Below are 122025 nucleotides of genomic sequence, written 5' to 3'. Positions count from 1 at the left end.
CCCTGGAGGTGACCGACCATCTCTGCCTGAGCCAGCAGAGGGGACGGATGACCCTGGGCGGACACTCCTCACACCTTCCCCACCAGGCTTGTCTCGGCGCCTCAGCATTCCTGGCAGACATCGGGAAGTTGAGGGGTGCCTGGAGGACTCCTCCACCAGGACCGGTGTGCCCCACCTTCCTCTAGGCCGGACTGCGAGCAGCAGCTCCTGCGGGGGCTATAGCCATGGCTCTGACCCGTCCTAGCCTCGGTCCCCACGCAGGCCCTCACCACGCGGCGAGTGAGTCTGTGCGGCTTGTTGGCTCGAGCTGGCCCTGGCGGACCCGTTGCCCGCGGCGTGCACCCTGGAGGTGGTTCAGGATGGGTCCCAGCTCTCCCTGGGGACCCGCCCACTGTTGCTCAGGTCCAGCCGAGGGGAGATCCCGAGCTCCCTCTCCTTGGGCGGACAGCTGTGGAGGGAACGGCTCCTCGGGCGCCACACGGCCACCCAGGGGCTCACACTTGTGCTGACCTCCAGGTTGGGGTGCAAAGGCCTGGGGACTCCGCTCCCTTTCCCCTGCTGGCTCAGGACGATCAGAAGCACAGAGGCCTGTTTGGGTGAGGGCAGCCCCTCAGGCAGTAACGGTTGGCCTCGTGCCCCAAGAAGAGGAGGGGGCAGAAGGACGTTGGGGCGGCCGGGGCCACCCACCGTGCCTTTGCTCTGAGGTCAGTCAGGCCCTCCCCTCGCTAGCCAGGCTCCCCGCTAGTGGAGGGCCAGCGCCCACTGCCAGGACAAGGCTGGGAGCCTGGTGGGTCAGCTGTCCTGCTTCCTGGGTCCCGCCTTTCTCAGGAGTGGGATCTGAGCCAGGCTTCGGGGCATCGCCGGGACCTTGGGGTAGGGGTTGCTGTGTAGAGGGCTTGGGGGGCCCGAGTGAGGTGGGTCATACGGAGGAAGGGCAGTTGGGGCTGTTGGTCCTGATGGAGGGCTCCCCTACCCTGGGCCACCACCCTGAAGGGGCTGGATGTGAGGTGTCAGGAGCTGAGCTGGGAGGCGGGTGGGGTGAATTCGTGTTAACAGTTTCCAGGGTGAGTTGGCCCTGGGGGGGCGGAAGGGGGGGGCTGTCTCCAAAGGCTCAGAGCGCCTGCGGGAGGCGCGGCCCCTGCTAACGCCCCGGTCCACGCCCCCAGGCTGGCCTGGGAGCCCTCGGCGGCGCCGGCGGACCAGCCGAGTGTGAGCCCTCCCCCTTGGAGCTTCGGGGAGGAGGGGAGGGTTTATTTGGCAGTGGCGCGGGCGGCCAGGGCGCCGCGCGCGTGAGGGGAGGCGGGCGCCGGCCCCAGCCTAAGGGAGCAGGAGCGTGTCTGCCGTCGTGCCCGCCCCGCCGCTGCTCCAGCTCACCCTGTGTGCACACGCACCGGCAGCAGCCAGGCGCCCCCTGGGGCCGTGTCCCCGCACCGGGGCCCTGAGTGCGGCTGTGCCGCTGCCCCCATGAGCACACTGGGCTGTCCCCACCCGCAGCGCTGAGCCATCACCGAGGTCCGGAGCTGCGGGCCGGCCGCCATGCACTGGGCCCGGGCTGCCGCAGCCCTCCTCTGGCTGCAGCTTGTGCTCCTCGGGGGCATCGGGGCGCGGCGGGAGCCCAAGAGGCCACGGCAGCCCGGCCAGCGCACCGAGCACCCCACCGCCACCGCGTCCAACAGCGAGAGGCTGCCAGGCTCCCCCAAGGTACATGCGGGTCGGTTGCACGTGGGTGCGGGTGTGCACACCCTTTGTAGACTTCAGGGGGGCCCCCGGCTCTGCAGCCCTCCCCATCCCGTCCCCACGAAGTGGGACTTTGGGCACGATTTGCAGCGGCTGCTATTGGGGCATCCATGGGGCCCCCCTGGCCCAGGGGAAGGGGCGGGGGAGGAGAGGGACTTCCCAGAGGGGTTACAGTGAACCCTTTGAAGCCCTAGGTTCCACGTGCTGCTGTTTGGTGTAACTGCTAATTCAGGAGCGGGTGGCGAGGAGTTCTAGACTCCTCGTTGGGAATCCAGGTCCCCCACAACTTGAGTGGCTGGAGAGGCCCAGGCTAGCCTGGACCCTGTGCTTCCTGGAGGTCCTTACCCTGATCGCTCACTGCGTAGCCAGCACCCTCTCTGGCCTCTGGCACGGGCTGTGTTCCTGGTTATTGCAGTCCCTCTGGCCCCAGTCTGGCCCTGGGTCCTCTCCGAGACCAAAGTTCCCCGCACCCACCTCAGCCCTGGTGCTCCACCTTTCCTGCACCTAGTATCTCCAGAGGGGGTCTCGGAGCTGACTCCAGCAGGCCTGGTGGCTTTGTGCAGTTGCCCACCTGGGGGCCGCGGGACTGGGAAGGGAGAGGCCGTTGCTGGGAGAGGTCCCCCACCCCCCAGCCCTCACGCCTTTGATCCTGGCCTCCCGCCTCCCAAGGGCGTCTCTGCGGCGGCCAGCCAGGCTGCTCTCAGCCCACGCGGCCCGTTGGAGCCCGGGGCCCCGTTTGCCAGACGGGCAGGCCGAGCTGGAGAAGAGTGGGCTCCCCGCAGCTTCTGGGGCTGATTCTGGCCAGTCACCCAGGGGAAGGTGCTTAGTGGCCGTTCCCTGCCCTGCCTGGCACGAGTCAGCCTGGGGACAAACAGGAAAATCTCTATTCCAGGAGTGGTCTCCGTGGGTTGGGGGGCTGCCATGGGACACGTGCCCCGGACAGCCCTGCCCAGACACGAGCTCCTGCTCTTCTTGCTAGGGATAAGCTCATCTTCCACTTGTCCCCTGCTCCTGCAGCCCTTGGCCCCTAGACGCCACTGATGTACCGGTCTCTCAGGGCTCCTGGGTCCCTCAAGCGTGGCCAGGGTGGGTGGCAGCCAGGGGACCAGGCAGATGCCAGATATGCGAGGAACCAGGACATTCCAAAGTTTTTGTTTTTGCTTTTGTTTTTTAAATCTTTTTAATATTTGTTTATTTTTGAGAGACAGAGACAGAGCATGAGTGGGGGAGGGACAGAGAGAGGGAGACACAGCATCCGAAGCAGGCTCCAGGCTCCGAGCTGTCAGCACAGAGCCCGACGCGGGGCTTGAATTCACGCACCGCGAGATCATGACCCGAGCCGAAGTCGGACGCTCAACTGACTGAGCCCCCCAGGCGCTCCTGGACATTCTGAAGTTCTTGGCGTCCTTCTCTTCTCTGGGTGGGGCCCAGACCAGGGGTGGGAGGTACCCTACCCTACCTGCCCTTCCCATCCCCCCCAGGATAGAGACCTGGCCTGGTCTATGGAGAGGAGGCCCTGGCTTTCCCAGGTCAGGAGGCGGCACCTGTCCCGGGCGCCTAGCTCTTGCTATGCTAGGGACTGAGGGCTGACTGCCGGCCTGGACCCTGGGTCAGGACTGCTCAGCTTGCCCTGCCTGGGTCAGCCCGAAGAGAGCGGCCAGGACTCTGCGAGCCCCATGGTGGTGGCTCTCTCCCAAACCTCGCTCCAACAGTGAGGTGGACTGGCCAGCTGTGGCCTGGGTCAGAGCCTGAACAGCAGGGCCGGCTGGGGGGCCAAGGCCACCAGCTCACACACTCATGTCCAACACAAAGCAAGGCCTGTGCCTGTCCTCCCCCTGGTTTCGCATGGCTCTGGGACTCTCGAGAAGCCCCACAGAGAACTCACTGCTCTTCACTGCTGCCCGCCTCAGCCAGGGCCAGGCCTCTGTTGAGACTTGTGGGGCTGGCCTTGTGTATACACAGGTGTGCCCATCCGCTTGGGAACACGGTCCAGTGGGAGGGGACACGGTCGCTCTAATACAGAACCCAGACCACGGTGCCTGGATATCAAGCCCCGAGCCCTTGTCCTGTGTCTCATCCTGGTCTGGGTCCCCAGGGGTGGCCCGCGGTGCCCCGTTGCCACTTTTCTTGTGTGTACCCTGAGTCCTGCCCAAGGTGGCCTGGGCCCTGAGGTTCCCCGCTGTCCGCTGGGGGCAGTAGGGCAGGACTCATTAGGGCCCGGTGGCCAGCACACTAGCCCTGTTCCCTGGCCCTGCAGCCGCCTGAGGCCTTGGGGCCTGAGTTCTCAGATGCCCACATGACATGGCTGAACTTTGTCCGGCGGCCAGATGATGGGGCCTCGAAGAGACGGTGCCGGGGCCGGGACAAGAAGTCGGTGAGCCCCGGGGTCTGAACCCAGGGCAGGGGTGGCTGTGGCTCCAACTAGGACCCTCACTTTTCTCCTGCCTCCCCGCAGCGAGGCCTCTCTGGCCCCCCAGGGCCTCCTGGGCCCCCTGGGCCCCCCGGCCCCCCCGGCCCCCCCGGTGCAGCAGTCAACCAGGAGGCCCTGTTGCGAGAGTTTCAGGAGATGCTGAAAGGTGAGGCCCCTGTCCCTGACTCTTCCCGCCTGGGGCCCCGGGGGTGACCCCACACTGACCCCGAGGTGCTGCCTCACCCTTTTCCCCGCAGAGGCCACCGAGCGCCGGTTCTTGGGGCTGCTGAGCCCCTTGCTGCCTGAAGGGACAGGCAGGTGGCTGGTGGCTGAGGCCTTCCACTGTGGACTGAAGGGCCCTACAGTGGTGGACGAGAGGACACTGCTGGAGCTGCGTGGCTTCCAGGCTGTGAGTGGGCTCGGGGGGGCCCCGGTCCTCTTGGGGCATCTGCTGTAGGCCTTCCTCATGTACCAGCACGGGCCAGCGGAGTGCGTGGTGCTGGGTGGGCTCCCCACCACTGGGGGGGGGGGGGGCGGCGGTGCTCACAGCCAGCCTGGGACAGCCACCCAGCACATACATGCAGGGGGAGGTGACCTAGGCCAGGGTTAGCAGGTCTCGTGTGCCATGACTGGGTGGGATCCAAGGTGGCCGGGAGGCAGGGATACCTTTCCAGGTGGGGGCTCTTGAGGGTTCATCCATCCCTTGGGGCCTGGAGCCTGTGCCCAGGGGCCCAGGGGGCATAGACACGTAGGTCACCCCCCACCTTGCCCACCTGGGGCCTGCTTGGGGTGGCGGCTGTTGGTCACAGGCGCCTCCCCCAGGCTGGATGTGCAAGATGAGGGCCCAGGCACTGCAGCTGGCTGTTCACCTGCTATCCCTCCAGCCCACTGCCCAGGGCGCCTTCCTGCGGGGGTCCGGCTTGAGCCTGGCCTCGGGCCGGTTCACAGCCCCAGTGACCGCCATCTTCCAGTTTTCTGCCAGCCTGCACGTGGGTGAGTGGGGCCGGCCCCCAGGCCCGGGTCCTTTGCTACAACCCCACCTCCCTGGGGGTCTCACTCAGGGCCACCCTCCCCCAGCCCTCAGCCGCTCCCGGGCCTACCTCCGGCAGTGCGTCCTGAAGGCCCCCAGTCCCAGCCCCCCCGCCCCTCTCTGCTCCGTCCTCCCTGAGGGCTGTTGCAGGCCAGGCCCTGTCTCCACAGACCACAGGGAGCCGCAGGGCAGGGCACGGCTGCGGGCTCGGGACACAGTGCGGGCGCTCGTCTGCATTGAGTCCCTGTGTCATCGACACATGTGAGTGGGCCTTCCTAGGGGGCACCCTGAATGCTGGGCAGTCGCGGGGGGTGGTGCCCCAGTGTCGACCGCACTGTGTATGGGGGTGGGGTCCTGGCCCCGCAGTCAGCTGTGCCCTCACCCCTGTTCTGCGCGCCCTGTCCAGGTCCCTGGAGGCCATCTCGGGCCTGGAGAGCCGAGGCAGGGTCTTCACCATGCAAGTCCAGGGTCTGCTGCACTTGCAGGTGAGGCCAGGGGGCTGCACCGGGGGGTGGGGGTCGGGGTGGGGGGGGTGGATCCGAGGCCCGGAGCATCGGCCAGGTGACCCCTGGGGTGGGTGCAGGTGAGGCCAGGGGGGCGCTGCACCGGAGTGGGGGGGATCCGAGGCCCGGAGCATCGGCCAGATGACCCCTGGGGTGGGTTCAGGTGAGGCCGGGGGGGGGGGGGCTGCACCAGAGGGGGGGGGGGATCCGAAGCCCGGAGCATCGGCCAGATGACCCCTGGGGTGGGTCCTGTGTGCTGGGGCTTGAGCTTCATCCCTCCATGCGCTCCCCCGGGCAGGCGGGCGTCGTGGGTGGTGACGTCCACTGTGGGGTGTCTGCAGGCCGGACAGTATGCCTCCATCTTTGTGGACAACGGCTCTGGGACGGCCCTCACGATCCAGAGTGGCTCCAGCTTCTCCGGCCTGCTCCTGGGCACGTGAGGGCCAGACAGGGCCCCCCACCCGCCCCCCACTGTCCTCTGTAAAACCTGTGGTGACAGCAATAAAGAGCTCTCAGCCCTCCCTGTCGCCTGGTCACTTTGTAGTCATGGGAGTGGGGGGGGTGCAGGTGTGGCCCTGGAAGGACCTGTGGCCTCATGTCCAGCCTTGGAGGCAGCGGTCTGTGGACACGTGAAGGGCCAGGGGCCCAGACCCGTTCAGCACCAGAAGTTGGTCAGATGGTGGCCAGATGCCGCGTGCTGTGCCTGTCTGGGGTGCGGAGCGCTTGTCCCGTGGGGCAGGTGCGGGGAGCCCACGGGTGTGGGCCGCACACAAGATCGCACGTGCGTGTGCAGGTCACCAAACCCCACACGTGAGCCCAGAGGGCGTTCCTGCCCACGCTGGGGTGCCGAGTGCGCCTGCGTTTGCAGGGCGGGGCCCAGGGTGGTCCAGGCCCAGGCCGGCAGGGCACCTCGCTGACTCCCCACTCCTCCTTGGTGGCTGCCACATCAGGTGGATGCAAACCCCAGGTGGGGCGGCCAAGGCCGTGCCCGCCCGTCCTGTGGGTTTGGGGCCCTCTACCCCTACCCCGTCTTGGCTCCAGCAAACCCAGACCAAAGAATGTAAATTGATCTTGGGATGTCTGGGCCTCCGCAGAGCTGCTGAGATACTATCTCTGGTTGGCACCTGGGTCATCGGCAGCCGGCCCCACCTGGAGGGCTGAGGTGAGGCCCCTGACCCCTCCACAGAAGCCTGGGGGCTGGAGGTGGGGCTCGGGTCCGCAGCAGCAGGGCCTGAAGCCCCATTTCCAAGGCTGAGCAGGGAAGGGCCTCTTTCACCCTGTAGACGGAGGGATGGGGCAGGTAGAGGTTGGAGCCCAAGGGCCATTGTTCAGCTTCTCCCCCTGGGGACCCTGACCCCTGTGGGGGGGGGCATGGCGTGGGGGGGGGGCGGAGCATGGGAGGGACCCTCCCTGCAGCCTGCTGGGTAATGAGGCGGGAGAGCAGTGGTGCCAGACTGGCGCCAGCCCGTGCAGCCCAGGGCTTGGCTGATGACCCACCCCACCTCTCTCCCTGGTCGTCCCAGGCTGGCGTCAGGGGCTGGGGGGCTGAGTGGGGGGTGTCTCTGCTTCAGCTGCAGGCACCGGCCTGGTCTGAGTGGGGATACTCTGGTAGCTTGTGGGGGTGGGGCATGGGTGCCTTCTTGGGGTCTCCAGTGAGGAGGCTGGGAGAGGAGGGGCACACAGGGGAGGCAGAGGCTTGGGAGGACACACCGTCCCCCACTTCCCATGACCGAGGTCCCGTACCAGGCTGGCCAAGCTTGGCTTGGCCATGGGCACCAGTTTATAGAGGGGTAACAGCCTGTGGGCTGACGGGGCTGCCCAGGGCACAGTGGGAGGGGACACTGAGGGATCGTGGCCAGCACCCAGCCAGACTCAGCCGGGCCCGGGGCCTCACTGCATCCAGGAGCTCTCCTGTAGGTCCTTCAACACCAGCCAGTCCCCCGCCCAGCCTGGTCCGGGAGGGGGCAGGTCTCACATACCCAGAGCTGCTCTGGGGGCGGCGATGACAGAGATGGAGACCCAGAGCCTGCAGAGAGTGACAGACAGGGGATGACAGATGAGAGGTGGGGACGCGAGGACAAGGACGAACCAGGCCAGCCCCTTGGAGCCCACCGGGGGCAGGGGGCCAGGGCCAGGTTGTGGCGCCTGACTGCACCTGCCTCCCGGTCCGTCTGGTCTTTCCCCCTGTCTCTGCCACCCTAATCAGAGGTCATTAGCCACTTCGCTGCAGTCCCCTGGAATGTGCTGTCTCCAGCTGAGCCTCCGTGGCTGAGGATGTGAGAGCAGAGGCATGGGGGGCCGGGGTGGGCCGTCATGACCGCCAATCAGCTTCGAGCGCTGTGAGCTGGGGTGGTCACAGCGTTCGGGCCCCAGGCTCCGACAGGCCCCCAAGGACACAGGCTGGCCCCCCAGTGCGAGCGAGGGGCCGGTGCAGGGCGAGGCTCCCACAGGCGTACCCTGGGCCCAGCTGCATCCTTTTCTCTCATCTCTCCTGCCTTCAGGAGCTCCCAGGTACAGCCCTCACAGACACAAAGGGAAGCAGTGTTCCGTCGAATGGAAAAGATCAAGGTTCTTAAGTAGCTGACTCTGGGACCTACTTCAGTGGAAGCTTGTTGCTGTATTGTCTTCAGCCCGAACTGCGGTGTTTGAAAAGCTCCCTGGGGCCTTGGGAAGGGTCTGGAGCCCCCTAAGTGGCCCTGGGTCCTTGCAGTGATACCCAGCCTGAGCAGGGTTCCAGGGAGTGGGAGAGCTTGGGAGATGGGGCCGTTTTCCTGGGCCTGGTCTCTTCTGGTTTCATAGCTGGGCTCTGGGGTGGCCTGAGCGTCTGGCTGGGCCACACAGCTCTGGAGAGCCTCGGGTTGACTGTTGACCCCGAGCCCTGCCCAGGAGCCCTGCCCAGGAAGTAATGGGCTGACTTCACCGATCTCTTTTAGGGCTCAGTCCCAGAAGCTCCATCTGACCCTGGGGCTTGCCAGGGAGGGCTCTAGGCCCTGCTGTGCTAGGTAGGGGCCCCTGGGAGGGGGCATGCTTCCTCTGGCACCCCCCAGCCCTCCGCTGCCAGATCCCTGGTCTTGGGTCCATGGCCTGGTTGTAGGCCTTGGGGCCCTGGGGGTGGGGTGTCTCGGGGCTGGGTCATGGCCTGCCCCTCCAGTGCCCTCCAGTGCTGTGTTTGAGGGCAGACAGGAATGTGGGCATCTGGCTCAGGACAGCTGGAAAGTCCTCTTGGGGGCCAGGAGCCCCCACTAGCTTAGCAGCCAGGCCCCAACCTCGGTCCGTGGCAGGAGGCTGGAGGGGCAGGATGGGGGGGGGGGTCCTGGCTATGAGCGAGAAGGCTGCCCGTCCCCTCTTCCCGTGGTCCTCCTCTGAGAGGCCTGTGGGATGGGACAGGGTAGGGGTGAGGTTTCCAGAAGAGCACCCTCCCCCCCAGCCTGGGCCCTGGAAGAAGTGTGGACTTTAGGATACCGCCAGGACAGGCTGGCCCTTGGTGGCCAGGGCCCAGCTTTGGGCGTGACGTCCCCCCCTCGGGGTTGGACCTGGGGCTGATGAGTGGGAGGGCTGTTCCAAGGGCGGCTGCTTGTCCTCCAAGCACACCTGGGAGGTTCTCACACCCTGTCGGGACGTCCCGACTCCTACGGCCCGGGCCAGGGACTGAGAGTTGGCCTGGGGTGTGGGGGGGTCTGGGCGGGAGTGTCCGTGCTTCTCTCGGGACTCCCTGTGCTGACTTGCTGTCCTTGTGGCTGCGATCGTGTCTCTGGGCCAGTGGAGCTGCCCGGTGCTGCTGTGTGTGAGATGTGTGTGGGGTGGAGTCTCTGTGTCTCCTCTGTCTCTGCCCTGGGACCGGGGCTTGTGTGCCGAGCTAGAATCACCAGGCCCCTGGGAGCAAACACAGGGCAGGTGTCTGGGGCCCAGTGGCTGGAGCCCCTGGCCAGCCAGTACCTGAGCTCGGGAACGGCTGTGCTCGGTCCTGGGCATCAGGGAGGCTGGCTGGCGGGGCTGTGCGCGTGGTCACAAAGCCGCTGGACCCCGGGGTGGGGATGTGCTGCTGTCAGTCCTCGAGCTGGACTCTCTGTGACAGCTGGGGACTCTGGGTGCTGGGGGCAAGGGAGAGGGCTTCCTCACCCCCAAGGAGAAGCTAACTGGGATGGCGGGGGGCGGGGGTGCACCTTGTCTCACCTGAGGCCTCCGATCCGAGGCCGGGCAGCCCTCTGCTGGGGAGCAGGGTGGGGCACTGCACCCCGGGGTCTTGCTCACTGGCCGGGCTTGAACGGTGCACTCGATGGGCTCTGAGTTCAGGCGGCTCCGAGCTCCGCATGACCTTAGGGCCCTGCCTCAGGGTCAGCCAGGAGCTGAGGCCTTCAGCATCTCAGGGTCTCCCCGAGCCCGGCCCCTGCAGCCACGTTAAGCAAGGCTGGGAAGCACGTCCGGATGTCGAGCCCGTGCCTGCTCCCGCCATCGGCACGTCTGCCCACTTGTGGGTCTGATGGTGTGCACAGGCGGGCCTGGCCTAGGGGCGGGGGTGTGGTGCTTGGGGACAAAAGGCCTTTGTTCGGGGGAGTTTGGGGTGCAGCCCCTGCCCCGGGGCAGTGACTCATGGGTTGCTCTGGTTGATAATGTCAGTTTTGTAACAGCCGGCAGGTCACACACACACCCGGGGCGGCCTCGAGGGTAGGAGGGACCCCCACCTGCACTCGCGGCCCCCCCAGGCTGCTCTGTTGGAACCTGGGTATGTGAGGGGGTGGCAGCGAGAGCAGGAGTGAACAGGAAGGGTGTCAGAGGGCCAAGAGAAACTCCAGTTGTGAAGTAAAGCGTCTCCAGAAGCAGTCGCTTGGCCTTCCTGCAGCCCCTCGCCTGCCTCCTGGCCCCCTGCCGTAGCCCTGAATCCCTGCCCCCCCCCCCCCCCCACCTCCGGGCCCCAGAAGCCCATCCGCAGGGGGCCCTCACAGCAGCCTGCACCAGGGCCAGACCCAAGGATGCACTTCGGGACCTTCGTCGTGGGGTCGTCTGATCCCTCCTCTGGGGCCAGAGGGACAGGGTGGGGGCCTGCCTGGAGATATGCTCAGAGGGCCTGACGTGGTGACTCCTGTCGCGGGCTTGAGCCTGGCTCTGGCCATCCACCTGTCACTTCCTTTGAAGGATCGAGTGGGCGCCTGCGTCAGGGTGCCGGGCCCCTCGGGGGTTGGGCCTTTGAGATCCTCGGACACCGCTGGAGGTCGGGGGCAGGGCTTGGATCACCGGGCTGGGCCAGGCCCTGGGTCGTGGGAGGCAGGCTGCAGGTGAGGGTCCTCACGGGGTTCCCGTCCTGCTGGCTGCAGCCTGTGGTGTTTACTCTGGAAGACGGGCTAGTCCATGGTCCGGGTTCTCCGTGGCCCTGGCTTCTCCCCGGCCTGTGAGTGCCACCACCAGCTGAGCTCTGCTTGGCGGGCCCTGCCACCCAGCCATCCGTGAACCCTGCTGGCTGGGAGAAGGGCCTCTGGGGCCATGTGCACAGGAAGTGCAGGCACCTGGGGCCAGGGGCGACAGGGGCACCTGGGCAGGTGGCCACAGGTGTGTGTGGGAGGGCCCCTGACCATCCTGCTGAGTGGCGGCGACCGGCCAAGCAGCTTCCCCCACTGCCACCCCTGCCTAGACGTCCTTGGATTCCAGTTCCTGCTGCCGCCCCCCCCCCCCCCCCCGCCAGCTGCCAGGGCTCCCTTCCTGGGGGTAGCTTTCATCTCCAAGCTCAAGTGGAGACCCCTCTGCAGAGAACCTTGACCCTCGTCACTTCCTGGGCCCCACCCCCACCCCCTACTCCCAAGATGGCCCTGGTGTAGCCCTCAGGTCTGTGTCAAGGCGGGGGAGGGGCAGAAGCCACTCCACCCCACCATTAGCTTCTGCAGAGGCTGGGTCTCCTGAGAGCAGCCTGTCAGGAGCCCCACCCCAGGCTCGGGATGCTCTCCAGGTCCCCACCAGGGACCTGGGGCTAGATGGGCACCCCTGGGCACCTGCTGGTGCTCAGACTGGGGACCACGCCTCTGCCCAGTCTTCTGACTTGGGCAGCTGAGGCTGGCATCCAGAATGGGGTCCCACATCCCTGGGTCCTCCCAGAACACATTCCCCTGACCCTGGTGCCCTGCCCTAGCCTTGCAGAACTGCTGATCTTCTCTGATTTCACTCATTTCCTGTTCTGGGCCCCTCGGGGGCCAAGAGGAAGGCCAGGAGCTGGGAGTGGGCGCCCTGCACCGATGGCCATCGGCCTCCGTGATGCCCGCTGGACCAGGCCCCGGGCAGAGCAGCGTGCCTGAGCTCGGTCCATGGGATGCCTGCCGAGGCCCCACTGCGAGTCTCCTTCTCTGCAGCCGGAGCGGAGGCCTGACGCTGTCTTCCCTCTCCCCGCCCCCTCCCCTCCCTGCCCCCCTCGTCAGGCCACACCACTCACCGCACCACCTGCAATGGGACCCCACAGTGGGGGAGGTGCAGGGTCTGTGGGGGGGAGGGGGGAGGGGCTCCAGAGACACCCAGCAGAGGACAGTCCCCGGGGCATGCAGGCCCCAGGACACACGGGGCGGTGGGCTGTTTTGTTGGCTTTGGGTGATCTCAGAAGCGGTCGGCCCAGTGAGTAGGGTTACCTGGCTGCGGTGTGGCCATGGGGGGTAGTGCTGGGCCTTCTGCAGGAGACTGTGAGGGCATGAAGTGGGGGAACGGGGATGGGTGGGGGGGCCAACGGCACCATCCACAGGAAAGACGGGGGGCAGGAAGGGCTGGGTCAGAGGAGAGTGTGGGGGTGAGAGCAGAGGAGGGTAGGGAGCTCCAGGGGGTAGCCCAGGCTGGCAGTGAGCCCACCCTGGCCCTGAAGATGGGGGCACGGGTGCCCACAGAGGCCAGGTGACGGGATTATTTCAGCTCCCAAGCTGTAGGATGTGGGGAAGGTCCTCTGGGTGGGTGCTGGAAGGTGACCCCCGGGGGAGACCCTGGAGTGGAGGCTCATGGGGTCTCAGGAACGGGAAGACTCACAGGGCTTGGACTGTGACCCCTCGAGAGCCCAGGGTTTGTTCTGAGGCCAGGCCGTGGTTTAAGGACAGACACAGGAGGTGTCCGCCTGCTCCCTAGGCTCAGAGAAGGAGAGAGACATTAGCTCAACCCAGGGCACACTGACGAAAAACCACCTGAGCCTCTCTCCAAATCCCTGGGTCCGGAGCGCAAGCATCAAGGAGCAGCCGGCACGCAGACTTTTTGGGATTGGCTTTTCTTGCTTGATGGAACTCTTTGGAGCTTCATCCTGTTACTGCCAACGTTTCTGAAGTTTCGACATTTTCTAGTCCTGGAACCTTGGCCAAAGCGCTCAGTCTCTATGCCCCGTCTCTTCCTCTTTCTCAGGAAAATGAAGGGGCCGTTGCCAGGGCTGCACGCCAGCCCGCAGAAGTGCTGAATGCAGGCGCTGGCGTGTTATCCTGGTGTCCCGACAGCTCGCGTCCTCTCCTGACACCTGCTCTCCACGTTGGCCCCGGGGGAGGGAGGGGCGGGGCCAGGGCCCTCCATGAGAAGAGGGGCACCACTCGAGGTGGTGCTGGGTGGCCCATGCCCCTCCGGGCCTGATGCCAGTGTGGGCTGACGGCCACTTAAAGAGAGACTGGTTTGGCTGGGAGAGAGTGGGCTGTCCTGTGTCGCAAACCCCCAGTAAAAACCAGTTCGGTGGTCTGACTCCCCATCTCCCAAGAGCCTACCGTCTCCTGGGCCCTGGGCCGGCGTTGGGCTCAGCCACTGGCCTTTAGGACACACGTGTCCAGGTGGTGTGCAGCCTGCAGTGTGTGGCTCAGTTGGGGGGAGGTGCAGTCTGGGGGGGGGGGCCACCCTGATCTGGAGAACCCGCCAGCCAGGGCGGGCTCTGTCCGTGGGCCCCAGTATTGCCGGCAAGGTGATGGCTGAGGGTCACTCCAGGAAGGGACCCCTGGCCATCAGATCGAACGTGTGGTCTGAATCCTGACGTTACAACTGCAGTAATGATGTGCACAGTCAGCCCAGGAGAGGGTTTGTTCTGTATGGAAATTTAATGATTTTGGCTGAACAATAGGAAGTTTCCATTTTTGTCAAAACTGGTTGCATACTGGCACCTTCATGTGATTCAAGCGAATGCTCAGTCTCGTAGGTCCCCCTCGCTTCAAGAGACACGTCTGGGTTTTTAGATTTTTTACAAGGAAGCCTTGGACATGGCTGCATGCTTCCTGTTCATGCTTCCTTCCCACGGGGTGTGCTCTGGAGGAACCGGAAACTACAGCAGGACTGCAACGCAGGGCAGGGATCAGAGGTCCACCCCTGGGCTCAGAGCCTGGCTCTGCCCCCGGCACGTGGGTGCCGGCAAGCTGTCTGCAGGAGGACGGACACGGGCACACGCCAACTCCTTCGACGATCCCGACGTTCACACAACACGTTCAGGTGAAAAAGGTCGGCAGGGTCCCATTCTGCTCACCCCGGTGTCCCCAAACCTGGCTCCTCTTGTGAACCCTTGTTCTGTGAACCAGGTGTTCACAGGGGGAAGGTCAGTCCTGGCTCGAACTGGCCAATCAGAAAGCCGACGTTCACCTTGTGATCAGAACTTGTCAGATCTTGGGACCTCTCTGGCCCGGCTTCCACCTTCTAAAGGTAGGAGAATCGCAACCACGAGACCATCCCCCGCTTCCTTCTGGCCCAAGACTCCAAACCCCGGATATCCCTCTACCTTTCAACAAAAATAACCCAAACCTGCCGCTGTGGACTACATCCCCCCAAACGCAGACTGCAGCCTCAGCTTCCAATGTGATAGTATCTGGAGGTGGTGGTAGCTGAGGTCATGCGGGTGGGCCCTCTGGTGGGATCAGCGTCCTTGTAAAAAGAGACACCAGGCACTCGCTTTGGCTCTCTCCCGTCACAAGGCCGCGGTGAGAAGGCAGCCGCCTGCAGGCCGGGAAGAGGGCCCTCACCACCCAGCCCAGGTGGGGCGGATCACATGTGATTTTAGAGCCTGCAGACTGTGAGGGACACACATCTGTGGCGTTTTGTTACCGCGGCCCAAGCTAAGACGCCCGCTCTTACGATCCACGGCCCAAGAACACCAGAGAGTGGCAGGTCAGAGGTCGGTGCCTTCTGTTTGCGTTGCCCGAGGTGCACTGCGGACACTGGCCGCGTGGCCAGGCTCCCCAGACAGCAAACCCAGGTCAGACCCCAGAAGAGCTCTGTAGGACCACACACCACTGCACCGGGAGGGGCTCGCGGCTGTCCCGGAGCCTCTCTATTTGACATTTGTGACGGTCACAGCGCTCACTTTCACACTTAATGGGGAAAGAAGGGAGCCCGAGTGTCCGAGGATGTGTCCAGCTTTGAGAGGGGTGATCGGTCAGGGGGGCGGTGCACGTAAATGCGTTCTGTCTCCAAAAGGACGCGGCAGCCGGCGAAGCCTTTCTAAAGACAGAACAACGGACACCTCACCGATACTTGCAAGGGTTCAGATTCCTGGAACTTGGGCCCAGAGTCTAAAATAACAGATGTGCATGTGAGGAACACTTTGGCCCGCACGGCCGCGAGGAAGCCTTAAAAGGAGTCTTTTCAGAAAGAGACAATGGGACCAACTTTCCAGTGTCAACTACAAAGAGAAATGGGCAATTTTAGAATTCTTCCACATTTAAACACACATGCAGCAACGGGCCTACAACTCAAGCTGTAAAAACAGATTAATCCACAAATTCCAAGTTCTGATAGAAAAGTCTTCCCTTAAATAATTTAAAAAATATACTGAGACCCACACGCTCCCAACTTAAAACTCTTATCTACACGAATTTACAATATTTATAAGTCACAGACTCGCGCCGAAGCACACTGATCACAGATTCACTTTGGAGCAACACAGACCAAAACACCACTGAGGCTGTGAAACAGTGACACCAAGTGTAAACCCTAGACTTGCACATGACAAATGGTACCAACACGAAACACAGAAGCAGATAACCTAACTCGATACGGCTACAGCAATTCGGATGAAAAGCCACTGGAGTGCGTCGCAGCGAGGGTGCAACATGCAAGGGCCCGAGGGTCAGATCCCTGCAGCCGCAGCTCTTTGGGCAGTGATTTCCTACGTGGACGGTCACCACAGGATGCAGGACAAGGCACAGTCCCCACCCCTGGACGAGTCCAGATTCTTTCTCTGTGGTCAGGTCCGCAAGTGCCCGTCAGCTCCAGCCTCTCGCTGCTGCTGGCCCCTACGTCGGGAGAAGGACAGGCCGGGGTGCGGCGGCAAAGCCCTGCCAGCTCGCCCAAAGCTGGGCGTCTTCACAGCCAGGCCGATGCCGGCTGAGATCCAGGGACCGGACGTTTCTACCTGGACGGAAGGTGCTGCCCTGGCAAGCCCCAGGGGCCTCCCAGGCCCAGAACAAGATGCTCCCGAGCGAGGCCCGGTGGCGGCCGCTGGGGTGCACGGCCCTGGGCGCGCCCACCGGAGCTGGGACCTGCGAGCTGTCCGCCGCCGCTTGGCGTCTGCCTGAAAACCCTACCGGTGGCCGCAGAAGCCAGGTCCCCTTGAGGGCTGGGCTCCTTCCGGACACCCGGCCAGAGCCCGTCAGCCGTGCCCGTGCAAGGCCGGCGGGAGGCCGCCTCAGCGGCTGCCTCACAGGGCCCTGAACGACCGTCGCGGCGGCGGCCGCCTTGGGGCCCCTGTCCCGGCCTCCGTGCGACTCGCGGCGGGTCGGCTGCGGCCGCAGCTCAGGGGATGCCCTCCTTCCTCTGACAGCACTGCGAGGGGGGCGCGGACCAGTCGTAGACGTAGGACAGGCGCAGCTGCACCTCCTGCCTGCACAGGCGGCCCTCCCGCATCAGCGTCTGGTGCTTCTCCAGCATGTCCTCCAGGCTCTGCTTGTGAGTCACCAGGTACTGGTTGCTGCAGCCGCGGGACTTGTACTCGGTGTCGAAGCGCGGGTCGTGCTCGCGCTGGACGTCCACCGGCGCCAGCCAGGCGCCCAGCGACACGTCCTCGCTGTGCCAGGCGCGCAGGTACTCGCGGCTGAGGCGCAGGTAGTGCACCAGGTCGGCCGAGAGCACGTAGCCGCCGCCCAGCGCGTAGGGCAGGTAGTAGTCACAGAGCTGCCAGGCGGCCTCGCGCCAGCGGCCCCCGGGCTTGACGCGGCCGCGGCCCGAAAAGAAGCCCCAGTAGAGGCGGCGGCGACGCGCGGGTTCGCGCGCGCGCAGCTCGGCCAGCAGCGCGTCCAGCCGCGCGAACGAGTCGTCGTCGGCCTTGAGCACGAACTCGAAGGCCACGTGCTCGTCCAGCCAGGACAGCATGGCCAGCACCTTGGCGGTGAGGTTCTCATACGCGTCGCGCAGCGCGGGCAGCAGCAGCAGGTCGCCGTGCCGCGCCTGCTCGCGCTCCAGGGCGCGCCGCTCCTCGGCGCCCAGGCCGCCCGTGCCCACGGCGAAGCGCGCCCACACGTCGCCCGGGCCGCCGCGCCGCGCCGCCGCCAGCCACGTGCCGCGGACCACGCTGCGCCGCTCGGCCGCCCGGGGCGCGCTGGCCACCAGCACGGCCAGGAAGGCGGCGGCGCGTGCGGGCCCGGCGGGCGGGGGGCTGCGGCCGGGCGGCGGGCGGGGGCCGTCCGCGGCGCAGCGGGCCAGGTAGAGCAGCCCGGCGCCGCAGAGCGCCAGGCCGCCCAGGGCCAGCGCCGTCCGGTGCCGCCACGCGCGCCGCAACAGCTTCATGGCGCGCGCGCGCGCACGGGAGGCGCCCGAGGCTCCGCGGCTGGCGCGCAGGCCGCGTCCCCCCGCGGCGGACGCGGAGGGCTACGGGGCGCCCGTCACGTGGGCTCCCGTCACGTGGGCACGCGCGCCCTTCTCGTTGGTTGCCTCGGGAGGGCCGCGCGGCCACTTCCGCCCAGGGGAAAGATGGCGGCGCCGGCGTCGTCACGGCGGGGTCGCGCCAGCGCGCGCCGTTCCTGGTCCGCCTCTTCCCGGAAGAAAGATGGCCGCGGCCTAGGCGCGTCCCGTCGGAGGCGTCACGGGCGCTCGGGCCCCGCTTGGCGGATCCTGGGCGAGGGGAGGGAGGCCGGTGAGTGAGGGCTCCGGGGCGGGGGGCGTCGGGAGACCCGCAGACGCGCCCTCGGGCCGCTGAACCCTGGGCTCCTGTCCTCTCCGCCCACACCGACGGATGCCGCCGGGGAACTGAGGCTGGGGGAGACAGGTCGGCAGGGGAGTGGGGTGGACCCCGGTATTTACCAGCGAGGTGACCTCCCTCTCCTAGTCTGTAAAAGGTGCCCTAATTGGTAGGGCTTGGTGAAGATTTGGAATGATGCGTGTAAAGCCCTTGATTTCCGGCTCAGCCAGTGGCAGGTGTTAGGAACACTCTTAGCGGGACTCCTAAAACCGGAACAGAGCTGTGAGAATAAGGTTCGCGTTTTTATCGGCAAGAGATCTAGTTTCGCCTGAACGGACACCCCAGGATGACCAAGAAGTGTCGCCTCCACTTAAGCTGGTCACCCTGGGGCGGCGTTAACACCCTCCCCTGACGTCGTTTCTAGAGGAGGGCGACTCCCTAGTCAAGGGGGCAAAGCCCCTGCCCTTTGAAATCCCATTCTGGTGGGGCAGGCAGGGGACGAGGAACTGAGCAGTTGACTGAGATATTCAGCCGCGCTGCTCCTTTTGTGCTTACCAAGATAGGTAACTGTCGTAAGCAGAGGAGAGGAGGAAGTTTCACTGGACTTCCTGATGTCCGTTCAGTTATCTTGGCATTACTTTTCGTACAGAACGTAGTGTGCTACCCATGAAGATAAGCGGACAGTTGATTTTGCTCTTTCAAGGAGCAAAGTACAGCCTGTTGGACACAGTGTGTTTTTATGGCCACAGTCAGGGAGAGTTACAGTAACGTCAGGGGAAAGTTCTCTGGGTTTGCACGACACTTTCCTAGCCAGGAGAGCTGGGACGCAGCACTGGAGTCACACTCCAGCGGGAAAGGAAACCGTCCTCAGCCATGGGAAGAAAACCCAGCATGAGCACCTGCGTCGGGGGCTCCCTACCTTGGTGGCTGCGGGCTCACACAGGTCTTGGCTTATGGTGGGCTGCATTTCCTCCCGGGCCCGCCGTAAGGCCAGCGCCACTGGCATCTCCTTGGCACCTGCGCAGAGCATCTCCTCTTGGTTTAATACCCCCGTGACCTGCTTGCCAGAGCTGTGGGTTCCTTGCCAGGCGCCACTTCCTCGTGGTCTGTTTACATACAGTCCTGTTGGTTTTGAGTCACGTGCCCTGTTCTGTTCCCATGGGCCCTGTGTTTTTATTGTGCGCTCTTTTGCGCTGACGTGTCCAGGAACGTGCATATTGCGATGTGGCAGAAATAGCTGTGTGCGTTCGCTCACTTCTGTGGAGTGCCTGCTGGGTGTAGACGGTGTGACGGCCGTTGGATGGTGACGTGGGGGAGGGTGTGGCGTTCCAGTAGATGTGATTGAAGGGCAATCACAGCACAGAGAGCACCATGGGGCAGCTGGCGGGCGCTCGTGCCCGTGGGGAGGTCGCAGGCCCCAGAGGCCTGGGAAGAGGGACGTTTGCCACCCTGTGAGAGGCCCTCCCTCAGAGGGGTGAGACAGGTGAGGTGAGAGAGCAAGGGCTTGTCGAAGGGCCCAGACGGTGCACAGCTTCAGAAGGTTAATGCATCAAGGCATCACGTGTCGGGAGAGTAATGCTGGTGAGGAGCAGGTAGCCTCAAAGGGAAGCATCGAGGAAGCAAGTGGTGGCATCTGCTAGTGCCCCCGGACCAGCCGGGGCTCGAGCTGTGTGCCCTCAGGCTGGGGTGTGTTGGCTGTGCTGCTGGCCAGCATAGGCAGGCGCTGTACCTCCTGAGCCCCATATGCCCCAGCTTGACGGCGGGAGGGCACCCTGGCCAGTGTGTCCAGGGCCACCGCCGCTGGGCCCTGGGTACTGGCGGCTTCCCTCTGCCGCTCCTCCCTGGAAAGACTGCCGGAGGAGGTGAGGGTCTCAGCTGCACCTGCGAGGACCGGGTTATGTCAGGGGCAAGAAGGAGCTGGAGCCTTCTTTGGGAAGTGTGGAACGCAAGTGTCCGTGGGAAGCGGAGTGGGCAGCACTGTCCCAGCGCCAGCCAGAAGGGAACCCGGAGGGTGAGGGAAAGCAAGAGGGCCCAGGCAAAGGAGCAGATATGGGAGGAGGCTGGGATGGCCGAGTGCTAGGCGTGAGTGCTTGTGGCCCCGGGATCTTTAACGTGGTGACACGGACGGGAAGGTGGCCTTGTTTCATCGTTGCCAGGCCCAGGCATACCTAGGACGACAGACTTCCTGGTGCGCCAGTCTTGGTCCCGTGTGAACACGAGCAAGGATGTGTGCACACACGTGCACGTATATGTGGGTGCACACGTGTAGGTGTGTGTGCACAAACACCTGTACATGCATGGGCGTGGACATGCGCACACTCACGCGTATCTGTCTTGTGCACGCATGTGCGTGTATGCGTGTGTTTGTGTACGTGTGTGCACATCTGCAGAGGTCACGGGGGTGGGAAGGTGGGAAGGGGCTGGTGCCCTGCTGGGCGGGTTTGGGCGTTTGCACTGGCACCAGGCTCAGCTCTCACAAAGCCTCGGGGTGGGGGAGGGGCTGCTGGGTGTTCCTGTTACATCGGGGAAACTGAGGCAGGGGAGGTCAGGTAGCTTAGCCAAGTTCACAGAGCTCACAAATACCGAATTGGGATTCGGAGAGTGAATTACCATGTCCCTGGGGTCAGTGTCGATGGCGGGAGGGGTGGAGAGAGACTGTTCTGGGAACGCCCGCTGTAGGCTTTGAAAAGGGGCAGGCTTAGTGGTGCTGGGCAGCCCTTGAGATGGGGCAGCTTTACGTGAGTAGGAGGGAGAAGGGCCGGAAACCCAGCATCTTTGGAAAAGGAAAAAGTGGCACGTCTAGTACGGAACCCATCAACCCAGAGCTTCTATTTATTTCACGTCGCAAGTAAACGCTTCTTCAGTGAAGTATTTGCTGAGGCTCCCCTGGACGATGGCTGTGTTCTCTTCGTAGACCATTAACGTTGGGGTCTGGCAGCCATGGGCGGTTGGCCTTCTGCAGCGTCTGGGGTGGCGGGAAGGCTGTGACCCCAGGCCTCGCTTCCTCACCTGTCCCGCCCCTCTCTCCCCAGCTCCTGGCCACACTTGCGGGACATCCCGGAGTCCGGACCCAGGTGGCCATGGCGTCCAGGCGGGCTTCCCTCCGTGGCCTGGCGTCTCACTGCCTCTGGCTCTTGGGGGTCATCCTGCTGATGGATGTGTCTGCCCGGCCTGCCAACCACTCCTCCGCTCGGGAGAGGGCAGGCAACAGGGAGGAGCGGGAGATCCTGCCCCCGGACCACCTGAATGGGGTGAAGCTGGAGATGGACGGGCACCTCAACAAAGACTTCCACCAGGAGGTCTTCCTGGGGAAGGACACGGACGGGTTCGAGGAGGACGCGGAGCCCCGGAGGAGCAGGAGGAAGCTGATGGTCATCTTTTCCAAGTAGGCGCCCAGGCCTGGGGGGCGGGGGGCTGTTAGAGTCCAACTGATTTGCTCACCCGGCACGTACTGTGGCCCAAGCCCAGGCGGGTCGCGTGCCGGGGCTGAGTGGGGTCCCCAGGTGTCAGGGGCCCAGTGCCTCAGCACGCGCCTGGTGAGTTCCAGGCTCCCACGGTATTGGTGACGTGGTGGCACGGTCTTGTGCCAGGACCCAGGATTCGTGGCTCTCGGTTCCAGGAGAGAGACTGAGAGGAGCTGGGACGTGGGGCTGACTCTCTTGTGGGAGCCGCTCTGAGCGCACACAGGTGTCACACGGGCCGTGGACACACACACAGGCCACACGCGCTGGCTGCGAGCACACACAGAGGTCACGTGGCCTGGGGCTTTGGAACCTCTGAGGGAGGTGAGGGGCCTCGCGGCTGGGGCCTGAGCTCAGGAGGAGGCCCTGGGCAGTTGGACTGGGTTTTGTTTCCTGAGCCCACTAGCCTCAGCTTCCTTGTCTGTGAAGGGGGGTGTTGAGAGCCCCGCTTTCCCGGGCATGGTGAGAACGAAGTCCCGGGACCTGCTGTGTGCTTGCCGTCTACTCGCAGGACGGGAAGGGGTGGGATGAGGGCGGAGCACAGGTGGAGGGCAGCGGGGCTGAGGGGCGTGGTGGGTTTTGCCCGTGGGTGGGTGGGAGGAGACCAGGCAGCTGCAGGTGGAGGCAAGGAAGGACGGGCGCGTGGGATGCTCCTGCAGGCCGAGCCCCGGTCACTGAGCGGGGCTGAGGGGGAGCAGCCAGCAGGCGTGCATCTGTCCTCGGCGTCGAAGGCCAAGTCTGGGCGCTGGGTGACAGATCCAGAGAGAGGACCGTGGCCAGACCAGGGCCTGGGGGGTTCAGAGGTGAGGAGAAAGGAGAAGCCGCCAGAAGGCTGTGGCGAGAGAGGGCGTCGCTTTCCCGCACGGCCCCCTCAGACGCCGCCCTGGAGGATGGTGACGGTCAGCTGTGCATCAAAGCCTCGTCCAGCGTACAGATTTTATCACTGTCGTCCGGAGTGAGCTTTGCTGCTTCCAGTGAGCAGAGGAAAGCTGGGGACTGAGCCACCGGTGGCAGGTGGCTCCTTCTTGGCGGTCAGATGGAGGCCGACCCACAGACGGCAGCAAGGTTGGCATGCCCGTTCTTTCCTCTCCATGGTGCCCTGATGGGGTTTCCCTGGATGGGTGTTGGTGAGAGATGTGGATCCCGGAGGCCCGCTGGTGTGAGGTGCTCTGTGCACAGGGTGCAGGGGTGGGGGTGGGGTCAGGGGGAGCAGCAGGTGGGCTGCCCGCTGGGGGCAGTCCGTCGGTGGGCTGGCCGAGACCGAGGACAGAGGTGGGCGCTGCTCGTGATTCGGCCAGCTCATGCAGAGGGCGCTGGGCTCTTCCCAGGAGTCTGTTGGGAGTACCCATCCCTACACTGAGAACCGCCTTCCCGGCAGCCTGGGGAGGGTGGGCTGCACCACTTGGTGGGCCAGGGGCGAAGTGTATGCCCACAGCCAGTCTTTGGGCTAAAAACCCGGTCCAGGGGATCTACCCAGGCCTGCCCTGGGCATTCTCGGGAGAGAGGGTGGCCCCACCCTGGGTCCTGAGGGCCCTGATGGGGTCCCTGGGAACTTTGAACCTGTGAATGTCTTGCCTGTTGTGAGATCTTCCATCCGAACAGGTTCAAACTCAGCTGTTGAAGCAGCAGTGGGTTCTTCCTGGCCTGGCTTCTGTGCCTTAGAGCCCTTGGCACTTTTGCGTGTTCGGGGGCCTGGAGGGTCTGGTGGATGGGCCTAGGGCTCTGGGAGGGAGGGGCCCCAGAGGGGCCAGGCAGGGCCTACTGGACAGGTGATGGCAATGGGGCAGAATCCAGAGAGGGTGGGATGTCGCCCAGAGACTCAGTGCCAGGAGCAGGTGCGTGACACCGGAGCAAGGTTCCGAAGGAGCAAGGCGCGCAGTGGGGAGGTGGGACTCTTTCCTGCTGTGTGCACACCTTAAGTGTTGAGGGTTGGTTCTTTAGCTGGTTGGCACATAGGTGGGTATGGGTACAGAGCGATACCGAGGAGTCTGGTGCCACAGCCAGGCCGGGGCCATGGGGGCTGGCGTGTGCTCAGAGCCCCTTTGGCGTTGGGCCCCACCCGCATCTCACACCTGGCAGGGCTCTGAGGGCCGGGTGTGCGGATGTCCGTGTGGAGGTGGGGGGCTTCCGGGCCACACCTGGGCGCCCACTGGCCTGTGTGCCTGGAGCCACGAGGGGCCTGCAGTGTGGAGAGGCGGGCGCTTGCTCAGGGGTCATGATGCTAAGGTCACATCACCTGAAGTGCAGAAAACCAGACCGGCAGCCGCGTTGCCGCCTGGGGAGGACAGTGTCCGTGGGCTCACACGCTGGCTGCCCGTCAGTCTCTCTGAGGGGTGGCTGTCTGTTCTCGCTTGTCCTGACCTTGACAGTTTTGAGGAGGACCGCACAGGTGTTGTGTCGAATGTCCCTCGTTTCGGGTTTGTCTCTTGTGTTTTCTCATGGTCAGAGGGGGTTGTGGCTTGGGGAAAGGACACCCCAGAGGCGAGGTGGCCCTCTTGTCACATCCTATCAGGGGGTCCTGTTGGCCGGTCACCTGGTTCGGGTGGTGCCTGCCGGGTGTCCCTCCTGTCTTCCTGGGCAGCAGCCACTCAGTGAGGCGGTCTCCCTGCGGGGCTGGGGACGAAGCTGTGCCTCCCTCCCGGGACCGGGGGGCGGGGGGGAAGAACCGCTGTAGTATTTGGAGTTCTGGAGGGAGGAGTTCTGTCTCCCCCACGTGCTCACGTTTCTCAGCGGTCCCCTCCACCAGCAGGGACTCCTGGATGTGTGTCGTGTACTTGGGGTCCAGTCCCGCACTGTGTTGTTTTGCCCTGGCCGTTGGGGGCTCTTTCATTTGCTTGTTTCGGGGGCACCGCCTTACTTTGTGGCCCTGCCGGGGGCTCCAGGTTCATCTCGTCGTGTGCCCGCCTCAGCCGTAGCGCAGCCACGTCTCCAAGGAGCCCTGGTGTCTTTTACTGAAGGACGGTGTTTAGAAGCCAGGACCTGGGCACTGGTGTGCGTCTTGCTGCAGCTGTCGCGGCCTGAGGTCTTGTTGGCGGACGCAGTTAGATAACGTGTGCGTGCGTACCGACGTGTGTATACGTAGGTGTGTTAACTCACGCACACGCGTGCTAATATGTGTGCACTTGTGTGCACTAGGCGGTGCATACGCGTGAGCATCGCTGACTCGTGTTTGCACGGGGGTGGGCTGGCCCACGCACACACGTGGACACGTGCTCGCGCCTCAGCTAGCCGTCTGCTTCGTCAGCTAGCCGTCTGCACCCGCGTATGAAGCGCGACCCCGCTCTGGCTTCGCGGCTCTGGTTCGGGCCTCGGCGTCTGCCACGAGCGGGGTCCCAGTCCATCCACCCCAGCGTGTCCCTGTTCACGGTGGTGGAGTCCGTCGGTCCACCTGTGCTGCCGGGTTCCAGAGGCCTCGTGTGACATTGCCCCTCTGCCCGCAGGGTCGACGTGAACACCGACCGGAGGATCAGCGCCAAGGAGATGCAGCACTGGATCATGGAGAAGACGGCAGAGCATTTCCAGGAGGCCATCGAAGAGAGCAGGGTGCACTTCCGTGCCGTGGACCCCGACGGCGACGGTATGGCCGGCAGGGCTCGGGCCGCCAGGAGGGGGCGGTGCGCAGAGGGCAGGGGTGGGGGTGGGGGGCGCCCGCTGATGCTGCCCGCGAGACCGCCCTCCCGGCTCCCGTGTCCTCCGCCGGTGAGGGCAGGGCGGCGTGCAGGGGGTGGGCCGGGGCTTCGGGCTCCCCTGCTTCTGCTCCTTCGGTTGCCTGACGTCTGAAAACGGTTACATACCTCTTCTCGCGTATTTATCCTTTACCATTTCTTTGAAGTTCGCTTATTTATTTTGAGAGAGACTGCGCAAGTGAGGAGGAGCAGAGAGAGAGAGACAGAACCCCCAGCAGGCTCTGTGCTGACGGCTCGGCGGGGCTTGAACTCACGAACCACGGGGTGGCGACCGGAGCTGGAACCGAGAGTCGGACACTTAACTGATGGCGCCGGCCAGGCTCCACTGCTCACGTCTTTGTAAAACTGTCCGTCGTCAAACACCCTAACGGTTGGTCTTTGCTTCTAGGCCGTGTGTCGTGGGACGAGTATAAGGTGAAGTTTTTGGTGAGCAAAGGGCACAACGAGAAAGAAGTCGAGGAGAAGATGAAGAATGGCGAGGAGCTGAAGGTCGACGAGGAGAGTGAGCGCCCAGGCCCTGCCGCAAGCCCGCGAGGGGGACCCCAGCCAGGGAGGGGGCGGGTCTGGGCCAGGAGGAGGGCCCGCAGGGTGAGGCGGGTGGGGCACAGAACTCTGCCCGCCCCTCAGCCTTTCACAGACATGCCTTTAAAACCTCAGGGACAGAAGCTCGGTGCACTAGGGTGTTGGCCAAGTTCTAGAGCGCGGCCGGAGAACACTGGCGCCTTTCCCTAGTGACTGCCTTCTGCTCCGTCACCCCGTCCCACCTGGGGGCCCCTGCGGGGCCCAGCATATCCTGTTCCTCCTCCACTCAGTGGGTCACCGTCCCCACCCTTGTCCCATGGTGTCTTCTCTTCGTGGGAGTTTCTCTGCGGCATCTTTCTGCCTGTGACACGGTCTCTCACGTGTCCGCCGGCTGTGCTGGTGAGTGTGCTGGTGGCCTCTGCTTTGTGAAGGGTGCCGCTGTGTCCCCTGGGCCACAGGTGTTCACTGCTGTTGTGTCTCCAGATGAACGGTGGGCCCTCTTGTCTGTGCCAGTGTTTGTGTATCTAGGCCTGGACCCCTGTGTCCTGTGTCGGGACTGCAGCCATACCTTCTCTCTGTTTGATTTTCCCTTTAGTCTTTAATCCCGATTCCCCGTGTTCCTTGCGGGTGTGCAGGGAAGTGATGGCCTTTCTGCGTTAACCTTCGTCTTGTGGTCTTGATACGATTGCCTAGTGGCTCCAGGAGTCTTTGTCAGCTCTTCCGGATTTTCTCTGCAGGCAATTGTGACATCTGTGAGCCAACACCGTTTATTTCCTCCTTCCCAGTCTGGGTATCTTTAACTTCCCTTTTTTCTTTTTTGTTTTTAGCTAATTTTTAAAGTTTGTTTCTTTATTTTGTAATGTTTGTTTATTTTAGAGAGAGAACGCACACACAAATGTGGGGAGGGCGGTGGGGGTGGGGCAGAGGATCTGAAGTGGGCTCTGTGCTGCCAGCACAGAGCCTGATGCAGGGCTCAGACTCATAAACCTCGAGATCATGACCTGAGCCAAAGTCAAGAGTCAGCCGCTTAACCGACTGAGCCACCCAGGCGCCCCTTTAATTTCCTTTTTTTATCTTACTGCGTTGGCTGGAACTTCCAGTACAGTGTTGAAAAGCATCTTTTTCTTGTTCTGATCTTCGAGGCAAAGTGTCAAGTTTCTCACCATTAAGCATGACGTGAGCTGTAGGTTTTTTGTAGATGTTCTTTGTCAAGTTGAGGAAATTCTAATCTGTTCCTGGTTTGCTGGAAGTTTGGATCATAAATGGGTGTTGGATTCTGTGTAATGCTTTTTCTGTGTTGATAGGGTCATGTGGCTTTTCTTCCTCATCCTGTTGATGTGATGGTTACATTAATTGATTTTTGGATGTTCAACCAGTCATGCATACTTGGGGTAACTCCCACTTGGTCGTAGGATATAATTCTTGTGTTTTTGGATTCAATTTGCTGATATTTTGTGGGGCATTTAAAAAAATTTTTTTTTCTAATGTTTGTTTATTTTTGAGAGAGACAGAGACAGAATGTGAGTGGGTTAGGGGCAGAGAGAGCGGGAGACACAGAATCCGAAGCAGGCTCCAGGCCCCGAGCTGTCAGCACAGAGCCCGACATGGGGCTCGAACTCACAAGCTGTGGGATCGTGACCTAAGCTGAAGTCAGACGCTCAACTGACTGAGCCACCCAGGCGATGTGGGGCATTTTTGCATGAGAGACACCAGTCTGTAGTTTCCTTTTCTTGCAGGGTCTGGTAGTGTCTGGGTTCCCAGCCTTCCAGCTGTCTCCTTGGGGGTCACCTGTCACGGGCACCTCGTTAATGTCGCATGCCTTTATTTTTCCTGCTCAGTCTGTTCCTGGAGCACGTATAACTCAGCAGAGTCTCAAGTTAAACAGTGAGGAGGCTCCTGAATGCGCTCCGACGCCAGTCGGCCTTTCCCACTTCCCAGGACGTCATCCAGAATTTTAGTTCTGTCCTTTTTAAACCCTGTTCCTTGGATGTTACTATTTTTTTCTGAATTGGTTGTTTGCCTTTTTCATATCTGTTTGTGTTTTGTGTTCCCACGGTTTGTCCTGCGGTTCCGGCTGTTCCCTGAAGGTGTAATTTGGAGGTGTCTGGGCATCCTGGGGGGGCCTCTGCCCTCTTGCCAGCATTGGTGATTTGGCATCAGCTTCTGGGGTGGCCGCTGGGGTGTGGGCCGCAGGCCTCCTGTCCCTGCCTGCTCTCGGGAGCTAGTCTGTCTTCAGCGCCTTTCCTTTGGCCATGTCTGGGGTCAGGGCTGTCCTCCAGGGGTGTGAGTTCTGTCACCTCAGCACGTGTCTTCAAGGCCCCTGTTCCCTTCTTTAGTGTCGGTGGGGCACTGCAGGTGAGGAGCGGCGCCGAGGGTCTCGGAGGCCGGGGGAGGGTGGGCAGGGGCTCAGAGGTAGGCTTGGGGGTCCCCACGTGGTGGTCTGCCTCCTCGGGGGACCCTCACTCGGCAGGTGCCTGTGGGCTCACGGGCCTCCCTCCCTCCCGGCCTCCCTCCTTGTCCCTGCTTGTGGTCACGTTGCCGCAGTCTCTGTGTGTCGTCTTCTGCCGGGAGTCCTGCTGTTGGCTTCGGGGCCCACCTTGAGTGCCTGGTGACCTCATCTCAAGACCCTTAAGTGGTTATGGCTGCACAGACCTTTCTCCAGGTCAGGTGCTGTTGACAGCCTGCAGGCGAGTGTGTGCTAGCTAGCCCCTGTTTCTCTCGGCCCTGCACACGGGCAGGAGGGAGCCAGTCACCCCACCTCCCTTTAAGTGGATTCGCCATTCAGGGTAGGCCACCGTGGGATCTGGTGTTCAGCAGAAGGCGCTAAGACTTGAGGCGACGGGTACCGTGTGGGATGCAGCTGTCTCCCCTGTTGTGATGTGCCAAGGCCCGGGAGTCCCTGTTCCTGGTGACGGTGGTGCGGTGCAGACACACCTCCTGCCTGAACCCTTCCTGCTCGCCTGGCCTCCAGCTGGACGGTCCTTGAGCCTGCGAGGCCGCGGGCCTTCCCACGGAGGGAGAGCGGGGGTGTGGCAAGAGTGTGCGGGGGATGCTTGAGTCATATCTGGAAGCTGGGTTTTCCTCCGGAGCCCTGCCCTCCGTGTAAGGCGCACGTGAAACAGATGGAAAGGAACAAGGTTATGCTTTGTTCCTGTAGGTGCGCGGGGAGGGTGAGTCAGCCTCCACTGTGCTTTTCCATTTCTCCCGAGGAGCAAACAGCAGTAGTGAGCTGGGGTGGGGGCTGTGTCTGGAGGAGGGTCAGCCCCTGTATTTGGTGGGGAGGATCTGTGTCCAGGGGCATATGTGTGTGTGTCTTGTGGGACCTGTGTCTGTGTCTTGGGAGGGTCTGTGTCTGTCTGGGGGCTTTGCCCCCTCTGCCTCCCTGAGGGCCGAGCTCTCCTTCGGGAGAGCGGCGCTAGGCCTCGCTTGCCGCAGCGTCCTGAGCCGGCCCTCCTCTGCGGGCAGCACACCTCAGAGCTTTCCTGGTGCGTGCAGGTGCCGTGGGGGCCTGGGTCCTCACAGATGTGCCTCTCTCAGCACAGGAAGTCCTGGAGAACCTCAAGGACCGTTGGTACCAGGCGGACAACCCCCCCTCGGATCTGCTGCTGACTGAGGACGAGTTCCTGTCGTTCCTTCACCCCGAGCACAGCCGTGGCATGCTCAAGTTCATGGTCAAGGAGATTGTCCGGGACCTGGGTGAGGCCTGGCCGGAGGCCCTGGCGCCCCCGGGGTGGGGGTGGGGGTAGGGGCAGCTGGGCTGGAGGGCGGGGCCCACTGGCACCTGCAGCGACTCTCCCGTCAGGGGTCAGCCTGGGGGTCTCGGAGGCTGTGTGGCCACCTGGTGAGGGAAGGCCAGGACTTGCCCTGGGCCGTCTGACTTCCACCAGGCTCCTGGGCACCTGTTTTGAGATGCACCTGTTCTGCTTTAGGCTGAAAATTTGGCAGCAGACCTGTCTGATGGACTTTCTTCTGGGTGGGCCTGGGTGGTCCCGTGCTCACTTGGGGTCTGAGTGTCCACACCTCTGTCCTGCAGACCAGGACGGTGACAAGCAGCTCTCGCTGCCTGAGTTCATCTCTCTGCCCGCGGGCACGGTGGAGAACCAGCAGGGCCAGGACATCGATGACAGTTGGGTCAGAGACCGGAAAAAGGAGTTTGAGGAGCTAATCGACGCCAACCATGATGGGATCGTGACCATGGCGGAGCTGGAGGTGAGCGCAGGTGGTGGGGGGCGTGGGGGCGCCTATGGGGTTGGGCTCAGGGCCCCGAGGCTTCCCGTGGGGCTGCAGTGGGAGGGAAGGCGGCACCGGTCCGGCTGTGGCCGGTCACTTAGTGGCACCTAGAAGCGGGCTCCCTCAGGGTTGGGGGTCCACCCCACCAGCCTGGTCGCCTTTGGCACTCAGAGGGGATTCGAGCGGGGTGCCTGTGCCTGCCCCTGGTCAGGGTGCCCCCTGGTTGGGGTGTCCGGGTGTCTTGGCCTCTCGAGGCTCCAAGAAGCCGCTCCCCAGTGGGCATGTGGCTGGACGCTGGGGCCGTGGGCCACGTTGGAACCCACCATCTTCCCCCGAAGTGTTTTCACTGGTGCCGTGTAGGCTTGTTTCCCCATTGCTGTATGACTCGTTCGTCGCACATCAGAATTCTCTGCTCCCTTGCTGATAGCTGGAGGACGGACACTTGTGGTTCAGGGGTCGAACGGTGGCTGATTTGGTCCATGTTTCCGCCTGTGTCCGTGCCCCACACGCCCCACTGCCAGGCTGCGGGTGGCCACTCAAAGCTTCTTGCGCTCCAAGAGAGCTCCCCTCCCTCCCTCCCTCCCGTGGTGGGGGCTCCCTGGCGAGGACGGGGAGGCAGTGAATCTCCTGCACCCACACAGGCGAGGCTCCCTGGCCCTGAGCCACTTCCAGCCTGGTGTGTGCCTTCCAGAACATTCAGGAACACGCCGCCATCCCCTTCCTGCTGCTTCTGTGCTATCAGCCATTGGGGGGGGTGAGGGGGGGCGGGGTTTAAACAAGGACTCGCTCTCTGTAGCTGGTTAGAGGGTTCCGGCCTTGCCGCTGCTGCCTGAGGCACAAGGTGCTGACCTCGCTGACCGGGTGTCCGTGTGGGGCGGGGGCGTCCACCTCGGTGGGGGCTCTCAGCCGTGTCACCACGTGCGGACTTTGGGCGCCATTGTGACAGTGGCACCTGAGGCCCAGGGCTCCCAGTGCCGCCGGGGAGCGGGCGGGCCAGGGGGGCCCTGGCGGCCAGGGCCGCGCTGACGCGGTGCCCGCGACCACCGTAGGACTACATGGACCCCATGAATGAGTACAACGCCCTTAACGAGGCCAAACAGATGATCGCCATCGCCGACGAGAACCAGAACCACCACCTGGAGCCCGAGGAGGTCCTCAAGTACAGCGAGTTCTTCACGGGCAGCAAGCTGATGGACTATGCCCGCAACGTGCACGAGGAGTTCTGAGCCCGAGCCCCCCGCCGCCCGCCCCTCCCGGAAGCCTCCCTCCCTCCTGCCGCCCTCGGGCCCTGGGTCCAGGCTCCTCGAAGTTGTGCCTGAGCAGGCCGGAGCCCCCGAGGCGCGCCACGGGCCGGCCGCCCCAGTGCGCGGGGCCCCACGTGCTGCCACGTGTCACTTCTGGGAAGCGGGTGCCGTCGTGCGAGGGCACGGACCTGTGGGAAGTAACGCGGCTCCTGCCGCCTCCCTAAAGACCGAGTGGTGGAGCTCGTGCTCGAATGTGCTGCCGGTGGCCGGTGGCTGGGGGTGCCTGCCCTTCCGAGCGGAGGACGCTCGGTCTCCGAAAACACAAACACTTGTGACAAGAATCTTACGAATTTACTTTAAAATATAGTTGCCTTTTTCTCCCAGCTTCTTTTTTTTTTTTTTTTTTAAGCCCATACAATGATTTTGGAACGTTTGTGGCTAGGTGGCTTCCACTTAGCGCTTTTGAGGTGGGCGATTTGGTGAGAACAGAGAGTTTGGTCAGGCAGGTGCGGGAAGGACCAGGGTCCCGGGTGGGGCTGCATGTGACAGATGTGTTTACCGACAACGGGGACCTCTGGGAGCTCGTGGGAGATGGCTTTCGCAGGAAGCCAAGGGTGTGGGCTACAGATTTAAAGTCAGGAGCCTGAAGCCTGGGCCTGGGTGAGACCCCCTGGGAGGGGCCGGGGGGGGGGGCAAGGGAACCGGAGTTCCTGGTAGAAAGGGAAGATCTGAGAACAAGCCCTTAGGGGAGGGACCGGGGTGGGGGGTGGTGAGAACTCAGGAGTCCACCGAGACTGGCCTCAGAGCCCCCAGCCCGGCCGGTTGTGAGGGCCTGGAGTCTCCCTGAGCCGGTGGTCAGGGCCTGGGGACAGGACAGCGATGTTGGCTGAGGTTCCACCAGACCCGCATTTCTCACACATGCTGTCCCAGTCCTTCCTGGGGGTCAGCTCTGCCCCGTGCTTGACTGGCGTTGGGGACAGAGGGCATTGAAGTGTGAGGGTTTCGCGGCCCCTGACCCCACACGCCTCTCAGCTGCCACCTCCGGTCTCTGCTCCCCCCACCCCCTCCCTGCTGGCCATCCTCTCAGGAGCCCTGCGCCGAGGTCCGTGGCTCCTCAGTGGACAGCTCGCCCAGCCAGCGGGTCCACCCTTGCCACAGGGACCCGCTTCCGAAAAGCGTGGGAGCGGGGCCGCTGCAGAGGAACAAGGGCGCGGTGACACCTGGGCTGGTTTCTAGGCAAACAAGAGGAAAGACTTCAGAAGGGACGAGAGTGCGTGGTGGGAGGGGTCCCCATGGTGGCCAGGCCCACGTGGGTGCATCAGCAGCAAGCAGGTGTGTGACACTTGGGGGTGTGGGCTGAGCTGGGGGGGGTCGGCTGGGCCCACAGGATGGTGGTGGGTCGAGCGGGTGACATACAGTTAGTTGTCTGTGCTCCACGGGCCGCTGTGGACCGATGCGGATACAGGGGCCGGGTGTGCAGGGCCTCAGGCGGTGGAGGCCGGCGCCGCCGGAGAGGGGAGCGCTGCCCACCAGACCCCCGGGTTGTTCCCTCAACCTCAGAGGCTCCGGTTTTTGTCAATTTAAGAAAAGGTTTTTCTCACCACCTGTGGGAGACGGCGTGCACACACACACACACACGCACGCACACGCACGCACACGCACGCACACGCACGCACACCCGGCCGTCTGGACGCCCTGATCCCCTTCCCTGTGTGGACCCCGTCTCACTTGGCAGGCGTGGCGAAGGCTGACCCTGAGTGGCCCCCTGCCCGCTGGGAGAGCCGCCTCTGCCTCCGCCCCAGCCGCTGTGGGCCGTGGCCGCCTCCCTGGCAGCCTTGCCCCGCAGAGCCCAGGAGGAATTTCCCACAGACGGGCCGGGGGAGCTCAGCTTCCTTACCTGTTTTTCTCGGGGAGGGGGATTTCCAGCTCCTACCCCGCTCTCGTCCCATCCCCAAAGGAGGCCCCCTGCCTGAAACTTTTTAAAGTAACTGTTGAATGGTTAATTTCATCTCACGGTTGTGATTTGAAAGGTACAAAAATGACACAGTAGAGCGTCCCCTTCCTCGAGGGGTGTGAGAGAAAATGCACACGTATGCACACGTTCGTCTGGTGTGCGCACATGCGTGTGCCTGTGTCCTTCCCCCTTGACCCACCGCAGAGTTCCTGCACACGGGCCTTCCCTGCCTGCCCTGGATCCACCCAGATCTGTGTCTGAGGGCGCCACGCGCTCCGTAGGATCACACTGGGTCGTTCCAGTCTTTACTGCTGCCTTGGTGCTGTGGGGACACCCTAAGCCCAGGGTGGGTGTGGGGCAGGGTGGGGAGAGCCTGATGTGGCCTCTAAAGTTCTTGGGGAGGCAGAGTGGGCCCCGCCAGCAGAAGGCTCACAGCTGTCCTGCTGGCCTCTGCCCGGCCGGGGAGTCGGAGTGGGTGCTGATGGTTTGTTTTCACAGGACTCCCCACCCCCACCCCAAAGAAGTACCTGGGTGTTCACACAGGTCCCGGCACGTGAGGCCGGTGACACACACATGTGCCCGCGCACGGACACAGGTTCACACGTGCTCTTGGGCACACTGCCCCCAGGATGCATCTGCAGGCGTTTGGTCCGTGGGGCCGTCCGAACACAGCACCATGGGTGGGGCAGCTTAAACAGCAGTCCTGGGGCCCCGGTCAAGTGTGGGCAGGGCTGCTCTCTCCTGAGGCCTCTCTCCTTGGTGGCAGATGCCGCCTTCTCCTTCGTCCTCGCGAGGCAAAGAGACCCTCCCTCCCTCAAGGTGGGAAGAGACTCTCCTGGGGTCTCTCCCAAAAGGACCACGGTCCTGTGGGGTCAGGGCCCAGCCCTCTGAGCCCATCTAGCCCTAACCACCCCCCTAGAGGCCCCATCTCCAAACACTGCCACGTTGGGGGTTGGCTTCAGCACGTGGGGACACAGTTCAGTCCCTGACACTTGCGGTGTTCAGACACACTCAGCCTCACGCACACTCTCCCACACCAGCACCCCCCTGCGTCCGCACCTGCCTGCTTGCCACACTGCTCCACACCTGCACACGCTCTCCCACGTGCTCCCACGTGTGCACGCTTGCTCTGAGCTAGTTCTGGGCACTTGTGCCAGGGACCGTGCTCTGGAGGCGGGAGGACTCCTTTTCTTCCCCTTGAGCTGGTGCCCAGTCACGGGTCCGGATGGTGAAGGGCCTGTCTCCCGACCCAGTGTGCTGCCTCCGTTCACCCGTGTCCTCTGTGCACCCTTTTGCTGAGGGGGTGAAGACTGGCGTGAATGTGGCCTTTTGTGTGTGTGTGTGGGGGGGGTAGGAATAGCCAGCCGCCTGTTCCCCCGGAGGGGCCGACCCTGCCCTGTACAGGGAGAGTGGGTGCCCAGAAGGAGCGGGCTTTAGAGGGGTTCTGAGACCAACACTCCTCCAAGTGGCTTGAGTGGGCAGAGCAGGGCCGGAAGGCATCCAGGGTGCCCCGCTTCCCTGGTGAGATGGGAGCCAGAGGGGTCCCGTGTCGGGGGGGTGGGTGTAGACCGGATGGGCCTGGCAGGGGCCAGGGGGCTGTGGGGCCGCACTTTGGCCCCGGGGTCTGTCTGCATGCTGCAGGAGGGGTCTGGGCTGGTGCCCAGCTGCCAGCTGGCTGAGCCTGAGGTTAGTAGGTGTCGTTGAGGGGATGGGGGCCGGGCCCCGGGGCAGAAGAGAAGCCCACATCCCAGACAGGCTGCCTTCCTGCCACCAGCCCGGGTCAGGGGTCGCCAGCCCTTCCTGGGCCTCCTTCCTCCTGGTCCCCTCCTCCTCCCTCCCTCCCCACCCCTCCCCCGCAGCCCTTATAGCCACATCCTGCAAGGAAAAACCCCAGACTCCTGCACCGGGCAGAGATGAGGGTGGTTGTGGGGGCTCAGCGGCCCAGGGCGCCTCACTCAGCTGTCCAGCTCCTGGGGCTTGTGCTGGGCACCGCGGCCGCGCTCCACTGTGTCGGGAACACCTACCCCAAAGACGGCAGGTGCTGTAGCGAGTGCCCACCAGGTGAGTGGTCTGGCCACAGAACTGGGGAGGGATGCCTGTGGGGGCATGGGGATGAGGGGACATGGAGACCTGGGACATGGGGACATGGGGACAAGGGCCATGGGGATGGAGACACGGGGATCGGGGAGGGGGAAAGGGGGACAGGGGCATGGGGACAAGGGGACAAGGACCATAGGGATGGAGACACGGGGATCGGGGAGGGGGAAAGGGGGACAGGGACATGGGGACAAGGGGACAAGGACCATAGGGATGGAGGCATGGGGAAAGGGGGACAGGGGCATGGGGACGAGGGACATGGGGATGGGAGACACGGGGTGAGGAATGGGGAGAGGGAGATAGAAATCGGGGGCCTGGGACACAGGGATGTGCAGATGGGGTCCTGGGACACAGGTGTCACGGACTAGGGGACTCAGGACAGTGGCCGGGCCAGAGGCTGGGCAGGCTGAGTCCACCCTCCTCGTCCTGCAGGTTATGGGATGGAGAGTCGCTGCAGCGGTGACCAGGACACCAAGTGCCTCCAGTGCGCGTCCGGCTTCTACAATGAGGCCGTGAACTACGAGCCTTGCAAGCCCTGCACACAGTGCAACCAGAGTGAGCGCCACCCCGGCCCTGGCCCCTGGCCCCCCACCTGCGTCCCGTCGCCCCGCCCAGCGCTCTCGTGAGGCCCCCAGCGCCACAGAAACAAACCCCAAACCACAGTGGGGCTGCCACACCACGGAGGTCCCCAAGGAGAACCGTCCTCCTCCCGGGGGGGCTGAGGCCACGCGGAGTCAGGGAGGTGCATGTGCCTGCCAGGTGGCCTTTGGGGTGACGAGACCTGGATCCAAGGGCCATGTAGGGTCCTGGTGCAGGCCTGAGGGAAGGTGGGAAGGGAGGCTGCCGCGGCCACCGGATGCCCTAAGGGCCAGAGGAATATGGCCTCCAGGGGCTGTGTGTGGGGCTGCTGGTCCGGGGACCCTCGGCTTCTGTCCTCCGGCCTCTCTGCATCCCTGCCAGCTGTGCCTGCCTCACCTGACCCCCCCCCCCCACAGGAAGTGGGAGCGAGCCCAAGCAGAGATGCACACCCACGCAGGACACCGTCTGCCGCTGCAGGCCAGGCACTGAGCCCCAGGACGGTTACGATCGCGGAGTTGGTGAGCCCGGAGTGGGGGGGCAGTGTGTGCGGTGAGCCCCGAGCAGGGTGGGGGGCAGTGTGTGTGTGAGAGGCCGGGGTCACGTGCCTGGGGGGGCCTCAGGAGCTGTAAAAGAAGCATGTCTTCCATATCGCACGCTCTCACTTCCCCTGTACCCCCATCCCAGTCCTGCCACCACGTTCCTTTCCCCCAACAAACTGGTGCCCAGAAGGGGGTGGGGCGGGGCACCGGGTCCTGGCCAGTGGGTGGATGTGGGCAGGGAGGGGCTTCCGGAGGGCACGGTAGGTGAGCGCCTAGCCCTCCAGGACCAGCCCCCAGTGGCTGCAGCGTCCAGGTCCCTGAGGTGGCAGGAGATGGACTGAGATTGTCCTTGTCTTTGTTGCAGACTGTGCCCCGTGCCCACCGGGACATTTCTCCCCAGGTGATGACCAGGCTTGCAAGCCCTGGACCAAGTGAGTGTCCTGGGGGCCTGGGGATCAAGGGGCCAGGCCTGGGAGCAGGAAGCTGCCGGCTGGGGGTGGGGTGCTCCTGGCTCCTGCTGCCCTGACAAATGGCCCGGTCCCCTCATGACTCCTGCTCCTCATGGCCCATGACCCTGGCCCCACCATGGCCCCTGCCTGCCTGCTCAGCCCCGGGTCCAGCCTCCTCCACCAGCCTGGCTGCTGGGCCGGAGTGAGGAGTGTGTGAGACTCTTTCCCAGGCCCTGGGGGTTTATGAGACCAGTCCGTTGTAGCTGGGGGCTCCGTGGTGGGGGCAGGAAGAGACGAACAAGCCGGTGGTGTGAGAGGGCAACATTGGGCTGGAGCCGGCTGGGAGGAGACTGTGGGGAGCAGAGGGAGGGGAAATGGGGAGTGAGGGTGTGAGCAGGTGGCCTTGGAGACCCTGCAGGGTGTGAGGCCCCCCGGGGGGGGGGCGGTGAGGGGCCTGGGCAGGTCTTTGGCGGCCCACACGGTGATCCAGTGTGGGTCCCCAGCTGCTCCCCACATCCCCCGGTCCTGTCTCAGTGCTGGGCCCATCCCGTCAGTCTGGCAGGAGTCAGGGGAGGTGGTGGTACAGACCTGTGGCCTGATCCACACCCCCTGCCCTTCTCAGCTGCACCTTGGCGGGAAAGCGCACGCTGCGGCCGGCCAGCCAAGGCTCAGATGCCGTGTGTGAGGACAGGAGCCCCCCAGCCACCACGCCTTGGGAGACCCAGGGCCCCCCAGTCCGGCCCCCTACCACCCAGCCCACCACAGCCTGGCCTAGGACCTCACAGGAGCCCTTCACACCCCCTGCAGAGCCCCCCAGGGGTAAGGGGGCCTGGCCTTGCCCCAGCAGGGCCCTCCCCCCAGTCCAAAAAAGAAGGGGGCTGGGGGAGGATGGGGTAGAGACGCCCTCTGCCCTCATTGGGGTCCTCCTGGGGCGGGTGGACTGCTTCCTCTGGTGGCCCCAACCCCAGCAGGCCCCGCCTCCCCACAGGTCCCCAGCTGGCCGCGGTCCTGGGCCTGGGCCTGGGCCTGCTTGCCCCGGTGGCGGCCGCACTGGCCCTGCTCCTGCACCACAGAGCCTGGCGGCTACCCCCCGGTGAGTGCGCAGTGTGTCCCCAGCCCAGACGGCTTCCCGAAGGGGTGGGGCCGTTGCCCACCTCCCCCCCTCTCCTCCTCCCCAGGTGGAAATAGCTTCCGGACCCCCATCCAAGAGGAGCATGCCGATGCCAACTCCACCCTGGCCAAGATCTGAGCGGCCAGGCCAGGGGCCCAGAGGGTCTGCTAGACATTGAGGGGCCGTGGGGCACCCCCAAGCACGGGCCGCCACATCCCACCTTCCCACCACCCACCCTGCCACCCCGCGCCGTTTTAGGTGCTCCTGGGCTGACACCCAGGGCTCTGCTATGTATGCTGTGCATACTCCCCGCCCAGGGTGGTGCCCCCCCCCCCCAATAAATGACACTGGCACATGTGGTCTCTGAGCAGGCACTGGTGGTCTGGGGGCTGCACACGTGCGGTGGGGGTGGGGTGGGGCGGGGGCTGGGGCTGTGCCCACCTCTGGCTGGAGAGGGGGCTCAAGCCGACTGCCCAGAGACCCCAGGACCCCCGCCCTCATCCTTCTCTGGGCACGTCCCAGCACCCGTGGTGGGACGTGGAGGCCTAAATGAGCGTCCTGGGGGTGGGGCTTGGACAACCCAGCAGCTTGTGGGGGGAATTCAGGAGCTGCTCCCCCCAGACCCTAAACCTGGGTGAGTGGGCCCGAGGCCCCCCCAGTGCTAATGGGAGCAAGTAGGAGGCCTGAGGCCCTGGTCCCCAAGGGGACTTTTGAGAGCGACCCTTCGGGTTTATGTGTTCCCCTGAAGGAGAGAGCTCTTTCTCGAGGCCTCTAAAACCCCCTGCCCTGCCAGACCTGCGAGTGGGTCCCCGCAGCAGCACTGTGGGGAACGAGAGGCTTCTGGAGGGGCGGACTGCACGGTGGCCGGCTGTCCAAATGCCCATCGACGGCACAGTGCCACTGACCTCAGCGTGCCTTCCGGTACCATGGGGCCCTCCCGCTGGGGCGCCAGGCCACAGAGCGAATGTCCTTCATGGCTGCGGGGCGTCCCGCAGCCAGCAGGTGACTCCGAGCCCTGGTTTTGGCAGAGCCTCAGCTCTGGCCACCAACCCTCCTTGTTTCCTGGGCCATCTTTCTCCCCAAGGTCACCCCAAAGGCCCGTTCAGCCTGTCTTCAAATCTCCCAGTGCTCCCGCCCTGGCCCGAACACCGCCAAGGGGAGACAGGGCCGTCCCTTGTTCATCAGCACCGAGTCCCCATAGGCGTGGGACTCAGCAGGGAACAAACCAATGTAAACCGTGCCCTCCAACAGACAGCAAATCCACACCATTGATTTGGGGATCAGGCGTCCCCAGGACAGCATGGAGGCTATGGAAAAGTGCTGTGGGGCTGGTGGAGGGGCCAGATCCTTGGGGCCCAGGGCTTCCTCTCCACACCTCCCCGCTCTTCCCCCCCTCGCACACCCGGGACGCCCTTCGCTTGCCTGGCTGCCCCAGCTCTGCCATCGGATGGGAAGGTGGACAGACTCAGCTTCTCTTTGCTGCCACACTGACCCTGAGCACAACTCTCCGACCCCTCACCCCCTGCCCGTCTGCTGAAAAACCCCAGCCTCCATCTACCCCAGGCCCTGCCTGACCCCCGAGCCTGGGTGTTGAGCTGGTACCTCCCACAAGCCCCAAAGGCACACGCTCAGCACGGCGACTGGTGCGTCCCCAGCTTCCTTCTCCCACACGGCCCCTCCTCCACGCCCCCGCCTGGCTCCCCATCCGGGCCGCTGTGGGTACAGGTGCCAGTGGCTTTGAGATTCCCATCTCCACACCACCACCACCCACCCCCTTCTGGTTACTGCCTGCCTCCTTAAAGGGCCCTCTGCTGACAGGAACAGGGGTCACCGTGTCGGTTGGAACAGGTGATTGTGCAGAAAGGTGGCGAGCTGCTCATAAAGGATTGGAAAACGCAGACGAGCAGATAAAGATCATCTCTCGCCGCACTGCCCAGTTACAGAAACTCTACTCATCCACGCAGCCTGTGGCTAGGGGTGGGGGGTGGGGGCTTCCGGAGGGGCTGGAACGAGAAAGCAGACGCAGGCACTGACATTTTGCTGATGTCACTCGTGCCTTTTGAGGGGGCTTGCTCATAAGCCACCATCCCGTGGGCATGATGTAATCTAGGCCCTTTGATTTTTGTGCTGCTGTGGCTGGTAGCCACGGAAGATCCTTCTTCTCCCACTCGGGCCCCTCCAGTGGACATTTTCTTTTCTTTTTTTTTTTTTTAATTTTTTTTTTCAACGTTTATTTATTTTTGGGACAGAGAGAGACAGAGCATGAACGGGGGAGGGGCAGAGAGAGAGGGAGACACAGAATCGGAAACTGGCTCCAGGCTCTGAGCCATCAGCCCAGAGCCTGACGCGGGGCTCGAACTCCCGGACCGCGAGATCGTGACCTGGCTGAAGTCGGACGCTTAACCGACTGCGCCACCCAGGCGCCCCCAGTGGACATTTTCTGCACAGAGCTCCTCCTGGCCAGCCCACCTTCACCCCTCCCCCCCAATAAACTGCTTCCAGAAGTTTCTCTGCCCTTGCTTCCGGAAGGACCAGCTGATGCATGGCACAGGCCAACTGAGTTTGTGGGTGTTCACTGTATTTGCCTGGGCCGCTTAGCGGAAACGGGGTGACCCTGCGCTGCCACAGACGGGACCCCTCAGGTCTTTGAAATGACCAGTGGACGAAGGAGCTGCCCCATTCTGTACTTGGAGCACCTTTACCTGGTGTCCGGCAATGGCCAGCGCTTGGACCCGTCTCGTCTAGGAGCTGAGCGGAGATCTCAGGGCTCCTTAGAGAGGGCGGGCCTTACCTCAGCCCGGAGCCCCTCCCTTCCCTGCAGGACCCTGCCTGACCGTCTGGGGAGGGGCTGTGCATCCTGGGACTTGAACAGTTGGGTCACAAGTTGCTAATTCCTGTCATTTCCCTCGGGCCAGGTGGCAGGTGCAGTCTCAAAGGCTTATGTCACAGCTACCAGCACACCTACAGCCCGTGGAGCACATTCCCGATCCCCCCTCCCCAGAATTCTCAGAAGTCTTCACCGCTTCCCTGCCGAGACTCAGCTGGAGGGCTGGGAAACACGGCTGAGCTTTCCAGGGGGGCTTACAGTAAGGAGGCAGGGCCCCAGAACCCCTCTGTGCCACACGGGGAAGCCGAGGCTCAGAGAGACAAGGGACAGTGAGCTGGAGGCTGTGTTCTCTGTGGTTCGAGAGCTCCGTCAGGGGCTGCCCCTCCACCCACTTCCAGGAGGACCAGATTTGTCTGGAGAGGTCTGGATACGAATGGGCCCAGCAGTTAGAGCTGTGACCTGAGCAGGCCACCTCTGACCCAGAACTTCAAGTGACCGGAGGCTCAATCCATGCCCAGACCTCTCCTTGCCAGCAACCTCTCCCAAGATCCAAAGAGGTCCTTGGGTGGGGAGGTGTGAGGGGGCTTCCCTGGGGGCTCTAAGTCATGAGCAAGATGTCCGCACAGCAGCAGTCCAGGGTCCAGGTGTGTGTGTGTCTGTGCGTGTGTGCATGCGTGTGCGTATGTGTGTGCGTGCGTGTGTGTGTGTGTGTGTGTGTGTTGTAAGACGACACCGTGTGCATCTGGAGCCCAGTCAGACCTTCTTGGCCAAGTGAGGGGTCTTGTCTTGATCCCTAGAAAGTGTGTGTGTGTGGGTGTCCTGATCCCTGGAAAGTGAGGGGCCTCTCGGTATTGGGCTGTGTGCTAAGGACCGGTGAGCTGGTAGGTCTCTGGGGCCCGGATGCCAAGGGACTTCATCCTACGCTCTCTGGTGGTTGGAGGAGATCTTTATTTTTTATTTTATTAAAAAAATTTTTTTATGTTTATTTTTGAGAGGGGGAGAGGAGCAGAGAGAGAGGGAGACGCAGAATCCGAAGCAGGCTCCAGGCTCTCAGCTGTCAACACAGAGCCCGACGCAGAGGTCGAACTCACAAACCGCGAGATCGTCACCTGAGTTGAAGTCTGATGCCCAACCTACTGAGCCACCCAGGCGCCCTGAGGATGTGATCTTTAAAAGCCCACAGAGCCCTCCTGAGGAAGTTGGATCCAGGGTAGGGGATGAAGCCAGGTGTGGAGGGGGCACAGAGAGGGAGCAGTCCCTGGCCAGACCACCCTTCGGGGGGGGGGGGTCCCTGCACCAGTCTACCTGTGTCACCTGCATCTGTCACCCACCCTTCCTGCCTACATCTCTCCCTACAGACCTGACAGACTGCAGGTTTTGAATAGAAAACATGTTTTTAAATGTTTATTTATTTATTGGAGCGGGGAGGGTCGGAGATAGTGGGAGAGAGAGGACCCCAAGCCGGCTCCACACTGCACGGCGTGAGATCATGACCTGAGCCGAAATAAAAGGCGGCCCTCAACCAACCGAGCCACCCAGGCGCCCCTGAACAGCAAACATTTCTGACCTTCCCCCCTCCGGTCCTGCCCCAGACATAGTTGGGGGTGTTGGCTGTGTTCCATGCCCCCCTCAGCACTCACACATTTGGCAGCATATTTAGTTTCTGGGTAGGAATTCCCGGACCAAAGGGCATGAACACTTAGGAACCCCCAAGGTCACCGCTGAGCCTGAATCTCCTGGAGGTCCCCAGCCCCGCCCTGTGAGGTTGGGCTCTCCACCTCCTTGAGATACAGCTGGGCCCAGTTGACTTAAAAAAATTATTACTTAGAGCAGTTTCAGGTTCACAGAAAACTGAGGCGCAGCTGCAGAGATTCCCACGTGCCCCGGCCCCCACCATCGTCCCCCCCCCCCCCCACCAGGGGCCATCTCTGGCCGCCAGGGACACGGCATGGTCTCCCAGGGTGCCTGGTCTACAAAGGGTCGCTCGCTGCTGTGCTCTGTGGTTTGGGCAAAGCTGTAATGACGCGCGGCCACCACTGGGGTCGCACGGAGTAGTTTGACACCCCGCCCCCTCCCATCCGCTGTGCTCCGCTCGCCCCTGGAATTCTGAGTTGCCAGGGGTCGGGGCGGTCCTGGTGGGCACCGGTTCTGTGCCCTCCCTGCTTCGCGGCCGATGCCCGGGGGCCGCGGGCGGGGTCTGGGCGTGTCCGGATGGGGGCGTGGCGGGGCGCATCCCCTAAAATCCCGCAGCTCGGTGGGGCGGCGGGGGCCATGGGGGCGAGGGGCGCGCGCGTGGCCCTGTGCGGCGTGGCGCTGCTCTGCGCGCTCGGCCTGGGCGAGCGCCCCTCGGGTCCGAGCTGCGGCCCCGGCCGCCTGCTGCGAGGAGCCGGGACGGACGCGCGCTGCTGTCGCCTGTGCTCCGCGGGTAAGGCGCGGGGAGCCCGTCTCGTCTCGGAAGGCGGCCGCGCCGCGCCCCCTCCCTGTGCTCAGCCTCGGCCTGGGAGGGGCGGTGGGCACCCCTTCCGGGTCCAGAGCCCTCGGTCCCAGGGGAATGGGTGAGGGGGCGTGTGGCGGAGAGGAGCTCAGCTCAGGCCAGTGGCCCAAAGGCGGAGTCCGGGGCTATGGGCGGGAGAGCCTTCCTCAAGGGGCGTCTTGGGTCCCAAGGCGGAGGAAGGCTGTCCCAGCTCCTACTGCGTGGACAGCGAGCCCCCGCCCATCGCCCTGGCGGCTTTCTGCCCAGGTCAGGATTGCAGCACTGTTCTGCCCCAGACCTACCTGTATGGGTGAGGGGCAAGTGGAAGGTGGCAGTCTGGGGACAAATATTGCAGGGAAAACACCCCCAGAGTATCACCCTGGTAGATCTTGGGGGCTGAGAAGGGGAGTCTGAGGGCCCCGCGTCTCAGTGTGGCAGGCAGGGACAGGCAGCCTGCCTCAAGGGCTATGGCAGCTGGGGCCCGTGCAGGATGGAAAGAGGAGGGGGCGTAGGTCCCCCAGATGACTCCCTTGTCCTGCAGGGACATGTTCTGTTCTCCTGCCAAGTCACAGCCACCCTGGGCAAGAGCAGCCTCAGGGCAGTGGGGGACACAGCCAAGTCACACGGGTGGGGGAGCTGGGTGCCTAGGAAGGAGGGAGACAGCTGGACCCAACTGGGGTCCTGGCTCCCAGACAGGTGCCCTCTGCCCCCCGGGACTGCCTAAGGGTTCCCCCTGCGGGGCCTGGGGGGAGTCCTGGGGAGGGAGGCGCTTGGCCCAGCTGCTAAGAGGGCTGGCCCCTCTCTCGCTCAGCTGAGGAGGTTTGTCCCGAGGGGGACTGCACATGTGTCCAGCCGGAGTTCCACTGTGGAGACCCCCAGTGTGACACCTGCAAACACCACCCCTGCCCGCCCGGCCAGGAGGCGCAGCCACGTGGTAAGTCCCAGCAACTGTGGCCGGAGCAGGTCAGGGGGTTTGAGCAGGGCCGAGCCACAGCTCACGGGAGCAGCTGTGCACAAGTGGCGTGTGGGTGTAGAAGGAACACACGTGTGTGGAGGGTACAGACGTGTCCTCTGGGCAGGCAGGCAGGCACCGGCGTCTCCGGTCCTGCAAAGCCTGTGTGGGTGGGGCTGCTCCGCTGCTCACTGGCGGAGCCCAGATATGAGCCCCAAGCACGCACGCGGCTCCGGGGACGGGGGGGGGGGGGGTGTCCTTCCCCGTCACAGCCCGGGTTTCTTCATCCAGAGAGAGGGTGCTCCTCAGAGAGGATGTGGGTGGGGGTGGGGGTGTCCAGGGTCTGTCTGGCCCTCGGGCCCTGGCTCTGACTATGCCCCAGTCCCACACCTCCCCTGAGCATGTGCTTGGCCTGCCCCCTGTTGCCCTGCAAAAGGGGGTCAACCCTTTTCCTGGAGGGAGCAGCCCAGATCCTCTTGGCGCCTGGGGCGTTGTGAGGTGGGTAGGGCAGGGTCCAGGGCCAACTGGGGCGGGAGCCTCACCTCCTTTCTCTGGGACCCTCACTGGCCTCTCGCCCTCCAGGCTACTGGACCCAGCACAAGGTCCCTCCTGGGTTTTGCTTGGTCTCTGCTTCCAACCCCCTGCCCCCCACCAGCCTCCAGTGGGCGGGCCCTTCCCCTCCCCTCTGGCCAAGCACCACACAGTCTCCTCTCCCAGATTGCCCCGGGGACCTCCACTCAGCTCAGGGTCACAGCCTTGGGGTCCCCCAAGTCTGCCTCCCCGACAGATGCCTGGAATGGGGCACACGTGGGCGTTGATTTATGCCAGGTCCTAGTCTTGTAGGCCTCAGAGGCCTCTGTCCAATGGGTAAGGAGTGTGTGGGTCATTCTGCTGTGGCCCCAGATGGGTCCCATCGCATCTACCCCAGCAAACCCCGGCTGTCTGTCTGTCTGCAGGGAATTTCAATTTCGGCTTTGAGTGTGTTGACTGTGCCACAGGGACCTTCTCTGGGGGCCGTGAGGGCCGCTGCAAACCCTGGTCAGAGTGAGTGCTGGTGGGACCTTCAGGTGGCTGGGAAGTCCCTGAGGGAGGGGCATCTCCGGTCCTTCCTGGTATGGTGACCCCCCCACACTCAGAGGACAGCGGCCATGCAGAGGGGCTGCTCTGGTGGCCAAGCGCTGACTGAGGGCTCTGTGTGTCCATGTGTCCCAGCTGCTCCCAGTTTGGGCTTCCCACAATGTTCTCTGGGAACAAAACACACAATGCCGTATGTAGCCTGGGGCCGCTGCCCACTGAGCCGCACGACCCCCTGACCATCGTCCTCCTCACCGTGGCCGCCTGCATCCTGGTCCTGACTGCAGCCCAGCTTGGCCTGCACATCTGGCAGCTGAGGAGGCAGCGCATGTGGCCCCCAGGTCGGTTGTGCCCTCGGGAGGGAGAGGTGGGCCCTTGGCTTGCCCGTTGACCAAAGTCCCTCTGCAGAGACCCAGCCGCTGCTGGAGGCACGGCCGCCAGCCGAAGACGCCTGCAGCTGCCAGTTCCCCGAGGAGGAGCGCGGGGAGCAGCTGTCTGAGGACAAGGGCCAGCTGAGGGACCTGTGGGTGTGAGGCCTGGCTGTCCTCTGCCACAGCGGACCCAGAGCCAGACCTTCCCGGGAGGCTGCCCAGGGCTGACTCTCGGGAGCAAGAGCTCTGCACCCTGCTGTGGGACCCCAGCTCCGGGCCCGGCCCTGCTCCCCTCGATGGCGGAAGTGGGTGTGCGTGGTGACAGTGACCGGTCCCCCAGACCATGCAGAAGAGGCAGCAGCCGTGGCCAGACCCCACGGGAGATACAGACACAGCCACGTCTGCCTCCCTCCCTCCCTTGCTGGCCCTGTTGGGGTGGGGTCTCTGGGCCCCTGGCTCCCAGGACAGGAGGCCATGCCCAGTGCAGGACCTAGCTACAGGCAGTGCTCAATAAACACTTGTCCAGTGACCTGAGTGGACGTGATCGGGGATGGGGGGACAGGGAGACGAGGCCTCCCCTACCAGTACCCTCAGTCGCCTTCCAGCCTAGGCAGGGCTGGGGGTGGGGCCTTTCCAGTCCCAGGCACGAGCACTTAGCAGGGGCCGTGGGGCTTGGAAGGCTTCCCGGAGGAGGGGCACCATGATGGACACTTGCCCTCTGTGCCTCTTTGCTGCCCTGTCCAAAACCCCTCCCCTGGTAGTCAGCCTGGCACTTTGGGACAGCTGGGTTCTGTGTCCAGTCTCTGGGCCACTGCTGCCCCAGACTCTGGGCCGGTCACACAGCCTGCTGGCTTCTGTGGGGTGCCTGTCTCTGTCATTCCGGCCCGAGTCCAGGGCGGGGTCAGTTTCTACACCCACACCTCGTGGCTGGGAGGGCAGCCCTGGAGTGGCCTGCCTTTGGCCCCCTCCCCATCTCCAAGCCCCGAGGCCTGCCTTTACCACCTGCTGAGATCCCTCTCCCTCCGGGGTGTGGTCCCAGGCCCCCACCCAGTGAGGTGAGCTGCCTTCTCCGGGCCTCCTGGCAGGAGCTGCCGGGCGAGGCCGATAAGGGTTCCTTGGCACAACTGTCCAGGGTGCGGCAGGCGGGCCAGTGGAGGCTGGTCTCAGCAGCAGCGCCTTCAGGTGCCAGCGCATTTGGCCACCTGCCCGGAGTCCCGATGCTCCAGCTCCCTGACACCCCCTTCCTACCTGCATGCTGCCCAGGAGAGTGCCCTCACCCCCACTCAAACCCAATGGGCAGTGGGCCGGGTGCACCCAGCTCACGGCAAGAAGGTGGTGGAGAGATCTGCATGGATCGCGCCCGGGGGCATCACCCCCACCCCGCTGCACCCCAGCATGGCGAAGCCCACTCCTCCCCGTGGAAGGAGGGGCGTGGACAAGTCCTTCGTGATTTACTCACACGGGAAACACTCATGCTCTCCGTGCCCGCTGGCTCCCAGACCCCGGGCACTCCCCGGGAGCCCCAGTCCAGGTGAGGATCCGGGTGAATTAGCTAATAAGTGAGAGAATGCAGGGGCACTGGCCAGATGTCAGGGGACAGCGGGAGGTACGGTGCTGGCCAAGTCGGGTGTGTCCCAGGAGGCCCTCTACAGACTTCTCTGGGACCTGCTGGCCACCCCCACCCCTACCCCCCTCCGGTTCTCTCTCCAAGCCAGGCCTCCTGCCCTGCCAAACTCTCCCCCACCCTGCTTCGGGAAGCTAGCTCTCCTCTGGGCTTGCTCTTGTCACTTGGGTCACCTGACTGCCCCGTCCCCACAGGTGGGGCACATGGGGTGCTCACGGCTGTCCTAGACCCTCCCGAGGTGCTGGTTCAGGCTACCCTGGGGCAAAGGGTTCCCCGGCCCCGGCTCACCTATTCCCATGAGGGTGGTGGTGGTGGGGGGGGGTACTCAGGTCGTCTGCAGTCATGGACGTTCCTGACTGACAGGTTCTGAGGGGCCTCTCTGGTCGCTGACTCAGCATGGAAACTCCGTGTGGGGGCCCCCCCACTGTGTGAGGCAACAGCGCCCCAACGTCAGCATGGGGGCGGCACAGAGCAGGGTGGGAGATTCCGAGGCCCAGGCGGAGTATGGGGAGGGTGCTGGATTCAAGCAGCAGCAGCACAAGAGGGTGGGAGCGTGAGGCCTGGCCTGGGGGCTGGGCAGAAGGGGTCTGGCCCTGAAGATCTTAGGGCTTTGGGGGGGCCCAGAGGAACGCTTGTGGGTGCTGGATTTGCCCCCTTGTGTCCGCCTCTCCCCCACCGCCCCTCGCACAGATACCCCCTGTCTCTCACCCCAGATCCATCTGCCCACTCCTGCCCCCCTCCCTCCTTGGCGCCCCCAGAACCCCATGATCAATCAGCAAGCCTCGCTTGGCCCTGAGACACCCCAGCTCAGAAGACAGAGCAGGAAGTGGGCATACGGAAGGGCTCCGTCTCTGCGGCTTACAGGACAACTCTTTGGTGAAAGGTTCTGTGCAGGGCCTTGGGGGCACAGGGGCTGGACGGGCAGGCAGAGACCCCGGGGCATAGGTGTGCAAAAGCCACCATCGGGGGGGCTCAGGTAGGAGAGGACTGGGCAAATCCAAGTTCTAGGGATGGAACTGTGGATGGGCAGTGGGGGAGGGGGAAGTGCCCAGGGCAGCGTGGGGAAAGGGGTGGGGGGCTGCTGCTGAGCTAAGGGGCTGGTGACAGGCTCCTGTCCCCCTCCCACTCGGCCCAGCTTCCTGGGATGGGGACAGGAATGTGCCCACCAGCAGAGCCTGCCAGATCGCCTGATCTTCTGGGCCACCAAGCCCCGAGAGAAACCCCACTATGAGACTCTGCTCCAGGCCCCTCACTGCTTCCCCTGGAAACCCCCACCCACAGGAGCAGCTCTCCAGCTGTTCCGGAAAACCGCAGCTCCTCCCCCTGGGGTAGCAGTCCACATTGTCTCTCCAACCTCAGATAAGGGCCTGCAGGCCGCCCTTGGTTCCCAGAAGTGCTTCCGGCCACAGCAGCTCCCTACCTGGTCCCCTCCCCTCCCCTTGCTGGAAAAGGCCCCTGCCTCGCCCTTTACTAAGATCTGGACTCAGCTAGACAGAGGGGTGGGGACACATCTGACATGGAACTGGACACTGGCCCCTCTCAGCCTCGGCCCTCGGGCAGCTGCAGGGAGCTATCCAGAGGCAGGGGTCCCTGGCTGCCCCCAGTTGCTGGGATGTGCACCTGTTGAGAAGATAAGGTCCCTGGTGCCAGGTACGCCCACCCAGGAGCTTTGCCCAGGACCTGGGGCCATCCCTCTCCCTCCCTCCTCCCCCAGCCGCGGTTTCCTGAGCATTTGGGAGCAAGCCACGCTGCCTCCAGTGGGGCTGAGTTCGAGGTCAGAAAAGGACCAGGTCCTGGAGGGGCTACCCCTGTGGCCCTGTGGCCGAAGTGGAGAGATGGCCACTCCCACACTCATGCGTCGTGTTTCCAGGAAGCTTTGGGAACAGAGGTGCTGATTCAGGCCAGGGCTGCTCCAGACCCTTTTCCCAGACACACATTCCATGGAGACAGGCTTGGGGGGTATATGCGGGCACGGGGGATGGGCTTGGGGGGTGTATGGGGGGGCTCCATGGGATCTTTGGCTGAAATAGACACACGGCTGACGGAAGGTGCTCAGCCGGTGGAGGATGCAGGGGTGGTGGGGGTTCCACACCCACCAGCAGGGCCCCAGGACTCATCCCTGGAGGCGCAGAGAGGGAGACGGAGGGATCGAGTGTGGGGGAAGGTGGAGGCCTAGGGGACGGCAGGGTGGGGGAGAGATAGACACTCGGCTTTTAGGAGCCCATATTCACCTTGAATTACAGACTCCAGCCATGGTGGGGCAGCCCTGCCCCAGGCACTGGGTACGCTATCCCTTCCATGCTGCTGCGGCCAGCCCCTCAAGCCTCTGCAGGGGTCTGGGCCCCTTTAGTGCCTGCTGCCCATCATGTGCTTTGAATATTCGGATGCACCTGGGACCTCCAGATACTCAGGCCTCCCTCTCCCTGGCGGCCCAGATAGTTCGGGCTGGCAAGGGCACTTCGGGGCCCAACGTGAGCTGGCTGGGGCCAGGGGAAGGTCCAGATGGGGGGCAGAGTACGGCCGTCACTCCTGGGGGATGAACAAATAGCAGTGTTCTTGAGAAAGTCTCTTTATTGACATTTGGGCTCTTGCGGGGGGTGCCAGGGACCCCAGAGCAGCAGGGGGTCAGGCCTTTGGGGAAGCCCGAGGAGGGGGCTCGGTCCACACAGGGCGGGCCATTCTGCCAATGTGCACTTCCCTTCACTTTGCCCCCACTCAGGGCCAGGGAAGCAAGCATGTCACGGAGGCCTCAGGCTACTCTGAATGCCATGCTGACAAGCGAGGCAGCCCCAGTGTGGCGGCTGAGGAGCGTGGGAATGCTCTGGGATAGCACTGTCGGGCCACACGGAGAACCACGGCACGATGTGGGGGGCAGAGGACCTGTGAGCTTGCAGGGTGGATGCCATTCATGCGAGGAAGGGGTGGGAGAGGCCTGTGAGCTGGGACATGAGGTACAGAGGCCCCGGGGGGTATCAGGAAGGGACTCTGCAGTGACACGGCTGTGCCGGGTGGTGGCCTGGATGCTAGCAGGGGACATGGCCCCGACCCCAAAGACCTGGGTGTACTCAGCCCACCCAGGAGGCCCCTGCACTCCCACCCCCACACAGAGGCAGGTTTTCTTGCCTTCCGGCCTTGGGGCCACAGCAGGCAGTAGGCTGAGCTTGGCCCCTCACAGAGTGACCACCAGACAAGCTGGGAGGGGGAGTTAGGGTGCCTGGACCCCAGGCACATGGGGACAAGTGTGTGCTTCTTGACTTTTGTCTGGGGACCCTGTAATCCAGGGCACAGCAGCAAGATGAGGGGGTGCGGCAGGGTGCCTTGGGAGAGCAGGGGTGCGGTGGGTGGGCTGTGACTGGCCAGACCGGGCTGGCTTTTCTCAGCTCCCTGGCCTGAGACACAGCGGTGCACAGCGCCCTCTAGTGGTTCTGCAGCTCCCCTTCCCTGGGAATGGACCCGCCCTCCTCGGGAGCGGAGGCTGGCCCGCAGACCCCTGTGGACCCCAGGTCCCACCAGCACTCCAATGCAGAGGCGAGAATGGGTTCCAGCAGTCCCTGACCCCGCGGGTCAGGAGGAGGGCCTTTGGGACTTGGTGGTAACCATGGAGAGGTGACGGCAGGGTGCGTGAGAGGGAGCAGTGAGGAGGTGAGGTGTGCAAGCCGGGGTGGGGCTGCCCCGACCCTGAGATCTGGACTGGGGAGGGTGCGAGTGGCTGGGGGACGGGGGTGGAGAGGGGATTATGGCTGGACCTGGACACTTAGTGGTCGTAGGGGGCTTGGACACATCAGAGGCCCTGAATCCCCCCCTCCTCCCCCCCCCCCCCCAACCTGAGGTCTGGGTCCATGGGGAACGGGAACACCTGAGGCCATTCATGGACCGGCCGGGGTAGGGCCAGTGCCGGCTCAGCACGTCCTTCAGGGCTGTCCTGCCATGGCTGTGCCCCCTCCCCCACGGCCTTGTCCTCTGGGCCTCTGCAGCTCCAGGCCTGCAGGGAAGTTAGGGCCCGTGGAGGTGGTGGAGAGGGCAGAGCCCGGGTACCTTCTTGGCCCAGAAAGGAGCTGTGCCTGGGCAGGCCCCCTTGGGGCCGCCTCTGTGGAACGATCTGGGCTTTGAGCAAGCCCTCCTTTGCTTGGGGATCCGGATCCTTTCCTGGGGATCACAGAGCCAGGCAGTAGGGCTCATGCGGGTTGTGGGACTTCGGGAAAGTCCTGGTCTGTGAGGGACACAGGGTGATGTGGAGGAGCCCTGGACCTGCGGGCTTCCCCGCGACAGAGGCAGCCCCCCCCCCCCCCGCCCCGCCCCAGGGCAGAGCAGGAAGCTGTGGGGAGCTCATCCCCCTTCCAGTAGGACAACACCTCCGCATCCCTCCACCCTCGGCCTCCAAGCACAGGGCCCAGCAATGCGGCAGAGAAGCCCCCATGGGAGCGCCTTGGGGAGCGAGCGTCGGGGAGGCCTGGGGCCACCTGACCCGCAGCACGGGCCGTTGGTAACAAAGTAGCCTTTATAGGTCCCAGAGGGCGCCGCTGGCCCGCCCGCTAGGAGCCGCGATGGCCCGCGCTCTTGCGCTCCTCCTCCGCCAGCCCCGGGGACGGCTCCCGCGCCGGGCCCCCCGCTCCCTCTCGCGGCCGCTCGGCCCCGGGCTCCCGGCTCTGGGTGCCGCCGTCGGGGCCGCGGCCCGGGGGTCGGGGCCGCGCGTGCGCGCCGCCGGGCCCCCGGGGTGGTGCGGGCGTGCGCGCGCCTGGCCGCGGGGCGGCGCGGAGCGGGGGCGGCGCGCGCAGGGCGCCCCGGGAGCCCCCGGGGCGCGGCCAGAGGTCGGCCTCGCCGTCGTGCAGGAGCACGAAGTGGCGCTGGGACAGCAGAGGCAGCATCTTCTGGCCGCGCAGGCTCTTCTGGAAGGTCTCGAGCGCCAGGTCTGGGGGAGACAGGGGAGCGGGACGCGGGCTCAGGGTCCCCGACCTCGCGGTGGCAGGGCTGAGGTCGTGCCGGCGGGGGGGGGGGGGGGGGGGGGGGGGGAGGGGGTGGGTGGTGAGGGACGGGACCCAGGCGGGGATGAGGCGTGTCGGGAGGCTCGGCACGGACGCCTTTTTTTCTGTGGGGCGTGAGGTTTCCACGCAGGCCCTCCGGAGGTTCGAGAGCTGGGCGCGGGCTTCTGAATTTGGGGGGCGGGTGGGGTGGCGCATCCCAGGCGGGGCAAGCCGCGAGGAGCCGGTTCGAGGGCTCTGGGGGCTGCACAGGGGCCTCACCCAGGGTTTCCGTGACCACGCCCGGGATCACCTCCTTCAGGACTTCACAGTTGGTGTGCAGGGCGGGGTTGGAGTTCATCTCCAGCAGCCACACCTGCAGGCACCCCTGGTTAGCGTCCCTCCCCACCAACGCTTGGCCAACAGGAGGCTGAAGCCCCGGTCCCCTTTAGTCTTGTGATCCTGGCCTGTCACTTCTTTTCTGTGGCCTCACTCCTCCTATTTTCCAAGGAGCTAAGACTCTGAGGGTCTGAGGGTCTGGCCTTGAGGGCTGCCCCACTTCAGGATCTTGGCAGCGGGTGGGGGAGTCTGACTGTAGGCTCCACCCCACGGGCTTGCCTGGGTGGTCAGGGTGTACACAGAGGCCCCTGCCTCCTTCCACCTGCCTACCGAGCCCCATTCACCCTGGGAAACCTCGGCAGTACCTTGAAGTTTTCGTCGATCAAGAAGTCACAGCCAATGAGGTCGAAGTAGCCCAGCTTGCATTGCAGCTTGGACTTGACAGCCTGGAAGCAGTGAGCCATGATCTGCTGCATCCGCTTCTGTGGATGGGGGCAGGGAGGCGGTGACCGGATGTCGCCCGTGCTTACATCTCCCAGGCCTGGGACCGCAGACACCCCTCACCTGCCTTCCCGTCTGTGCCCTCACCTGTGCTCCCGCCAGGTGTCCTTCCTGCACAGCCACACCGCCCACACTTGCATACGGAGTCACAGACTCACAGCTAGAAACTCATTCACTCTTAGTTTACTCCTTCAGCAAACATGTGGAGCTCCTCCCGCATGGCAGGTATGGGGGTTCAAGGCTGAGGACAGCTTTGGGCAGATCACTCACAGTAATGGTGACAGGAGGCAAATGTGGCACATGAATCACTGTATATTTTGTGCAGCACATCAAGCAATAAGTGCTGATGAAGAAAACGAAACTGTTAGGGATCGGGGCTTCTGGGGGGATGGCTGTAAAAAGAGGTATGGTGTGTTGGGCCTCATTGAGGAGATAGTGAGCGGACTGAGCACAGGGTCTGGGGGTACGGCATGGGGAATTTGCGGTAAGAACAGCTGTAAGTGGGAGCCTGAGGTGTTGGGGGGACAGAGTGAGACTGCTGTGGTTGGAGCAAGCTGGGGGGCGGGCAGCAGGAAATGAGTCCCGAGTGGTGCCGGTCACATTGTGGGGGCATGGGAAGACGTTACCTTTCATGCTAGAATCAGAGCTGTTGGAAGGCGGGGCACAGGAGGGGCACAACTGATTCATGACCTAATAGGATCTATTGGCTGCTATGCTGAGAGAAATGGAGAAGCCATGAGGAAGTTGTTGGAATAATTCGGGTGGCTTGGGCAGGTAGAGGTGGTGGGTTGGATTCTGAACACATTTTGAGGTGGAGCTAACTTGATTGGTTTATGAATGGGTTATGAGCTGTGGAAATAGTTATCCCTAAGGGTTTGGTCTGAGATTCTGGAAGGATGGAGTCCCCATCAGTTGAGAAGAGGAGGACCATGGAGTCTGAGATATTTAGGAGCTTGCTGATGGGTGGGACAGGCCCTGGGATCTACGGCTCAGGAGAAGGACCAGGGCCAGATGTTTAATTGTGGAGCTAGGAGACTTCATCCCAATGGGTGCAGATAAAAAGCAGGGCTCTGGACCTCAAGAGACCAATAGTTAGGATGGGGGGCAGGGGAGCAGCACAAGGGGCCAAGAGGGAGCAGGCGAAGTCCTGGAAGCCATAGGGGTAGAGCACCAGGGGGTGAGCAGTTGTGTCCAAACTGGCGGGCAGATGAGAGAAGAAAAGGACTGGGAATTGACCCCTGGGTTTGGCAACAAGGAGGTCACTGCCGACTTCAATGAGTATTTCAGTGACACACTAGAGAAGCCTCACTGGAGTGGGTTCAAGGGAGGCAAGGAGGATATCAGCAAAAATGGCAGAGGAAGGACATCTGAAAATAAGCCACTCCATAGAAGCCACCAAAACAAACAAACAAACAAACAAAAAAGCAAAAAACTTGGCAAAGAAAATCATCAGAATCAACTTTTTAAGAGCTCTGGAAATTAACCAAAGGCTTGAAGCAACCTGAGGACTGCACAGGAAAGAAAAATCTTGAATCTTGGTAAGAACAGCAAGCTTTGTAGCATTTTAACTTGACCTGGTTTTATCCTCTACTTCCCAGCTCAGTGCTAGCCTCGAAAAAAGTCTGCATTCTCAGTACTGGAGGTAGCAGAATGGACCTGACTTGCAAAGAATTGTAGCTGTTTGTTGTGATCTCTCTGCTCCTTCCCCCTCCCCACCAAAAGACCTCACTTGGAAAGAACTAAAGGAAAATAGGAGAATGATGTCTTACCAAATAGAGCATATCAGTGAAGAGACCGAAGTTATAAAAGGAAACATACAGAGATATGGGAGTTTAAAAGTATAGTAACTGAAAAATGAAATTCACTAGAGGGGCTTAACAGTAGATTTGAGTTGGTTGAAGATAGGTCAGTTGAGATCATTTAGTCCAAGGAACAGAAAAAAGGGAATGAAAAAAAAAAAGCTACAGAGACTTGTAGGACACCATCAAGCCAACACACATAACGGGAGTCCCAGAAGGAGAAGGCAGTATGAGGCAGGAAAAATAGTTGAAGAAATAATGGTAAAAAAACTTCCCAAATTTGATTTAAAAAAAAGTCTACGCACTCAAGCAGGTCAGTGAGCTCCAGTTCGGAAAAACTCAGAGATCCTCCCTCCGTACCATAAGCAAACTTTCTAAAGACAAAAAGAGAATATTGAAATCAAGAGAAAAGTGATGAGTCACAAGGGTGCTTAATAGGATTGACAGCCAACTTCTCATCAGAAACCATGGATTCCAGAAGGCAGTGGGATGACACATTCAAATGCTAATGTGTGCCCATCAACACAGATTTAGAATTACTGCTTTATTTAGTTGTTTTTTAAATAAGAGAAAAAAAGTAATTACCAAAAAATACATTAATATGGCCTTTTACATTTAACTATGTAGTTACCTTTATGAGAGTGCTCTTTATTTCTTGTGAAGTCAAGCTACTGTCTAGAGTCCTTTCATTTCAGCCTGAAGGACCATAGGGCAGTTCTACTAGTGATAACTTCTGGTTTTTAAAATCTTGTTTTTTGAAGAATAGTTTTGCTAGATATAGAGCTGTAATTTGTGAGAATAACAGCATCAAGGGATGTAAAGAACTATGTAGGAACAATAGGGGTTTTTTTTTTTAATACTATTGAAATTAGCTTGGTATTAATCCAAACGAAATTGTTGTAAATTAAGATGTTAATATTAATCTTCAGGGAAACAACAAAGAAGATAATTCAAAAATATATAGTAAAAGAAATGACACTAGAAATTGTGCACTAGGAAATATGTATTTAATGCTAAATGAGGCAGTAATGGAGGAATTGAGAAGCAAAAAAGATATGACATATAAAAAATAAATATAAAAATATAAGATGTAAATCCTACCTTATCAGTGATTATATCAAATGTAAATGGATTAAACTTTCCAATTAAACTGGAGAGATTGTCAGAATGCATTAAAAAACCCTTGATATACTGTTTATAAGAGACTCACTTTAGATTCAGAGACACAGGTTGAAAGTGAAAGGATGGAAAGAGATATATCATGCAAACAGTATCAGAGAGCTGACATGGCTATACTGATATCAGAGAAAATAGATTTTAAGACAAAAATTGATACCAGAGAAAGGCAAGGACACTGTATAAGGATAGAACAAGAAGATGTAATAGTTATAAACATACATACACCTAGCAACAGAGCCTCAACATACATGAAGCAAAAACAGAATTGAAGGGCAAAACAGACGATTCAATAATAATGGTTGGAGACTGGAATACCCCACTTTCAATGATGGATAGAACATTTAGCTAGAAGAACAAGTAGATGGAAGACTTGAACAACACTACAAATCAAGTAACCCTGTCGGAGACGTCTATAGAATACTCCATCCACAACAGCAGAATGTACATTCTTCTCAAGTGCACATGGAACACTCTCCAGGGTAGACAGTATGTTAGGACATAAAGCAAGTTCCAGGAATTATTAAAGGATTCAAATCATAAAAGTATGTTCTCTGACAACAATGGAATGAAATTAAAAACCAACAAGAGAAAGAAAATTGGAAAATTCACAAATATGTGGAAATTAAACAACACACTCTTTAGTGACAGATGAAATGAAAAGAGAACATACAAAATTTTATGAAATTCAGTAAAATCAGTGCTCAGAGGGAAATTTATGGCTGTAAACACCTATATAAAACCAGAAGAAAGATCTCAAGTCAACCTTAAGATTGAGATCTCTTCAACCTTAATAAACTAGAAAAAGAAGATAAAAATCCAAAACAAGCAGAAGGAGGAGCATCTGGGTGGCTCAGTCGGTTAAGTGTCCAACTTCAGCTCAGGTCATGATCTCACAGTTCATGGGTTCGAACCCCGTGTCAGGCTCTGTATTGACAACCCAGAGCCTGGAGCCTGCTTCAGGTTCTGTGTCTCCCTCTCTTTCTGACCCTCCCCCACTCATGCTGTTTCTCTCTCTCTCTCTCTCTCTCAAAAATAAATAAACATTAAAAAAAAAAAAGCAGAAGGAAGGAAATAAAGATCAGAGTGACTACACATGGAAGAGAGAATAGAAAACAGCAGAAAAGGGGCGCCTGGGTGGCGCAGTCGGTTAAGCGCCCGACTTCAGCCAGGTCACGATCTCGCGGTCCGTGAGTTCGAGCCCCGCGTCAGGCTCTGGGCTGATGGCTCAGAGGCTGGAGCCTGTTTCCGATTCTGTGTCTCCCTCTCTCTCTGCCCCTCCCCCATTCATGCTCTGCCTCTCTCTGTCCCAAAAATAAATAAACGTTGAAAAAAAAAAAATCTCTCTCTCTCTCTCAAAAATAAATAAACATTAAAAAAAAAAAGCAGAAGGAAGGAAATAAAGATCAGAGTGACTACACATGGAAGAGAGAATAGAAAACAGCAGAAAAGGGGCGCCTGGGTGGCGCAGTCGGTTAAGCGTCCGACTTCAGCCAGGTCACGATCTCGCGGTCCGTGAGTTCCAGCCCCGCGTCAGGCTCTGGGCTGATGGCTCAGAGCCTGGAGCCTGTTTCCGATTCTGTGTCTCCCTCTCTCTCTGCCCCTCCCCCGTACATGCTCTGTCTCTCTCTGTCCCAAAAATAAATAAACGTTGAAAAAAAAATTAAAAAAAAAAAAAAGAAAACAGCAGAAAAAAAATAAATGAACCCCAAAGCTGGTTCATTAAAAAGATGGACCAAATTGATAAACTCTTAGACTGGCCAAGAAAATGGAGAGAAGACTCAAATTACTAAAATCAAGAAAGAAAGACCTTACACAGAGATGAAAATGATTATAAAAAGGATTATAATTGTTTGTAGAACACTATGAACAGTTGTATTCCAAGCAAATTAGATAACTTGAAAGAAATGGACAAGCTCTTAGAAAGACCAACTAACAAGCTTGATGCAGTAAGAATCAGAAAATATGAATAACCTATAACAAGTAAAAGTTGAGTTGGTCATAAAAAACCTTTCCACAAAGAAAAGCCCAGGACCAGGTGACTTCACTGGTGAGTTATTCCAGACATTTAAAGAATTTACACTAATCCTTCACAAGCTTTCCAAAAATAGAAGAGAAAGAAATACATCTGAAACCAGACAAACATACAAGAGAGTGCTACAGACCAGTATTGCTTATGTGTGTAGACACAAAAATACTCAATGAAGTACTAGTGAACTAAATCCAGCAGCGTATTTAAAGGATAATATACCATGTCTGGGTGTGATTTATGCCAGAAATGCAGGAGTGTTTCTACAAATGAAAACCAGGTAGTGTATCGCAACACATTCATAGAATGAATGAAGTGGCAGCAATCAAAACAGTGTGGCACCGGCATCAGGACAGACACACCCACCAATGGAATAGAATTGAATAGAAATAAACCCATACATATCTGATCAACTGATTTTCAACAATGTGCCAAGGATGGTCTCTTTGACCAGTGGTGCTGGGAAAGCTGGATATCCACACACGAAAGAATAAAGTTGAACCCCTACCTCACACCATACAAAAGTTAATTCAAAATGGAGCAGTGATCTGAGAGCTAAATGATAAAACTTTTAGAAGAAAACACACAGGTACAAATCTTTGTGACTTTGGATTTGGCAATGAATTCTTTTTTTTTTTTTTTTTTTTTTTAAACGTTTATTTATTTTTGAGACAGAGAGAGACAGAGCATGAACGGGGGAGGGGCAGAGAGAGAGGGAGACACAGAATGGGAAACAGGCTCCAGGCTCTGAGCCATTAGCCCAGAGCCTGACGCGGGGCTCGAACTCCGGGACCGCGAGATCGTGACCTGGCTGAAGTCGGACGCTTAACCGACTGCGCCACCCAGGCGCCCCCGGTAATGAATTCTTATATATGACATCAAAGGCATGAATAACCAAATTAAAAATACAAATTAGGGGCACCTGGGTGGCTCAGTCTGTTAAGTGTCCGACTTCAGCTCAGGTCATTAGCTCATGGTTTGTGAGTTCGAGCCCCATGTTGGGCTTTGTGCTAACAGCTCAGAGCCTGGAGCCTGCTTCAGATTCTGTGTCTCCCTCTCCCTCTCTCTCAAAAATAAATAAACATTAAAAAAAAAAAAGAAAAAAATAGACAAATTGGACTTCATCAAAATCTAAAATTTTGTGCAAGACAAAGGACATTATCAATAAAGTGAAAAGACAAGAACAGGAGAAATATTTGCAAATCACATATTTGATAAGGGTCTAGTATCCAGAATATATAAAAAGCTCTTACAGCCTAACAAAGAAGAATGGACAAGTGAGCTGAATAGAAATTTTTCTAAAGCAGACCTGCAAATGGCCAATAAGCTTACGAAAAGATGCTCAACATCAATCAAAACCACAATGAGACCCCACTTCACACTCACTGGATGACTAAGAAAGAAAAAGAAAAAGAAAAAATAACATGTGTTGGTAAGGATGTGGAGAAATTGGAACCTTTATGTATTGCTGGTGGGAATGTGAAATATCGCAGCCACTGTGGAAAACAGTTTGGTAGTTCCTCAGAAAGTTAAACCTAAGTTACCATATGACCTCACGATAGCATTGCTAGATATATACCCAAAAGAACTGAAAATATGTTCATGCATAAACTTGCACATGAATATTTACAGCAGTGTTACTCGAAATAGACAGAAAGTGGAAACAGCCCAAATGTCCATCAGGTGACAAATGTTTACCAAAGCAAATTGTATGTCCCTACTATGAAATAGCGTTGAGTCACAGAAAGGAATAAAGTACGGGCCCATATTGTATGATTCCATTATTATGAAATGCCCAGAACAGGGAAACCCATAGGGACAAAAGTAGATGAGTGGGTGCCAGGGACTGGAGGGAGGTGATGAGAGTCTGATGGTGGGTATGGGGTTTCTTTTTGAGGAATTAGGTGGTGATAACTGCACGACTTTGTGAATATGCTAAAAACCACTGAAGTGTACACTTTAAAATGGTGAACTTCATGTCATGTGAATTGTCGACAGTGAGAGAAAGAGAAAGAGACAGAGAGAAGCTGGAGCCCCTCCGAGTGGCCAGCCTCCACACCCACAGCACACACGTAGACACACGTGAGGCACACTTCCATGCAGGTGCATGCCCTCAGGGACTTCCCGAGCACCTTGTGCCCAGCACCTACCCCTCATGTGCCCTAAGGGGTCTTGACCCTTACCCCCTCCCCACAGGCTGGCACCGGGAAGAAGCACACGGACCGTAAAGGTAGTAAAGACCCAGTCCCTAGGGAGTCCCTTGGTCTTCCGGAATTTGTCGTTGATGTAGCGGTTGAGGTGGTCCATGCTCCATACCGTGTCCTCCTTGAGCAGCATGTACAGGGGGCTCTTCTTCTGCATGAACTGGGGGGCAGTGCAGCATCTGGAGCCCACCACTCCAGAACACCCAGAGGCCCTGCCCCTGCTGAAGGCCCCTAAAGAGAGCCTCACGCTAACCCAGCTACCCAGTGAGTCCACAGAGGTCCTGACCACCCCAGGACACCCTGCGGTGACACTGCCTGCTGAGACCCTCCCCAGCACTTTCTTCCATGAGACCCTCTCAACCGTCAAGTCTCCCACAGATCCTCATGGAAGGCCCCCACCTAGATCCTCTCATGAAGATCCTTCCGTAGAGACCTCTGCCTACAGGATCTCTCCACGGAGGTCCTCAGAGACCTCATTTCCTACCCCTACCCACACCCCATCCACACCTAGAGGGAACCAAGCTGGGGGTCAGGGGTGCAGGGCTCTCAGTCATCAGTCATTTCACCAGGATGCCCTTCCCTGGCTGAAGGTGAGAGGTGGTGCCGACTGCGAGCAGGGCAGCCCGGGATCACCACCAGGCCTGGGCCACCTCCGGGCCCCTGCCACCTCTGGGTCTGAGCTTCCGCCTATAGCTGAACTCTCCTCTGCGTCCCAAGCAATGATCTTGTCCCAAAGCTTCAGAGAGGGCCCTCATCTGTGGGGTGCCCTTACCTGGTTGGTCAAGTGGCCACTGAGGTCGCTGGAATGGGGGTCATAAAGGCTGAGAGTGAGGCGGGCATAGCCGTGACCAAAGAAGACCATGTACGGCATGGCACAGGCGATGAGCAGGTAGGAACGCACGTCAAACTTCTTCCCATCCAGTAGCAGTGGGTTCTGGATGTACCTGGGGGACACATGGGGGCTGAGCACATGGCTGGCCTATCCTGTGTCCCCTTGGCCCCCCAGACCAGTTCCTCAGCACCACTTGTCCCAGGTGTGATCTGTGGGCCCTCTCTTCTGGCTGAGTGAGTGTCCATCGTTAAGGGGACATTTCTGAGCCTGAACAAGTCAGGGAATTGGGAGGGAGGGTCTGGCCCCTGAATCTCAGCCCACTGCATGATCTGGGGTGCCCAAGGGGCAGGAGAACGTAGTTGTGGCAGCAGCCATCCTGGTGGATGTGGAGGTCCGGAGGGACCTTTGTGAGGCCACATTGCCACCCATCCACCTCCCCATGTGAGGCTGTGAGTCAAGACCCTGCCCAGGGGCCCAGGGAGCAGGGGAGGGGTGGTCCCTCTGGCTGCAGCCTGCAGGCCGCGGCTGGCTGGGCTGGGGACAGAACAGAGGCTGGCCTTCCTGCAGGAGCAAACTGCCTGAGCCCTCTCTGCCGTGCCCAGTGTCCAGGAGCCTGTGTCTGTGTGTGTGTGTGGGGGGCATCTCTATCAACCCGGACGACATGTGACACCCCCACTTCTGCTGGCCACACAGAGGCCCAGCTGGGGGCACCGCAGCTTTCCATTTCCAAGCCCGCGCTCCCAGGCACCAGCGGGGCCCGGGGTCAGCGCCACCCTGACCGACGCCCTTTGTGGTGCCCTTGCCCAACACCTCTGCACGACCCGCGCCTGAGGCGCCCGGAACGGCATCTTGCGGTAGATGGGGTCGTCCTCAATGCTCTGGGTCTTGACTTGCAGGGCGGCGACTTCCTCCTGGTTCCTGAGCAGGAAGATGCCTTTGCCCTGGTTGGAGGCCGTGGGCTTGCAGATCCACGTCTGATTTTCTGTGGGAAGAACCACCTGAGCTCCTGGCTGGCCCCGCCCCGTTCTGACCACGCCCAGCCACGCCCCCAACAGCCCTCCCGGCCATGGTCCCGCCCCCTACCAGGCTCCGCCTCCACAAGGTCCGGCCTTGACCCTTCACCTTGACCCATCGCGGCAGCCTCAGCCCAGACCACGCCTACCTGGCTCCACCCTTCTCCATGACCACGCCCCCGCCACGACTCCGCCAGGCCTGACCCTGCCCTAATGGAGCCAGGTCCTTGGTCCGTTCCTGAACCTCTCTGCCCAGAGCGGGCCTGGCGTCCAGTGACCTCTCACCATCAAAGAGAGTGAAGAAAGCCTCTCTCTCGTCCCTGATGTCCAGACGGTAGGTCTCTGGGAAAAATTCTTCCATTTTCAGGACTCTGGCAGAGCAGGGGGCGTGGGGAAGACACAGGGAAGGCTGTCCCCTCGCCCTAGACTAGCCAGCCTAGAAAAGCCAGCCTTCCTAGGGGTCTGACCTGGGGGCAGCTGGAGGGACAGGTCCACTGGAAGGCTGGTTGCCTCTGCCAGGAGCACTCTTTTCGGGGTCCTTGCACACCTGGCTTCTCTACGGGCTGCAGGCTGCCTCACTCACATCCTGGCCCCTCTCCCACCTCCTTGCTGTTCCCCGCGCCCCCTCAGGCATTGTGAGTGGACAGTTCAGAGCTGTGTCCCCAGGCTAGGACAGTGCCCAGCACGCAGTGAATGGTCTGCATGAGTCCCTGAGCACCCCGGCCCAGTCCAGACCTCTTCCCCTGGCTTGGGGTGCCCTGTAACCGCCAGGCCGTCCTTCAATTTAGGGCAGAATGGCTCCTCCCAGCTGGGCTGAATGCTGCTACCTCTGTGGCCCAAAGCATCCGGGGCTGGTCCACGCGAGCTCCTCAAGGGCGGAGGTTGTGTCCTTTCTGGATCTGTACCCCAGGGGGACACAGGGCCTGGGCTGAGCGGGCACTCGGTAGTGTGTGGAGAATGGACGGATGGGTGTCGGGAGAGGTGAGGAGGCGTGGGTGTGGATAGGTGGGTGGTTGGGTAAATGGATTTTGGATGGAAGTAGGTGGGTGGATGGGCAGGTGGTCCGGTGGGTAGACAGATGCTTGGAGGCGATCGATTAGATTTGTTGGCAGAACTGGGTAGGATGGAGGTGGACGGCTGGACACGTAGATGTACGGTGAGGTCACGGATGGCCAGGTAAGTGGGGGGGCTGCCTGCCTGGTGGAGGGCGGACGGGGGAGGCGGGTGGTGCACGGCTGGTTGGATGGGCAGGCAGATGAGCGGACGGTAGTCGGATGAAGACCCACAGCGGCTCAGGCAGGGCTGTGTGGTGGGTGGGGGGAGGGGAGCAGGTGGCAGGGGTGTGGGAGGTTCTGGGGGACGCATTAGGGTGGGTGGACCGCGGTGGGTGTGTGCACAGATCGCTGCCTGGTCCGGGGGGTGGGCAGATGGAGTGGGCGGCAGGTATTTGGGGGTGCATGGATGTAGGTGAACAGACAGAACGGGGAGCGGGCTGGTCCCACGGAGGGTGTTCAGGACCAGCGGCTGGCACGTCCGTCCGATGGATGGTGGTGCCGCTGAGCAGAGGGCGACGGTGGGTTCGCGGGACGGGGTGTGGCGGGGGAGGACACGTGGGTGTGCGGTGAGTTGGTGGCGGGTCCCGGAGGGCCGGGGCAGGCTTACTTGGCCCGGGCACACGGCGATGTCTTGTGGGTCCTGCTCACGGCCCTCGAGTACTCCCTCAGGGCACTGAGCAGCCCAATCTTGGTGGTGAGGAGCTTGTTGTTGGGGAGCTGGTAGAGCAGCTGTTCGCCTGGCGGGTGGAGGCCCGGCTGGCATGCGGGGCTGCGGGGCCACCACAGCCTCCCCCCGCCCCTGTGGCCACCACCTCCCCGGGTGGAGGGCAATGGCACCACCCGGCCCCCGGCCCTGGCCCGGGGGCTCTTGCAGGCTGTGCCGGATCCCGCGGCCCCTCCCCTGCTACCTTCCCGGAAGCTGTAGTAGCTGTCTCTGCACTTGACCTCGCACCACTTCAGCTTGTAGTCCTCCCGCCGGCTGTCCTCAATGCGCTGCCAGCCCTTGCCCTTGCAGTAGGAGCTGATGCTGTGGAGGCACAGGGGCAGCGGTGGCCGCGGGGGCCTCGGGAGCCCGGGGGTGGGCAGGTGTGCCAGCGGAGGGGACGTGGGGCCCTGAGGGCAGTGGGGCAGGGCCCAGCCCGAGGCCTCCACTCACATGGAGGCCCCGTTGGTGCCTCCGATGTAGAAATAGGGCCCTTGCCCACTGCCGTGCAGCTGCCTCTCCCCCTCTGCCAGGTGCCTCTCCAGGAGAGAGGCCTGAGGCCTGGCGGTGTCGGCAGCGTCCAGGAGGTCTATGGGCAGGGGGGGGGGGGCGGGGTGTCAGAGGCTCTGGCCTGGCTGGAGGGCTCCCGTCCCCTGGCCCTGCCCCTGCCCCAAGCCCACCTGCGTCTTGGCCCGACTGGCCTGGCAGGTGCAGGGGCTGCTCCTCTTGGCTGCTCCCCATCGGTCTTTCGTGGGCCCAGCCTATGAACGGGGCGGGGTCCGAGGGGGTGGCTGGGGGAGGTGCCCGCGGTGAATCTGGCCACCCTGCCCATTTCTAGTAGCCCCTGGGCAGTACCCCCGGCCGCCTGGGCCCATCTCAGTCCTGACCAGTGGGCCTGAGCGTGTCTTGGGCAAGAGGGGAGAGTCATCACCAGCCAGGGCCGGCCTTGGAGAGGGCAGGGTCCCTGCTTACCAACAGGCTGGGGGCTCCGTGTAGGGGAGAGCTAGGCTGTGAGGCTGCAGCTGGGGGGAGACGTGGTGCAGGCACGTGCCCAGGAGAGTGGGGGTCACAATGTGTATCAGTGATGTCATGGGTGACCCATGTCAGGCAGGGGAGATGGGCCCAGGCATGTCCTGGACAGTGGCTGGGTTCTGGGCCAGGCAGGGGCAGTGCCTGCTACGGCTGCCCCTCGTGGTGGTGCCTCCAGACCGTGGAGCGCTGCTGTGTCCCCTCTCTGTGCCTGTTCCGACCCCGGCTCTGCTGTCCTCTCTCCTGCTCAGCTGGCGCAGACCCCACACCCAGTGCCTGGCCTTCTCCTGGCCCCCCTCCCAGTGAATGGCTATATGTGGTCCCCTGATGGGAATGCTTTCCCTGGGGATGGGGTGCCTGTCCCCAGGGAGGCACTGGACAGGCCCAGGGCTGCATTCACCTGGCACCCGGGTGTGGCTCCGCCGGACCCCTGCAATCCTGGACCACTTGCCCCTCTTCCTGCTGACGTGGGTCCTAGTGGGTGGTCCCCGATGATAGATGAAGCGGCTGCGGCTGCGGGCTGCAGGGGTGGGAGCACAAGGGCGGGGGCAGCTCTGGGAAGACACCAGCCCCACCCCTCTGTGGGACCTTTGGGCAGTCCTCGGTCCTAGCCTCAGGGAGCGGTGCCTCCCGGGGTCCTGGACTTGGGCCTCTGCTTGTGGCTGGCTCCTGTCTCTGCGGTGACCGTGGGGCCTGGTGCCCTGTGGAGGCAGGGTCATCTCGGCATCCTGTTTATTCCAGGCGAGGCTTTCCCTGCAGGGACCATGTGTCTGGCATTGCAGTGCTTGGCCTCGGTGGTGCCGGCTGTCAGGTCTTCGGAGCTGAGGGTGGCACGTGTGTCTGAAGTGGGACTGGGCAGTGAGGTGCCTGGCAGCATCTTCACGGCTGCTCTGGGCCCTGTCCCGAGACGACGCCCCCTTTTGAGTGCCCTTTCCCTTGTGGCCAACTTGGGGCCATTTCAGGGAATTTTAGCTATTCTTTGATGGGTCCGTCCCGGTTTGGGGGCTGCTTGGGGGTGAAGACTTTAGAAAGGATTGAAAAAGACAAGCAGGGGCGCCTGGGTGGCGCAGTCGGTTAAGCGTCCGACTTCAGCCAGGTCACGATCTCGCCGTCTGCGAGTTCGAGCCCCGCGTCAGGCTCTGGGCTGATGGCTCAGAGCCTGGAGCCTGTTTCTGATTCTGTGTCTCCCTCTCTCTCTGCCCCTCCCCCGTTCATGCTCTGCCTCTCTCTGTCCCAAAAATAAATAAACGTTGAAAAAAAATTAAAAAAAAAAAAAAAAAAAAAAAAAAAAAAAAGAAAAAGACAAGCAGTGGGGAGGCAAGCACACTGTGGAGTTGGCAGGACAGAGAAGGACAAATCAGGTGTCGGCAGGTCACTATCCAGAGAGGACAGTCACTCTGCAAACACACCAGCTGGTCACCCAAGAAATACTTTAGTCCCCCCTTAGGAGAGGAGAGGAACACACTGAATAGCTGTCAACGCGATTATGGGAGGTGGGCTGGGGTTGGGGGGAGCCTCACACCTCTGCTGAGGGGTGGGCTGAGCACGTGTGGATGGCCCAGAGCCCCTTGCCCCAGCCGTGGCCCACCCAGAATGGGAGGGTTCCTGGGAGGGTGCTGAGTGTGGGGGCTGGACCTGGTCCGGCATGGCTGGGGCGATACAAGCCTGCCGAAAACAGGGAGAACGTGAGCATGTGGGTGCGTGCACCCCAGCCCCCTCCCATGTGTTCCGGGAACCCAGCAGCAAGTCCCAGGAGTCCTGCTGGGATGACCTCCCCCAAAGGTACTCATGTCCAATACCGTCCCTCAGCAGCTTGAGTGAGTGGCCATGGGGTCCACAGGAGGAGGCCCCCCAGGTGTGAGTGGGAGCGCCACGCGCACAGTCACGCACGCGCGCACAGGAAGTGGAAGAGGTGGGGAGAAACGGATGACCGGGAGTTGAAGGAAGGCAACCCCTGGAATGTGCTGGGTTGTGAACGGGAGAGTCGTCGCCCCTGAAAGAGGGCTGGATGCCACCAGAACAAGGGGTCCAGACTACGAAAGAGCTCGTGGAAATAAAAATGCAACAGAAGGGTTGGAAATTCAGGGCAAGGAAACTGTCCGGGAAGACACAAACATGAGAGCCGGAGGAAAATGGAGTTAAGCTGGCATCTGTGGGGCACCCGGCACCGGACTGCCAGGAGCCCTGAGAGGCAGAAGGGTCAGAGGGGGTACATCCAGGGCCCCTGGAGGAGCATGGTCAGAGAAGTTCCGGACATCTCCCCCAGGGAAGTTCCTCAGCAGTTCGCCTCATCTCTCTGTGCCTCTCTTTCTTCACCTGTAAAGTGGGTTGGCGGGGACAGCAGCCTGATGGGGCTGCTGCGAAGACAGAGGGCTTATTATACACGTGACACGTGTCAATGTGGGCTAGCGGTGGTAATGGCGAGGAGGACGTGGCGACATTCGGGCACGACTAGAGAACGGCCGGAAGAGAAGCAAGTGAACAACGGGGCGGTGGTCGGCTCCGGAGGGAGCAGAGCGTGTGCAAGCCGCGCCTTCCACCGCCCAGAGTGGACGGGGAACTTCCGCAGCGGATCTGGAGGCTTGGCAGCGTGGGCGCACTCTGCAGAAGTAAGCGCGGCCGCCACGCCTCCACCTGGCTTTCCTAACTCGGTGCGGGATCCCCCTCCGCCCTGGCTTTCTGCAAGTTCGAGTTACACCGCTTCACTTTTAACTTAGCAGGACCCACATTGGTACCTGCTTTTGCTAACTGAAAGAAGTCCGAAGAGGCTCTTTGCCTTTACGGACAAAGGCGAAAAGAGAAAAGAGCGTTCAGCGGTTTGTTTTGCAGCGTGCCCTTACAGAGGCAGCGGACAGCTGGCCGGCCCGCCCAGCTCCTTCCTGGGAACCGCCCTCAGCACCCCAGGTACAGACCCAGAGCTCTGAGCTGTGTCTGTGAGGATCTGGGCTTTATCTCAACTTATGTTGGGCGTCCATTAGCAAGATGTACCCTAAGGTATCAGAAAAGCCTAAGAAAGGTTATTTTTTGGGTCTGGACGCGCTAACATTTTTTCCCATACGCCTCTTTGCTTTACAGCATCTTGGCTTATGAAAGCGTTCATAGGGTTGCTCTACTGATGGTGGGAAAACCTGTGTTTATTACATTCACAAAGAAATAAGCCGTGAATCTTCATTCCTTGTCATTCAAATTAACAAAGGTTAAGAGAGAAAAAAGAAAAAAAGGCCCACCGGGTGTGCACACAGGTGGGGACGTGTGACGTCTGTGGCTGGCAGGGGCGTAACGGGTGGGGGTGGGAGGTGTGCATGTCCGACCTCCTGGCCCTGCGAGCCTTCTCTCTAGTGCCTGCACTTGTCAGAGTGTCATTCTAAATACAGATGCAAAGCTTTATGCTCAAAGACGTTCACGGAACGCATTTATCACAAGAGTCGCAGGATGGGAGCCCCCCACAGCAGAGGATGGCCCCCACATCACGTGCGGCCTGCAGAAGCCCGGGGCAGGTGAAAGCTCGACTTTAGAGTAAATTTTGAAATAAACTTTTTACCTGGTCAGGTAGAAAGACTGGCAGGAAGCGGCACCCCGGTAGAGGATGGAAGGCAGGCCCTGGCAAACCTGGAGGAAATGTTCAAGGAAACGAGAAGACGTCAGTGTCCTGCCGCGCGTCTTCTCCCCAGACACACGTGTCATCGTGGGTTGCTCGGGAGGTGCTGACGTTTGATGGGCTGGTGCCTCCCGGCTGGGGGCGGGCTGTCTGGGAGGACGCCCTGTGGGCAATTGGCCCAAGGAAGCAAACAGCCCCTGGGCAAAGGGGCTCGTCCTGAGGAGCCACCCCATCCCCCCCAGGAGACAGGCTCCTCTTGGCCCGGCCTGGGGGTTTGTGACCCTCACGCTGTGGTGCTGGGGGGGTGGGCCCTCTGCAGAGGGGGCTCATCTCAGCCAGGACGCCCCTCTCCCCACCCTCCTTCATGTCCCTTCTGCTCTTGACAGAGCGAACTGAGAGAACCCACAGGGTCCTTGGCAGCCAGGTGGGTAGGGGACATGGGATGGTGGCCCCAGCCCTCACACTCAGCGAGGACCTGTGCCGGTGGCCCGCCTGTCCCTCTTACCTGCCCAACAAGGTGGTGTAAGCCCTCTGCCGGGGAAACAACAGTGGTGGCCTGGCAACCGTCTCTGGGCAACAATCACCCAGTGGCCCAGAGGCAAGCAGGTGGGAGGGGCAGGAGGCCAGGCTCCACGGGGAGCTAGTGGGGGGGGGGGGGCTTTGGTGGGAGGTGGGGTGGGGCTGTGGCTGGAGCAGGGGCCTTATGTGCACAGTCCCCACACGGGCCTTGCATCCTTCACGCGATCATCCCTGAGCCTTCTGAAGACCCCAAAACCCACGCCTGGAACCCCAGACCCGACCCCGTAAAGGTTTTCGCGTTCCCTGTTTTACGTGCTCTGTTTCATCTCCGCTTACCACAGCCTCTCATGTGGTGTCCACCGTCCAGCCACGTGGCCTCGCCACCCTCCAGGGTCTTGTGTGGGTCAAGGGCGTCTCTGCTTAGGGTGCCTTCACTTGCTTCTTGCAGGGCTGGATGGTGTCCCCCCAAATGTGTCCACGTCCGAAGCCCCAGAACCTGCAGATGTGACCTTACTTGGAAAAAAGGTATTTGCAGATGTGATTGAGGGTCTTGAGATGAGATCCTCCTGGATTATCTGGTGGGCCCTAAATCCGATGGCCAGTGTCCTCACAAGAGGGAGGCAGAGAGAGGAGACCCAGGAGAAGTCACGTGAAGATGGGGGACAGAGGCTGGAGTGGTGTGGCCACGAGCCCAGGGACGCCTGGAGCCACCAGAGGCCGGAGGAGGCAGGAAGGACCCTCCCCTGGAGACTCCAGAGGGAGTGCCCCCACCCCCCCACCTTGATTTCTGACCTCTGGCCTCCTGAGCTGGGACAGAGTGCATTTCTGTTGCTTCAAGCCCCCCAGTTCGTGGCCCTTGGAGGTTAATATACCCTTTAAACCGCTCCTTACTTTGGGTGTCCTGTGGACAACCCCCCCTGTGGAGAGGCTTCCCTGACTCCATGCCGACGCTGGTGCACTCCCAGGCTCCTCGCCTGCCTGTGCTGGTACTGGGGACTTTCAGGGGTCAGTCCTGCTGGACTGTGGTCTGAGACTTTCCGCCCCAAGGTGGCCGTGGGTCAGCCTGGAGGGCAGAGAGCTCCTGCAGCTAAACCCTTGACCTGAATGACTAGGGCTAGTGGCCGCCAGCCTGGGCCTTCCCCGGGCAGCAGAGGGTGTGGGGGAGTGGGGCCCTGGTCTTTCCCTTGGCCTGAGCACAGAGCGCCCGTACTTGTCTTCCCTCAGGAACCAGCGTGCCCCTCCCCAGTTTACTTCCAGGGGCCCAGACCCCTTGGAGGGCCAGCCCACCGCCCTGGGTCCCTGTGGGCTCTGGGAAGGTGGCCCCTTGCCTGCACTGACACAAGAGCTCAAACTGCAAAACCTTGCCTCATAACCCGACAAACTGGATGGTGTGGGTGCCGCCCCAGCCTTTCCCACGGTGGTAATGGCCTGGGGCTGGGCGCGTCACTGTGCCTCTGCAGCCTGGAGCAGGGCAGGAGGATCATTAACCTGCCATCCCCTAGGGGGCAGGTGGGCAGCTGGGGGCCTCTGAGCTGGGGGGTGTGCTGGGGACAGGAGGCAGTGGCCCAGCCCTACCTCTGGGGCCAGGGAAAGTGGGGAAGAGCCCAAGCGGTAGGTGGGCAGTTGGCGCCTTGTCTGGGGCCAGGCTGCGCTGCCTGGACGGTGGGCCAAAGTCCTCCTATCGGACTCCATGCAGCCTCCGGTACCTCTGCTTGGTTCCCGTGGGTGTCTGCATGGTCCCCACTTGGTCATCTGATCCCAGAGGCCTTCCTGGGCCGGCTTTACCCACCCCCACCCCCAACCACCACCTTCTTGATTGCTCTGGCTTCTTCAACACTGACAGCCCTCGTAGTTGACGTGTCCTGCTCCCCAGCCTCCTCGCACCTGCTACCCCCTCAGGGACGTTCCTCCTCTCCCCGGCGTCTAGAACTGTGCAAGTTGGCCACAGGTGCTCAGGAGAGACTTGGTGATGGAAGGAGGGAAGTAGGGGGTGGAGAGGAGGAAGGACCAGGGAGGGGGCCTCCCCCAGAGCCCCCAGAGGTCCTCTCTTCCTGACTCAGCCTGCAGAGCACTTGAGCAATGTGCAGACCCCAGGACCTACTTGGAATTCTCAGGGGGGAAGAAGGGGCTTTGGCGGGGGAGCAGCCGTGAGACTGAGGGTGGGATCAGCATCCAGAAGTTTGGTTTTGGGGATAGCTCTAGACAGAGGACATCTCCATGATGTCCTTCTCAGAGGACTTCTCACAGGGGAGCAGCGGGGAGCAGGGTGGGGGCCTGAGAGCAGCTGAAGATTAAGGGCTGCCTGCCCCGATTCAACCCCATGTTGATGGTCTGGCACCTGGAAGCCACTCCTTGACTGGCTGCCCAAGCCTCCGAGATGGGCCTGTGGGGGCCTGGTGGGGTCTTGAGCTTAGGCCCACAAAGGGAAGCAAAGGTAGCTTGTACCCCCCGCCCCGCCCCTCGTGCTGCCTGGGGTGGGGGACAGTGTGGCCCAGGGAGGTGTCTGGGTGCACTACTGGCCACGGGTGCCCTTCCCTGCTCCGCGTTGGAGGTTTGGGGGCCTGGGGCTGTTTCAGTCTTGTCCTCCTCAGGACCCCCCTGCCTGGCACAGGTGGGGGGGTGGTGAGGGCTCTAGGTGGGACTCCAGGGGGCTAGCTGGCTGCAGCCCCCGGGGGTTCTTCTGGCCCCACGGCAGTGCCAACGGCATGACGTCTGCCTCGCCTGCTCACAGACCCTGACGGCCCCATCCACCCGTGGACCCGAGATGCACAGAAGCCAGCCACCTCCGCACCTCTCACCTTTTATTACACCGATAATCCATTATGGCTGTGTATCCATTTTGACCCCCTGAGGGGTCAGAGGGCTCCCCCGGTCTGGGTCTGGGGTCTGGAGGCTGGGGAAGTCCTGCATGGCCCATGCCCTGTGGGGGACACGAGGGCCCTGGGCCTGGGCAGGTGTGCATTGCCTAGCTCAAGGCCACTAATGGGCCCGTAAAGGCCCACGGGCCTCGCCCTCCACCCGGTGTCCCTCCAGGGGCCCCTCCTCCAGCGGTGGTCAGGCCATGGATGAACGGCATTACCAGACAGTATTAGACAATGGAACCCAGATCTAACCGTGTCTGGTAAGACACCCATCGGCAGGCTGTGGTGCAGGCGGCCTCCAGTCAGCGGCAAACACTTCCAGGATGGCAGTGCCCTGCCCTGAGGAAGCAGTGAGACCCCCGACCATCCTGAGTCTGCAGAATGGCCCCCAGAAGTCCTGTGATCCAAGGCAGCCCCAGCACGCAGCCCCCCAGGTGCGTGTGCCTGTGAGCGTAGCTACAGAGCGAATGATCTGGTTTCCCTGCGCTTGAACGTGAGTATGCTTACTGTGGCACCCTCCCCAGTTCCCTGAACGCCTCTTGGCTGGTTAATGAATAACGGTGAGGCCAGGGTCGGACCCCTCCTCCCTCCCTAGAGGCCGGCTGGGGACCCAGTACAGGGTGGGGTTCCCGGGGCCTAGAGGGGCCGCCCCGGTGCAAGTCAGCTGGGCAGGTCCGGAGGCTGGCATCCTGGCTTCAGATCAAAAAGATAAGACAAAGGGCCATCCCGGCCTCGCCGATGGCAGACAATGTTCCCATTCTCGACTGTGACACCGTGGGGGCTGGTTGGGGGAGTGGGAGACTCTGTTCTCGTTGGGAAACAGCACAGAATGTCCACTGCCCTCTGACCGTGGGTTTGGGCCGGGGCACCTGGACACACCGTTGTCCTTCCTGCATCCCTGGTTGACCAAGAGAGTGAGTTCCCCTTTGTAGAGTAAGAGTCCTGGTGTGAGAGAGGCCACCGCCCGTGGCTGGCCTCACTTGACTGGGGCCTCTAAGGGTGGGGCCAGCTCCCACAGGACTGGCCATGGTGCCCTAGACAGCCACGATGGGTGACCCTGTAGGGTGGACAGGAGGGGCTGCCAAGGGAAGTTGGGGGCTGCCTGTTGCCAACTCTGTGCCAGCCAGAAAATGCATTTCCTCAGGCGGCTGCTGACTGGGCCCAATCTCCACTTCTGCTGACAGCCCTGAGTTCAGCGCCGCGGCAAACACACAGGGGCAGAGCAGGCGGGGCTGGGTGTGCGGGCCAGGGCCCCGGGACGAGGTTGGTGTCCAGGACATGACAGGTGGCCCTTTTCCGGTCCTAATGTCCCAATCCTCATGGTGTCTCCCCGGGGGTCAGAGCACCCTGAGAACTCAGCTCGGGAGGGAGCCAGGGGTCCCCAGCCTGGGCTCAGTGGTACGGCAGAGGGGTACCAACCTGCAGGTGGGGGCTGCCCCGATGCGCCGGGCTGCACAGCGGAGACAGGCTGTCTGCCCAGCCCTAAGCCAGCTCTGGGCCCTTGGCCCGTCTTTGGAGTCCAGGAGCTTAGGACGATGTGTCCTCGGGCCACTTCCTGGCAGGCAGGCGGTGGGTCACCTTTGAACATCGTTACCAGACAGTGTTAGAGTCAAGCCAAGAAATCCAGCACTGTCCGGTAAGATGCCCACAGAGACCCAGGGGCGCCTTGGCCCGAGGACAGGGACAGACACCTGGTGCCCACCCGTGGGCAGGCAGGGTCCAGGTGGGAAGGGGTGAGGATCCCCGGGCAGGGAGGCCCGAGGGCTCCTCCCTGCTTTCTCCGGAGCGAGGAGACCTGGGGCTCGAGACCCAGGACCAAGGCTGGAGATGTTGCCAGTCTGCAAGGTGGCCCGCCTGCCCTGGGGCTGTCTTAGGGCCACCCCGAGGCCCAGGCTGGGCCTTTGCCCTCCAGAGCCCTTTGTTGTGGCCCGCTCAGCCCACACCTGCCGGGTGTGGTGGCAGCACCTGCTGGGGTGTTGTGGGTAGGGCCTGATACCTGAGCGTCCTAATCCAGGATCCCTGGGGGGGGGGGGGGCTCAGTGCAGCTGCAAGACACCTTTCACTCTGGGGGCGCCAAGAAGGGGCACTCAGACATGCCTGGGTCCAGGGGAGGGGTCACCTTTCTGCCCCACAGCCCCACCTGGCAGGAGGGGACAGAGGAACTCTGGGTGGGTGGGCCGACTCAGGGTGTCTGTCGGGGAGCTGGGGCCTGCGTGGGGCCTGCGTGGGGAAAGGGAGGGGCCTGGGGCTGGGGGAGGGCGGCCCCATCGCTGCGTGCAGGGCCCCGCCGTCATCATTACCAGGCAGTATTAGAGACCTGACACCATCCAATGCTGCCCAGTAAGATGGCGATGGCCGCCCCCAACTGGGTCTGGGGGCCGCCCCACGGGGGGGTGTGGTCAGCAGCCTGAGGCAGAACCATGTTCGTCCTCTTAGGGCATGGAGGGGGGAAGGGGACCCAGAAGGGTGGGGGCTCAGGAGAGTCCCCGGGCGTCCTGAGGCCATAGTGCTGGGCAGACACAGGGGAGCCTGGGGGGGGGGGGGCGGCGCTGGGCCGCAGCACCTGGAAACCCCTAAAGGCCAGGACCACAGGGTGACCTCCTGCCCAGCCAGCCCTGCCCAGCTCGGCGGGGCCATCGACTCTGGACGTGGCCCCAAGGAGGGACAGGGTGTCCTGCCTGCCGGAGGCAAGGACAGAGTGGTCCCAGGGAAAGGTCTGGACATCGGGCCCTGCCCCCTCAGGGTCCGGGTGAAGGTGAGTGCGTCTCAAACCCGAAGGGCTGCTGAGGCTGGACAATGAGCCTCTGTCTCCCAGACGCCGCCCCAATGGCTGTCTCCAGCCCGGCCCCCTGGTGCCCTTGTCAAGGGCGCGGAAGGGTGTTGGGACAAGGATGGAGTGGGCCATGGCTCTTGAGGCAGGACGGCACGGGGGGCCCCTCCTCGGCCCCACCCCAGCGAGCAGGGCGGGAATTCCCCAAGGCCCAGGCCCTCCGCCTCGCTCACCGGCCAGGTCACAGGTGGGTCTGTCTGCCCGCCCCACTGCTCCGTGGCCCTGGGCTTCTGGCTGCTGCCGGCCGTGAGGTCCGAGGCTGAGACCGCGCTGGGCCTGGAGGAGGGACCAAGGGGGTAGCCCCGCCCAGCCTGTGCCCAAGTACAGAACGCAGGATGAGCACCCCCACCACCACCCCGTGCCCGTGCGTGCCAGGCCAGTCTTCAGAGTTCAGAGTGGGGTCGAGGAAGAGGACGGCTCTGTGTCCGCACCTGGGGCCTTGAGTGGAACTGAGGGAACCCTGGCCCCCTGCCCTGGGGAGTCTGAGGGGTCCCATCCAACCTCTTGTCCCTTCTCTGTGACGGCTGACACCTGGACCTGGCGAGCGGGCCAGAGCAGCTTCTCAAGTTTTCCGGCACCTTCCACCCACAGAGGCTGTAGAGACGGGGTGTGGGGCCCATGCTGATTCTCCCCAGGCCACCTGCCTGACCACAACAAAGCCTGTCCACCTGCCTAGCCAAGGTTCACCTCGTTCTCCAGATTTGTCCTCAGGAACAGCCAGCATTTCTCAGAGGACCTGACGGTGACATAGGCCCAGCGTTGGGGGGACAGGTGAGAAGCCTGTCCTCTGCATGGGAAGGCGGCTTCACAGGAGCCTGGAGCCTCCGGGTGGCTGTGTCCAGGCTCAGAGGGTGGAGCCCACGGTCAGTCTCTTGCCCTGTGCCCCCGTCACCACCTGCCCCGCTCCAGATCCACACCTCACCTTTCCAGGTCTGTCCCACAGACCCTGTAAAATCAGTGTGCTTTAGGGATGCAATTCTACCTCTTTCTGAGCTAGGCGAAACTGTCTCAACTGTGCTTTCAGGGCTGAGTTAAATTTCAGCTCTGCTCTCAGCTGCCAGGCTACAGGGGAAGGCGGTGGGGGCTGGGGGCCCGGTGTCCCTCCCTTGTAGCCAGCCCGCTGTGCACAGACCGGCCTCCCACTGTGTGGCCTCTGGAGCCAGAGCCCGGTGTCCCTAGTGTCCTTGGCCGAGGAGCACCCGAGGCCCTGGAGACCCCACGGGCCCAGAGCTGGCCTGGCGGCAAGCCAGGGGAACAGGCCACCCCAGCTGTCTGCCGCCCACCGACTCATCAGCCCTGACACTGTCACCTAGGAGGGGAAGAGGTGCACGGACACAGAGATACATGGACAGAGCCGGGGCAGGCCGGTGGGCAGCAGGGTGCCCCCTCCTAAGTTCCAGGACACAATCCCACACTCTTCCTGAACTCAGAACCTGTAAATCCACAAGGAGAGACCAGCACCTGGCCTTGGCCTCTGAGTGCAGCTCAGCGTGAGGTCAAGATCCCCGACCCTCCTGCGCCCACCCTGTGCCCATCCTGCCCCCCGGGGCAGTTCCTACGGGCAGATACGAAGAGTGGAAATAAACCTTCCCTGTTTCAGAGCAACTAAATGGTGCTTTCTCTGCCCCTTGTTGGCAGGGAGTGAAGCCAGCGTTGTGTTCCCAGATGTGGGGTCTGGTTAATCATCACCACTCTGAGCAGGCTTAGCTTGGGAAAATCAAGGAATGAATCGGGAGGCCCAGGGCAGCACCCTCCAGACTCCTCTTTGCAGAGCGAGTGCCCCACCTGCCCAGCCCTTGGCGGGTCCCACCTGTACAGGCACGGGTGGGGTGGGCGGGGAACGCGATCCCGGCGTGAAAAACTAACTTGCCGGATAACCTGCCTGACGGGCCTTAATCAACGTCGAGGGCCGCACGGAGAACAAAGCGCTGAAACCCAACCCCGTGTACCGCGCTGGCCAGCGGGGCCCAGAGGCCGCGGGGTGGGGGCGGGGTGGGGGCGGCCGAGCGGGCCCGTCCGCACGCAGGGCGTCTCTCCAGTGGCCTCCCGGCCGCCATTCCCCGCCATGTCCCCGCGCCCACGCTGGCCCGAGCCCGAGAACAGACCGGATGCCCCGGGAGCGGGGGTGACTTCTGGGCGGTTTACCTCCTCTCAGATTCACCAAAGACATTCTTACCGACCCGTCTTGCGGACGAGGTCTTTGCAAATTACCAAACTGTCGGAAAATTCACGGTCGACTGTGTCCCCGCTTTAGGTTTGCTTTGCACTTTCATAAACCTGCACTTATTCTGGCTAATTCGGCATGCTGCCAGCTGCTCTGACTCGTAAGCATCTCATCTGGGTTACTAGAAAAAAGCAAAACAAAACCGCCCTATTTTTCCAGATGCTCGGCCTAAGAAGGCCTAACATGCCCCCACTGGATTCATTAGAACGTCGTTTTCCTCTGCCCTACGAGTTTTGTTCATCCAGAACAATGGAACCTATGTGATGCCTCAGAGAAAGTTAGCTTTATGTCACATCAATGTTATCACCTCCTCAACTTGAAGACCGTCTAAAAAAGCCAGCGATCTGGACTATAAAAGCTGCTCTCGGGGAGCCACGCGGCAAGTCCAGAGCTGGGTGTGCGCGGCCGAGGTAGCGAGGGCCGTACTTTGCCAGAACGGAGTGTTGGCGTGCTGTGATCGTTGCTACTTTGCATTTAGGGAAGAACCTTTGGAAACGCTTTCCTGCCCTGAGTAATGGTGTCAGGCAGGGGGCCGGCCTACACCTTCTCCAAGGTGCTTCCGGCTTTGTTGGCGCCTCAGACACAGGCGGGTGAGAAAGAGTCTGAATCCAGGCCAGGCTGGCCCTGGCCCCGAGCTCCGACCATCACCAGTGTGGCCTCTGGTAAAGCCAAGCCCTTCCCTTCAAGAGCAAACTCCAGAAGCCCATGACCGGGGCTGTGGGTGCCCTTGAGCCCAGGCCCCCAAGTGCCTCTTCCCCACGCCCGGCTCTGGGGGAATAAGGTACCTCAAGAACTGTCACATCCGTGGCCGATTTGCAAGCTTTCCAGAAGGTCCTGTCGCCAGGCGGAAGGCGGGAACGCTTACTGTTGGTGACCCTGAGCTGCGTGCGCAACAACCCCCCCCCCCCCCCCCCCCCGCCGCCGTGGGCTAGAAGACACCCACTGCCCAGTGCTCATGCCTGCCGGACCCTGAGCGGCCCTGGCCAGCCCAAGATGGCTCTGAATCCAACACCCGGCGTGCTCGGCCCGAGGGGCCCACCTCCCCAGAGAGGAAGGACTACCCTTCCCCGGGTCTGAGCCCATCAGCCACCATCGCTCAGAGTGTCCTCTCCGGGTCAGCCACTCAAGGGCCTCTCCCCACGGGCGGCCTCCTCAGACTCCTCCGCCTCCACCTCCTGCGCTTACCTGCCCCAACAGGTTCTGCGCCTGGAGGAGGAGGGTGGGAGGCCGCTCCGACCCCAGCCTGGCGGCTAGACCAGCATGTCCGGCACTGTCCCTGCGCCCAGGGCCCCCCCGCCTCCCCAGGCCTCAGGACAGACATCAGAGAAGCTTTGGCATAGTCACCCCAAATACCTCTGAGCCTGTGGTGAGCGGCCTGGGTGCCCAGCCTGACCCCAACCGGGATCCAACCTTGGAGCAGCTTAGGAGGCCAGTGAACACTGCCCGCCTCCTGGAAAAAACCAGCTTCCTGCCTCCCTCAGCTGAGGCTCCTCACAAAGGAAAGACTTAAGTTCACACGTGTGCAGGTGGACAGATGGCCTGGTCTTTCGGGAAAGTTTTGAGAGCGACGGGGAACAATGGAGGCTGTGGCCGGGTCCTTCTGCAGCTGTGAAGGGCAGGGCAGGGAAGAGACGGTGGCCCCGGGCTCGCCTTACATGTAGGGCCTCACCCCGCCCCATGCAGGTGCCTGCTCCCTGCCGACCAATCTCTGCTCCTGGCCGCCAACAGGTGTGTCCCCCGGGCTCCCATAGGCCAGGAGGGAGGCAGCGACGTGACGCAGCAGCTGGGCGGGCGGCAGGCCCCCGCACACATTCCTGCCCCCCCCCTCGCCCAGCTCACCCGCCTGCCCGCCCGCCGGGGCCCAGCTTGAACAAAAACCAGGGAGGAGAGCTTCTGTAGGGGCTGCAGTGAAGTGTGCAGGCAGCTGGGAGGCCCAGGGCAGCAGCTACTGTCCTGGCCCCTGGGCACCGCCTTGCCGACGAGCCCGGGGAGGCGAGTGAGGTCACACGCCGCACCCTCTGCTCTGCCCCAGGGGTGGCCCTGGCAACGGCCGCATCTCCCATTAACAGAGGGCCGAGCCTGGACCTGCCCCTCTCAGCTCTGGGCCCCCGGCCCCAAGCCGCGGCAGCAACGGCGGGGTCCCGTCTGCCTGAATCTCTCAGGATGCCTTCCTTGGGTGCCCCCAGCAACAACCCTAGGGCAGGAGGCCACAGCACGGGGTGGGCGTGGGTCACATAGACTCACATGCTGGTGTCGAGAAGAGGAGCCCCTCTGGAGGGCGGGGGGCTGGTCTGGGGGCTGAGGTCGTGGCAACCCCTGTAAGCCCCAATTTTGGGACCCCGAGGCTAAGGGATGCAAGACTGCACATTGGAGTTTGCGAGGGTCTGGGGCCACGGCCGCAGGGTGGGGAGGAGCAGGGCCCCAGCCCCGTTTGGGGAGGCGGGTGGAGGGTACTCCCCGCGGAAGGTCCCGCAAGGACACGCAGCCCCACACGTGATTAGCCCCACCAGTGGGGATCCCAAAGGACCCAGCTGTTTTCCAGAGCGAACTCTGGCAACTCCCCTGCAAGCCCCGATCACAAAGGGCCCGTCCCCGGGCTGTCGGCTCCCGGGTGTGCTTCAGCCCAGGGACTGGGCTTTGCGGGGCCTTGTCTTTCTGTCCAGGCTCTGGTCTTTAGACCCAGAGGCTGTCCTCCAGGGGTGGACGTGGCCAGGAGAGTGGCTGCCACAGAGGGCTCCAGAGGGTGCTGTCCCTGCGATGCCACCCTGCTGGCCTCCTGTCCCCGCCACGCAGAGGGTCCCAGTGGAGCAACCCGAAATCCCTTGGGGTGGGGTTCCGAGTCCACTGTCCACCCTAGTCCACTCCCCAGCCAAGCTCAGCCTGGCCTTCTGCCCCAAAAGAGCTGTGCTGGTGATGGGGGTATCTGAACCTGCAGGCTTCTCCCTCACACCTCCCGACGGGACAGCCAGGAGCTGGTCCGGTCCCCCTGGCCCCCGGCGCGGCATCTGGAGGCATCAGTGACCTCTGACCCTCTAACCTCCAGCCCCTAGGGCAGTGCTGACTAGGGTGACCCACCAGGCACACCCCTCCTTCAGTTCAGGACTGTGAGGACCCCCATGCCCCCGATGCCCGCTCAGGGCGTCTGCTTGTGTGGGGCTGGGGTCAGGATGCACTTGCCAGTGGCATCCGTGTCTTGGGGGAGACCGAGGCGTCGCCCCCTAACGAACCCAGAGGCGTTTGCTGTTGGAGGGGAGGAGGGGCTGCTCGCCGCTGACCCCCTTCTCAGGCTCACGCCCTGTCCTCCACACGCTACCCGTCTGCTGGCTGCAGGACAGCTTGATGCCTCTGTGCGTAGGAGCCACCTGGCTCTGCCCAGAGATGTTGGGGTCAAGGCTCACGGGCATGGCGTGGCCAGACTTCAGAAGCTCCCAGGAGGACGAGGGCGGCTGGATGAGGCCCCACTCAGGTTTGGTGTCTGGGACGGCAGGGAAGGAGCCCCCTGGAGCCGGGGAGGGGGACAGTCCTCTGAAGAGCGTTGCGGGGCGGAGGGCACCTGGAGTGAGGCAGAAGTGAACCCCCGCCAAGTCGCGGGCCCAAGTGGCGGCCGTCTTTCGCCTTTGTGGCTACTGCAGCGACACCTGGCCTGGTCTGACGACCCTGATCCTATTGCCAGCCGGGCGAGGAGGACCCCGGACTTTGCCGTTGATTCCAGTGCTCACACACGCTCAGAGACACCTGGATCGCAGTGAACTCTGACTCACAAGGGACCACACAGTTTTCTGCAGGAGGTTGAGTGAAGAGCCTGTCCTGGGAGCTGCCAGAGCAGCCCGCCGGCGCCGTGACTGGCCCGGGGCAAGAGCCCTCTGCACACGCTCCAGTCCCGCTCTGGACGAGGGCGCAGCAAGCTCGCTGTCCCGCTGAGAGGCTGCCCGCGCTGGCCGAAGCCGTGTCGCTGAGGGATGCTCCTAGCCCGGGAGCGGAAAGGCCAGGGAAGAGCTGGGCTTTTCCTGAGTGGAGGCCAGCTCCCTAAGCCGAGCGCAGGTGGGTCCAGAGTGGGCGGGTGGGCAGTGGGCTGTGGGTTGCTATGCCGCACGGCCAGCCGGCTCCCGGCCAACGAAACCTATATTGACCGTCCCCGCTGGCTGTCACTTTGAAGAGGAAGGTTCTGGTCTGGCTAAGCACCTGCTCTCTGACCCGACGGTGACACTCACCGTTCTCCTTGTCCTGCTCAGCTTGGGTCCCAAAGAGAGTAAAAATGACCCAAAGTCACGCTGTGGAACCTGCACCATCAGCTCCCTTGTGCTGGCAAAGGGGCCCAGGAGGGCTCGGCGCACAGGCCGGGCTCCCACACGTCACACCTCTCGGCTTCAGACAAGTGGTCAGTTGGGACGTTCCTGTGCTCCTGTAGTTGTCACAGGCAGCCCCTGACGACGAGGCTGGGCCCTGTGGACTCTCAGGCCCATCTGAACTCTGCCGATGGCCGGCTTCAAGACCCCGAGCCTGGGGCAGTCACTCCTGACCAAGCAGCCGTGCACGGCCACCAGTTCTTGGTGGCAGCAAGATCCCAGCTCCTGCCCAGGGCAGGGGCGCTGGAAGGGTAGGCCTGGGACCCTTGCCCCCCACAGGTCTCTCTGGGACAGCGTGCCCCCACCCCTCAAGGATGTATGTGGACGTGGTCGGGGGCAGTGGGGCAGGACCTGGAGCCTCTGGCCTCCTCCAAGGGGAGAGCCACAGTGGCCCTGCCCGCTGGTGCCTGAACCCTGAACGATCAGCCTGGGGCCGCCCTACCAGGCACAACGGGCCCGGGTCGTCCTGGCCTGAAGGGCGGCAGCTGCAGTGTGTGCCAGGATCACCGGAGATGGAGACGGAGACACCGGTGGCTGCCAGACAAAGGTTCTGGCCCGGCCCACCTGCTGGGTGTGGACGTTGCCATGGCAGCAGGAACAGGGTGGGACAGGAGAGACAGGTTCTCTAGGGACAGGGAGGCCTGACCTGGGAGGGTGATAAAGGCCACCTCATGCTTGGGGACACAGTCTGGCTGGTGGCAGAGCTGGCCTGAGGGGGCCCAGCCTCCAGCCCCCCAGCCCTGGCTGCGGGCAAGGCCTGCCTGGGTGAGGCAGCAGGACAAAGGGCCATTGTGCTGTGGCTCCTGGCTACTTCCTGCATGGCAGCCAGCCACAGATGGCCTCAGGGTCTCTGCACCCGACCGAGGCTGACTTTGGCCTGGAAACCAGGCTGATGGCGGCTCCCACCTCCGTGCCAGGGGATTGCCAGCCGGCTGGGGCTGTGCTGGGGCAGGGGGAGGGCCCCGGAGCCTCCAGAGCCTTGGACTCCGGGCGGGGGGACTCTCCTAGCACTTGGCCAGCTCTGGGTTCTGAGGGGACCCGAGCTCAGAGACGCCTCTGCAGGTCCCTACACCTCTGGCTGGCACCGGGCACCTGTTTCTCTGCACAGGCTGGGGTCTTCCTGAAGCCCCAGGCTCCTCTGTCTGACTCACCTTCTGGCCACGTCACAGCAAACACCTGGGACAGGTGTGGCTGGACTCTGGGGGGGCCCTGCCAGCCCACACGTGCTCCTCTTGGGCAGCTGTCCCTGGGGTCAATGCCCCTCATGGGAGGGGAGGGGGCAAACACTCCTAGTCACCTCTCTCTCTCTCAGGGGTGTGGATCTGGATGGGGGAGGGGCCCCCTCAGCACTGCCCTAGAAACTGGGAAAAAGGTCAAGTCACAGACTCAGCAGAGCCAGACCCTTATGTTCAGGGCTCAGACTTGGCGGTTCTGCGCAGGACAAGGGCTCCCCCACAGGGCACTGGCTCTGCCTCCTCAGGACTTCCCAGTGGTATCATTCCCAGCAACCTTGCCACCCCCCTCCCACTCTGAGCTAGCCGATGCAGCAGAGGCACCTTCCCCCCCACAGTGGGAAGGCCTCTGGCTTAGGTGCTCTCTCCTGCTGTGCTGACTGGGCAGCACAGCCTGGCACAAGCAGGTAGGCCCTGCCATGATTAGATGCTGCACCGAGGGGGTCCTTCTTCACCCACCTTTTGATCGATTTCCACCCCTTCAAGCCCTGGCTCTTCTCACCTGAGACAAGGACCCAGGGACCTGCTCGCCACTCCAAGCTCAGAGCACAGAGGCTACAGCCGGAAAACCCCTCTCTTACCCCAAGGCACCACTCCAGCCCTGCCTAGCCCAGATGGAGGCCTGGTCATCACATGAGGCCTCAGACCTGCCCACAGATCGGGTTAAGTTAGCTCCGCACTGGGGACCCCTCTCTCCAAATCTCCTGGATAAGTCCTGGTCACCCCTTCCCCCACTTGCCTGCCCTGGACAATGATCTCAGGCCCCAGTGTCCCGGCAGGGCTTGGCAGCGACACCCTCAGCACCCTCAGGCCCTCCCAACTCTGATGCATACTCCTGTAGTCTGACTCAGTCTTGACCTTGGCCCCTTCTGCCCGAGACCCTGAAAGCACCTGTGTTGTCCCTGAGCCTGTCTTTGCAGGGACCACACTCGGTCATGCCATCCAGATAACACTAGGCCAGAAGTCTGAAAACCTGTGTTCGTTGTTCTTACACACAGCCTCCTGCTAGGTAACTATTTGCCTGATCCTCGTTGTCCATTTCCTTCTTCTTTGGTGCTCATCAAGAACCCATCCTTGTCTTCCACAGCCACTGGCACTGAGGTCCCTAGAGGCCTTTAGGACGTCAAGTCCCTCGGGCAGCCCTCAGACCTCCTTGACTTGGCCTGTTGGCAGCTGGTCACTGTGTTCTCAGCACCTCTGTGCCACTGGGTCACCAGAGCCCAAGGCATTCTGAGTCTCCCCATCTCTGGGAGGCAGTGCGTCAGGGTGCTAGTGCCATGGGAGGGGCGCAGATGCAGGTAGAGACCAGGGGCCTGAGGACAGAGCCCTTGGCACCCCAACATCTGGAGTTTGGGGAGGACTCAGAACACTATTCCCCGGTGTCCTGTGGTTTCAGCTCAGACATGTGCTGGTTCTGATTAGGCAGGTGGAATTGGGGTGGGAATTTTCCAAGTGGAGATTCCACACTGGCTGTTGGAAGTCGGCAGAGAACCCAGGCAGGAGACACACCTGCTATCTCCTGCTGATGGTGGGAATGGAGGCCACAGTCAGGGTCCACTGTGCTGGGAGGAGTCCCAGGATTCCTGGTTGGGAAGTAGGTGATGGACTCACAGTGGAGACAGAGGAGCAAGAAGGAGAGTGAGGAGCCCCAAAGTCAAGGGCGAGAGAGCCCCATGAAGGAGAATGTGGCCAGTACGGTGGCTGTTGCCTCTCAGCAATAGTGGAAGGCGGAGGCTCTTAGGCCAAACCTGCGTGCGGAAAACCAAAACACTAAGCTATCTTGCGAAAGCTTTGGTGAGCCATGGAACCGGTAAAGGGCATATCAGGCTGCAACCAAGGAAAATCGTGGCCTTGAGAGGCAAATGCACACAAAGCCCACTGTCTTGTTGGGTCAGATGAGAGTTATTGTTCTAACAGTCTTGGGGAGCTGGGGGACATAAATGAAAGTTCGGGGTGCCCACGAAGTGCAGAGGTGGGTCTAACAGGACACCTTCCCTGCAGAGAGCTGGGAGCCCCAAGGTTTCCATTGAAAATGAGGTATAAGTGTGGCTCAGTTCAAGCTGCAGGGATCTTTCTCAAGTCAAGGTGGTCCCAGACTAGGCAGGGCCCTGGTGGTTGGCAGAAGGAAAACAAAATTTCAAGTACAATGACTAGCACACAGTCAAAGATAACCAGGCATGCTAGAATATAAGACACCGTGAACAAGAACCAGTAGAAACAACAGAGATCAGAAAGACTTGCAAGGACCTCAGATTTGGAAATTATCAGACACAGACTGAGAAAAAATTACTGTGTTGAAAAAGAAAAAGATAACAAGTTTGATATCTGCAAGCAGCTGGAACTTATAATAATTATAGAGTAGATTTAAAAAAAGCAAATGAACCCTTAGAAATGAAAACATGTAGTAACTACAATTTGAAACTCTATGGATAGGCTTAACATCGGGTTAAAAGTAGGTGAAAAGAAGGGACACCTGGCTGGATCAGTTGTTGGAGCATGTGGCTCTTGATCTTGGGGTCATGAGTTCAAGGCCCATATTGGGTGTATAGATTACTTAAAAATAAAATCTTCAAAAAATAAATAAAATCTTTAAAAATATTTAATATTTATTTTTGAGAGAGAGAGAGAGAGAGAGAGCCCGAGTGGGAGAGGGGCAGAGAGAGAGGGAGACACAGAATCAGAACCAGCCTCCAGGCTCTGAGCTGTCAGCACAGAGCCCAACACAGGGCTCGAACTCCTGAACTGTGAGATCATGACCTGAGCCAAAGTTAGACGCCCAACTGACTGAGCCACTGAGGTGCCCCATCTTTTAAAAATCTTTATTTAAAAGAAAGTAGCTGAAAAGAAAATTGGGGAATGGAAGATAGGTAAGAAGAAATTGTCCAGAATGGAGGCTAAAAATGGAAAAAAAAAAAAAGACATGAAAACTACAGAAGGGAGGGTAAGATATAAGGGTTTGTATAAAACACACAGAATTGAAAGAGAAGAGAATGGAAGACATTAATGTTTGAAAGGAAAGTATCTGAAAATTTTCAAGAACTGTTGAAAGACATCAAAATACGGATTCAGGAAGCCCAGTGAATCCCCCGTAGGATAAATAAACAGACACCCATACCTTGCCATCCAAGTGAACCCTCCAGAAAACTAAGGACAAAACATTAAAAGCAGCCAGAGAAAAACAAGACTGGTCAAGAGTGGGAGTGACTGCTGATGTCTGGACAGCGCTGATGGAAACAGAGGACGGTGGAAAAAGAACGCAAAGTAACAACAAACCAGAATGTCTTTCCTCAGAACAAAGATGGAATACGGCACAACAGACAAAAGTCAAGAAAGAAGAACTGGGAAAATTTGCCACCAACAGCCTTCTATAAAAGCACCACAAAGCATACACATCAGCAGGAGACTGATTCCAGGGAGAAGGTTTGAGGTGTTAAATGTGGGTCAATCTAAATTTACACTCACACGACAGCGATAATAACAATGAGCAACTGAACTCAAAGATCATTAAAATTAAAGTACAAGACAAGAAAAAATGTCCCACTGGTGGCAAAACTGCAGTTGAGTGATGAGTCACAGGGCCAACAGGCCTCCCTGACGTGACATGGTGAGGAGGGCACTGCACCTCCGTGGGCCTCCCCCAAAGCCACGCCCCAGTCTAGCCACGAGAAGAACATCAACGCGGCTTCCAGAGACACATCGCCGGCACTTCTCAGAACTGTCGAGGTCAACAAAAACAAGGAGGAACTGTCACAACCCAGAGGGACCTAAGGAAATGTGACAACGAAACGTCAAGTAAGATCCTGAACGGGATCCTGGGACAGAAGGATCATATTTCGGAGAAACTAAGGAAATCTGAATGAAGCGTGGACTTCAGATAACATTATCAATATCGGTTCGCTGTGACCGATGATTCGTACTAGGTGGAAATTGCTAACGACGGGGGGAGCTGGGTGTAGGAGCCTGGCACCGTCTTTGCGACTTCTCTGTATGTCTGAAAATGTTGGAAATAAAAAGTTTATTTAAATATATTTTGAAGATTCCTGCCAGTGACCTTGGCAGGTGTCCTATCTGTGGCCTGGGACCGAAGCAGTTTGCTATGGGTGAGGTGTCAGGGGAAGGTGAGGAGATTGAGACGGGGACGGGAGTGTTTGCCAGAAACGAGCCCTGGGCCCTAAGGCGGGACAGTACTCAGAATGGAGCGGGGGTGGGGGTGGGGGGCTCCGGGTCTGAGGCTGCCACTAAATCTTGGCTGGGGCCATGAGGTAGGGCTGTGGCCAAGGTCCCTTCATCCCCCACCTGCCTGCGGTCAGGCTGGGTTTGGTGTGTGGAACTTGGGGGACCCTGAGTCTGGTCGACCGTGAGCTGAATGTTCCTGGGACTCTGACCCGACACTCAGTGCTTTCACGGTCACCTCCACGTGTGGTCTGTGGGGACCATCACTGGGCGGCCTCTGTACCTGGAGCCTGCTCGGGGCCAGGTCGGGAAGGGCTGCTGGGTCCAGCCCCTGAGAGATCGAGGGGGCTCAGGAGACGGACCTTGCCTTGGATAGCCAAGGGCGGCTGTGTCAGAGGCAGACCCCAGGAGCAGGCCCGAGAGAGGACGGATCTGGGGAGACAGGCGGTCTCAGGCGTCAAGCTGAGGACACAGGCTTCTCTGACTCCCTGTGCACGGGAATCTGCGGCGGTCAGCGTCAGAAAGCAGACTCTGATGGGGCACGCTGGCGGGGACCCAGGGGCACCTGGTGCTGTCCTCAAGTACATCCTGAGCCGAGAGGTTCTGGACAAGGGTACTTCCAGACCAAAACCCTGGGACCGAGCCAAGGACCCTTCCAAGGCTGTGCCTGGAACCTTGGAACCGTGGGCACTGAATAAGTTCCCCCCAGTCACCATTCCAGGGGGCTCAGTGGGTTCACAGGCAGCACCTGCCAGAAACAGAGCTTCCGGGAGGGAGCCAGGCAGGGAAGTCTCAGTACAGCTGAAGCAGCCACGGAAATGGAGGTGCAGACCCAGCAGGCACTCAGACCTCTCTGCTGCCCGGCCTCTTGGCCTCCTCTCTTCCAGCCTCCAGAGGGAGCTCTAGAGACTCAGGGTCTGATGGGGGCAGGTGTTCCCTGCCGGCTCTGGCGGGGGAGTCGGGGCGGGTGGGTCCGAGTACCCCGCACTCCCAGAGGCCTTGAGCAAAGACTGGCTTGTGGTCTGAGCAGCTGGTGGGTGCCCCCTTTTGTCCTGAGCAACAAGAACTGACCACAGGCCTGGGACCTTGGCGTCACAAGGAGTGTCTGCACGCTGTCTCCTCAGCCCCTCAGCCCAGGACCCCTCAAAGCCCCTTTGCTGGAGAAGGCTGGGGAGAGGCTATGGGGGAAGGCCAGCTCAGCCCTGCCACACTCTGACCTCAGCCAATCCACCCCTAGCCCCGCTGACCCCTGGCCTTCCTCTCTACTTGGCCCTTGTTTCCAACTGCCCACTGGTTTGGCCGGCCAGGCCAAGGCACTGTCAGGGACGGCTGCCCAGCCGAGGAGGTCCCCCAACCCCCACCTCCGGCGCTGTCACCTAGAGCCATATTTCCTGGTCATAACCGGCAGGTGGCCAGGGCAGATTCCTGACCACCCCCTTGTCTTTGAGGAAGACGACAGGGGCCAGAGCTATGAGGCCCAGGATGGGACAGGGTGCCCAGCGTCAGTGCAGAGCACATGCTGCTGAGTGACTGACAGGCGAAGCTGGGCCTTGCCCTCCCCTGTGGGCTGCGTGGAGACACCTGCTTGCTCTTGACCACCCCCTCTCCCCTGCCAACTGCAAGGAACTGCCTACCCGGCAGGAGATCTGTCCACCTGGGGGTCTCGAGGTGCTGAGGTGCTTCAGGACCCTCAGGTTGCGCTCTGCAGGCCTCAGGCATGGAGGGCCCCAGGCAGAGCCAGCCCGAGGGGCTGCTGGACCCCACCTGAGGCTTCCTTCTACCTTTTCTGGCCCTGGCAGCCAAGGTGAAGCCAGAGCTCGTGGGCAGGTGGGGGGTGCTCAGTGGGGCTCAGGGGAGTCCTGAATCCTGGCTCCTCCTGTGTCCGTGGGCCTACAATGCTGGCCGAGCAGGGCCCCGGGGATGGGGGCGCATCTTCCTGCCAGCCGTAACCCCCAGCCTGCCCTGCCGGGACCGAGCCCCTCCAGACCGCAGCAGGTGCCCCCGGACTCATCCTGCTGGGAACCTGAACTCCACCTCCCCTCTTCTGCCCTGCAGGGCCTACGCCAGCTGGGCCTGGCCTAGGTTCTGGTGTTTAGGTGAGGCCAGGCCCAGTGATTCAGTGGCCTCTCAGGAAGAAACCGGGAGCCTAGAGGCCCCGGGGGAACTTTTCCCAGATGTGGAATACGACCTGGGCATCTGTGTTCGCTGCACAAACAGGGCGTGGCCACAGGCCCGAGGTCACACAATCTCCCAGGGAGACAGGTGGCTTGGCCTCACCCCCCGCCCCCACCGCCTTGGCCAAAGCTGGAGGTTTATGAATGCCATGTTGCTCCTGAGAACCCACAATCTGTGGGCATCAGCCCCACACTGAGCACTCAGGAAACGAGGCCTGGTCTAAAGGGGCTCCCATCTTCCGGCTGCAAAGAGAGCCTGAGACTTGGGGACAAAGCAGACTAGGGACCCCAGGACTCCACTGCATTCCCCCAGCTGTGCAGGAACCCTCTGGAAAAGGGCCTGTAGCTCTTGCACTCAGAGCAGACCCTCATTTCTCCACCACACAGCTGGGTCTAGAGCAGCAGCGGGAAAGCCTCCAGTGCAGACTTGGCCCCCTGGGGGAGGGTGTCTCAGACCAGATCTCCAGGCCTCTGCCTCGTTCCGGGGAAGCACCAGGTGCCCTCCTAGGCCTCACAGCCCTGAGACCACTACAGCCCCCAAACCAACCTCTTCCAAACACGGGATTCCCAGGCCCCCCCGGCCTCACCCCCATGTGGTACTGGGCCCCCCAAGCCCCCAAAGTCCCCTCTTTCCTGGTGTTCCATCTCCCGTCATCACCTCCTCACCCATCACCTGCACCTCTATGCGCCTTTACTCCATGCTTTTCAATGCCCCTGGTCCTAAGTCTTCAATGGTATCAGCGACTGCAGCCCTGAACCCCCGTTCCCAGCTCCTCTCCACCGCAGGCCTCCGGAATCTCCCAGAGCAGGGGTCCTCCCTCCTGCCCTCACTCCCCGAGGCCCCCTTCCTGGCACGGGCCTACTAAAGCCTGAGGAGGGCCCAGCCCTGTTTGGGACCTTATTTTGCTTTATCTTAAGTCTTTCCTTTGTGGCATTTTTCCCCTTTTTATTTTGAAATAATTTCAAACTTACAGAAAAGTTGCAGGTACAATACTGTCTCAGTCCTCTTGGGCTGCTGTGACGCATCACCACAAACTGGGCAGCTTAGACAATGGACATTTGTTTCCTACAGTTCCTGGGCCTGTGAGGTCTAATATCAAGGTGCCAGGAGATATGGTGCCTGGTGAGGCCCCTTCCGGGCTCGCAGACAGCACCTTCTCACGGTGGCCACACAGCCTTTTCTTGGTGTGTGCAAGCAGAAAGGGAAGAGCCCTCTGTTTAGAAGGACACTAATCTCACCGTGGGGCCCACCCTCATGACCTCATCTAACCTGATTTCTTCCCAAAGACCCCCGCTCCCTATACCAACACATTGAGGGGTTAGGGCTTCAACACACGGATTTGGGCGCACCCCAATCCATAGCAAGTATATTTGGGTGAGCCCCACTCCATAGCAAGTATTGGGAGTTTCTTCTAGGACACTTGAGAGTGAGTTGCTGGCTGGATGCCCCTCACCCCTGACCTACAAACAAAGATACCCCCACCCCTACCAAAGCACCACACGGCCACCGAGCCTGGGAATTCTCGTCACCTGCCCCATGCCCTCCAGGCTGGTCTCAGACCCTGTTGACCAGTTGTCCCAGTGCTGTCCTCCCAAAGGATCTGACCCAGGACCGTATGCTGCACTGAGCTGTGGTGTCCCCTAGTCTCAGTTGGTCCAGAACATTCCTGGGCCTTTTCCTGACTGCTGAGACCCCCTTTGAAGGCTCCAGGCCCATCCTTCTGCACAAAGTCCCTCCGTGCAGGGGTCTGACAGGCTGTGCACCCCTGGCAGTGGTCACAGCGGAGGCTGTGGCTTTGCTCACTGGTGGTCGTGGCTGGCAATTTTCTCCTCCGTGGCTCTTCTGAAAGGAAAAGCGGTCCCCTGCCCTCCCCCCACACCTCACGCATTCCCATTCATTGACCGGTTACCCTCTGTCACTGTCATCCAGGTCTGTTCTGGCCGGGATGCTGCCAGGCTGCCTCAGCGCGGCCCTAACACGTGTTTCCCCCAGTCGCTGCGTGCCTTTCGCTGGGCAGTGAGCCCTGCCGGCCGGTCTCCTCCTGCCTCCTCCTCCCTGCTTCCAGCACTGAGTTCTCAGCCATTGTCCTCAGCCTCCTGCCCTTGACCTTCTGACACCATGGGTCCGCAGCTCCATCTGGAAGCATTTCTTTCATTGGCTTCCAGGAACCCCTGCTCCTGTCCCCACCTTTAATCTGGCCAGGCCCCAGTCTGTCCATGCCTCTGTCCCCCTCCCCCACACCCTCTCCAGTCACCAGACCGAAGAGTCGTCATGCCAACAGCTCCCAAACGCACTACCCGCCTGCCACAGCATGTCCAAGAGCCATGACAGACCGGTCTGGACCTGCCCCATGTCTACTAGGGGCCCTCCCATCTCCTTGCACCCTCTCCGGCCACAGCCCCTAGGAGAGCTGGCTGGACCTTCCTAGTGCACCCAGACCTGGGGGTCCTTCTGACCTGTGTCACTGCCTGCTCTGACCGCCACGGTCTCTCCTGGGTCAGTGCTGTGATCTTGACTGGCCCCTGCAACCGCCCTCAAAGGCTGTAGGCTCAGCCTCACCCACAGCACGTGGAGACACGCCGTCCCTGGTCCCTGGCAGCGCCCCCCCCCCCACCTCTGACTCAGAACTTGCCACAGCCGGGCCCACATCACCCCACCCCATCACCCCTGCCACGTTCCCGGCCTCTTCCTGGGGGTTCCTTGTGGCACCCTCACCCTTTTGGCTTCTTTGCCCACGTATTACCTCTCAGTGAGACCCAGACATCTGCTAACTTCCAGCGGGGCCCGCACTCTACCCAGCACTTATGTGCCAACCACGCGCACAGTCTGAGGTAGGTCTCGTGACCGGGCTGCGGTTTTGTTCGGGGCTGACCAGGAGACTGGGTGCGAGTGCACACAGATGGCACCACGGACGTTTGCAGAATGGACGAATGAACGCTGCTGGAGTGTCAGCTCTGTCTGGATCTCCAGGTGCCCTGCAGGGACACTCACCACTGGGCAGGGGGAATGCCCGCACTTTGGGGTCAGAGGACAAGGGTCAGGTCTTGGGTGCAGGACCCAAGAGCGTCAGTTTTTGTGTCCCTCCCAGGCTGGCACCAGGCACCATTGAAGTCGCTGTGACCTTTCCCCACGTGGAGGCAAAATGACAGCAAAATGCCCAAGGTCAACTTGTAACCAGGGCTGGCTTTATTTAACAGTGGCCTCGGAGCTGACCCTGGTGCTGACCTCCTTCCTCTCCCGCAGGCAGGGGCTGCCCAGGCGCTGGCCTCCACCACAGGAGTTGGAGCAGGAGGCCAAGCCCCCTTCTGAGGCTTGGCCCAGGACCACATGGGCAAGTCTGTCGTGTGCAGGAAGAGCTCTTGGAAGATGCCAGACGCCCCAGTGGCTCTACCAACAGGGGCGACCTTGTGTCCTGGGGAACCCAATTTGGGGAGAACCCACTCTGCCCTCCCCCCCCCCCCCGGGGGCCACAGGGCTGCGGAAGCATTTGTGTGGTGGTTCAGATTTGCATTCCAAATCGGCAGCTGCAGCAGGCATTAGCATCTAATTTGAGTGAAAATTCTCACATTCGGGGGAGAGGGTCGGGCTCCAGAGCCCACCCCACAGCCAGGCTAAAGTGATGTTGAGGGGCTTTTGCAGGGTGGGGGAAACTTGCCCACCAGCCCCCAGACAGTGCTGGGTGGGGGCTCCCAGGGGCTCCAGGGGCTCCCACCCTAGCCACAACCTTCCTAGGGGCTTCCCTGGCTGGAGACATGCTGCCCCTCTTCTGGAATGTTCTCCTTCTCTCTTATGGGGTTAGCCTCTGAAACTTGGGGTACCCCACCCCTCAGCAGGCTGTAGGCCCCATGAGCCTTCAGGTGTCCCCAGTGCTGACAGGAAGTGAGGGCTCACGAAATCCTGATCAGAGGAAGGAGGGGGACAAGGTCAGGTGGGGTCAGTGAGAAGGTCAGCAAGAGAGTCAGGTGGGGTCAGCAAAGAGGTCAGATGAGGTCAATGAGAATGGCAGGTGGGGTCAGCAAGGTCAAGTGGGGTCAGCAAGAAAGTCAGATGAAGTCTGCAAAAGGTCAGCAATGTCAGGCGGCATCAGGGAGGAGATCAGGTGAAGTCAGCAAGAAGGTTAGGGGAGCTCAGCGAGGTCAGGCGGTCAGCAAGAAAGTCAGCGAGGCCTGATGAGGTGAGAAGGTCAGGAGGGGGTCAGCCACGAGGTCACGTGAAGTCCGTGAGGTCAGGCAGGATCAGTGAGGAGGTCACTCTGGGTTGTGGGGCCCCTCCCCCATCCTTTCCCTGGGGTCCCACCCGGGGATGCCCCATCCTGCTCCTGGGGGGGGGGGGTTGTTTCTGTCCATTTCCTGTAGGGGCCTGTCCTATGGGGCTTCTTCTCAGGGTCCAGCTGGGGAGGGACTGGAAGTATAGGTCTTGGCCTGTGTCCCAGGTTAGATGCACATATGACTATAGGGAGCAGGGAACTAAGGGCTTGTCTAGAGGGGTGTGGGGGTGACCTCTAAGAAGGAAACTAGGGGTGCTGTGGGTGAGGCCCCTCCTAACTTTCTGGGGGCCCTTTGGCAACAGACGCCCTGAGCCAAGGGGAAGATCCTGGTGCCACAGCCAACTCTTCCCGTAGATGCTTATCTGCAGATAAGCAGAAATGAGGACATTGTGTCCCCACGTTTTCTGCTTCAAGGTGGTCAGAAGGGTTCCGGGGCTTTGGGGAGAGGTACCTGGGAGGTACCTCTCAGAGGGTGATGGGGAGTGAGCCCGCAGAAGGCCCTGGGCCCCTCTTGCTCCCATGGAGGGTGGGCAAGGGGTCAGGAAAGGTCATGGATCCTGGTGGAAGGATCTGAGAGGGCTTCAGGGAGTCGGTGGCCTATTTGGGAAATTGTTCTGGAACCAGTCTCTGGTTTGGCCTTGTCCCTATCAAGTCTGAGCAGACTGCCTTACAGACCCTAGAGAAAGAATCATCCAGAAACCCCATATTTATCAGGTAAGGCGGCATCAGGGGACAAGCGGCGGTTGTGGCAATCCCGAGGGGGGCAGAGCCCGACCCGCACCACCAGGCGCCCTCACCCCCGTGGAGCAAGGCAGCTCCGGCCTGGGGCGGGGAGCCTGGGCCTTCAGGGCAGGGCGCACCCTGTGCCTAAGGTGCTACTGGGCCCCCCGAGGGGCCCCTTGTCTGATGCAACCCCAGCACCAGGAAAGGCAGGCGTCGGCTGGGCTGTTGCCACGGCAGGGAGGGAGCTCCACACACCTGCACCCCCTGGCACCCCCGGGCCCCGGGGTGGGGCCTGCCCTTGGCTCCCGCTGGCAGAGGCCTGAGCCCACCTGGGGGCCCTGGCGTGGTGAGGTTCCTTCTGCATCTCCAGGTCCTTGGGGCCCGGCCGAGTTGTCTGGGCCGTGGACCAGCTGCCCTCCCCGGTCCCCCTCCAGCGGAGAAAGCAAGCTAACGAGGCCACTGGGCCCAGCTATCCCCCTCCACCTGGGTAATTGGTCTCCAAAGGCAGAAAAGTGTCATGGAGATGCCTGAGGCTGCCACCAGGGATGGGGCTTGGGAAAATTACCACCCTCTTTTTCCACTCGTTGGAGTCTAATTGTGCTCTGGGGCCGCCCACCCGGCACCAAGCAGATTTGTTTTTCAGACACACACGAGGGAAGCCTGGCTTCCCTGTTTCCAGGGGCACAGATGCCTTCCTGAGCTGAGCCTTCCCGGGCCCATCCACACAGAAACTGGGGGGCAACCGCCTCAGGAGTGAGAGGGCCCGGTGGCCCCAAGCAACACCCGGATCCCATTCTGATGGGATTTGGTTTGATGGGAGACGTGTCTACCAAGGGAGTATTTTTTAATTGAGGTGAAATTCACATAGCGTAAAGCTCACCATTTTACAGTGAACAACTCAGTGGCATTTAGTGCTTTCACGATGTTGTACAACCACCGTCAGCATCTAGTTCCCGAACATTTTAGCCCCCTGAAGGAAGACCCGCCAGGTAGCCCCCTGGCCCCAGGAGCCACCAATGTGCCTCTGTCTCCATGCGCCGGCTGGTCTGGACACTCCTATCAGTGACCCCCACAGCGGCATTGGTCCCGCCACCCTCCCTGTGCTGCTCACCGACGCCAGCAGGAGACCCCCCACCCTCTTGCCCACCCTTCGGGTCGGACAAGAGGAGGCATGGAATTCCATCCACAGACGATTTGTTCACAGTCTGGGCCCTGACCTGTGGGCAGCAGAGAGAGAAGCCGGCAGGGTGCCCTGAGGGGGAGGGGTTTGGGGGATGAGCCACTGCTCCACAGGATGGGGCCGGAGGAGGGTGGCCGGGGCTACCGGGAGGGGGTGACGCAGCACAAGGGAAGCTGGTGGCCTGGGGTGCAGTGGAAATCCAAGGCAGGGCCGGCAGGGTTGGGAGGATGCACAGAGGATGCAGCTTGGGGAAACTGACATGATGGCCACCCAGACGGACCCCTAGGGTGTCAGTGGCCCGAGGACGAGCTCCCATGGGACTCTCGGGTTCGAGAGATCGTTTGTGAAGAGAATCTATGCCCTTCGACAAGCTCGCTGGGCACGAGAGGGGCAGCGGTTGGGAAGGAGTCTGAGCTATTGTCACAAGGTGCTGAGGGTTCACCCCTGAGAAGGGTCAGGGCTCGGCTGAGCCTTCGGCTGTGCCTCGACACTTTGCTTAGAACAGTGGGGGTGGGGGGTGGGGGAGGGCATCTGGGTGGCTCAGTTGGTTAAGCTTCTGACTTTGGCTCAGGTCATGATTTCACGGTTCATGAGTTCAACCCCCACCTTGGGCTCAGGGCTGACAGCTCAGAACCTGGAGCCTGCTTCGAGTTCTATGTCTCCCTCTCTCTCTGCCCCTCCCCTGCTCGTGCTCTGACCGTCTCTCAAAAATAAACAGTAAAAACAGACCAAAAAAGAATTGTTGGTGAGATTGCTGTCACAGCACCTGTGGCTCTGCTAGGCCTGGATTGGCCTTTCCAAGACACTCAGAACTCTGTCCCAGGATTCCAGCATAGCTGGATGGGCCAGGGGCTGGGGTGTAGCAGCCGGGAAAGAAGGGCTCTGGGGACCGGCCTGGGCCTGCCTGTCAGTGGGAGGAAGAAGAGGCAGACGTGGCCGCTGGTGCACAGGTGCTGGGACCTGAGGAGTCCCAACCGCATCAGAGGACAGCGTGAGGGGGGAGGGCAAAGGAGGGAGCTAGACCAGTGGGAGAAGGTCACTGTGACCTTGGCGGGAGGGAGGAGCCAGGCTACGAGTTCTAGAAGTGCTGAGGGAGGAGGCAGTGAGTTTTTTTGTGTGTTGCAGAGGAACAGGTTGGAACTAGAGACATCACTGTGGCCAAGCAGGGTCTTGTTTAAAGTTTATTTATTTTGAGAGAGACAGAGAGAATGGGGGAGGGACAGAGAGAGAGAAAAAATCCCAAGCAGGCTCTGTGCTGTCAGCACAGACTCAGGGCTCGATCCCATGAAACGTGAGATCATGACCTGAGCTGAAATCGAGAGTTGGATGCTCAGCTGCCTGAGCCCCCAGGTGCCCCAAGGAGGGTCTTGTTTAGAGACCTAGGGAACCAAGGGAGCTGGCACCTTCTGACACTGGGGCAGGGCGGGACCCCCAAGGCTAGGGAGGGACAGCATAGGTGGACCCATGAAGGGCACTGACCAGGGCGAGGTGGGGGGTTCACAGGCTGCAGGCCTGTTCACGGAGGCTGGGGTTGTAGGGTGGGGCAGAGAGGCCTCTGTGAGGGCAGCACGTAGTGGGAGGGTGTAGGAAGGCCTGTTAGGACAGAGGGTGGACCCTCGTCCCTGACCAGTGGGGACAGGAGTGGGTACAGTGAGCCCTGTTTGAGAAGCAAGGCTGTGTGGGTGAGGGTGGAGGAAGTGGGCGTGGTCATCTGCGATGGGGCCCTGGGCAGGGGCATGTGCCACTGCTCAGCTCTGGACCTGGAGTCCGGGACACCTGGGGGCCTTTGAGGAGAGGGAATGGGGACAGTCTGAGGGAGAAGCCCAGGGCTGCTTTGATGACAGTGATGGGCCAATATCCTGTCCAGCCAGATGGAGCAGGTGGGCTGGGCAGCCCCTCAAGTCCTTTCGGAAAGTGGACCCTGCCCCCACCCTGGGTCTAAGTGGAGTCTGGGGGCGGCAACACAGGCCCCTTTCTGGTGCCCGCACCTGTACCATGGGTGGGGCCTCCTCTCCTCCCCCATGCTGTGGGCCTCTGGTCTGGCTGAGGCTTGGGACCTGACCCTATGCAGTGCCTCGGCGACCCCTGCATCACATTGGGGTGCATGGTCCTCCAGGGCCCCACTCATTTCTGCCTCAGGATTGGGTGAGGGCTGGGCCAGGGTCCCAGGGATGTGGGAGCCTCTTGAAGACCCTCGGTCCCATTGGGTTGTTTACTGGCCTTGATTGATGGGTGTCCTGGCGGCCAGAGGTTCCTCCTGGAGCCAGATGTAAAGAGACGTCTCCAGGGCTTCTGTCTCTGGGGGTGGGGGTGAGGGCTGGATGCCTAACTAACCTGTCAGGGGCTACTGGACTGCAAAGCTGGGTTGGGCAAGACACCCCATGGCCTGTGCTGGAGACAGAGTATGGCCACTCAGCCACTGAGGCTTCTGGAACCATCCAAGCAAAGTGCAGATGCGTCTGCATCAAGTAGTGATAACCAGGAAAGCTGGAGATCACACGAACAGAAGTCACTCACAAGCAGCCTCGAGTAGTGGACGGGGGGCGGGGGGGGGGGGCACAGGTAACGTGGGCGCCGTGGGCGAGTCCAGTGACTAACCTTAGGGGAATGTCGTGCCCTCGCGGGGATATTCCACACCTCAAACCTGCCTCGGCCACAAGGCACCCACGGCAGCCCTGTCCAGCAGACCCGGAGCTTGGGGTGAAGCAGGAGTCACTAGGGGACCCAGGAGAGGTCCCCGTGCCTGGAATGCTCAGCAGGTTCTCTCACCCTCATTCTGACTTGAGCCCTGAAGCTGCTGCCTCAGAGATGGGGGCCCAAGGCAGAGGGTACCCCATACCCATCACCCTGGCTGCTCTGCTGCCCTCAGGGGGCCCAGGGAAGCTGCCTGAGCCTCTTAGGCTGAAACCAGACCTACCCCTGAAGGCAGTTCTCCACCTGATGCACAGGGACCCCTTGCCCCACGCCCACCCCTGGTTAGCATCCTGGGAAGTTCCCCAAGTCCTGGCCCCACCTGCTCCCCACGGGGCACAGATCACTCTCAGGAGTGTGCCTCTGGGCTGGGCTCTCCGGGCAGCACACCTTGGACAGGGTGTGAGATGCTGGAGGTCACGTGCTCACCCCAGGGCGTCACCCCAGGGCACGGCCTCTTGTCCGAAAAGCTCCCCCACCTGGCCGTGCCTCCCTGGGGGCATCGCCCCTCAGATCTCACCCTACGGACTCCGAGAGACTCCCTCATGTGTCCCCCCAACTCTGCCTGGGTGTTGAGAAGCACTGGGATCACATGGGGGCACCCCAGGCCCTGTGTCTAGGGTGGGGCAGTAGAGGGGGCAGCTCCTAGCCCACCGCCACTCGGCTGCCGCCCCTGGGCCCAGCTCACTCTGGCTGCCCTCCCTCCTCAGGGTCACATGGGGGGTCCTCCCTCCCCGCCAAGCACAGTGCCCCTTTAGACATGGCCCACACCCCCATCATCAAACATCCATGGACGGGGTCACCTCCGTCCCTTTGGGTTCCAGGTCACCTGTCCTGCTCTCTGAGGGTGTGGCTCCCATCCGGGGTTGCTGCCCCCGGACCCCCCTGAGGCATCGACTTCTTCCTCATGTCTGGGCCCCAGGCCAGCTCTGGTCAGGCGAGAGTACACGTGTGTACACGTCAACACCCGTGTGTCCTGTGGACGGACTCCGGGAGCATCTGCGAGGGGCTCGTCTGGGGTCCCAGGGTCCTGAGCAGACTCCGTGTCAGGCGCTGAGGTCAGGATTGGGGTGCGGGTCAGGATTGGGGTGGGTTCACGAGGAGAAGCTCGCACACGGGCGTGCGGCGCGCGTGTGGAAACACAGGCGAGCATCCGTTGGCAGGTAGACAGGCGTGTGGCACGGGCGTTCACATGCGGGGCTGCACACACGTGCACACGCAGCGTCCCCAGGACTCTGTCCCCGCTTCCCGATGCCAGGTGCTAACAGTGAGGGAGGGATGGCATTGGGCCATTGAGGGTGCAGCTCTGCCCTCAGAGGAGCAGGGCGGCGGGGGGGGGGGTTCCACCTGGCAGGAGCCTCTGTGCTTCTGGCTGTTCGCGAGGGGGGCTTTCTGGTTCTTTTCCTTAGGGAACCCCAGAGGAGACCAGCTCGGACCCCGGGCCTTGAGCAGGAGGGTCTGTGGTGGCTGGGAGGGGCCTCGGACAGGGGCTGGCCGGGAGGGGACTGAGATGCCTCCCTGTGGGGGGGGGGCGCGGGGGGCTCTGCAGGGCCAGAGTGGACCAGGAGGCGGCCGGGGGTGCGGTGGGAGTTGGGCCTAGGTCAGCTCACCCCAGGCAGCTGTGGGGAGGCCCCTGTTGTCAGATGCCTGCTCCCCCAAGTCTCTCACACCCCAGTGCCATCCCCATCCTGGGGAACAAAGCTGAAAGGGAAGAGCGGTCTAGGGACATCGGCCCTGACCGGTGCCCAGTAGGGAAGGAGCAAGTCCCCGCTTCCGGGAGATACGGGTGCAGGACCAGAAAGACAGAGGAGCAGACCCACAAGATGTGGGATTTCGTGCAGGAAAAGGAGGAGCTGGTGATTCACCCCCTGGGGGTGGGGGGCGCAGAAGAATGTAGAGCTCTCCTGACAGCGTTCACAAGATAGGACACCCAGAGCCCAGCGCTGCAGGGAGGACGGGTACAAAGCTGACCAAATAGCACATTGTACAATACAACGCGGTGTGAACACTCGCAAGAGGCAAAACACCCAGATACAAAGCACTGAGAAAGGAAAGACACCTGAGCAAACTTAAACTTCAAGACAAGGCCGGCAGAAGGGTTGTAACGAGTCCCACGGGATCAGGGGAGACTGTGCCCACCTCCTCCCACCCCATCCTCCCCCTCAAGGGCACCCCCGGGCACGTTCGCTGGAGATGCCTGGGGGTGTCCTGGCTTTTGCTCAGGACCCAGGAGTCCTGAGGCCACCCCGCCGCCACCCGCCGCTCCTTGCTAAGCCTCCTTCCGTTGTGAGGGACACCTCTCCCCCTTGTCCTTCCCCTTCTCTGCCTTTTGTCTTTTCCGAAGCAAATCCCAGCTCCGGGCCTGAAGCGGAAGCGAAAAGCAGCCCTCAGTGACCGCAGCCGCCGGGAGCCCAGGAGGGCGCTGATGTCGCCAGGAGCCCGGGAACTGCGGCTGGAGAGACGCTGCCTTGGTTTCCGGGCTAAGGCCTCGTGCCATCAAGAAGCCGCCCATAGAAATGAAGCACATCTCTGTCTAAACACAGAGCAACTACATTTTCATTGGCGGCTCCTGCCATCTTGGACCCCAAGTTCTCCTCCACGCGCTGCCCATAACCTAACGCCAGCAGCCACCGCTCGGGGCGCCCTGCCGAGCTCCAGAACCCAGATCCCCAGAAGCTAGGGCCGGGCCATCTGGTGACCTCCCCGGCAGCTGCCACGCTCAGGACAGTGCTGACCCAAAGCTGGAGAGAGCTGTGATCCCGGCCGGGCAGCGAGCGGACTCCCGGCCCACAGACTCCTAGCGGAGAGGGCAAAATGGGGTGTCTCGCTCAGGTCAAGCCAGAGCCTGCGTCAGGCAAGGACGCAAGTAGTGAAGGGTACCACAGCTACCAGATCTCAGGGACACCCGCACCGGCTGACGACACCCCAGGACTGATAACAGGCGGAAGCAGAGGAGGCCTGCGGGGGCCCTAGACTGATTAAATCTGAGTTTGGTTCGCTAGCTCCCCACCCCCTCTGTGTCTTGTCTGTTGTGTGGCTGCTCTTGTGTTTTGCTCTGTGTGCTGTGTGAGAAGCCAAGTTTAATCACGTGGTGAAATGTCATCGAGTTTGGAATCCTGAACTTGCTTTATAATTGTGACTAACTCTGCCTTCCGACTGGGTAAGGCTGACCTGGCGGAAAGACACAACTTGCGTGTACGCCTTCCTAGCGTGCTCACGACACCTGGGCAGGACGGCCCCTCTGTCCTCCGTGCTCCAGGGGCTACCACGTGGGCCAGGAGCACAGCTTTTGGCCACTGTTCTGTCCCTCCCTTCAAGAAACGCAGCGCTGGCCCCACTGTCCTGACTTCGGGGGCTAGCACGTATTTGCTTGACACGAAGGGCACTCAAGACGGCTGCCATCTACCACCTAAGCAAACGAGGCTTTAACACCCGTCACCAGGGAGGACACAATCCTGGGCTGAAAGATGCTTCCTTTAAATTGCACACGCTCGAACTCAGCTTTCTGGAAAATCCACTGCATTCCATAGACTAGCAAAGCCAGGGCTGGCCCTGCTTGGGAAGGGCCTGTCTTGGCCCTGACCGGGGCCCTCCTGCGTGCCCCCCGTGCCTGGGCTCCTGCTCCACGAACCCACAGGGCTTGGAGCTCCCTGCCCCTGTCTCTCAGGGGTTCCCCTACGGTGCCTGCCCAGAGAACGAGGTTGCTGAGTTTCCAGATTGTGATGGAAGCTCAGGGAAGCGGTCAGACCCAGGGAGAGGAAGGGCCACACCCTGTTCTGAGAAGGTGGAAAGCAGGAAGGAGCTCATGGCTTCCAGCCAGGTGGAGCCCGTGTGGGTGGGATGGGCCTGGCCTGGCCAGCCGGTGAGATTGGCGGCGGGTCAAGACCGCTCCAGTCCTAGTGAGACCCAAGAAAGCAAAGCCTGTGGTTCTCTGTGAGGCTGATATAGTCAGTGTGCTGCCTCCCGGTGCCCCCCACCCCCCATAGACGAGCAGGAGGCCTGAAGGCCACAGTGGGGGTGGGGGGCCACCTCTGGAAATGAACCAAATGGGGTGAGAGGTGGATGGCCCAGGACAGGGCCAGAGGACGCTGCAATGCTGGTGCCTGGCTGCCAGCTCCAGATGCACATTCCTCTGTGTGTGTGCACGCCGGTGGCTGTACATGGGGGATATGGGGGGTTGGGAGGGGGTGACCTTGTGTACGTGTTACTGGACACATGTGTGACTAGCATGTGCGTGAGACAAACCTGAAAGGGAAGAGCGGTTTGGGGACATCGGCCCTGACAGGTGTCCAAGAGGGAAGGAGCAAGTCCCCGAATCCCAGAGATACGGGTGCAGGTCCCATACGCGGAGCCCGGAGGAGGAAGGCAGTTGGAGGCACAGGGAAGGGGACTGGGAGGGGCCCAGAAGAGCAGGGGGTGCGGGTGGCCCAGGCTCCTGACCCTCTGGGGGTGGGCTGTGCCTGAGAGGCCAGAGAGACCCCAGCCCTCCTTCCCACTAATGCTGCTTGTGTCTCCCCCTTCCGTCAGCTCCTGTGACAGAACACCCTGAACCCTTCCTCAAGGCCACAGCGATTTGGACCCAGGCCCAGAGGCTGTGCCACAGCCCTGAAGCGGGCCAGCTGGGGGTTGGAGGGGTCCTTTCTCCAGGAAGCCCCTCCCTCTGTAGGTCCCCAAAGCCCCCAGGGGGATGCTCCTGCATTTAGGCTGGGGGGGGGGGGCGGTGCCTGGGACACTGCAGGTGGCCTAGTCCCCAGAAGGACCCACACAAGGCCCACTGCAGAGGGCTGGGGAGCTGAGGACCACAGGATCCAGGCCTTGTGATGGGGGGGCCCACGACCCAGCACAGGGCTGGGGAGGCTGGGGCTGTAAGGCGCCTGCCCTTCTCCAGGAAACCCGCTCCGAAAGGGTGATAGGGACACATAGGCGCGCCATGAGAAGCATGCTTGCCTGCCTTCCCCAGGCTCCCCTTCTGTCCACGGGGCAGCCGGAGAGGCTGGGGAGGGGCCCATGCAGACGTGGGGCAGGAGGCTGGGGCAACCTCGGGCCTCTTAACCCTACACTCACATCTTCCTGCCGGGTCCCCCCCCCCCCCCCCCACCTCACCGCCTCGCACAGACCAGGGGAGGGGGTGTGGACACCCCGCCTGGAGGATCCGCCCCTCAGAGCCAGGCAGGCAGGGGCGGGCCACCCGCCTTTGTCTCCCGCACCTGGCGGGGCTCGGGTTTCCTTATGCAAAGCTGGGCTTCCCACCCACCCTCCCAGGATGGGCCCAGTCCCCAGGGTGAGGCCACCACAAAGCACCCTGATTGCTTTGTTTGCTGGAAAACCAAAGAAGAGGAGGGGCGGAGGGGTCGAGGACAGGTGCCCGACTCCAGAGGCCCTGGTGCCTGTGAGTTTGCAGAGGGAGTGGGAGGAGGGCTGCCTTGGTCCCCCTCCTAGTCTCGATTGGACCCAGCCGACCAGCAGGAGTGAGGCCGCTAGCCCCACAAAGGTGCAGGTGGCCAAGTACTCAGGGCAAATTGAACTCCTGGGCCTGGGACAGGCCTCCGGCCCTCTTGCCCCCGTAGGTTTGCCACCCCGCCCCCAGGGTCCCAAGCAGATCGGTGGGGAGAGGGTTAAGCTGGCCTGGGTGGTGCACCTCTGTTTGCAGGAGAAATGCACCTGCTCCCGAGTTAATCCAGACAAATGAAGGTGAGACTGCATGAGTCCCCCAGAAGAGAGATCCGCCCTCCTGTCTGTCTCTGGCAGCCTCACCTAGGCAGAGGCACTCATGTCCACCCCAGAGCCTGCTCCCACCCGCTTCCGGCCTTCCGGCCCGGAGGGCGGGACGCAGGCGTCTGTGCACATCAGAGAAGTTCTGTATTTGGGCTGTACCAGCAGGAGTGCAGCCTCAGCACCGTGCCGCCCCGCCCCCCTGCCGGCAGCTGTCCGGGCCCGGAGCCCTGCACCCCAAGAGCTGAGACCCCCATCCCGCGCTCTGTGCCCCCTTTGTTGTCTGGGAGTGACGGGAGCCATCCCTCAGGGTAAAGGCCCTCATGGCACCCACAACACTGTTGCCTCAGACACACAGCAGAGACCGGGACTCTCTCTGCGGCTTGACAGCTGACATCCCACGGGCCACCAGCAGCCTCTCCAGTACAGGTACCTCTGACCCACCTCACTCTGCTACAAGGTGGCCACAGCTGCAAATTGTGCCCCCCCCCCCCGCCAGCCCAACCCAGCCTGTCCACCTGGTGTGCCCAGAGCCTGGTCCCACGGTCCCGCAGTCCTCCACTCACCAGCCCCCAGACACTGTGTCCTACAGGCCTCTGCTCAGCCCAGACCTCCAAGGGCTGCCTCCTGCACCCCCCCAGCACCCCCCTGTGTTTCTCAGCTCTGCCTGCACCCCACGGGCTGCCCCTGCCCCACCTCCCCAGGGCACAAAGAGCTGGGGAGTAAGTGGCTCTCTTGGCCTCGGAGGATATGTGTGGGCACGAAGCTGCGGATGTGGACCCCCCTCCCTTAGTTCCCTCTATGGGCACCCGGGAGCTGAGGAGGGGGCCATGGCAGGCCCTCAGCCCAGGCTTGGGCACGCACTGTTACCCCTGTGGCCACAGGCCACAATGACCCCGAGACCCTGCTTTCTGGCCTAGGGACACCGGTGCTCCTGTGTGATTCACATCCCACACGGGAGCGCGTCAGGACAGGGAGTGGCTTAGGAGACACTCCCGCCTGCGGATTATTACGCCTCCCACCTCAGTGTTCACTGGCTGCACCCGGCGGCTTGAGATCCTGGTGGGTGTTTTCACTGTGGAAATGGGCAAATGCCACAACCGGGTGCCCACCCCCGGGGCCAGCTGTTAAACATTCACCAGCTTACCATGGCCTGGGACATCCCACTCCCTGGAGAGGGAGGTGGCAAGACCTTCCAGTCCCTGCCCAGGAAGTTGTGGACGGGGTGTGAGGGCACTGGTCTCGTGACCCAAATGCCCTTGGGCAGCCTTCGGCCTGGTCAGCAGGACGGTAGGAGCAGCGGACAGTGGCCTTGGGACCTGGTTTCCCACAGAGCCCTGGGGGATGGTCAGAGGCTGCGGGCGGCACACCGCTTTGGGAGGGGGGGGTCACAGAGAGGGGCTCTCCCTAAACCCTCGGAAGGCACAGGCATGTTGGTCTGGGCCTAAGTTGGAGCAGCCCTCTGGTGGCACTGCTGGAGGGGGTGTGATTATGGTCAGGTGGCCCACCCGCCCCTCCACACCACTCTCTTCCGGCCTGGAGGAAACCTGGTTTAAAAAAAGCCATGCCCCCTCACAAATGGGACACTGATGAGGCTCGGGTTTGAGCCAAGGTCAGTGTCGGCCACAGATTGGGCCCCAGCCTCCATCTGTCCTCTTCCCCGGCCTTGGTGGTCGGTCCACCCCTCCTCAACAAGACCCTGCTGTCCCCAAGGACTTCTCATGGGGCCAGTCCTTCTGTGGGACTTCACCCTGTCACCAGATCCCATATTCCACCTCTGAAAGCTGTTTCCTGGGGGCCAACACAGATGTGGGCCCCCAACATAGATGCCGGCTCTAGGGTCCTCTTTGTGACCACGTTCTGGGCACCTGTTCACAGAACACTGGAAAGAGTTGGCACCCATCCTGTGGGGGATCCATGGGGGTCCTGCAGAGTCCTTCCCAAGACAGTGAGAAGTTCTCAGAGATGCCCAGGGTGTGATGGCAGCTCTGGGGCCCCAGGGTCACGGGCCTGCCTGTGTGGGGACCTTCCCTCCCTCAAGGCCACCACACAGCGATGTCCTGGGAGGTAGGAATGGCTCTCTCGGATGTTGTTGTTGGGATGTTATTGGGATTAACAGGATGTGAGGAATGGGTTTATGGAGAGAAGTGGCTGATCTGTTCTGGTTTTCAGAGTGGGATGGCAGGAAGGGAGGGGGCAGAAGGCCCGAGAGGGGTCTGTGCAAGGAGAGGGCAAGCCTGGACTTGGATTTCCCAGTGAGCTGATGTTCAGTTGTGCCTCTGTTTCTTAGGAGAGACAGAAGCTTTCGTGTCTTCCCGACCACTAACTCTTCACAGGCCCAAGCAAGGGAAATTACGAGGAAGATGTGCAAATTAATCAAACTGTTCTCTTTCAGGAAAACCAAACACGGAATCTACTCTCTAGGACACTTCCCTCTCCCAAGACCAATGACCCACTGGGTCAAACTCCAGAAAACTATACGCTTGTCCAAACAGACCCAGGAACCCCTAGCCTAGCCTGTCAAATCATTTCATGGACAGACATTGTGGGTGTCCCCAAAGTTCCTGCTGCTGACCCTGGCACAGACCTGACAGATTAGAGGGAAAGGCCATTGTTCTGTTCCTTGAGGTGGGGGGCGGGGGGGGGGGACAGGTTTCTACAGAAACAGTTAAAGCCCCACCCAGGGTTAATCAAGCAGGGGAAGGAGTGAGACATTCAAATGCAAGGCCAGTTGTCCCACTGGCTGCCTTCCCACCACTGCCTGGGAGCAGAGACTCTGAATCTAATGCAGGAGCCCCCCCGCAGGGACCAACCAGCTTGACACTGGGGCCTACCGAGCCCCTGGGCTAGTGGGGAGGGCGTCATGTGCCTCCAGCTCCCAGCCCCTCTCACTCATGGCCTCCCTGAGCAGTAGAGAAGATGACATTTGTGCACACAGGAGCGTCACGCTTGCGATGACCCCATTTGGGAAGGACGCACCAACAGCCAAAGACGGGAGACGCTGGCCCACCACCGGGGGCACTACAGATAGACCAGAACCCCTTCCTGGGCACCATGGACAGACTGAACACACTCAACGCGCCCAGCCAGCCCTTGCGAGTGCTCTCTCTGCCTCCCATCACACGCTGTGAGCTGCCGCAGGACACCTTCCCTCGGGCCTCCTTGCAGGCTCCCAGTGGAGTGCTCCTGATTCCTGCATCCCCCATAGCACGAGAGCTTGCTCTCCCCACAGGCGCCTGTGTAGCTGTTGGTGCTTCACTTGTTCGGTTTTGCAAGTATGACTCCTCCCAAGCGACACTTCACCTCCAATGAAGCCAGGTGCCCACCCAGGAACCCTTACAACAGGTGCACAGTCCCCACCGCCCAGGGTTCTCAGCTGCCTCCTGGGGGTTGTCACCCTCAAAATGATGACTGATACTCTGCAGGGTAGCTTGGCCTGCTCCCCAAGGCCAGAAGCTCCTTCTCTGCCCAGTCTTGCTTCTCTGTTCTCTGAGGCACCCCTCCCCACAGTACTCCTCTTGCACAGGATCCCCTGCCCCAGGCTCTGCTTCCAGAAAATGAGCGAGTGTCTGAGTTTTGCCTTCCCGAGAACTAGTGAATCTGAACTTTTCTCAATTCTGATGGCCCATGGATGTGATCATTGGCTCACTGGGCCATGGCCCACTCCTATCTTTCCATAGAATATCTTGTGTTTTTCTTTTCTTTTTTAAAAAAAATTTTTAAAAATGTTTATTTATTTTTGAAAAAGAGAGAGGCAGAGTGTGAGCAGGGGCGGGGGAAGGGCAGAGAGAGAGGGAGACACAGAACTTGAAGTGGGGTCCAGGTTCTGTACTGTCAGCACAGAGCCTGATGCGGGGCTCAAACTCACAAACTGTGAGATCATGACCTGAGCTGAAGTCAGATGCATAACTGACTGAGCCACCCAGGCGTCCCTATCTTGTGTTTTGCTTGACAATTTATCAGTTCTTAATTCTGATTCAACTCTGATTTAACTTTGCTATAGCAAGCATGACTGGAAGGAAATAGGTGCAGAAATGTATTTATCATGTTTCTTCAGAGTCTATACAAGAGGAAAACTTGAAAAGGAGAGATTGTCAATATCCTCAATGAGATGAGAGAAAATAGTGTGACCACAGTAAAAGATCAGAATGCTGTAGAAATAAATATTCAGAGAACAAAAATGTACTCTTGGAAATTAATATTACAGAAGAATGAAAAGCTCGATGAAGGAGTTGGAACACGGAATAAAAGCATTTCCTTGAAAGTGAAGCCACAATACTGGGAAAAGGAATTCAGAAAGGTCATTAGGGGCCTGCCAAAGAGGTCCAGGATCCTGATATTTACCACAGAAAGAGGAAACAGAGAAAAGGGAAGAGAAGAAATAATTTAAAATTAGTAATTCAAGAAAATTTTTTGGAACTGAAGGACAGGAATTCCCAGACCAAAAGAGCCACCGGGCATCTAGCAAAAGGGATGGAAGTGAATCCACACAAAGGTCATTTTCATGAACCGTCAGATCACTCAGGACAAAAAGAAGCCCCTAAACACCTCTAGCAAGAAGAAACAAGCGGTTTCCATACCACAGATCAGGACTTAAACAACGTCGCCTTTACCCACAGCAACATCAGAAGCTGGGAGACACTGAAACAGTTCTCACATTATGGAGGGAAAATGGTTCTATACCCAACCAAACTATCACACAAGTGGATTAAAGATATTTTAAAGCCTTGTGTCTGCCATGTGCCCTTTCTCAGGAAGCTACTGAAGGACGTGCTCCACTAGAACAGGGACTAATTAAGAAACGGCAAGCCTCAGATCCAGGAAAATCCAACCCAGGGGAGCAGCAAAAGGAATCTTCAGGATGCAGATCAAGGAGTTCTTGAGGGGCCAGTCCTGCCGTGGACCCAGGGAGAGCTGACCAGGCTCCTTAGAAATACTCCGTGTGTTTGAATTTAAGCCACTGGCAAGAATCTAAGGATGAATTAGCAATGAGTTCAGAGAAAACTCAGCAAGCATGAGAAAAGAAAGGTGATTATTAACTCCAGGGAAAACAACACGTGTGTGGGGTGGAACAATAACCATGGCATGCCACAGGCCTGGTATGAATACAAATCTAATCCCTGAGTACAGAGCTAACTAAAATTATAACTCCATTGAAAACAGGGGGCACAAGTGTGGGGAGAGGTGGAAGGAGTAAAAGCTATCGTCCACAGAATGAATTCAGTGGACAAATACCTAAAACAGAAACACCAGGAAACTGTGGCTTAATCATGTTGTTGCACAGATGCATGTAAATAACACAAAAGTTATCTGGAATATGGAAGTTGTCTTTGGAGACAGCATAGGGGGTGACTGGGAGGCTGTGTTTGTCCAAGCCTCATAGGAATGCCTGACTCTTAAGCTACACACAAGTGTAACTTTGATAAAAAATGAAATAAGGGGCGCCTGGGTGGCTCAGTTGGTTGAGCGCCCAACTTTGGCTCAGGTCATGATCTAATGGTTCGTGAGTTCGAGCCCCACATCGGTTTGCTGCCGTCAGCACAGAGCCCCCTTCAGATCCTGTGTACCCACCCCCTGCAGCCCTTCCCCCACTCACAGCCACATGCGCTCTCTCTCTCCCTCTCTCTCAAAAATAAATACACATTAAACAAATGAAATAAAAATTCAGTCGGTATACTTTGCACCCTGTGAGGCCTGGCAACCACTTCAGTAATGTTGGAATGACCTGTAATTAAAGCTCAAACTTCTCTGCTCTCCTACGGTAAGTGACCTTGTCACACTCTCCACTCCTCTTTTGATAGTTGATATTCAGCAGGGACAACATCCGTTTCCCCGTGATGGGGCCTCACGGAGTCTAGTGCTCCCACCCTGAGTCCACCGTTCTGGGCAGGCATAGTCTCCGCCACATTCTGCCCATTTTGTCATGAGACCACTCAAGGCTTAGCCCTACTGTGGACCATCCTGTGTTTTAGGCCACGTCTTGTTTCATGTCCTCACGTTACCGTGACACCCTGGGCTCCGAATCTCAGCAGGGTTCAATTTCAGCTTTGATGGAGGAAGCTGGCCCTACCCCAGCCGGTCGTGAATTCCGCACCTTTAGAGTAGTTACGCATAGTACACGTGTGTCTTGTGAAATGGAATAACTTTGGTTTCCTTGCCGGCACTTTCTGGCCATTGTCACGTCTAGGAAACAGGAATGATCTCAGTCTTGATCCCTTTCTCCTTGGGCCCCCAGGATCCTGGCTGTCATCTTCAGAGATGGCCAGGTAATAAGTGAACATTCTAGGGACTTAACAATCATTCTTTCCCGGAGGATGCCCGAAAACACCCACACCATTCACAGAGGGCAAAGACCCCCATTCTGCTGGGGAGACTGTGTGTCACCTCATGGCCTTTGTATGCAGCCACATGGGGCTGGATTTCCAACAGGTCACGGAGCTGTGGGATCTCAGGCAGCCTGCCCGGCCAGCACAGGCCCAGTGCCCCCTCCGCCCCCCCCCGCCCCCCCCAGATATCTTCCAACACTCCCAAAGATGGGCCTTGGGCACAGTCCCTCCCCCTCCCCCAACAAATAGTAGAAACACCACCAGTTTTCTGTAAGACCCCTTCAGCTGACGCAGCCCCTTCCAAAGGCCCCCACTCTTTCTCTCTTGAAAGCTCATGGGCTAGGACCTCCCCATGGTCCCTCATGTTTCAGTGCCATCGGCAGCACCAGGACATCCCAGAGACTGTGGGCTGGACCACAGCTCCGAAAGAAAAAGTTCAGGTTGGTGGGGACTTTCAGACCAGCTCCGATTACAAGTGATGAGGTCACTGTAGACCCCACGAGACAAACCTCTCCCTGACGCTTTCCCAGAAGCCTCGGTCCTACCTGGTCCCTGTGGGGACAGCCGGGCGGCGGGGCAGGTGGGCAGGTCGGCAGGCTCGGCTCCCAGGGCTGCCTTATCGTGGCCTGGCTGGGCGGAATGTGGTGGAAACCTTTGCCTGGTACAACCGGCCTCTGCAGCACAGCCCAGGAATTTTGCGTTGAATAATTTTTAACTTCTGCTCTGAGAAAAAACCAGGGCTGTATATAGTGTCTGTCTACATAGGAATGCCAAGCGGCTTTCACTTAAAAGTAAATACCTCAATAATAACAAGGAAACCTGCCTTGGGAGAAAAAAAAGAGAGAAAAGAACAGAAAAAGAAAGCAGTCACAGGGGCTTAGGGACCATTCGGCTGGGCTACAGGCCAGGTCTTACCTCCCCTTCTGTGGTGAAGCCGGGGCGCTGACTCCCTCACACTCTGGGTACAAAGCCGGCTTGACGGCCGCTCCCCCACCCCTCATCCCCCCACCTCCCCCGGCCTGTAACTCCTCACCCAGGACTGATTTCTCTCAACGGCCTCGGATTTCAGGAAGTGCTGGGGCCAGGCACCATTTCTGCCACCTGCAGACCCCGACTTCCATACTCCTGGCATGAGTTCTATATTCTTCCAGGGCTTGGGCCTGTAATCCTGTGGCTGCAGGAGACAGAGGCCGCCTGGAGCTCCAGTGGGCCCTGGGGACGATGGCAGAGGGGACGGCCTGGCCGGCCCTGCCCAGAGTGACCATCATACAGCAAGCTGGAGCTGGGAAACTCACAGCCTGAGGCCAAAGTTTTCCTTCAAAGACCTCGAGTCTTTCTTCAGCTCCAAGACAGGCGTGACCGACACCCTTGACGTCCCGTCCCGGGAGAGGCCTACAGATCCACGCAGGAGGGTGCTGGGCTGCCACAGGAGGTGGTATCACCATCCACTGCAGAGGGTGGGGATCCAGGGGGCCCAGCTCTGTTCTGCCACATGGGCCACAGGCTCAGCTCCCTGGGAGTCGCCACAGGGAACCCTATGTGTTGGAGGGACTGCGCCCGGAAGGGGCTTAGGTCCAGCCTCTGGGGGTGGGGTCAAGCAGCGGGGCCAGATACAAGGGTCCTGGGCAGGTGGTCAGGAGGGGCTGGCTCCCACCACCCTTCCCCACCTTGGCTCCCCAGCCTCTTCACAAAACACTGTGTGGTCCCTGGACACCCCTAGGCTTGCTCAGGAACAGCAGAAAGCTCATTTTGCAATGACCCAGCATGTGCATCATGGCAGCTACAGGCCCTGTGTCCGAGCAGGGCGGACACTCATCCCGGCCCGTGTTGGGAGTAAACCTCAGGAACATGCATGGGGAGCAGGGGCTCCCCTCAGGACACGCCCTCTTGCACGCTGGATGCCAAGGGGTGAGTAAGGAATGGGAGACACAGCAAACCTGGGCGAGGCCACAGGCCAGGATCCCCGACGGTTGAGGGGTAACCTGTGGGGGTGTGGGCTCAGGCCGCAGGTGGCTGGGGCTCCTCGGACAGGAGAGCTCTGGTCCTTCTTACCGCGGGTGAGGGGAGAGGTCGTGCCCCCACCGCTCCCCGCGCTGCCTATGGGCCACAGGGTTGCTTTAGGCGTGGGCGCTGTCAGCCCCCAGTGTGCTGAGCTGTCCTTCCACCTGTGTTTGTCCTGCACCGGGTTCAGGATGTGTCGGTTAGCCCTCGAGCTTCCAGAAAGCCTCCCAGCCCTGTATGCTGCCCTCTGGGGCTGCCCACCCACGCGCCTGCCGCTTCCCTGACAGCAGGGCAGTGACGCCCACGCCCTGCTGTCCACACCCCAGCCAGGCTGCCTCGTCCACACCTGCCCACACGCTCCACGTTGGACAGTCTGGTGGTGAATTCTTGTGATTCACTTTGCGTGTCGCCAACTGCTAATGTGCTTGACCGTGTCAAGCCCCGGGCTCGGGGCCCCCTCTTCTGGGACATGCTTCCCCACACGGCCCCGGGCTCAGGGCCCCCTCTTCTGGGACATGCTTCCCCACACGGCCCTGGGCTCAGGGCCCCCTCTTCTGGGACATGCTTCCCCACACGGCCCCGGGCTCGGGGCCCCCTCTTCTGGGACATGCTTCCCCACACGGCCCCGGGCTCGGGGCCCCCTCTTCTGGGACATGCTTCCCCACACGGCCCCGGTCTCAAGGCCCTCTTCTGGAACACTCATAGCCTTTGCTCCTTTTCTCACTTTTTTGGGGTGGGATTTCTATTCTTTTCCTGTTCAGTTGCAGACTTCCTTATATACCTTAGACAGCAGTCCCTATGGATTTACTCATTTCGGTGAACTCAGGTCCCGTCATGTCCCTTGGTCAGGAATCCCGACCTTGATATAATCAAACGCATCCACTTTTGCCATGATGTCTTGTACATTTGTACATTTGAGGTTTTGTTTAGGGTCTCCGTCTCTGTCCCTCCCAGGCCACCAGGCATCAGCGAGTTCTCTGGCCTGTCTTGCGCCACGTGGTAACCCTGTTTCCCCTGCCCCGGCCCAGCTGACTTGCCGGGGGTACGGCTGCTGCTCCCCCCGCCGCTGTGTCTCTCTTTGCCCAAACCAGCTGGCTGGTGAAGCTGTCGCTTTGCCAAGTGCCCCTAACTCCTGGAAGAGCTGGCCCCCCCTTTCCCTCTTTTTTGATATTTGCTTGGTTATCCTTTTTGTTTTCATATCTAGTTCCTGAAAAATCTCCATCTGTAATTTGGAATAGGATTGCATGGACTTTGGAGATTAATGAGGAAAACTTGTGTTTGTATAACGCTCACTTCCCCCATCTCAGAACAGAGAGCCTCTCGCTGGTTCAGATCAGCGTCCACAGGCTTTATTTGAGGTTTGCTGTTCTCTCCACAGACGCTGTGTGTATTCCTAAGGTGACTCCCAGATACTTGATCGTTTTCCTTGCTGTTGTGAGTTCTTTGTTTTCCCTGATGGGTTAATGCTAGTTTATAGAATACTATTGGTTTTTTTCATTGTTAAAAATGAAGTGAAATTTACATAACATAAAATTAACCTTCTTCTTCTTCTTCTTCTTCTTCTTTTAAATTTAAGTGGCCTCTGTGCCCAAATGTGGGGCTTGGACTCATGGTGTCAAGAGCCAAATGTTGTACCAATTGAGCCACCCGGGTGCCTAGGCGCCGTGATGTATTGTTTTTAATACACTGTTTCATTTGATTAGCTGCGGAGAGGATTTCCATTTTGAGAGCCAAAGGCTGCATCCCTGCCCCACAGGCCCGCGCAGCAGGGCCACCTCCCCATGGGCACTGCTTGACCTTTCTCTGCCCTGACCTCCCCTTGGCCTTCCCCCTCTTGGGTCGGGGCAGGGTCCAGAAACCTCAAAGCAAACCCCAGGCTTCGAAGCACACGGGGAGGCCTGTCTCCCTGCTGCCTCTGTTCCCTGTGCTGGGCACTGGGCGTGAGGTCCCTTCCCTCCCATCCTGGGGGCATCGTGAGGCCCCCGGAGACTTGGGGGACCATCAGTAGCGTCCTCGTAGCCACAGCAGGTGCTGTGTGTGTGTGTGTGTGGTAAGATGTGGATTTAGTGACATTTAAATGCTTATGCAGGTTCTCGGGGAATCCAACAAAGGGAACATTCCAGCATGCAGGGAGCAGGGAACACACCTCACCCTTTCCAAGGGAAAATATGACAGAAAAAGAGCCGAGTGTCCTTCACATAAGACATTTAAAGGACTGAGAAGTTAGAACTCTCAGGCTTTCACAGGAACTCCTCTTCAAAAGAAGCACCGGCAGGCACACTTGGGAAAATGTCCAGCGCCAGCAGTTAGAGAAGCACAGAAGCATCAGGCACCATGAGTTCAAGTTTATTCAAACACTAACACCGCTGTGAGTGTATGTAAAAAGTATACGCCAAACGGGGTGCATCCTGGGGTGTCTGCTGGCGGCTGTCAAATCGGAACCCTCGCGCCCGCCTCTCAGGAAAGCCCACCAATGTTGTAGCAGTAAGACCACGCAGGGGACAGAGGAGCAGAGGGGGACCCCAACTACCCCCGGATGGAACCCACAAGCTCTGACCAGGAGCAGTGAGTGCCAGGCACTGAGGCTGTGTCCCTAAAGGACAGAGAGCAGGTCTTGGGAGATGGGGCGGCTTTAGTCAGGGGGCAGCATGTGGACTGAGCAATGAAAAGGAGGCAGGGGGTGAGGGTCTTAGGAAATGGCCTGAGTGAGCAAGTGGAGGGGGTGGGGGAGAAGGCAGGTACAGTTTAGGAGGCCAGGCAAGGCTTTGGGAAGAGAGTTATGTCCCAGCAAGGCAGGCGTGGCCAAGGAGCAGGTACGGCGGGTGACACGTGTTGCTGGGGTGGGAGCAGGGCCAGAGCGCGTGGGACCTTGCCGACTGGCTGGGGCCAAGGGTTGGAGGTGAGGAAGCCACGAATGTACAGGGTTGACACAAGACGAGACGTCCCAATGCCTGGCAGGAGTGACAAATGGGGACAGCAAACAGGCCAGGAGGAACCGTGCTTCCGTGGAACAGGTCTGATGATGGGGGCGACGAGCAGGCCCAAGCCAGAGAGGGTCGGAGAGCGGTCATTCTGGAACCCCGACCACATCCCCAGGCAGCTGAGGGGCCAGAGAGGTTGTGTGTGCCCCACCAGCAGGGGCCTCTCACATGTCCAGAGGAGAGAAGGGCAGCACCAGCTGTGAGCCTCTTTCAGCCCCCAGGAAGTTCCAGGACACCGGGGGAGAGACCTCCCGACACCCACCAGCATGTACGGTGGTGGGAACACCGCCCTGGGAGGACTGCCTTGGAAAGGGTCTGCTGGGTGTGTGTGTGCAAGTATGTGTGTGTTTGTGCGTGCGTGTGTGTGTGGTGTCCCCCCACCCCCACCCCACGTACATTTCCAGGGAGGTGACAGAGGACCAGGTCCAGCCCTTTGCTGGGAAGCCTGCCCAGGTCCCAGGCTGTCTGGAGTTCAGGGAGCCTGGGCTTGGCCACAGGTCGGAACCGTGAGAATCCACAGGCCGGGGCAGTTGCAGGGACCAAAGCAGCCAAGGAGGGCCCGGAGGCCCTGGTGGGGCAGCCGCTGACTGGGGGTGGAAAATGCCTCCCCCCGCCCCAGGCCCCGGTGTGCGGGGCACCCTCAAAAGGCGGGGGGCTCACAGCTGACGGCCGTCCATTGTCCTCAAGATGGGAGGGATGCCTGTGACGTGTGGGAGCCAACGAAGAGAAGTTGCCCTCTGACGATGTGTGGCTTCCAGGAGACAGCGGGTTGGAACGGCACCAAGCCAGGCCCATCTGCACCGAGCAAAGAGGAAGGCACCTGACGCCCGCAGCCCACGCAGGTGCTGGGAGACTCAGGGGAGTGCGACGCTGGCCACCCTCGGCCCCAGGGCGCCTCCTGGGTGGCCGTCAGCGAGGTGGTCAGGGGTCGGCTGTGGGCGCCCGGAAGGGAACAGCCTGCTCCCAGCCGTTAGCCGCCTCCAGAACTGCACAAATGGCACAACGTGGGAGGCTCGCCGTGAGCTCTCCTTAGAGCCCGCTCGGCCCACACCGCTGAGCTCGGCCAGCCCTGGCGGGAGGGCATCTGCAGGCCCCAGGCGGACAGCACCAGCTCTTGAAAGCGGCCAGCCATTCCCATGTTTACCTGAGCCGGATCACCGGTCACCCGCTGGGGTCCCACTGGAATACAAAGCTGGAAGCCTCACGGCGGGCAGGCGTGTGCTGTGCGCACCAAACAAGATGCGCCAGAGCCCGGAGTCCCCTGATCACATGGGAAATACTCACAAGCGGAAGAAGAAAGTCAACACCAGCGCTGATCCACTCCTAACAGGCACCAGCACCAGCACTTTGGTGCCTTTCCTCATAAACTTTTTCTACACGTTGACGCAAGAACTGGGTTAAAAACCAATCACGCTTTTTTGCATTCAAGACCGCACTAGATTTTCTCCCTTTTTTGTTAGGACATGCTCAGCACACATGGCTGAGTAGCTGCCTGTCATGATATCATCTGCCCACAACAGGGTTTGCTCAAGTTGGTTTCTGGGGTGTCAGGCGAGCGCCTCATCTCTTGTTTCGGGTTAGAATTCTAGGGACAAGTTCCGAGGGCCAGCACCCTGGGCAGCCGGTGTGCCGGTTTCTGTCGACTTAGAGATGAGCCACGGGGATGCCGAGTTGCTCACCCCAGGTCTGGCCAGGGGCAGGGACCGAGAACCTGGTCCCAAGCTCTGCCGGCTGGCCATGTCCTGGGGTCCCCATGGAGGGGAAGACCCCACGCCTTCCTCGGGGCCACTGAGACCTGCCCAAGGCCGGCACTCTGGGGGGGCCGAGGGTCCCCGCTCTCAGCCAGAGCTGTGGGGCCTCCCTCGACCCCTCCTCACCTGCGCCCTCTGCCTCCCTGCCCGGTTTCCCTTTTCTCAGCAGGACGGCTGCCTTGGTGGGTCAGGACCAGCTGTGGGGTCTGCCCCAGGCTTTTCCAACTTGAAGGCGGCTGTGTGCTTCATGGCTGCGCCAGGGAACTGCAGGGGGGGTGGTTCTGTCAGCAGGAGAGTGACCCTCATCTGGGACCAGGCTCCTCCCTGCCTGGACGGCACAGTTCTCTGGAGGAATGTGAGTCAGGATTCCTCGTGCCATGTCCCCTCCGTGTGCACAGAGAGCAGAGAGGAACGAGGTCTTGACCACGTGGCAGGCCCCAGGAGATCCCCACGGGCTTAGGGAGAGGTCAGGAGCTGCTGAGTCTGTGTGGCGGGGTCCCTAGAAGACACCTCAGCCACGACCGCCCCTTCCAAGGTGAGCACGTGGTGCCACCAGGAGAGGCCTGCAGGGTGCCCAGGGGCTCCAACTGGACACGCCCTACGGCCCCCTTCCCACTGCTCCCCAGTTCTGGGGTGAGGGCAGCCGTGCTGCACCTGAGGCAATACTTCACTGAGGGCCAGCCTCAGGCGTCTTTCCAGACCACAGCCTTCGTACGATGAAGGCTACGGGTCCCTTTCATCACCTTCGCCTCCACTATCACATCATCAGCACACAGAGACTCAGCACCAGGACACGTCCTGTCCCCCACAGGCCACTGGGCACCTCCCAGCACCACGACGCCCCACACCTTCTGCACAGGGGATAGGTGTCCGAGCACCCGTCCCCATGGCCTCCTGCTCCCATCCCCTGGCGCCCTCCCGCTGCCCCCACCCTGACAAACTTCCTGCTCATGCTCTGCCGCCATGGCTCTGAGAAGCTTCTTGCGGCCTTCGTCCTGGTGAGCCCTTAATTGCCAAATAAATATTTGCCCAGGGTGGGGCTTGGTGCTCAGGGTTAAGTATTAAATGGGCCTAAAGTCAGAGGATCCTGTGGCAGCCGTATAAGGGCCCGGGCGGCCATGGGAGCATGGGAGATGACAGATGTATTGTCAGGCCACATCCTGGGCCCCCCTCTTCAGACTGGAAGGCAGAGGTCACCCCTCAGCCGACCCGGCATCAGGCAAAGGCCAGCAAAGGGACTGAGCAGAACAGAGGCACTGGGAAATCGGAGGGGGGGGGGAATGTGAGGGGCACAGGAAGCCATCATCCATGCCAGAGGCCAGCCAGCAGGTGGCAGGTCCCACAGGTGAACAGAGTGTAGTAAAGGGGCCTCCATGTTGACCTGTGTCCCTGTGGCTGTATGAGCTACCTATCACTGCATGACAAGTGATCCCACGTGTTGTGTGTGCAAGGACAGGCATCTGTCTTCTTTCTGTGGCTCAGGGAGCAGAACAGTGGCCGTAGGGGAGGCTGCACTGTGGTATGGGGCGGGGCTGCATCACCTCAGAGCTCGGTGGGAGGCTCCCCCAGGGCGGGCAGTCCTAGAGAGAGCCCAGAGACAGGCTGCAGCCTTCTCAGAACCAATCTGGAAAGTGCTGCCCTCGGAATTATGTTGCATCGTGTCCACCTGGAGGTAAGTGCGGGATCAGGGAGGGGAGGGGCGGCACAGGGGACAAATACCTCACAGTGGGACGCCTGAGGCGGCTTGGAGGTTGCCCACCATGGGTGCTTCCATTCAGAACAGCCACTGGTCAGGATCACTGCCCACTCCCTGTTGTTTCCTTTTGCTTTTTCCTGGAAGCCATTCATCTCATTTATGGGTGTGCTTGTTTGTGATTGGTTGGTTGTCAAGTGGGAGGAGTTTCGAAAAGATACACATTTCAACTAAATTCAACTGGGAACAGGTCTTCTCTCCAGAGACCCCAGGAACCCACATGCACACTGAGGTCCCTGCTACCTGTTGTCTGACAACATCTTGTTCTACAGAAATGTTGGCACACGTTGTCCTTATCTGGTCTTTTCAAGCATTAAACAATTTCATAAGAACGGCCCCGTGTGTGGTCATTCCATCCGTTTATACTGTACTTCGGTCACTCTGCAGCACCTGAGTCTCCAAGCCAAGCCAGAATCTGGGTTGGTTTTGTGTCACCCTGGCTGGGCCACGAGGGGCCCCAGATACGTGGTCAAGCATTATTCAGGTGTTTTTGTGAGGGTGATTTTGGATGAGATTAATGTTTGTAGAGGTGGAGGGAGTAAGGCAGATGGTCCTCTCCAGCAAAGGTGGGCCTCGTCTGATCCACTGAGAGCCTGAACAGAACAAAAAGGCCAACCCTCCCCCACTAAGAGGGGATCGCTGCTGCCCGATCACCTTCAAGACGGGATATAGGTCTTTTCCTGCCTGTGCACTGGGCCTGGAGCTAAAGCAGCAGCTTTAGCTTTCTGGGTCTCTGCCTTGCCAAGTGCATCTTGGGACTTCTCAGCCTCCACAATCTGATGAGCACATTCTTCACAGTAGATCTTTATACAGGTTCTGTTCCTCTAGAGAACCTTGACCAACACATACCCGACACATACTTTCCCAGTGAGTGGTTGACGGTGGGTTGCATCTTGCTCATCTAATGGAGCAGAAGGGACGGGGGGTGGGCCTGCCCGCCTCAGGAGTCCAGCATATCTATCCCGCCCACGCTGCCCCCCCCACCCCGGGTCAGAGATATGCCAGCCACTCTAGACCTGTGCATCAGCCTCACATCCAGGCCCAGGGGCTGGTGAGCGACTCTGGGGGGTGAGGGTCACCTTGTGACTCAGAGAAAAGATTGGGTTTCTCAGGTCATGAGAGGGGCCTCAGCAGGCTTTCCAGAAGCAGAAAGACAGGCTCCCTGGAGAAGGAGCAGTCTTCACGTGCTTGCAGAGGTGCTCAGAGTGTGTGTGTGGGGGGCGGGGGGAGTGTGATGGCCCCGGGTTTGCCAGGTTTCCTCTGAGGTGCTGGTGAGGGTTTGGGGGAGGGGGGCAGGAACCCATGATCTGGTGCTTTCGGATGCCTGGGACAGGAGGTTCTGGGTGTTACAGGTTGAAGGCAGGATCCCTTCCTCCCCGCCAACCTCAGGAGCACTCTGACATTCCTCACTGTGGAGGGGCCAGCGTTCAGGCCCTGAGAACCCCCATTTGAGCACTTCCCTGAGAAAGGGCCTAGGTTCTCACCTGTGCATCAGAATGGCATGGTGTCAGGGGTCCAGGCTGGACTCCCACTGGACAGGGACGCCACCTGCAGGCAGACTTGAGAACGTGCCGCCCCCGGGGATGGGCAATCCAGTGCTGGCAGACGAGATCCCTCCCGTGGCCCCAGACCAAAGGGAGGATGGGGTCCCATTTCAGCCCCGCAGCAGGTGGCTAGGTGAGGCCCCGCAGACCAAGGATCGAGGTCACCAGGGCAGTATCCCTGGGCCCAGGCCCCAGCTAGGGGGTGGTCGAGCCCTAAAGGCAGCGTGACCTTGGTCATAGGTGGGGCATGTCCTCCAGCTTCAGAGGTTTGCTAATAACAAACAGGATACTGGCTTCCCTGCAAGGCTGATTTCTTGAATTTCTGAGAAAGTTCCAGCCAAGGCTGAAATGCTCTTTGGCTCAGTGAGTAGGGAGCACTCGGGGCCCAGGGGGCTCATCTTGACAGGCCTAGTATCCGTGAGTCCAGCACTCTCCAGGCCCTGTCCCCACCCAGCCCTGTGGCTGACTCAAGGACAAGTATTCACACTGTGTCCTCGTAGCCCATGGCTCCTGGGGGAGAGCACTGCCGCGTGCTGGGTTCCTGTCGTAGGTGCCAGGCCTGCTGATGGCCACCGCTGAACACCTCGAGTGGTAGGCATCCCAGCAAGGCCCCCCCTCCGCTCACACCCTCGAAAGGCAAAGACAGGGTAGGGTAGGGCAGTCTGGGGCGTCCAGCTCGGCTTCCCCCCCTGGTCTCTGCACGCATGCTCCTCACACACCCCACAGCCTAGGGAAATGGGCCTGGTTGCGGAGGACAGGGTGGGGGGTGTTGTAAACACTGCAATTAAGGCCCTCTCTAATGGCAGGCAATTAATTAGCTGATAATTGAGCCTCGCCCAGCTCCCGGCTGTTTGGGAAGAGCCACCAACTTTCGCCTGCTCCCGGTACTGTGCAGGTAGGAGGTGGATGAGGGCACCAGGCAGGCAGAGGGGCCTGAGCCTGCCCACCTCCGCACACGTCCCTGAACAGCTGTGTGGAAGCCAGGGCGCCTTCCCCGGAACTGCAGGGACACTCTCCCAACGGAGCCCAGGAGCTGGGAGGAGCAGGCCTGCTCCCCCTCCCCACCCCACCCCCCCTTCCCGCCTGGAGCCATGAGCCCAGGCATGCCTCTTCCCTCAGGCTGGCCCAGGAACCTCCTTCTTGAAGCAACATCAGAAAGGCCTCAGATGCTCCTGCAACCCCTGGGAAGCTGGCTGTTTTGCTCAGGCTCCTCTGGGACAATCCTGGCCCAAGAGAGTGTGGCTAGCGGGGCTCTGTTGGCAGCTCAACAAGGGCTTCCCGTCTTTCAGGAGCCGCAGGCCCCCTTTGTCCAAATAGCCACATTATAGGAAAAAGCTGAGCATGAGGAAGGTGACTGGGTTTCAGGAGACAGAACGGAAACCGATGACCCAGAGACGGCCGGCCGATAAGCAGCAGACAGCTGCAGGTACCGCCCGGCACTCGGGCCCCCCCAGCAGTAGGACCTTCCTAAAGACATGGGGCACATCACGGCTGAGAAGACAAGCGCGTGCGCCGTGAGCTGACCTGGCCACTGAGGCTCCTCTCCTGCCCCCTATCCCCGAGTGTGGCCTCCCCACTCCCAGCAGCCGCTCGAGGACACACTTTGGAGGTGGTGAGGTGTGGACAACGCCTGCACGCGTGACAGAGTCACTGAAGGCCTCTGTATACGCTTTTAAGATTCGGTGCATGGGGGCAGGGATGCATTTGTCCTGGGGCTGCCCAAGACTAGCCTCTACCTAAGTTCCCTTGTTTATTAAAGCGGCCACCTACCCAGCGTCCTGCCTCTTTCTTTTGTCTCGCCTGCCCTCTGCTTTGGGGACAGTTTCAGATCTCTCCAGGGAGGCTGGCCAACCATCACCACCTGGGAGTGTGTTTATTCTGTCATTTTATCCCACGTGGGATTCCTGTGACCTCCCTGCAATCGAGACGGGAGGGTTCCGCCCCACGGAGACCCCTCCTGCTGCCCCTTCTCGCCATCCATGCCGTTCCTGGATTGGATTTTTTCCCCCAGCAAATGCTCATGAGATCCAGCTAAATTGTATGAAACTTATACACAGGTTATTCCAAAGCGTCTCTTAGCTTTTTCAACACTGGAGATAAGTTCAGCAGGATTTCACCTTACAACACAAAGTCTGAGAAGTTTCGTCTTGTGAACAGGATTCGGTGGCAAAGCCGACCCTCTCGTGGGATGAGTTCTCTCTGGCATTACACACACAAAACGTGTTCTGATTCCGTTTCAATGCCACACACATTTGTGCATGACGACTTACTGACTGTCCCAGGCTTTCTCAGGCTGAATTTGAAATCTCTCCAGGATGGAAAGGTGTTCATGCAGGGACACAGCCAGCCCAGCGGGCCAAGGCCGTGCCCCCACTCTGAGGTCTCTGCAGGATGCTGGCGGGATCCACCCCCTGACCGTGGTGGGTTCTTATGGGCACCAGCCCACGTCCCACGTTGTGTTGCTCCCTGTCCCCTGCAGGGAGCATTCCCCACATGACTGCTGAATGAGATTTTGCCTTTTTGGCCCTTAAGATAGTAAATA

General features: G+C 60.6%; 6 protein-coding genes across 6 annotated transcripts; 4 read left to right on the top strand and 2 right to left on the bottom strand.

The window, feature by feature from the left end:
* The first annotated feature begins 1220 nt into the window (after positions 1-1220).
* Positions 1221-6201, top strand: C1QTNF12 (C1q and TNF related 12). Its single transcript, XM_043573510.1, has 8 exons — positions 1221-1701; positions 3995-4111; positions 4193-4313; positions 4405-4556; positions 5032-5140; positions 5348-5438; positions 5584-5662; positions 6022-6201. Exons 1-8 carry the CDS (start codon positions 1537-1539, stop codon positions 6118-6120), a joined length of 933 nt encoding a protein of 310 aa, XP_043429445.1. The 5' UTR covers positions 1221-1536; the 3' UTR covers positions 6121-6201.
* A 7479-nt stretch (positions 6202-13680) lies between these two features.
* B3GALT6 (beta-1,3-galactosyltransferase 6) lies at positions 13681-17449 on the bottom strand. The gene has a single exon (XM_043573497.1). The coding sequence runs from the start codon at positions 17372-17374 to the stop codon at positions 16385-16387; it is 990 nt and encodes a 329-aa protein (XP_043429432.1). The 5' UTR covers positions 17375-17449; the 3' UTR covers positions 13681-16384.
* Positions 17450-17590: 141 nt separating this feature from the next.
* SDF4 (stromal cell derived factor 4) lies at positions 17591-31291 on the top strand. Its single transcript, XM_043573496.1, has 7 exons — positions 17591-17720; positions 20798-21150; positions 24667-24803; positions 25301-25414; positions 28972-29130; positions 29468-29643; positions 30714-31291. The coding sequence occupies exons 2-7, from the start codon at positions 20846-20848 to the stop codon at positions 30888-30890; spliced, it is 1068 nt and encodes a 355-aa protein (XP_043429431.1). The 5' UTR covers positions 17591-17720; positions 20798-20845; the 3' UTR covers positions 30891-31291.
* Positions 31292-34734: 3443 nt separating this feature from the next.
* TNFRSF4 (TNF receptor superfamily member 4) lies at positions 34735-37992 on the top strand. The gene is made up of 7 exons (XM_043573381.1): positions 34735-34923; positions 35392-35514; positions 35955-36056; positions 36442-36508; positions 37149-37345; positions 37515-37619; positions 37705-37992. Exons 1-7 carry the CDS (start codon positions 34776-34778, stop codon positions 37773-37775), a joined length of 813 nt encoding a protein of 270 aa, XP_043429316.1. The 5' UTR covers positions 34735-34775; the 3' UTR covers positions 37776-37992.
* Positions 37993-42430: 4438 nt separating this feature from the next.
* On the top strand, positions 42431-45618 carry TNFRSF18 (TNF receptor superfamily member 18). Its single transcript, XM_043573380.1, has 5 exons — positions 42431-42889; positions 43749-43871; positions 44846-44933; positions 45102-45304; positions 45372-45618. Exons 1-5 carry the CDS (start codon positions 42676-42678, stop codon positions 45494-45496), a joined length of 753 nt encoding a protein of 250 aa, XP_043429315.1. The 5' UTR covers positions 42431-42675; the 3' UTR covers positions 45497-45618.
* Positions 45619-49511: 3893 nt separating this feature from the next.
* Positions 49512-110153, bottom strand: TTLL10 (tubulin tyrosine ligase like 10). Its single transcript, XM_043573495.1, has 16 exons — positions 109999-110153; positions 69050-69209; positions 68138-68205; positions 64997-65297; positions 64248-64328; positions 64021-64156; positions 63773-63891; positions 63472-63601; positions 62637-62708; positions 62095-62180; positions 61607-61778; positions 60737-60908; positions 59984-60124; positions 52621-52737; positions 52199-52292; positions 49512-51867 (listed from the first exon to the last, which is right to left on the bottom strand). Exons 2-16 carry the CDS (start codon positions 69060-69062, stop codon positions 51491-51493), a joined length of 2079 nt encoding a protein of 692 aa, XP_043429430.1. The 5' UTR covers positions 69063-69209; positions 109999-110153; the 3' UTR covers positions 49512-51490.
* Between the last annotated feature and the right edge of the window lie 11872 nt (positions 110154-122025).

This window comes from Prionailurus bengalensis, chromosome C1 (assembly GCF_016509475.1).
Source record: "Prionailurus bengalensis isolate Pbe53 chromosome C1, Fcat_Pben_1.1_paternal_pri, whole genome shotgun sequence".
Taxonomy (NCBI): domain Eukaryota; kingdom Metazoa; phylum Chordata; class Mammalia; order Carnivora; family Felidae; genus Prionailurus; species Prionailurus bengalensis.
Note: the sequence above shows the minus strand (reverse complement) of the source record. Positions and strands in the feature narration are given on the sequence as shown.

Coding starts and splice junctions, on each gene's coding strand:
- C1QTNF12 (XM_043573510.1), top strand. CDS start 1,537: ATGCACTGGGCCCGGGCTGCCGCAGCCCTCCTCTGGCTGCAGCTTGTG. Junction 4,112..4,192: donor GGGGCCGGGACAAGAAGTCG/GTGAGCCCCGGG, acceptor GCCTCCCCGCAG/CGAGGCCTCTCTGGCCCCCC. Junction 5,663..6,021: donor AGGGTCTGCTGCACTTGCAG/GTGAGGCCAGGG, acceptor GGGTGTCTGCAG/GCCGGACAGTATGCCTCCAT.
- B3GALT6 (XM_043573497.1), bottom strand. CDS start 17,374: ATGAAGCTGTTGCGGCGCGCGTGGCGGCACCGGACGGCGCTGGCCCTG.
- SDF4 (XM_043573496.1), top strand. CDS start 20,846: ATGGCGTCCAGGCGGGCTTCCCTCCGTGGCCTGGCGTCTCACTGCCTC. Junction 24,804..25,300: donor CGTGGACCCCGACGGCGACG/GTATGGCCGGCA, acceptor CTTTGCTTCTAG/GCCGTGTGTCGTGGGACGAG. Junction 29,644..30,713: donor TGACCATGGCGGAGCTGGAG/GTGAGCGCAGGT, acceptor CGACCACCGTAG/GACTACATGGACCCCATGAA.
- TNFRSF4 (XM_043573381.1), top strand. CDS start 34,776: ATGAGGGTGGTTGTGGGGGCTCAGCGGCCCAGGGCGCCTCACTCAGCT. Junction 36,509..37,148: donor GCTTGCAAGCCCTGGACCAA/GTGAGTGTCCTG, acceptor TGCCCTTCTCAG/CTGCACCTTGGCGGGAAAGC. Junction 37,620..37,704: donor AGCCTGGCGGCTACCCCCCG/GTGAGTGCGCAG, acceptor CCTCCTCCCCAG/GTGGAAATAGCTTCCGGACC.
- TNFRSF18 (XM_043573380.1), top strand. CDS start 42,676: ATGGGGGCGTGGCGGGGCGCATCCCCTAAAATCCCGCAGCTCGGTGGG. Junction 43,872..44,845: donor CCAGGAGGCGCAGCCACGTG/GTAAGTCCCAGC, acceptor GTCTGTCTGCAG/GGAATTTCAATTTCGGCTTT. Junction 44,934..45,101: donor CGCTGCAAACCCTGGTCAGA/GTGAGTGCTGGT, acceptor CATGTGTCCCAG/CTGCTCCCAGTTTGGGCTTC.
- TTLL10 (XM_043573495.1), bottom strand. Junction 60,909..61,606: donor CAGGCGCGGGTCGTGCAGAG/GTGTTGGGCAAG, acceptor TGTGTCCCCCAG/GTACATCCAGAACCCACTGC. Junction 52,738..59,983: donor GGGTCTTTACTACCTTTACG/GTCCGTGTGCTT, acceptor CCCCATCCACAG/AAGCGGATGCAGCAGATCAT.